General features: G+C 42.2%; 5 protein-coding genes across 12 annotated transcripts in view; 3 read left to right on the forward strand and 2 right to left on the reverse strand.

Annotated features, from left to right (window-relative positions):
• The first annotated feature begins 5,645 nt into the window (after positions 1 to 5,645).
• ccdc175 (coiled-coil domain containing 175) lies at positions 5,646 to 70,146 on the forward strand. Its single transcript, XM_078233818.1, has 17 exons — positions 5,646 to 5,868; positions 7,604 to 7,726; positions 13,433 to 13,542; positions 13,905 to 13,986; positions 20,336 to 20,472; positions 27,236 to 27,346; positions 31,965 to 32,036; positions 34,964 to 35,099; positions 42,019 to 42,150; positions 43,122 to 43,260; positions 49,378 to 49,457; positions 63,463 to 63,615; positions 63,966 to 64,068; positions 64,680 to 64,723; positions 64,963 to 65,116; positions 65,201 to 65,262; positions 70,052 to 70,146. The coding sequence occupies exons 1-16, from the start codon at positions 5,701 to 5,703 to the stop codon at positions 65,245 to 65,247; spliced, it is 1,791 nt and encodes a 596-aa protein (XP_078089944.1). The 5' UTR covers positions 5,646 to 5,700; the 3' UTR covers positions 65,248 to 65,262; positions 70,052 to 70,146.
• Positions 68,346 to 85,241, reverse strand: jkamp (jnk1/mapk8 associated membrane protein). 2 transcript variants are annotated; one of them, XM_078233821.1, is made up of 7 exons: positions 85,173 to 85,241; positions 82,670 to 82,758; positions 80,134 to 80,288; positions 74,555 to 74,761; positions 73,779 to 73,960; positions 71,029 to 71,105; positions 68,346 to 70,546 (listed from the first exon to the last, which is right to left on the reverse strand). In XM_078233821.1, exons 1-7 carry the CDS (start codon positions 85,174 to 85,176, stop codon positions 70,328 to 70,330), a joined length of 933 nt encoding a protein of 310 aa, XP_078089947.1. In that variant the 5' UTR covers positions 85,177 to 85,241; the 3' UTR covers positions 68,346 to 70,327. The 2 variants fall into 2 exon arrangements, with proteins under 2 accessions (XP_078089947.1, XP_078089945.1); XM_078233819.1 differs by lacking the exon at positions 85,173 to 85,241 and adding an exon at positions 82,847 to 83,127 and having other exon boundaries at positions 70,138 to 70,546.
• A 31-nt stretch (positions 85,242 to 85,272) lies between these two features.
• On the forward strand, positions 85,273 to 96,022 carry l3hypdh (trans-L-3-hydroxyproline dehydratase). Its single transcript, XM_078233822.1, has 5 exons — positions 85,273 to 85,781; positions 87,203 to 87,372; positions 89,258 to 89,380; positions 90,051 to 90,188; positions 95,246 to 96,022. Exons 1-5 carry the CDS (start codon positions 85,298 to 85,300, stop codon positions 95,369 to 95,371), a joined length of 1,041 nt encoding a protein of 346 aa, XP_078089948.1. The 5' UTR covers positions 85,273 to 85,297; the 3' UTR covers positions 95,372 to 96,022.
• A 5,899-nt stretch (positions 96,023 to 101,921) lies between these two features.
• Positions 101,922 to 103,508, forward strand: gpr135 (G protein-coupled receptor 135). The gene has a single exon (XM_078233823.1). The coding sequence runs from the start codon at positions 102,063 to 102,065 to the stop codon at positions 103,368 to 103,370; it is 1,308 nt and encodes a 435-aa protein (XP_078089949.1). The 5' UTR covers positions 101,922 to 102,062; the 3' UTR covers positions 103,371 to 103,508.
• Positions 103,509 to 139,391: 35,883 nt separating this feature from the next.
• daam1a (dishevelled associated activator of morphogenesis 1a) overlaps positions 139,392 to 144,179 on the reverse strand; it is a 151,031-nt gene continuing 146,243 nt past the window's right edge. For all 7 annotated transcript variants that reach the window (XM_078233824.1, XM_078233828.1, XM_078233827.1 and 4 more), the window contains one exon: positions 139,392 to 141,394. In XM_078233824.1, coding sequence (XP_078089950.1) covers positions 141,191 to 141,394 — 204 coding nt within the window. In that variant the 3' untranslated portion in view covers positions 139,392 to 141,190. The remainder of the gene's footprint in view (positions 141,395 to 144,179) is intronic.

Consider the following 144,179-nt stretch of genomic DNA (forward strand, 5'->3'; position numbering starts at 1 on the left):
GAATTGAGACATTGCTGGATGGGTGGCCAATGTAGTTCGATCAGTGAACTCAGATGTAATTGGTGATTGGGACTTGATGCGGGTTAGAATACAGATAACAGAGTTTTGGAAGTGGCCAGTGGTGGTTGCACCGTCTTCTCCTGTGAACACCTCACTTTAGTCTACCCGCTTGCCTCTTAAAATTCTACTATTACCCACCAATGCCATAGGTCAAGTTTTCCATCCATATACTACATTTTTTTCATAGTTTCTGACTTCTCACCCTGGTAATTCTGCAATCTCTCCCCATTTAGAGAAGATTTTATTCTTCCTGCCAAAATGAATGATTTCACATTTTCACACATCATACTCCATTTACCAGATCTTTCTCACTCACTTTATAACTTTTTGTAGCCTCCTTATGCCCTCTTCACAACTTAATTTCCTATCTTTGTGTCATCAGCAAATTTGGCAAACATCCCATCCATCCCTTCATCTAAATCATTTATATAAATTGTAATAGTTGAGGCTCCGGCTGATCCCTGTGGCACACCACTTGTAGCATCTTGACATCCTGAAGTGCTTCCTGTCAGCCAATCTTCCATCCATGTCAATATGTTAGCCCTCTATACGATGAGTTTTTATTTTCCATAATAACCTTTGATGTGGCACTTTATCAAATGCCTTTGAGTACAGCACATCCACTGGTTCCTCCTTACCCACAGCAGCTGTTCCCTCAAAGCACTCCAACAAGTTTGTTTAATATGATTTCCCTTTCCATGGGAAAACCATGTTGACTTTGCCTGATTATCTTGAACCTATCCAATTTGATTTATTATTGTCATATGTGAAAAGTATTGTTTCTTGTGTGCTATACAAACAAAGCATACAGTTTATAGAGAAGGAAACGAGAGAGTGCCGAATGTCGTGTTACAGTCATAGCTCGGGTGTAGAGAAAGATCAACTTAATGCAAGATAGGTACATTCAAAAGTCTGATGGCAGCAGGGAAGAAGCTGTTCTTGAGTCGGTTGGTACGTGACCTCAGACTTTTCTATCTTTTTCCTGATGAAAGAAGGTGGAAGAGAGAATGTCTGGGATGCATTGGGTCCTTAATTATGTTGGCTGCTTTGCCGAGGCAGCGGAAAGTGTAGACAGAATCATTGGATGGGAGACTGGTTTGCGTGATGGATTGGGCTACATTCATGACCTTTTGTAGTTTCTTGTGATCTTGGGCAGAGCAGGAGACATACCACGCTGTGATACAACCAGAAAGAATGCTTTCTATGGTGCATCTGTAAAAGTTGGTGAGAGTCATAGCTGACTCAAATTTCCTTAGTCTTCTGAGAAAGTAGAGGCGTTAGTGGGCTTTCTTAACTATAGTGTCAGCATAGGGGGACCAGGACAGGTTGTTGGTGATCTGGACACTTAAAAACATGAAGATCTGGACCATTTCTACTTTGTCCCCGTTGATGTAGACAGGGGCATGTGCTCCACTACGCTTCCTGAAGCCCAAGACAACCTCCTTCATTTTGTTGACATTGAGGGAGAGATTATTGTCACCACACCAGTTCACCAGATTCTCTATCTCATTCCTGTACTCTGTCTCGTCATTGTTTGAGATCCGATGTACTGCGATGATGTCGTCAGCAAACTTGAAAATATAGTTGGAGGGGAATTTGGCCACACAGTCATAGGTGTAGCCATGATCATATTGAATGGCGGAACAGGCTTGAGGGGCTACTCCTGCTCCTATTTCTTATTTTCTTATGTGTATAAGGAGTATAGTGTGGGGCTGAGAACGCAGCCTTGTGGGGCACCGGTGGTGAGGATGATCGTGGAGGAGATATTGTTGCCTATCCTTACTGATTGTGCTATTGCTTAGTTAATAGCTTCTAACATTTTCCCATGACAGATGTTAAGGTAACTGATCTGGTATTTCCTACTTTCTCTTTCCTGCCCTTTTTGAACAATGGAGTTACATTTACTTTGAGGACAGTACAGTGGCACAGTGGTTAGCACTGCTGCCCCACAGCACCAGAGGCCCTGGTTCAATTCCTGGCTTGGATGACTGTCTGTGGGGAGTTTACGCATTCTACCCGTGTCTGCGTGGGTTTCCTCTAGGTGCTCCGGTTTCCTCCCACAGTCCAAAGATGTGCAGGTTAAGTTGACTGGCCACGCTAAATTGCCCCTTGGTGTCGGAGGTTAGCAGGGTAAATAAGTAAGGTAATGGGGATAGGGCCTGAGTGGGATTGTGATTAGTGCAGGCTCGATGGGCGAAATGGCCTCTTTCTGCACTGTAGGGATTCTATGATTCGATCTAATGGGACCTTTCCCAGAAAACAAAGTGCTGGGAAAAGTTTGCAGGTCTGGCAGCAACTATAGAGAAAGAAACAGAGTTAAAGTTTCTTGTCTATATGACTTTGTCAGAGCTGAAGAGAGGTAGTGTGATGCTAGTGTACCTTTAAGAAATGTTTTTTTTAAATCATGCTCTCTGCAGTTGTAAACAGTTCTTTTGGACAACTGGGCTGTCTGGTTAGAAGTCCTTTCGTTGCTGCTTCAATGGTTTAAATGGAGTTTTGTTTATTTTTACTCTGGGCCTCAGGTACTTTCTGTGATTTGTTTTATGATCTTGCATTTGTTAGGAGGAAGACTGGTTGGCAGGTCATGTGTTTTGGGCAGTTTTTTTTCTTCCTAGTGAATTCAGGGTTTCATTTTCAGTTTGGCTACTGGCTGCAGTTTTAATTTAGAAGGGGGTTAACATCAGCCTGAAAAGCAATGTTTCTCTTTTTCCCTGGTATTGTAAATTCTGTTGATTAGCTGGAAGCAAGGCTTCTTGCCTTCCTGGTGTGAAAGTTCTGCTGTTGGTGGGTTGCTAGTTAGTACCTAGAGTCTCTCTCTCACTCTGTCCCTCCCAGGTGTTTTGGGAAGCTGTTCTGACTTCAAGCTTCTATGTATATTAAGAGAACTGCAGCATACAACCAAAGGACTAAGTTCCAGCATCATGTGAGCATTCGTATTTTCTGTGCTAAACCTGTGGCAAGGGTTTTGTTTAAGGAAGTTTGTTTGATTGGAACATTTCATGTATTTATTAAGATTTATACAATATCATGGTCATTTTTCTTTCTTGTTTGTAATTGGGAGAAGTTATTGCTAATTTTCTTTCTATACATGTTAACTGTATTCTTAAATAAACTTTGTTTGATAAAAGCTCCCTAGTGGGTCAGTTTAATCATACCTAAAGTGAAATATCTCATGTTCACCCTAGCCAAATTCAGATTGCAAAACTTATGATCCAAGCGGCCTTAAAACACTTTGGAGTTACTGACCTGAATTATAATAGTTGAAATCTGTCTATTAGTGAATCTCTTGACACAGGTATGGGGAACTGCCCCTGTGTGTCGCGATGGTGGATATACATGGGAGAAGGGTGTATACTGCAAGCACCACTTCACATCAACACCGGAATATTGTGAAATTTATGCAAAAGCTCATTATTATGCATTAAATATACAGTCACTATTGTCATGTTACTTATTGACTGCATGCTTGTATGCTGGGAAAGGGACAGGAAGCTTTTTAAGGAAGCAACGCATTGTTGCTGCAGACAGCAGGAAGAAACTTTAACTGTTAAAAATGGGTGATATTGTTCCAGAGAAGTCATCCAAGTACTTAAGTGCAATGTTCAAGGCTCTAGTCAGGCAATATCAAGAGGAGGAAGATCACGTTCCTTTCAGGGGGGACAGTGGCTTCATTGGAAGTTCAGCAGCCTTCTACCCGCCAAACTATAGGTACTAGGGCATACCTTGTAGGAGTTGGCTCAAGTAATTGAGTGCATAATGTAAACATTAGGGGATTGACTAGGTTGATTCTTAATTATTTCTGTTAACTATTATGCACATATGGAATATAGTTTTTTGAGTATTTTATTTCTTCCCTTTATGTGGTATAGGTATTGCTGTTTTAGTCAAGGGAGAACTGAAGGAAAGTAATCAGATGATGCAGCGTCCTGGGAATGGGAAGCATCGTTCAGATGAAGGGCGCCTGAGTTGCTTCACGAGCTTTTGCAGCTAGAGGCACTGGTGGTTAATGCTATTTCTATTCTTGCTTCTTATGGTGCTCCTCTTCCATCTCTTGCTGATTGATTGATATCTCAGTTTAACAAAGTAATGCAGCCCATGGCCATAATTCTGAATTGCAGTATATCATAAAGCTCCTCTTAAATGGAAACCGATAGAAATGTTACTTCAGCCTGCAAACTCTCAATTATTTTTCTAGTAGCAGTGTATACATTTATATTTGTATCTGACAGGAGAATGAACCATGTCTGAAGAGTATATCACTTTCTGCTTGGTAATTTGCCTGTCAGTCTGGTTGAATAATGGCAGCACAAGGACAGATGCAGAATGAATGAAATTTGACAGCTGCCAGGAAATTGGGTACAGACCTGCATGATGCAATTAATGCCTGTGGTACCCCATGAACTGGACAATCAAGAAGTGATATTCCTTTTATTCAAAAAAGCTGTCATAATGCTAATGGTCTGCACACTTGGTAATATTGGTACAGACTTCGGCACCTTGGACCCTGAGTAGCCTACAATTTGGGCAAAGCCTAATATTTTATCATCCTGCCACTCTCTGCCCATTGGGAATATGATCTACAACCAAGAGAAGCTCAGTGATCTCCAGATATATCTGCACATTGATTTTGTCGCTGCCACCTGTTGCAGCTTGGAAGAGTTTTGGAGCACAAAAACCTGGAACCATCATGAGTATACCAGCTAGAGGCAATGTTGTTTTGTGGCCTTGTTAGGGGCTCAAATTGTGGCTGCAGCAGATGAAATATATTCCTAATAGCATCTTCGACAAAGTGAATGTGCCCACTCATTGCATCTTTGTGAAGTTGTGGAATGAGATGTGTTCCCCAAAGATCATCTGTTATGGCTATGACTTCCTTCACAGTGCCCTCCTCCACCTTCTTTACCTAGTTGGTTCTGAACTCTGCTGTATTTGTCACTGTTCCAACTTTTCTTCCACACAAAGGCAGATCTATCGGATCACACCCATCATTGCAATAAAAGTGTTTCCAAAACAGTCCAGCATCAGCAGAACGTTGTTCACAGAAGTCAGCATTCACTCGCGTTTAGACAAAAAAAAGCCAGATGTTAACCAGCAATCCAATAGGATGAACCAGCAAGAGACTTCAATGGGGTGGATGAGCCCTTTAAATAATGCTCATGCTGGATCAGTGCTGACTATTAATCCCATTCAGCAAATTGTGGCACTATCATATGTATTTCAAATATGGGAAGACAAATTTCCTAAAAGGATCCAACAACAAGCATATTCCAACATTATAGGCATACCTATAGGATGCCTATTGAGCAGTCCGAAACAATATGGCAAAGCACAGAATGGGGGTGCACATGCTGCCTGAATTGTAGGTTCTTGGGTGAATGTAAAATGGACACAGTGCAAATGAATTTCTCGGGCATGATGTCCAAATGAGTATGCAAAATACATAACAAATGCTTTTTGTTGATCATATATGCTGAAGTTAGAATGGTACCAGGAACATTGTGTAGTAATGAGCCTTTCAAACTACCTGACTATAGGATTAATTATCCATTGTGCATTTTTTCTGTCATTTCTTTTTTCAGCCCCACACAACAAAAAGCAGGAGCTCAATATGATTATTTTGTATCCCAGTTGAATGAGGTGATGGGAAAGCGTACCAGTGACCAAATTACATTGAATGAAACATATGACAACATACGAGACACTCAACGTAAAATTGTTCTTGCCACCAGAGATATTGCAGATTTGAAAGAGGAGGTAAACAAGGAACACACAATGTTTGAAGCAGAAAAGGAAATCTTGACAACAAAGGTAATTTCCTTATGGATTCTAAATGAAAAAATAAAATTCTGTTTACACATGTATTCCCGTTAATATATAAACTAATTTCAAACCACAAATTTAAATTCAGAAATTAATTATTGTTCTTTTGAACCAAAGAATAGTTTCCTTGGGCATTTATTATGTGTCAACCACTGAGAATTTCCTTTGTATTTGTGCCCAGAAACGAGCGTCATCTGGGTGCAAATCCAAAGGATTGCATTGCACGCACAGCATCCAAAATGTCTAAATCTTCTCAATCTTTTACAATGAATCTCTCTGCCCAAAAGCATCTCCACCCATAATAAAGGTTATAGAACATTGATTACACACAAGCTTTCTACAGTTGCACTTTCCGCAGAGGCCCACAGATTTTCAGTTGCTGCAGCCAGCAGTCACTTTTCTCATATCTTGGCAATTTTTGAGTGTTCTTTTCTGAAATGATTCTTACTGAGATATGCTTTGTATTTAGGGGAAAGGGTGGGGGGAGTTGCTGGGGATGTGGGGGAGGGAGGGGCAGTCTTGGTGATAGACGAGACATGGGGGTATGGAAGGGGCATGGAGGATTATAAGTACGTATTAGAAAGATTATTTACACTTCCCTGTCAAAAGGTTCCTGATGTGGAGATGCCGGCGTTGGACTGGGATAAGCACAGTAAGAAGTCTCACAACACCAGGTTAAAGTCCAACAGGTTTATTTGGCAGCACAAGCTTTCGGAGTGCCACTCCTTCATCAGGTGAGTGAGGACTTGTGTTCACAAACAGGGCATATACAGTTTGTGTCTGTATATGCCCTGTTTTTGAACACAAGTCCTCACTCATCTGATGAAGGAGTGACGCTCCGAAAGCTTGTGCTGCCAAATAAACCTGTTGGACTTTAACCTGGTGTTGTGAGACTTCTTACAAAGGTTCCTGACACAGCAAGCTTCCCCAAGGTTCACAAATTAGCAGTGCGTCAACAGTCTTCAGAAACCCACTTTCCGACTCAAAATTATCAGGGGAAGTGAAATTTCAATTTCTAACAGGGTTTCAAATTGCAAGGCCAATGTCACTTTAAGTAAACTACATATCAGAACCTGCCAGGATTTGTGACCAAACAAAAGTGGTGGGCATTGGGAGTCTGAATAGAAATTTAAAAATGTGGACTTGCATGCCTCTCATTTGATCCTCCTCGGGGGAAGCACAATGCACTCTTCATGCCTTCTCTAATAACACCATCCACCCCACCCTGTCCCAATACAGAGCAGGTCTCGGTGAGAATAATTTCTAAAAGAAAACCTTACAAACTTGCTCAAACACCAGAAAAAGTACTGTTTCCTGCAGCACCTGAAAATCTGGTTGATGAGGCAGACAAGGGTTACTCAGCATCAGGAGATGAAAATTCAGCCTGTGATCTCAGTTTGGTGCATTCCTTGGCCCCAGTTGTTTTGACTGATTTGCCGCTACCGTTGTAGTGAATTTTCATGAGATTTCCAGGATATATGAGTAAATTAGGAAAGCAGAGTTGGTGTGAAAATAAGCATATTTTGGGATCTAACAATCAGAATGCCCCACAGAGGAAAATCAAGGTTATTTGTTTGGTACCTCAGCTTTTGCAGGAATGAGATTTTTGTTTGAGTCAGGCTAATAGGTTAACATAATTTTCAACAGAATGCCTAAATGCAGTTAGAACTTTTAACATGTTTGTAATTGCCACACGAATGTAAAAATGTATTTATTTATTTAGTTTACAGAAATATACCTTCTGGTTCAGAATCAGATTTCAGTAAATTTTGAGCAGAAGAGCAAAGTTGATGGATTAAATGCGAAATTGAAGAAGTTGAATGAGAGTTTGTCAACCCAGAAAGAGGTAAGACTTAAAGCAACATTAATGAACATGCAAAAGCAGAGGGAGGCAGTGGCATAGTGGCAGTGTTGCTGGACGAGTAATCTAGAGACCCAGGGGTCCCAGTTTGAATCCCCCAATGGCAGATGGTGAAATTTGATCTCAATTTTAAAAAGAATATGGAATTAAAAGTCTAATAATTACCATTAAACCATTGTCGATTGATGTAAAAGTCCATCTGGTTCACTAATGTCCTTGAGCGAAGGAAATCTGTTGTTCTTACCTGGTCTTACATGTGACTCCAGATCCACAGCAATGTGTTTGGCTCTTAAATGCCCTCGGGTGGGCAACAAATGCTAGCCAGCCAGAAATAACTTTTAAAAATAGAGAATGCTAGGAACCAAAAACAGAAAATTGTGGCAGCTATCATGCAAAAACAAAAATAATGGCAGGCAGAGGTTATTATCTAAAATTGTTGAACTCAATGTTGAGTCTGGAAGTACCTAAGCAAAAGATGAGATATGGTTTGTCAAACATTGTTGAACTTCATTGGAACCATGTAGGAGGCTGAGTTCAGAGTGGCAATGGACAGGAGAATTATACTGGCAGGCAACTGGAAGCTCGGGTTCATGCCTATGTACTGACCAAGGTGCTGCTGATCTCCACTGAGTCCTGTTGGCCTATTTATCTCTCTCTCTGATGTTTTCGGATGGCTTATCCAATATCAACAAGACAATCTGAGAAATAATTGTCGCAGCAGTATTTTAAAAATATCTCTAGAGCTATCAATCAAACAAATATACAAATAAGATACAGAAAATGCTTATGTTTGAATTGAATAGCTTCGCCTCTCCCACGAACTAAAATGACAAGAAAAAGTCATGCTTGTAGATTGAATGGAAGTGTTTTGCAAAGTGATCAATAAATCTATGTTTGGCCTCCCCAATGAAGAACAGACTGCATTGTGAGCAACAATAGGCTAATATGTTAACATAATTGTCATGATGTGGAGATGCCGGTGTTGGACTGGGGTAAACACAGTAAGAAGTTTAACAACAACAGGTTAAAGTCCAACAGGTTTATTTGGTAGCAAAAGCCACACAAGCTTTCGGAGCTCTAAGCCCCTTCTTCAGGTGAGTGGGAATTCTGTTCACAAACAGAGCATATAAAGACACAAACTCAATTTACATGAATAATGGTTGGAATGCGAATACTTACAACTAATCAAGTCTTTAAGAAACAAAACAATGTGAGTGGAGGGAGCATCAAGACAGGCTAAAAAGATGTGTATTGTCTCCAGACAAGGGGCGGCACGGTAGCACAGTGGTTAGCACTGCTGCTTCACAGCTCCAGGGTCCCGGGTTCGATTCCCGGCTCGGGTCACTGTCTGTGTGGAGTTTGCACATTCTCCTCGTGTCTGCGTGGGTTTCCTCCGGGTGCTCCGGTTTCCTCCCACAGTCCAAAAATGTGCGGGTTAGGTTGATTGGCCAGGTTAAAAATTGTCCCTTAGTGTCCTGGGATGCGTAGGTTAGAGGGATTAGCGGGTAAAATATGTGGGGGGATTGTGGTCGGTGCAGACTCGATGGGCCGAATGGTCTCCTTCTGCACTGTAGGGTTTCTATGTTTCTAATCTATGTTTCTAAGACAGCCAGTGAAACTCTGCAGGTCTAGGCAACTGTGGGGGTTACAAATAGTGTGACATGAACCCAATATCCCGGTTGAGGCCGTCCTCGTGTGTGCGGAACTTGGCTATCAGTTTCTGCTCAGCGACTCTGCGCTGTCGTGTGTCGAGAAGGCTGCCTTGGAGAACGCTTACCCGAATATCAGAGGCCAAATGCCCGTGACCGCTGAAGTGCTCCCCAACAGGAAGAGAACAGTCTTGCCTGGTGATTGTCGAGTGGTGTTCATTCATCCGTTGTCGCAGCGTCTGCATAGTTTCCCCAATGTACCATGCCTCGGGACATCTTTTCTTGCAGCGTATCAGGTAGACAACGTTGGCCGAATTGCAAGAGTATGTACCGTATGCCTGGTGGATGGTGTTCTCACGTGAGATGATGGCATCTGTGTCGATGATCCGGCACGTCTTGCAGAGGTTGCTGTGGCAGGGTTGTGTGGTGTCATGGTCACTGTTCTCCTGAAGGCTGGGTAGTTTGCTGCGGACAATGGTCTGTTTGAGGTTGTGCGGTTGTTTGAAGGCAAGAAGTGGGGGTGGCCTTGGCGAGAAACCGCACTGACCTCCTCAGAAGACAAACACGGGACACAGTGGACAGAGTACCCTTCGTTGTCCAGTACTTCCCCGGAGCGGAGAAGCTACGGCATCTCCTCCGGAGCCTTCAACATGTCATTGATGAGGACGAACATCTCGCCAAGGCCATCCCCACACCCCCACTTCTTGCCTTCAAACAACCGCACAACCTCAAACAGACCATTGTCCGCAGCAAACTACCCAGCCTTCAGGAGAACAGTGACCATGACACCACACAACCCTGCCACAGAAACCTCTGCAAGACGTGCCGGATCATCGACACAGATGCCATCATCTCACGTGAGAACACCATCCACCAGGTACACGGTACATACTCTTGCAATTCGGCCAACGTTGTCTACCTGATACGCTGCAAGAAAGGATGTCCCGAGGCATGGTACATTGGGGAAACTATGCAGACGCTGCGACAACGGATGAATGAACACCGCTCGACAATCACCAGGCAAGACTGTTCTCTTCCTGTTGGGGAGCACTTCAGCGGTCACGGGCATTCGGCCTCTGATATTCGGGTAAGCGTTCTCCAAGGCGGCCTTCGCGACACACGACAGCGCAGAGTCGCTGAGCAGAAACTGATAGCAAAGTTCCGCACACATGAGGACGGCCTCAACCGGGATATTGGGTTCATGTCACACTATTTGTAACCCCCACAGTTGCCTAGACCTGCAGAGCTTCACTGGCTGTCTTGTCTGGAGACAATACACATCTTTTTAGCCTGTCTTGATGCTCTCTCCACTCCCATTGTTTTGTTTCTTAAAGACTTGATTAGTTGTAAGTATTCGCATTCCAACCATTATTCATGTAAATTGAGTTTGTGTCTTTATATGCTCTGTTTGTGAACAGAATTCCCACTCACCTGAAGAAGGGGCTTAGAGCTCCGAAAGCTTGTGTGGCTTTTGCTACCAAATAAACCTGTTGGACTTTAACCTCGTGTTGTTAAACTTCTTACAACATAATTGTCAACAGAATGCCTAAATGCAGTTAGAATTTTTAACATGTACTGACATGTACTTAACATACTGAATTGATAGAACTACATGTAAATCATTGCTTCAAGGTCAGCATTTGTTGCCCATCCCTAATTGCCCCTTGAGAAAGTGGTGGTGAGTCACTTTGTTGAATCGCTGCAGTCTGTCTGGTGTAGGTATACCTATAATGCTGTTAAAAAGGGAGTTCCAGGATTTTGACCCAGCAACAGTGAAAGAAGGTAATATAGTTCAATGTCAGGATGGTACGTGACTTGAAAGGGAAAGTGCAGTTGTTGGTGTTGCCATGTGTCTGCTGCCTGTGTCCTTCCAGGTGTAGAGGTCATGGGTTTGGAATGTGCTGTCAAAGGAGGCGAGGCGAGTTGCTGCAATGCATTTTCTGCATGATACACATTGCTGCCACTGTGCATTTGTAGTGAAGGGAGTGAACATTTAAGCTGCCGACCAAGTAGACTGCTTTGATTAGGATGGTTTTGAGCTTCTTGAGTGTCATTGGAGCTGTACTCATCCAAGTGGAAAGGATCTCATCACACTCTTGACTTGTGCCTTGATGGTAGTCAAGCTTTGGGGAGTCAGATGTGTTACTGACTGCAGAATTCTCAGTCCTGACCTACTTTTGTAGCCACAGTATTTATTCATATAGTTGGTCTAGTTCAGTTTCTCATCAATGTAACCCCCAGAATGTTGATGGTAAGGCATTCAGTGATGGTAATGACTTTGAATATTAAGGAGAGGTGGTTATGTTCTCTCCTGCTGGAGATGGTCATTGCCTAGCACTTAAGTGGCACAAATATTGCTTTCCACTTATCAGACTGCTGTAGTATCTGAGGAGTTGTGAATGGTACTGAACATTGTGTGATCATCAGCAAACATCATAATTCCTGATCTAATGATGGGGAAAAGTTCATTGATGAAGTACCAGAAGATGGTTAGGCCCAGGACACCACGCTGAGGAACTCCTGCAACCTGGGGCTGAGATGATTGATTTCAAACCACCACCATCTTCCTTTGTGCTGGGTATAATTCCAACCAGTGAAACATTTCTCCTGATTCCCATCGACTTCAATTTTGCTAGGTTTCCTTAATGCCATATTGATCAAACATTACCTTAACAGAAATCACTCTCGTGTCTTCAGCTTTTTTGACCATTCTTGAACCCAAAGCTATTATGAGGCCAGGAGCTGAGCAGCCCAGGTGGAACCCAACTGTTCATTGGTCAGAAGGTTATTGTTGTGTAAGTGATTGATGACCAAGAGTAGAGTGATGGGGTAGTAATTGGCCAGATTGGACTTTTCCAGCTCTTTGTGGACTGGTCATACCAGGGAAATTTATTGGCTATAAGTCCTGGAGCACAAGTCTTCAGTACTACTGCTCGGATATTGTCAGAATCACTGCCTTTGCTGTATCCAGAGCCTTCAGCCATTTCTTGATGTCACATAGAGTGAATCGAATTGACTGAAGACTGGCATCTGTGATGGTGGGGATCTCAGGAGGAGGTTGAGATGTATTATCTACTTAGCACATCTGGCTAAAGATGGTTGCAAATGGTGTATTGAGGGTGATTGAATACTAAACCATGTTGTTTTAGAGCGAACATAATGCTGAAAGTGGAGAGAGGAAAAGATGTGATCATGCTGGAAGTAGCAGAAATAATACGGTTTGATTCACTGAATACAGAAGGTGGGATGTAAAGGGTCCCTTATCATGCTTCTGGAAGGGAAGGGAAGTGGTATGGACAGAAGTGTGGAAATTGGGATGGAAACATTTGAGTGTGACAAGAAGTATAGTCAAAGTAGCTGTGGGAATCAGTAGAATTATCATGAACATTCGTTGATAACCCAAAGCCAGAAATGGAGATTCATCTTATTAATTAATTCTGTCTAGACACAACTGCTTAGATTCTAAAAATTATAATTGAATCAAAGAAATTACAATTTGTTACAAATGTCATGGTGAGATAATATTTTTCACACACTTGCATTCTATTTCTATATGAATAAAGCTTTACATAATTTACCACTAAAATACAATGTATGTTTTTGCATTGCCTTTAATATTGTAAATTTTCATTGGATGACGTAGGGACGAATCTGCGAAGAAGGAAGTTACTAAAAGTGAAGTTAGGGAGGTGGGTTGTGTAGAAGCTTTTAAAGATGATGAGATAAGCTGAGGTCGAAGCTGTGAAAAAGCATTATGCAAGGTCAGGGTGGCTGAAGACACTGGCTCCAGTGATCAGTGGAAGTAGGGGAAAATCTAGAGTTGTTTCGATGGAGAGCAGTAAAGAATAATAAGATGGGAAGTAGGACCTAAGGCTGGAATAAGGCTGCTTTCTGGAATTGGTTCACATTTATTTCAAATTAACTTTTAAAACATAATGAAGATCTGATGTTTTCTCATTTATACTTCAATTTGTATTTGATAAGATAATAAATTTTGATTTTAATCAATGTGCTTAACTGCATGTTCTCCCATCTTTTGCAGATAAATGAACTGTTAGAAGCACAAAATAGCAGTCTGAAAAGGGAAGAAGACAATCTTCAAACAAAATTCAATGAAGAATCAAAAATAGCTGAAGACCTAATGGCTCGGAAGTAAAACAAAAAATTCCATTGCATAAAATATTCTTTGATTGCTCATCATAACATGATACAGATGTTTCTGCAGAATTAGTCAATGTTGAAAGTAGTTTTTTCATTGATGCTGGGGAAGGAGTGAAATGGAAGGATGGGATAAATAGAATGTTAAGGAAGGGATATTGAGGGATAGGAGAGGACAAGAGAAAATGGGAGAGGTGAGAATAGGGGAGGCAGGATGAAGGTGAAGGGTGAAAATAATGTGATTGTGCTGCAAAAAAATTCTTGAGCCTGCTGCACATAAGTTGGCCCCTTGTGAGCAGCTCCACAAAATAGCAATAACTTTAAGGATGTTACTTGTGTTTTTTTATTTTCAATAGACAGAGCATTTTGAATGAATTAAGGATCCTCATTGAAAATTTAAGAAGAAAGGCTGAAGATTTACACACACAAATCCTACAGGTTGGATCTTTTAATGTATTAGAAAAATGATGCTATAAACCAGTCTAGAATGCTTGGAATAAGTGACTTCTGGAATTTTCTGGATTACAGAATGATAAGTGTGAGAACCAGAAAACATCATAGATGTAAATATTTACCTGAAACATACAATAGTAATAAAACATTAAAAGCAGTAGTAAAAATTGCTTTATTTATCCAAATACTGTATGTTTCCACTCCAAAAGCATTGTACTAGAATTATATATGGATCTGCTCAAAATATTTTCAGACAAGTGGGGCTGACTATTGCCGGGGGGAGAGGGTGGTGGGGGGTGGTGGTGGTGGGGGGGGGGGGGGGGGGGGGGGGGGGGGGGGGGGGGCGGGGCGGGTGGAGGGGGAGAGGGAGGGTGGTTGCGATGTCTCCCCACCCCCCACATCCTCAGATCAACATAGAGTCAACCAGCCAGTTCCATAGCATAAAGCACTGCAGGTAGGCTAAACAGGGCACTGGAGATGATATCCCATCCTTGGGAGCTGCTGACCAATCCAATTGGGCACGATTGGGATTGCAAAAAGGAAGCAAAAGAAAACCCAATGGATCCAAGGAACAGTTGAGTCTGGGCCTTGGGTAAGGAGGGTATGGGCATGTTGAGGAGGAGGGGTGGTGGCTTTAAGACCACAGGCAGGTAGAAAGAATGAGGGGTTCTATCTTGGAGAGGGGGTGCCTCCCAATCAGCAAAGGGAAATCCTTTGAAGATAGAACCCTCATTTCTACATACCATTTTGCCTTTTTTGCTGCCTGCTGCACCTATATGCTTACCTTCAGTGACTGGTGTACGAGGACACCCAGGTCTCATTGCACATTCCCCTCTCCTAATTTGTGGCCTTTCGGGTAGTAATCTGCCTTCCCACATTTGCTATCGAAGTGGATAACCTCACATTTATCCAAATTATACTTCACCTGTTCACTTACTCAACTTGTCCAAACCACACTGAAAGATCTCTGCATCCTGCTCACAGCTCACCCTCCCACGCAGCTTTGTGTCATCTGCACATTTTGAGATATTACATTTAGTTGCCTCATCAAAATCATGAATATAGAGTGAATAACCGGGGTCCCAGCACTGATCCCTGCAATATCCCACCAGACACTACCTACCATTTGGAAAAAGACCCGTTTATTCCTACTCTTCAGTTCCTGTCTGCCAACCAGCTTTCTATCTATTTCAATACATTGCCCCCAATCCCACGTGCTTTAATTTTACACGCGAATCTCTTATGTGGAACTTTGTCGAAAGTCCAAATAAACCACATCCACTGGCTCTCCTCATCAACTCGACGATTTACATCATTGAAGAATTCCAGTAGATTTCCCTTTCATAAATCCATGCTGACTCTCTCCAGTCCTGCCACTGTTTTTCCAAGTGTTTTGCTATAAAATCTTTGATAATGGATTCTAAAGTTTTCCCCACTGCTGACGTCAGGTTTTACTGGTCCATAATTCCCTGTTGTGTCTTTACCTCCCTTTTAAATAGTGGGGTTATGTTAGCTACCCTCCAATCTGTAGGAACTGTTCCAGAGTCCAATTTTGGAAGATGACCACCAATGCATCCACTATTTCTCGGGCTCCTTCCTGAAGTACTCTGGGATGTAGACTATCAGGCCCTAAGGACTTATCGGCCTTCAATCCCATCAGTTTCCCCAACACCATTTCTCTATTAATACTGATTTCCTTCAGTTCCTCCCTCTCACTAAACCCTGTGTTCCCCAACATTTCTAGTACATTATTTGTGTCCTCCTTTGTGAAGCCAGAACCAAAGTATGTATTCAATTGGTCAGCCATTTATTTGTTCCATATTATAAATTCCCCTGTTTCTGACTGTAAGGGAAATTCTTGATAGATTAGATATATTTGTCTTCGCCAATCTTTTTCTCTGCACATATCTATAGAAACTTAAGTCAGTTTTAATGTTCCCCACTAGCTTACTCTTGTGCATGATTTTCCCCTTCTTAATCTGTCCCTCGGACCTTTGCTGAATTCTAAACTGTTCCCAATCCTCAAATCTGATGTTTTTCTTGGCCAATTTGTATGCCCCTCCCTTGGATCTAATATATCAAGAATTTCCCTTGTAAGCCATGGTTTTGCCACCTTTCCAGTTATACTTTTGCACTAGACAAGAATAAACAATTGTTGCAGTTCATCCATGCGCTCATTGAATCTTTGCCATTGCCTATTTATCCCTTTAAGTAATGTTTCCCAATCTATAATAGCTGATGTTCCATTAGCTGATAAAAACTTTTCTGACCGATATCTCCAGGGCGATCAAACAGTTCATTTTTGACACGATCAGTTCATAGTACATTAAGCTTAAGTGCATCCTCTTTTGAGCTGTTGTGGTTTCTAACTGCAGTTTTTTTAAACAGGCATTATTTTTCATCTGAAGTGCTGCCTCTTTTAAGCTGCTGCTTGTTCTAACCACGGTTTTTATAAACAGCTTTTTGTAGTTCCTTGCGGTATTGGGCAGAGCAGGAGCCATACTAAGCTGTGATACAACCAGAAAGAATGCTTTCTATGGTGCATCTGTAAAAGTTGGTGGGAGCCGTAGCTGACATGCCAACTTTCCTTAGTCTTCTGAGAAAGTAGAGGCGTTGGTGGGCTCTCTTAACTATAGTGTTGGCATGGGGGGGACCAGGCCAGGTTGTTGGTGATCTGGACACCTAAAAACCTGAAGCTCTCGACCCTACATCGTCCCTATTGATGTAGAGAGGGGCATGTTCTGCTTTACGCTTCCTGAAGTCGATGACAATCTCCTTTGTTGAGGGCAAGATTATTGTTGCTGCCTCTGTACATATCATAAGAACAGGATATGGTGCTCGACTCATCGATCGACAGTTTCGACGCGCCACAGCGAAAAACCGCACCGACCTCCTCAGAAGACAAACACGGGACCCTTCGTCGTCCAGTACTTCCCCGGAGCGGAGAAGCTACGACATCTTCTCCGGAGCCTTCAATATGTCATCGATGAAGACGAACATCTCGCTAAGGCCATCCCCAAACCCCCACTTTTTGCCTTCAAACAACCGCATAACCTCAAACAGACCATTGTCCACAGCAAACTACCCAGCCTTCAGGAGAACAGTGACCACGACACCACACAACCCTGCCACAGCAACCTCTGCAAGACATGCCGGATCATCATCATGGATGCCATCATCTCAAGTGAGAACACCATCCACCAGGTACACAGTACATACTCTTGCAACTCGGCCAATGTTGTCTACCTGATACGCTGCAGGAAAGGATGTCTTGAGGCATGGTACGTTGGGGTGACCATGTAGACGCTATGACAACGGATGAACGAACACTGCTCGACAATCACCAGGCAGTAATAATCTTCCTGTTGGGGAACACTTCAGCAGTCACGGGCATTCAGCCTCTGATCTTCAGGGATGCGTTCTCCAAGGCGGCCTTCACGACACACGACAATGCATAATCACTGAGCAGAAACTGATAGCCAGGTTCCGCATACATGACGACGGCCTCAACCAGGATCTTGGGTTCATGTCACACTATCTGTAACCCCCACGACTTGCCTGGGCTTGCAAAATCTCACTAACTGTCCTGGCTGGAGACAATACACATCTCTTTAACCTGTGCTTAACCCTCACTCCACTCACATTGTCTGTACCTTTAAGACTTGATTACTTGTAAAGACTCACATTCCAACCATTATTTTGTAAATTGCGTTTGTGTCTTTATATGCCCTGTTGTGAACACGACTTCTACTCACGTGATGAAGGAGCAGTGCTCTGAAAGCTTGTGGCTTGTGCTACCAAATAAACCTGTTGGACTTTAACCTGGTGTTGTGAGACTTCTTACTGTGCTTACCCCAGTCCAACGCCGGCAACTCTACATCATTACAAGAGCCGTCAGAGGCTGGAAATTCTACAATGAGTAACTTGCCTTCTAACTCCATACAGCTTGTCCAGTATCTACAAGGCACAAGTTTGGAGTGTGATGGAATAATCTCCATTTGCCTGGGTGAACACTGCTTCAACAACACTCAACAGCTCGACGCCACCCTGGTAAAACAGCCAGCTCGACTAACACCCTCATCCATCACCTTAAACATTCAGTCTGTCCACCACCAGCAGCAATGTGTACCATCTATAAAATGCACTGTGACAACATGTCAAGATTCCATTGACAGTAGCGTCCAATCCCTGCTTTCGACCACTTGGAAGAAAATTGGCAGCAGATGCACAGGAACCTCCCTTACCTCATGTGTTCCTCTCAAAGCCACTAACTTGGAAGTGTATCATCCTTCCTTCACTGTCTCTGCTCAAAATCCTGGATCTCCCTATCCAACAGCACCATGGGTGTACCAACCCTGCACAGACTGCAGCCGTTTAAGAAATTGACTCATTAACACCTTTTCAAGCACAGTTAGGATTTGACAATAAATCCTGGCCTTTCTACTGATGCTCACATCCCAGGAACAAATGGGGGGGAAAAAAACATATTCAGGTTTTTTCCTAGGTAAAATTGCTTCTGGCGATAGATCTTTTCTTTTCAGCTGTTTATGCACTTTACATCAAATAAAGATTTCCTTTGAAGACTTCATCAAAGGGGTCTGAATTGTACTGACCTTTGAATAATCTGGATTACCATGACCATTTTTTCTTCAGAGCAGAAAAACCAGATGGGACTTAACACTGTGTACTTTAGAAAACATGAAACGATATAGGATGGAACAGTAGGTGATCAAGTGGGTTGATTTTCTTTCCTTCTCAGGTCTTAATTCACAGGATCCACAAAAATTACTTCTTTCTGCTCTGACCCATATTCAAAAATATAATTTTTGCTGAATCAATTACAGTTGCACAGTTTTGCTTTCAGGATCTCCGAAATTATGCTGCCCATTTGTTGACTGGAAATGTTATGCTCTCTGCACAGATTAGGGAGATCCTTCACTTGTTTTCTCGATGTATGAAAATTCCACAATAAGTGGGATAGAATCTCCTTAAGATTGCCACTTCCAAACTGATGCCACGCAGAACTGGCAGACTAAGATGATAGGCTTAAAATTCCACAGGTCCTACCTTAATGAAATACATACAGGCAAGTAGTTTTTGATCCTCCTGTGCTCTGCTCCACCTGATTCCTGTGGAGGTATGGCCCAGTATTATTTGAAGGGGATGCCGATTGCCACTGGGGATAAAGCAGAATTAGAAAGTCTTCAGTGGAAATAGTTTTAAAAGAGCTTTGGCCAGCCAAATTTTGCATCTTACCCTGACACCTTCTCTGAGGCGGATTCCTCGGTAGCTCTGAAATTAGCCAGGGGACCTGATCCCTGCCTCTTTGGAGCCTGAAGTACAATTTCTAGCTTGGAATTTATCATTTCACAAATCAATCAAGAAGCCGTGTCTTGCATTGTGTATTAATGCACTAAAGTACTGCAAACTAGCACACTCGGACACTGCATAATAAATATTTTTTTAAATGAAGTTTAGTAGCTGCTAAAACTCTAATTCCATGTACAGCAAGAATTCCAGCAATTTTTTGTTTAAACTTTGTTTTTACAAATAGTTCATCAACTCTTCTTGCTTTATTCAATTCTCTAAAAAGATCAGTTTACATATTATTTATCTATTTTTCTCTCTAAATATCTGCCTTCCTCTCCTGAATACATTGGTTCTTTGTTAGATTATAGTTCAAATGGTTCTTTGTTCGATTACAGTTCAATAGCTACTGACTCACCACAAATACTTTTTCTATTTGCCTAATACTTGCCCATGGGAGTGCTAATGGACCATTTGACAATGAGCACACATGAAACTCCAGTACAGGTAACTGGGTAGTGGAGTGCTCCCAGCCCCAACATGGCCACTTCACATGGGGCATTTCTTGAGCTCTGAGTTAATTTGGGACTCAGCTTGAGACTTCCCTTATTTATATGTGTCTGTCACTCATTTGATACATTCACTTTGCCATGAATTGCAGAATATTAATTTTGCAATGTGAGTAAAGTGTATCTACGCCAGGATAAGTGGTAAGTTCAAATTTAACATTTTTGCAAAAGACATCTACACCACATTTTTACCATTTGCCTGAAGCATAAGCAAGCATGAAGCAATTTTATTATCATTGAAAAAGAAAATTAAGTCATTTTTGACAATGCAAATCAATCTTTTAGGAGGACATTTAATGATAATGAAGAGTATGGCTGATTTCAGAATGCAGTATCAGGATATTTAAGCAACAAAATCTTATTTTAAAACTATGTGTAATTTTGTCACTGTTTGTTTCTTTTAACCTGATGATATTCCTTTGTTATTAGACTTCCTAATAGCATGCTGTTCTCTACAGGGAGAGAAAGACACAACAGATGTCAAAGAGTTAAATCAAGGACTTTTAAGAAAAAGTGAATCTCGCCATGAAGCATTAATGAAAGCAAAAGAATATGAATTGGAAGTGAAACAAAATTTTAATAGTCTAGACAAACGGTGAGCTTATCTAGCGTTATAATTCATGCTACAAACTTAAAATTTATTAATAACTAGTGCTACAAGAAACAACAAGTGTCAGCTGTGGTTCAATTGGTTGTACTCAGAATCACAAGGTTCTGGATTCAAGTCCCATTCCAGAGTTAAATCATAGAATCCCTACAGTACAGAAGGAGGCCATTCGGCCCATTGAGTCTGCACTGACCACAGTCCCACCCAGGCCCTATCTCTGTAACCCCTCATATTTACCCTGCTAATCCCCCTGACAGTAAGGGGCAAGTTAGCATGGCCAGTCAACCTAACCCGCACATCTTTGGAGTGTGGGAGGAAACCGGAGCACCCGGAAGAAACCCACACAAACAGGAGGAAAACATGCAAACTCCACGCAGACAGTTACCCAACCAGGGAATTGAATCCAGGTCCCTGGTGCTGTGAGATAGCAGTGCTAACCATTGTGCCACCATGCCACCGTTAAAAATCAAAGCTGACCAAAAAATCAAAGCTGACATTTTGGGGCATTGCTAAGGGAGTGTCAGAATGCTTTCTTTTGGATGGGATGTTTGGGTGGATGTAAAAGATCCCAATGCACTATTTTGAAGAAGAGCAGTGGAATTATCCCCGATATCATGGTTGATATTTATCCCTTAGTGAACATCACAAATTCTGATTATCCAGTTATTATCACTTTGCTGTTTGAGAGAGCTTGCTGTGTAGAAATTGGCTGCTGCATTTCTGACATTACAATAGTGACCGTTGGAAGCAACAAATGTTCACTAGATTGAAGCCTATGATCAGAGGAGTGATTGAGTAGAATGGATCTAATATTTTCCGGAGTTTAGAAAAATGATAGATAATCTCATTGGAGGATACAGTCAAATGTTGTCAGAGGGCTTGACTGAGTAGATACTGAAAGTCGAGAACTAGTCTCACAAATAGCATAGTTTTAGAAATAAGGGGTTGGCCATTTCAGATTGAGATAAGGAGAAATTTCCCAGAGGCTTGTGAATCTTAGGACTCTTCTGTCATGGGAGGCTGTGACTGTTCAGTCATTGAGTATATTAGAAACTGAGATCAGTATTTTTCTGGACTCAAAGGGTATCAAGAGATAATACGATCAGGTGGCAAAGAGTTTGCAAGTCAGCCACGATCTTACTAAATGGCAGAACTAGCTTGGGAGCCATATGGCCTACTTATTCCTTCTTGCTTGCATTTCATAGAGTCATAGAGGTTTACAGCATGGAAACAGGCCCTTCGGCCCAACTTGTCCATGCCACCTTTTTTTTTAAAACCCCTAAGCTAATCCCAGTTGCCCACATTTGGCCCATATCCCTCTATACCCATCTTACCCATGTAACTGTCTAAATGCTTTTTGAAAGACAAAATTAAACCCGCCTCTATTACTACCTCTGGCAGCTTGTTCCAGACACTCACCACCCTCTGTGTGAAAAAATTGCCCCTCTGGACGCTTTTGTACCTCTCCCCTCTCACCTTAAGTCTATGCTGTCTAGTTTTAGACTCCCCTACCTTTGGGAAAAGATATTGACTATCAAGCTGATCTGTGCCCCTCATTATTTTATAGACCTCTCTAAGATCACCCCTCAGCCTTCTACGCTCCAGAGAAAAAAGTCCCAGTCTATCCAGCCTCTCTTTATAACTCAAACCATCAAGTCCCGGTAGCATCCTAGTAAATCTTTTCTGCACTCTTTCTAGTTTGATAATATCCTTTCTATAATAGGGTGACCAGAACTGTACACAGTATTCCAAGTATGGCCTTACCAATGTCTTGTACAACTTCAGCAAGACATCCCAACTCCTGTATTCAATGTTCTGACCAATGAAACTAAGCATGCTGAATGCCTTCTTCACCACTCAGTCCACATGCGACTCCACTTTCAAGGAGCTATGAACATGTACCCCTAGATCTCTTCGTTCTGTAACTCTCCCCAATACCCTACCAGTAACTGAGTAAGTCCTGCCCTGGTTCAATCTACCAAAATGCATCACCTCGCATTTGTCTAAATTAAACTCCATCTGCCATTCGTCAGCCCACTGGCTCAATTGATCAAGATTCTGTTGCAATCGGAGATAACTTTCTTCACTGTCCACTATGCCACCAATCTTGGTATCATCTGCAAACTTACTAACCATGCCTCCTATATTCTCATCCAAATCATTAATATAAATGACAAATAACAGTGGATCCAGCACTGATCCCTGAGGCACACCGCTGGTCACAAGCCTCCAGTTTGAAAAACAACCCTCTAGAACCACCCTCTGGCTTCTGTCAAGAAGCCAATTTTGTATCCATTTAGATACCTCACCCTGGATCCCATGAGATTTAACTTTATGCAACAACCTATCATGCAGTACCCTGTCAAAGGCCTTGCTAAAATCCATGTAGACAACATCAACTGCACTGCCCTCATCTACCTTCTTGGTTACCCCTTCAAAAAACTCAATCAAATTTGTCTTATACACTAGTTGCCAGGTCATCTGAGACAAAGAAACAACAACCTGGTTAGGAAAAATGTCAAGTCTCAAAGTAAAACATACAAGCTGACTCCTTCACATTTCAGTCTTTCTCCACATATGCCTGAATAAAATTATTTTCTCCCTCTTTCCTCACTTCAGCCTTCTCTTCTTTTTCCACTTCTACGACATAGAGTGTAGGGTTCTCCAGTTGGTAGGATATAACAAGTGGTGTTCCTCATCATTACATTGATGACATGGATGAAAAAATAAAGTTATATTTCTCAAAGTGTGGGATTCCTTGGACATTGCAGCATTTTAACTGCAGAGTATATGTAACTTTTTCCCCTCTGCTTTCCCAATCTAAAATTTGATAGGCGTGGCTACTTGTCAGGTATGGAAGACTGCAGCATAATTCTGCCGCCAAGAAACGTGGTGATGGTGGGGATGTGAAGATTGTATTGGCATAGGATGGGTAGTGGGAAGAGCATGGTTTGGGGTGGAGTTAATGCTCACAGGAGGTGGAAGCTAACGCATTGCAGGGAGAGATTAGGGAAGGTCACATAAGTATCAATGATGAGCAAAGATCATGGAATGAGGTGGATGGTGTGGTTTACAGGATTTCTGTGTTTGCTTTGGAGGAAACATTCCTGCTGTTCTTGGCTCTCGAGCAAAAACACAGCAAGTAAAAAGAGGTTAGGAGGGCAAAGCGCCAAGCCAGGAAAACCTGCCAACATGAGATAAAAAGAGAAACCTTGTTAAAATCAAGACACACAGTCTCCTTGAAAGATTTCAATGACCAAACCATCTCAGCACAGTGGATTGACTGTCTGTCCTCATCCCCACACCATTAAAATTGCAAGTTTGGGTGGATTGGTTCCTGCTTAAAGCTTTTACCATTTTTATTTCCCACTTGACTGAAGCCCAACCATTTTTGGTTGTTAAAATTCCCTCCCATGTAATTCTGGAGGTGGAAAATTAAAAGTTTTTGTCATGAATACCGTTGGGTATATTTACATGATTATGGAAATGAAGGAAGAAAAAGAAGTCTGAGCAGAATGAATTTGTTAAGTTGAGGTTTTTCAATGCAGCACCTGCATGACAACAGAATGGGCATGGATGGGTACATGGGACTGGGATATTATAGCTATTACTGAGACATGGCTGAGGGAGGGACAGGACTGGCAGTTCAATGTTCCAGGGTACAGATGCTATAGGAAAGATAGAACAGGAGGTAAGAGAGGAGGGGGAGTTGCACTTTTGATTAGCGAAAACATCACGGCAGTACTGAGAGGGGATATTTCTGAGTGTTCGCCCCTGAGTCTAGATGGGTAGAACTGAGAAATCAGAAGGGGGAAACCACTTTGATAGGATTGTACTACAGGCCCCCAAATAGTCAGCGGGAAATTGAGGAGCAAATATGTAAGGAGATTACAGATAGCTCCAAGAAAAATAGGGTGGTAATAGTAGGAGACTTTAATTTTTCCAATATTGACTGGGGCAGCCATAGTATTAGAGGCTTGGATGGAGAGAAATTTGATGAATGTATTCAGGAGGAATTTCTCATTCAGTATGTGGATGGCCCGACTAGAGAGGGGGCCAAACTTGACCACCTCTTGGGAAATAAGGAAGAGCAAGTGACAGAAGTGTTAGTGAGGGATCACTAGTTAGTGAGGGACCAGTGACTTTCATTAGCCTTAGATAGCAATGGAGAACGATCGGTCTGGCCCAAAATTAAAATTCTAAATTGGGGCAAGGCCAATTTTGATGGTATTAGACAGGAACTTTCAAAAGTTGATTGGAAGAGTATGTTGGCAGGTAAGTGAGAGGTTTTCAAAAATGTGTTAACCAAGGTTCAGGGTAAGCACATTCCTTTTAAAGTGAAGGGCAAGGCTAGTAGAAGTAGGGAACCGTGGATGACTCGGGGTATTGAGGCCCTGGTCAAGAAGAAGAAGGAGGCACATGACATGCATAGGCAGCTGGGATCAAGTGGATCAATTGAAGAATATAGAGGGTGTCGGAGTAGAGTTAAGAGAGAAATCAGGAGGACAAAAAGGGACACAAAATTGTTTTGGCAGATAAGGCAAAGGAGAATCCAAAGAGATTTCTCTCTTAACTCTACTCCTACGCCCTCTAGATTCTTCAAGTGATCCACTTGATCCCAGCTGTCTATGCATGTCATGTGCCTCCTCCTTCTTCTTGACCAGGGCCTCAATACCCCGAGTCATCCAGGGTTCCCTACTTCTACAAATGCATAAAGGGCAAAAGAGTAACTGGAGAGAGAGTAGAGCCTCTTAAGGATCAACAAGGTCATCTATGTGCGGATCCACAGGAGATGGGTGAGATCCTAAATGAATATTTCTCATCAGCATTTACTGTTGAGAAAGGCATGGATGTTAGGAAACTGAGGGAAATAAATAGTGATGTCTTGAGGAACGTTACATATTACAGAGAAGGAGGTACAGGAAGTTTTAAAGCACACCAAGGTAGATGAATCCCTGGTACCTAATGAAGTGTATCCCAGGACGTTGTGGGAGGCTAGGGAGGAAATTACGGGTCCCCTAGCAGAGCTATTTGAATCGTCGACAGCCACAGTTGAGGTGCCTGAAGATTGGAGGGTAGCAAATATTGTGCCTTTGTTTAAGAAGCCTGCAGGGAAAAGCCTGGGAACTACAGGCCGGTGAACCTAACACCTGCTGTGGGTAAGTTGTTAGAAGGTATTCTGAAAGACAGGATTTACAGGCATTTAGAGAGGCAAGGACTGATTAGGGACATCAGTATGGCTTTGTGAGTGGAAGATCAAGGGTTAGTGAAGGTAGATGAGGACAGTGTTGTTGATGTTGTGTACGTGGACTTTAGCAAGGCCTTTGACAAGGTACCAATGAGGTTATTTCATAAGGTTAAATTTCACGGAATCCAGGGTGAGGCAGCCAAATAGATTCAAAATTGGCTTGATGACAGAAGCCAGAGGGTGGTTATAGAGGGTTGTTTTTCAAACTGGAGGCCTGTGACCTGTGGTATGCCTCAGGGATCGGTGCTGGGTCCACTGTTATTTGTCATTTATATTAAGATTTGGATGAGAATTTAGGAAGCATGGTTAGTAAGTTTGCAGATGACACCAAGATTGGTGGCATAGTGGACGGTTGAGGTCTACAGTTTCGAAACATCGCAGCCAGTGATCGAAGCTGTTAGAGGCTCCTACGGCTTGAGGATTCAATTCTAATCTATCGGGTTTTAGTATCTGCTCCATCCCAAAACTTTTTGCGAATAAAATTGATGTACTATCAATCAAGCAAAGACTAGTTTGTATGCAAGAACAAATAGGCTTTTATTCGCAAAAGACTTGGAGCACACCCATGCTGATGAACTGGTCCAGCGACTGAGGCAGGGGGGTTGGGAGCAGTCACCTTAATACCTGGACCGGGGGGGAGGAGTCTCGGGCAGGGCCGGCAGGGGCATGCCCAGGCATGTCACACACACACACACGCAATAAGCTTAACAGTGGTTTACCACAGAAGAGTCCCTCTGTCAGGGCTGGAAAATCCCACCTTAAGCCTAAGGTTTTCTTGAAAAGGGGTAGGTCTGATAACTGGATTATTTGAAGGCCTCCACACAGCCAGGCAGTGGGACTACAGTGATAATCTTCCCAGATGTGGCTGTTAAGTGGCCATTGATGTGTCTGGCCACTGTCCAATTATAGGTAGGTAGTGGGTTGGCTATCCACACTGCAGTCCCTAGAGGGGCAGACAACACTGCACCTTTGGCAGTGCCACTGAGAGAGGTGGCTGCTGCTGAGACTGAGGGAGGTGTCATTGCAGTAAGGAAATCAGAACTTTCTTTTCACTGCTGAGGCCAGGCAGGTCCTGACAATCAGAGGGATAACTTCATCTCTTATAGTGTCAGGGTCATAGGGGCTGCCTTTTCCGCCAGCCCCACATCCCCTCTGTTGAGAATTTCATTCCTTGTGCATGCAGTGGTACTGCAACTGTTTGCAATCTTCTTGCAGTGTAAATTAAAACATTTTAGTTTTAGAATTATATTTAATTGCCAGTGAGCGCTGTTCTTTTGTCATATTTTGATTCCCTCTTTAAATAATTTCTGAAACTTTTTTATTACCTCTCCCAAGATGATTTCTGTGACTGTTACCTTCCAGCTGTTATAAATTATACTTCCTGAAAATGTAGTGCAAGAGAAAGATATCTATTGAATTGTCAGGTCACAGGTTTCAACACAAAATTACAGCAGTATTGTATTCTAAATCGATATTATGAATCAGTTTTTTTTAATATTCCAGGTTAAGTACAGTAAAAGAATTGCTTGCTAACATTGAAGAAGAGGTATCACAGATGAGAAGGCAAATTCAAGAATTTGAAGAAAAGATAATGTCTGTTATGGAAAAGCACAAGTAAGATCATTTGACATGTACTAAATAACCATTGGGTTAAATGTTATTGAATGATTTTGCATTTACTGCAACTATTTGGAAAAGGTATGGGGGGGCGATTCTCCCATTGCATTGCGCTAAATTTCTAGCGCTGGGCCAAGAGATTCTCACATTGGCCGATTCGCAGGGTTCGTGTGAGCGTTCACGCCCCGTTTGTGCCTCCCAACCCAAATTTTTTGGCAGTGACGGAACCACGCCAACACTCAGCGTAACCGTCATTTGCATGCTTTTACATACCTTAGCGTCTGATTAATAGGTCTGAGACAGCAATCTCCACCCTTGTTCGCGTCTCCCACCTCTGATCAGAGTGATGTCACTCTGGCGTGGTTTATACTTGGTATATAAAAGTCAGGAGTTGGCGTGGCAGACTTGAACAGCAGTAAGGAGGTAAGTTTGATGGAGCTGCAGTCCCTGGAGTGCTAGGGAGGTTGGAGGCAGGGCCTGGAGTTTTGTTGCTCACTGTGTGGAGCTTCCTGTTGATGTTCAGGTTCTGTGTCCTGGCCCTGTGGCGTGGGGTGGGGCCCTTAACGGAGTGCTGCTCAGGCTGTCTGCAGCCACTGTGCTGTAACTTTGTTCTGGCTGTAGGGGGGAGGTGAGGGACTGGACTGAGTGCTGGGGTTTTAGAGAGATGGGGGGGGGGGAAGTGACAGCTAATCAGTTCAAACAGGGGTGCTCAAGTTAACATAGACACTCAAACTGCATGTACTCTGTAGTGAATGGGAACCCATCTTGTGATAATTAGGAGTCATTCCCTGCCCCATGTCCCTGACCTGCAACACATGCCTGGAAGGGAATGCTGTAGTTGCACTCAAGGCAATGACTCAAGGGAGCGCAATGACCACATACCAACTTGTATACTCTCCCTGCCAGCCATGTGCACGATGCCAATGGCAGGCAACCTAATCAGGTGACGAATGGCACCACAGATTGTGTTGTGTTGCCAGCACCTGCAAGAGGAGGTACTGGAACCAGTGAGGGTTTCGGGAGGGGTGGGGGGTTGTTGGAGTAGATGCAAGCAATGACCCCCACTGTACAGAATGGATTTGGGACTGATTGATCTAGAGCTGGCCATCATGGTCACATTGCTTTACCAAGACTGTGATGTCAGAATTAAGATTGGGCTACCAGACGTAACTCTGGCCAACATCTTCATTTTTCCCGGATGACCATTATGTAGTAACGTTAATATTGGACGTCATCCTGGGAGCGGAACAATTACTCGGGACCCTCAAAGAATAATCCTGTCCTCAACACTGAGTTCAGATTTCTTAATGTGGTAGGGTTTCCTTTCTTCGGAGGGTCGTCTTTGGAATCCATCATTTTGGATAAGGTTTGGTCTTTTGCAGTCTAGGCTTTAATCTGCCTTGCTGACTGCCGCTGGCAAGGTCTTCAAAAGGTTCAAGGTCATCACAACCTCTTCTGCTGCCGGTAAAGAAACCAGGTTTGTGGGCAATGGGTGGTGATTCAGTGCGACTGCATTAGCTATCCGGGTCCCAGGGTGGTTTTCTAGAAATATTCGTATGCCACCAATAACAAGGCCCAGCGCTTTATCCATGTGGAGGCGATGGGCGGAATTGCTTTGTCCTCTTTGAAGATGTCCAGTGAGGGTTTATGGTCTGTAGCTATGAAAAATCATCAACCGTAGATGTATAGATGGAACTTCTTCACATCAAATAAGACCGCCAACCCTCCCTTCTCAATTTGAGAATACCTTCGCTCTGCATCCGAAAGGATTCTGGAGTTATACAAAATGGGTTTCTCGCTCCCGTCTTTCCAGTGATGTGACAGCACTGCACCAACCCTGTACAGGGAAGCATCACAGGTTAAAATAAGTTATTTCTTAGGTTCGAAATTGATCAGTAAGTCAGATGACAGTAATTGGGGTTTAACCTTAGAAAATGCCTCTGCCTGCCGAGCTTCCCAAGACTACCTGTTGTACTTTCATAGTAGAGCGTGCAAGGGGGCCAGCATGGAAGCCAAGTTTGGGATAAATTTTTCATAATAAATTACTAACCCCAGGAAAGATTTTGACTCTATGCGTTCCTTGGGGTCAGTGCCACCATGGTGGCCTTTACTTTATCGTCTCCTGGATGTAACCCCTTGCCATCTACTAGGTAGCCTAAATAAATTACTTTGGCTGCCTGGAAAATGCATTTCTCCTTCTTCAAGCAAACTCCCGTTCTGGGAAATCGCTGCAAGAATTCTAAGTTGGCCAGATGTTCCTGTTCTAAAGACCCTGGACCAAAATGTCATCTAAGTATACTGCTACCTTGGGTAGCTCTTAAAGGATGTTTTCCTTAATTCTTTGGAAGATGGCATCGCTGATGAGACTCTGAAAGGCAAACGGGTCTTCTCATAGGAAATCTTATGTGTGTTGATTGTCACGTATTTCCGAGGACTCATCCAATTCAAGTTGGAGATAGGCATGGCTCATGTCCAACTTGGAGAATGACTTACCACCTGTTAATTTGGCATACAGATCTTTGATCCGTGGCATAGGGTACACATCAAGTTTGGAGACCCGATTGACCATCAGTTTATAGTCCCCTCAAAGACGAATTGATTTGTCAGGCTTAAGAGTCGGGACAATGGGTGCAACCCATTCTGTAAATTACACAGGGTTTATTATTCCCAAGCTTTCAAAGTGCCTTAGTTCAGTTTCCACCTTCTCCAGCATGGGATAAGGGACTGAAGTACCTAAGTGTAACATTGGCGTCAACACAGATCTTGGCCTTGGCTCCTTCTATTTTCCCAGGCCCTCCTGAAAAGCTCCAGGGTACCTACTGATAACTTTGTACAGTCCCCTCATGCCTAATCTGAAGATCTCCAACCAGTTGAGCTGAATCTGCTGGAGCCAATCTCTCTTCATATGGCTTGGTCCATCCCCCCATATAACAATGAGTGGGAAACAAGCTGAATGCGGTCTATAAATCCCTGGGACCACTGTGGTGCCTTTCATTTGTATAGGTTCCCCCATGTAGCTGGCTAGCCTGGCCTTCGTATCTTCCAACCTCAGGAGTTAGATGCCCGATTGGAGGTGCTTCTAGGTTGGTTCTCCAATAACGGAGACTGCAGCTTCCGTGAACACCTCCATTTTCAAGGGATGGCCATTTACTAGTAATTTCATAATTAATGGGGCAACTTTTGTTCTTATAATAAAGTTCAGTTGTAGTGTTCCTGTCTCTGGAAGAGGAGATACCTGCACAATATGCTCAGGTACCAGTCACGGCTTTCTTCCTAGGCAGCACACATTTTGCCTGTTTCTGAAACATCACCATGGCTGTGTTCTTTGAAAATGCTTGCAGCAATTCATCAACTGGCAACTACACCTCTCTGGAGTATGTTCTTTAATCCTCTTGGAGTCGGCATTGCCACTCCTTGACTGCCTGGTGGTGACATTAGAGTTCCGAGAATGAAGGAGCCCTTTAACCTTGATTTTTACACAAGCACTCTCCATTGAGGACTGATTACACCAGGTTCTTTTCTCTAGTTGGAAAACATTGCTCCCTGATGCTCCTTGTAGCTCCTAAGCCCCTTTCCCTGCATTCTCGAGTGACAAGGCAATCTGATAGCTTTTTTTTAAATCCAAATTGGATTCTGCCAAGTTTATGTTGGATGGTTGGGTCATTTATGCCACATACTAATCTGTCCCACAATATTTCATTGAGAGACTGTCCAAATTCGCAGTGTTCAGCTAGTTTCCGCAACCTAGCCAAGAACTCAATGACAGGTTCCCCAGGGGTTCTTGCGGCCACGTTGAAGCGATACTGGAGAATTACCAGGGGCTTCGGGACATCGTTTTTTTTAACCAGTTCTACCAGTTCATTAAAAGTTTTTGAAAGAGGGGCACTTGGATAGGTAAGACTTCTTATCACATTGAAAGTTGGGGCCCCGCGTGCTGTTAACAGTATCACTTTTTGTTTTCCGTCTCCTTCAGTGGTGTTAGCATGGAAGGAGTAATGTTTGCACTCAGTATATCGGGCCCAGATTTCCCAACATGTATTAAAGGGTTCAACTTCGAAAAGAAGCTTGATCGCTTTTTATGCTGGAGAAATTCTTGACATTCAAAGGTTGTCTGGAGGGAAAGATGGAAGTAAAAAGAGAATTTGTTTTCCTCGTCGCCAATGTTGTCATTCAGCCAAACAGCAGTCTCCCGCCACCAACACCCATTATTGTGAACCAAAGAAAGGGGCCACTCCCGCAGTTTACAGTCAGGTAATCTTCATCTCTGGACCTACAATGCCGCTCTGGGTAAAGTTACAGGCTTAAAAACCCCCACTAGCTGCTTCCCATTGGATGAGCCTCTGCTCACTCAATTAGACAGCACATCACAAAGCCCACCGGGCGATCTATTGATGATCCCCCATGGTCTTTGTGGTCGTCATAACACACCCAATTACCCTTATTGATTCTATTGGCCTGCCAATGTATTTTTAAATAGTCTAAACTTGATGTAGCTCTTGAATCATTAACCATTTTAGTTTGTATTGGAAGTACTATTACCACAAAACAAATTTTTGTAGTAATTTCAGTGAATACGTTTTAATGTTTACGGTATTAAGAATTTATTTTGGTTTAGGGATGCTATGGACTTTCTGACTGGGGAACTGGAGAAATATAAACACAAGCTTGAAAAAGAAAACCAATTAAGGTAAGATTTGGAAACACTGTGGCATCCTACTCCCTGCACGTCAATCTCAAGGCAATTTGTAAGTATAAATAAATATACAAAAAATAATTTCATGTAAACATCAAATACTTGGAATTAACAACTAATTCCCTCATAGACAGCCAAACACACCTGGTTTGTTTGAATAGTCTAGCCGACTGTAAGGTTGTTTTTTGAATAATCATCATTATAAACTAAAGATATTTCACAGAATATTAAAGAAAAACCCAGCATCACTTCTGGATATACCTGACAGTGAAAAAGGTTTACAATGTTATGAAGAGCAAGTTTAACACAGAAATATGCCCCACAACTTACAGGTAAGTGCAGAGCGAGCGAGGGCATTTGTCAGCAGCCAGAGATACCAGAATACATTGGCCTTGTTGTTTTTCTTTTTATAACACTTTTTAAATCCACTTCCCACCAAGCAGCCAGCCAGACTGAAAGCTCGGCATGAAAGCCTGCAGTGGAAGGTTGCAGCTTGGGACCACCTGGGAAGGTTTCCAGCAATTAGATATTAGAAAGTATATTCCGATGATGAGGTTTCAGTAAGAGGCAAGGTGGGTGTTGCCATTTGTGAGCAAAACTGCAGTCAAAGCTAGGATATCAATGCGGATCACCCATTGTAAGGTTAAGGACTGAGTAGACATTCTGGAGGAAAAACAAATGAGGATTTTGATTGCTGATCTGCAGAATACACTGCTCGGTTGGTGACATGAAAGAGAGGAAACTAGGTAAAATTAGCCCCAGTTCAAAAATATTATTGGACTGGAAAATCAGCAAGTAAAAAGGATGAGTTTATCTGTGTTAAAAGGATGAGGTGACAAGTGCCTTAGTGGATCCCTTGGAGAATAAATATTGAGAGAGGCACAACTGTGGGTTTGTCCAAGGGAAATCCAAGCCTATGATGGCAGCAGGAGAATAGGAAGAAGAACAGTGTTGGTTCAGAAGATGAATTTAGTTAAGTTTTAAAATTGCAATTGAGTTTCAATATATGTTATAAAACTCCGATTCACATGTCTGCAAAACTTGGTTTAATATTCCAGCCATCTGTCATGAGGCCCTGAGGATGGTATGTCAGCTATACTGTCAGCCAGAATGGTGCAGCATTCATTTTTTCCCCCCAGAGATATATTTGATTCATAAGATATCTGACAGAACATTACAAATGTTTCAAAATGACCATCACACACACTGCAATAATATTCAAGTTTTCTGCATCGATCATGTTGCACTCTGCAGCAGTCATACCCACTATATTTAGTTCCATGCTTACCCTGAGCAAGAGACCTCAAAGACTTCCCCACAGAGAAGCAAGTCTGGTTTTGGTGCAGCTAAGTATTCACAATGGTACCTTATTTACTTACAATTAAGCATAAGTGACAAGACAATTTCAATATTTGGCAATTACATCAGATTAGGGAATATGGTCAGTGATGAGGAGGTCTGCGACAAGTTAAAATGCATTCTAGGTAATATATTAGCATGGATAGAAAATTGGCCAACCAACAGAAAACAGTCAGAATTAATGTGTCTTTTTCGCATTCACAAACTATAACTGGTGGGTGCCAAAGGTGTAGGTACACCTGTTCCTTGCTGTCCAGACATTCACTTCAGCAGCTGCCAGCTCCACTATTGGGGTTGCCAATCTCTCTGTGCTGGAGATCCTCCCATTGGCACTCCAGCATTGGGAGCCTACTTTCATCCCTGATTGGACAATAAATCCAATCCTGGCTGTTAATTGGCTGAAAATATGAAAGTCTCTGTGACATGCCTAAAGCATGCTGTTCACTGTCAGGACCCAGTAGTAGTCACCCTGATTGAAAATCCAGTTCGCTGAGTCTGCAAAGAAGTATAGATAGATAGGTTAACTGACTGGGCAAAAATTTGGCAGATTATAATGCGAGGAAAATCGGAGCTTATCCATTTAGGTAAGAAGAGTAGAAAAAGTATATTATTCAAATGGAGAGAGACTACAGAATGTTGCGTTACAGGGAGATCTGGATGTCTTTGTACATGAAACAAATGGTACAGCAAGTTGTTAGGAAAGCAAATGAAATGTTGGCCTTTATTACAAGGAGAATGGGATATAAAAATAGGGATGTCTTGCGAAAATGGTACAGCGCATTGGTGAAACTACACCCATTATACTGCCTAGAGTTTTATTCTTATTTAAGGATGGATATTCTTGTATTGGAGGCAGTTCAAAGAAGGTTCACTTGATTGATTCCTGAGCAGAACAGGTTGCCTTGTGAGGAAAAGTTGAGCAGTTGGAGTTTAGACGAATGAAAGGTATACAGAAATGATGCAGCTGGGGCAAAATTAAATAGTGGCCTCAAGGAAGTCACTTCATTCCTGCACTGTTAACACCCCAACGTTTTACCAGCTGGTTTTGGAAGCACAGAGGACGTGCATTTTAGATATTTGGAACCGCATAATCCTTTGGGGAAATTTGGATCCCAATGTTAACTGAATCGTAAGAGATGTGCAGACAGTATGTGCTAGAAGTGACCCAAGTGCATGTTTTATTTTAATTTTTGAAAAGTTTCAATTTTCCAAGCAGGAGTGAAAGTATTCCTTCTGACCCAAAAATGATATGTTAGACCTCTTTCCCTACACCCATCCCAGCTTCCACCAGTTGAACATGACCTCTTGCCAGTTTTAAGTCAGCCATTCAGGTGAATTGCATCTGAACTATTTACATGAACTCCAGGAGTTAAAATGTCCCAGCCTTGTACCCAGGACTCTGCTGCACAACATACTTGCCTTGGACGCACCTTTAAAAATAAAAAACTCAGATTTTGAGAAAGAATTCCAAACAGTAGATTGCATTATTTAATTTAAGGAAAATGTAACAATCTAGCTCCTTCATTGAACTTTCGCTTATATTGATCTCTTTTTTTTTACAGAGAGTCTATCCAGCAAAAACGAGAAGAAATATCGAAAGATATTATGCATATCAAAGCAACTACTGAGGATTACTTAACGCGCTTGAGTATGCGTATGATGATCTTGAAAAAGAAACGTGAGAAATTAATTACAGAGGTATGGGCCCCGATTTTTCTTTTATTCGTTCATGAGATGTGGATATTTATGTCATTTATTGTCCTTTGAGAAGGTGGTGGAGTTGTCCTCTTGACTGCTGCAATCCATGTGGTGAAGGTACTCCCACAAACACTCTAACCCAGCAACAATGAAAAATGGTGATATATTTCCAACTCAGGAAGTTGTGAAACTTAGCAAAGAATGTGGCAACAGTGATGTTCCGATGTGCCTTCTACACTTGTCCTTTTAGGTGGCAGCGATCACTGGTTTAGGGATTCTGTCAAAGAGGCCTGGCTGAGTTGTTGTGCCTCCTGTAGATGGCACACATTGTCGTCATGGTGGAGCACACTTGTCCAGGCAAGTGGAGAGGATTCCAACACACTCCTCCTGCCTTGTGTCTTGTGAATGTTGGCAAAGATTTGGGAAGTCTGTAGGTCTGCTGCAGAACACAACCCCAGCTGCTTATAGCCACAGAATTTATGTGGCTATTCCAGTTAAGTTTTGATCAGTTGATAACATTGGGATTTTGATGATGGTGTGGTTTTGATGAGGGGAGGCGGTGGCCTAGTGGTGTTGTCGTTAGACTATTAATCCAGAAACTCCGCTAACATTCTAAGGACCCGGGTTTGAATCCCACCATGGCAGATTGGTGGAATTTGAATTCAATTTTTAAAAATCTGGAATTAAGAATCTACTGATGACCATGAAACCATTGTCGATTGTTGGAAAACCCATCTGGTTCACTAATGTCCTTTTAGGGAAGGAAATCTGCCGCCCTTATACTGGCCTATATGTAACTCCAGTGCCACAGCAATGTGGTTGACTCTCAACTTCCTCTGAAATGGCCTAGCAAGCCACTCAGTTCAAGGACAACTAAGGATGGCCAGCCAGCAACTCCCATGTCCCACGAATGAATAAAAAAATAGTGTTTAATGTCAAGGAAAGATGTTTAGACACTTTTTGGACATGGTCATTGCCTGTCACTTGTCCGCTGCAGATGTTTCATGCCACTTATTTGTCCAAGCTTGCATACAAACATAGAAAACAGAAATAGGAGTGGGCTATTTGGCTGTTCGAACCTATTCTGCCATTCAATATGATCATGGCTGATCCACTGTCTCAACATCATACTCCTGCATTCTCCCCATAGCCCTTAACACCCAGAAATCTATCTATTTCCTTCTTAAATATATTCAGTGTCTCGACCTCCACAGCGCTCTGTGGAAGAGTATTCCACAGGTTCACTACCCTCTGAGTGAAGATGCGTCTCCTCCTCTTAGTCCTAAATGGTCTACTCAATATCTTGAGACTGTGGTCCCTTGTTCTAGATTGCACCCCCCTGCCTCCCACCACCAGCATCCATCCAGTCTGCCCAACCTGTCAAAATTTTATATGTTTCAATTAGATCCCCTCATTCTTCTAAATTCCAGTGTATACACAGGCCCAGTTGATCCAATCTCTCCCTAAACAACATCCCTGCCATCCCAGGAATCAGTCTGGTGAACTTTCGCTGCACTCCCTCAATGGCAAGTATCCTTTCTTGGATAAGGAGATCAAAACTGCACCCAATACTCCAGGCGTGGTCTCACCAAGGCCTTTGTTCAGTTGCAGTAAGACATCATTCCCCTGTACTGAAGTCCTTTTGCAATGAAGGCCAACATACCATTTGCCTTCCTATCTGCTTGCTGTATCTGCGTATCATGGTGTAATACAGCACCCAGGTCCATTTGTATGTGATATTTCCCAATCTATCACCATTTAAATAATTCAGTTCCTCCATCCGGAGTGTATAACTTCATATTTATCCATGTTATTTGCCATGTATTTGCCCATTTGTCTAATTCTTGAAGCTTCTCAACATCCTCCTCACCACTCTCATTCCCACCAACTTTGTGACATCAGCAAACTTAAAAAATTACTTTTGGTTCCCTCATCCAAATCATTGATGCACATTGTGAATAGCTGGAGCCCAAGCACCAATCCCTGCGGATCCCACTAGTCACTGCCTGTCACTTCAAAAAAGACCCATTTATTTATACTCTCTGGGCCCGATTTTACCATTTTGATTCTAAGTGCCGAATCTGGGCGTAGTACAGATCCGACTTTGGAATCGGCGTTCAGACGCGCCCATACGCTTTCAGCTGGCTCCACTCTGATCCACGCTGTAGGTGGGGCTTACCGCTGCCGGAACGATCGGAGCTCTGAACTGCGCATGCACAGTTCGAAAAAAATCTGAAAATGCGTGCCCGTGTCGGGAAAGAAAAAAAAAAGCAGAAAGCGGAGAGAGCGGCTCTCTGACACAGATCATCCTCTGCGGGGGGGGGGGAGGAGGGAGGCGAGAAAGGTCTAAAAGGATCAAGGTTTTGTGCATCCTTACTTCTGTGGTGCACACTGCCATCACAATTGCTCACACCTCTTTCAGCGGGCTCCCCGGTACACTCCATTGCATGTTCTTCAAATGGTGTCAGGATCCAGGGTTTGGAGGTGTGACTGCCTATCATCTTCCGCTCTCTGCAATTGTGAAGGGATTTAAGGAGAATGCTGGGGCTCAGGTGCTGGCCGGTGGGTTAAGATCGACATTCCAGATGTGACGGACAGGACTTTTGCCAGGATGAGGCGGATGGATGCAGCTCAAATGAGGTTGATCTTTTTTTCTGGCATTGGCCACTGTCCTCAGTGTCAGGTCGCAGGCACTGACTGCCATGTCCACTGCTTCCCAAGCTGCAATGGTGTCCCTGCTCCAGGGTCATCTTTCCTCCTGGGGGTAAAGCGTGGTCTGCATCACCTCAACAGCGCCCAGTAGCTGTGAGTGCGGGGGTTGCGTATTAATGCAGCTCCCCTTATTAATGGCACATAGTTGCAGCCACCTCAGGCGAGTCATGAACCTGGAGACTCGATAACATCGTTTTTCACATGGCAGCTCTTTCAGTGCACTAAGTGTCAGTGGATTGCGGTGCGGAGCGCACCAGAGACCAGCGTGGATCACTCCATTATTTTCGCCATTAGAAATTTTTGGGAGAGTTCCGCCCTATGTTAGGACCAAGGCTGAAATGAGCTTTGGAACAATGTGATCCTGGCAAAACACAAACTGAGCATCAGTGAGCAGTATTGGTAAGTGCTGCTTGATAACACTACCAGCAATATCTTCCATCATTTTGTTGATGATTGAGAGTAGGCTGATGACAAGGTAATTGGCCAGATGGATCAGTCCTGTTGTTTGAGGACAGGCCATACATACCTGAGCAATTGTCCACTTTTTTGGTAGATGTTAGTGCTGTAATTGTATTGGTACAACTTGGCTCGAAGCTCAGCTCATTCTGGAGCACAAGGCTTCAGCAGTACAACTGGGATGTTGTCTGAGCCCAGAGTCATAGTCCATGCTGGATCCAGTGAACTCAGCCGGTTAATCCATCTAACAAAAGATGGTTGTGAATGCTCCTACCTTCTGTTTTTATTTGTCTCATTGGTGGTGATGGGGCTGTTGTGGCTGGAGTGCAGAGCTGTGATCTGATCCGTTGGTTTTGGAATCACTTCGATCTATCTGCAGCATGCTGCTTCTGCTTTCTAAATATAGGGGTTAATGATGTTCTTGTTCATTAATGGAATGTGGGCAGTACTGGCTGGGCTAGCAATTGCTTAATTGAGTGGCTTGTTGGGCCATTTAAGAGTCAACTACATTGCTGTTGAACTGGACTCACATACAGGCCAGACCACGTAAGGATGGCAGATTTCCTTCCATAAAGGAAAGGATATTGGAATTGGGCAGGAAAGGGGGCATTTACAACAATCAACAATGGTTTCATGGTCATAATTAAACAATTAATTCCAGATTTTTATTTGAATTCAAATTTCATCATCTGCAGAGCATCACGCTGGGTCCCTGGATTATCAATCCAGATGTGGAGATGCCGGCGTTGGACTGGGGTAAGCACAGTAAGAAATCTCACAACACCAGGTTAAAGTCCAACAGGTTTGGTAGCAAAAGCCACTAGCTTTCGAAGCGTTGCTCCTTCATCAGGTGACTCATCTGATGAAGGAGCAGCGCTTCGAAAGCTAGTGGCTTTTGCTACCAAATAAACCTGTTGGACTTTAAACTGGTGTTGTGAGATTTCTTACTGTGTTTATCAATCCAGAGACAGTATCACGATGCCATCGCCTCCCCTTAGTTCATGTTTCAATTGGAACCTGTGCTTCCTTTCTATGTGTCACAGTTTAGTTTGAAATATATTTTCTCCATAATGCTGGCTACTTTATATACAATGGAGGTGACCTTACCAAAAAAATTCTAAATGCCAAATGAGCATGAAAACGGGAGAGTTTCAGACCCATTTTTTTTGGCAAGAACAGAGAAGAAATGAAGGGCGGAATTTTACATGGATTTGTTTCTAAGTGTCGGGCGGGTGCGAAACTGGGAGAGTTCGAGATCTGTTTTTTGGGCGCGTTTTCCGGTTTTCTGGTGGTGCAGAAATTGAGCCCTCGGCTGAGAACTTCGATTTCGTCTGGTTGAAGTGTGTAGTCCGAAAAGTTGACAATGGACTTCCCTGCAGTGGTACTGTTTTCTACTGTGATACCGGGGGAGGCTTGGTGGTGATGGCGAGTTTCTCAAGTTTCCTGTTCTTGGTGTGCATTTAGATGGCGTAGTTCCGTTGTCTCGTCTGCTTGGCAGTATTTTGCAGCTGGTCGACGTCTTGAGCGCAAGTTGAGAATATGGACTCTATGTTGGTTACACACCCCCATTTCTTGCCTTCAAACAACCGCACAACCTCAAACAGACCATTGTCCGCAGCAAACTACCCAGCCTTCAGGAGAACAGTGATCACAACACCACACAACCCTGCCACAACAACCTCTGCAAGACGTGCCAGATCATCGACACTGATGCCATCACCTCACGTGAGAACACCATCCACCAGGTACACAGTACATACTCTTGCGACTCGGCCAACGTTGTCTACCTGATACGCTGCAGGAAAGGATGTCCCAAGGCATGGTACACTGAGGAGACCATGCAGATGCTACGACAACAGATGAATGAACACCGCTTGACAATCACCAGGCAGGAGTGTTCCCTTCCAGTCGGGGAACATTTCAGCAGTCACGGGCACTGAGCCTCTGGTCTTCAGATAAGCATTCTCCAAGATGGCCTTCACGACACACGACAACACAGAATCGCTGAGCAGAGACTGATAGCCAAGTTCCGCACAATGAGGACGGCCTCTACCGGGATCTTGGGTTCATGCCACACTATCTGTAACCCCACGACTTGCCTGGGCTTGCAAAATCTCATTAACTGTCCTGGCTGGAGACAATACACACCTCTTTAACCTGTGTTTGGCCCTCTCTCCACTCACATTGTCTGTACCTTTAAGATTTGATTACCTGCAAAGACTCACATTCCAACCATTATCTTGTAAATTGAGTTTGCGTCTGTATATGCCCTGTTTGTGAACACAGCTCTTCACTCACCTGATGAGGAGCCTGAGACTCCGAAAGCTTGTGCTGCCAAATAAACCTGTTGGACTTTAACCTGGTGTTGCGAGACTTCTTACTGTGCTTACCCAAGTCCAACGCCGGCATCTCCACATCATGGCTACCTGATACGCTGCAGGAAAGGATGTACCGAGACATGGTACATTGGAGAGACCATGCAGACACTACGACAACGAATGAATGGACACCGCTCAACAATCACCAGGCAGGAGTGTTCCCTTCCTGTCGGGGAACACTTCAGCAGTCACAGGCATTCAGCCTCTGATCTTCGGGTAAGCGTTCTCCAAGGCAGCCTTCAAGACACACAACAATGCAGAATCGCTGAGCAGAAACTGATAGCCAAGTTCCACATACATGAGGACGGCCACAACCAGGATCTTGGGTTCATGTCACATTATCTGTAACCCCCCACAACTTGCCTGGGCTTGCAAAATCTCACTAACTGTCCCGGCTGGAGACAACTCACACCTCTTTAACCTGTGCTTAACCCTCTCTCCACTCACATTGTCTGCACCCGAAAAGACTTAATTACCTGTTAAGACTCGCATTCCAACCATTATCTTGTAATTGAGTTTGTGTCTACATGTGCCCTGTTTGTGAACCGAACTCTTCACTCACCTGATGAAGGGGCAATGCTCCGAAAGCTCGTGCTACCAAATAAACCTGTTGGACTTTAACCTGATGTTGAGAAACTACTTACTACTTAACATATTCTGCACCCTCTCATTTTCTTCTCCACTCTGTACGCTATGAATGGTATGTTTTGTTGGTATAGTGTGCAAGAAACATTGCTTTGCACTGTATCCCAATATATGTGACAATAATAAATCAAATCAAATGAATTAACTGCATATGGTTACAATTGTTGTCAGCACAGGCTCGAAGGGCCAAATGACCTCTTTCTGCACTGTAGGGATTCTATAATTCTTGTAATGCTTTGCATCCAACACTGATTCTGGTTTCCCAAAGCAGCTGCCCCAACCACCATCCAGTACACTGACTATTTTGAGATGTGGCATTGTGGATATACATGTTTATATATGCATGACAATGTGATCATTTTGTAAAAATATAACACTGCCATGCACACTTGCAAGCCTCTAAATCTGGGCTCCTGCAACCTGCACCCAGTTCTGAAGAATATAGGGAGAGTGTATCCTGCATTTCAAGCACAAATAATGCACCTCTTTAATTTTCTCAATAACTTGGTTTGAGGACTTGTAAACGTGTTAATAGAGACTAATAAATGTATGATATCCGAACAACCCAAGTTTTCCAAATGTTGCCAGTATATAATTATTAACCTTTGCTTTAGAGTTTGGAGTGGATAAATTAAATGCCTTATATAAATGTATGTTTGTTTGGAAGACCATTGTGGTAAAGAATGATGTATATTTTATATTTACCACTCTTTTATCCTTAAAACCAGATTAAGAGACTGCAGAAGGAGATTAATATATATGCTGAGAAGACTGTGGCTCTGAAACGACAGCTTGCAGAAACAAAAGCCACAACCAGCAACACAGAACATCATTTGACAACAGATATCAAACAATTGAAAGTAATATATATTTTGCCTACTGTTTCTTAGACTTTATCTATTGATGGGTGGGGGAATCTCTTGAAGAATTTGAAATTCTATTTGATACTACACCATGTCATGCGAGAAGTCTTCCCTGAGCAAGTTTCACACTGCTGAATTTCAGAGTCAGACTAAGAAGCAACTGTAAGAGTGATAAAAATAACATAACTGCGTTAATTGATATTTATTGTAACTGATTCAAATATAAAATGCATGTAATACATTTATGAAGGACTGTGTAATATTAATGTAATAATTACTATTTGAATAAACTACTCATTAGAGTAAAATGATCATTTTTTCAAATTAAGGTTACACCTTTTCAGTTTTTGGTGTAAACCTTACCTGTTATCCTAATGATATACAAATATTGGTGTCCTTGGGTGCTTTTGCAAAAGCTTGCACCAAATCATGTTAACTTTTAAATCTGTATATTTTATTTCTACTTTTATCTGTTTAATTGTTGATTGTTTGGAACAGATTAAAAAGTAGAACAACGAAAGCCACACTACATATGAATTTCTATTTCAAAAACAGGGTGCTGAAAGCTGTTACAGATTGTAACTAACATGTTTTTAAAGTTTTATTAATTCGACTTAAAAACATTTTAAACAAATAGAAAGAGGAATTATATAATAATTGTTTGCAATATATCAAATGGTGTTGGTGTTTATCCCTAGAAGTCAGCTTAAGCAAGTAGGGGATTATATGTTTAGAAACTGAAAAGGTCAGTGATTTCGAATTCAAGTACATCCACGATAAATATGCAGTGTTGAACATTTAAATCCAACTTCTTTTAATAATTCACCAGCTAATTTAATGTAAAATGTCAGCCTGGTGCTAATTGCAATGAAAATTAAACATATTCCTGCTAATTTGTTAGTGAACTTGCAAGTCTAATAAAAATATAATAATGTGTTTCTTGAAACTTCTATTTCTCATTTCAAAAGAATGAAATTGAAGGTATGAATAAAACCATAAAAGCGCTGAAAGAGGAACTACAGGAGAAAATGTCCACCCATCAGACATTAGAATCTTTGCTTGCTGAGGAGACAGCAGTTTGTGATAAACTACAGAAAGAATGTGAAGGTATGATGATTATGGCATTTGTTTGAATTTTGCATTAAGAAAGATAAAGGAAAACAGAAGTTCAGAAATTGTTGTTACTGTGGAAGTTGATGTTTGGTGCACCAATTGAACAAACAGCATGATAGGAACAGACACCAAGTTAAAGATTAACGTAGCAGATAGATTTAGAAACACATTCTCAGGGGGATTTTCCAGCCGTGCTCAGCCCAAAACCAGAAAATCCTGCTCAAGGTCAACGGATCTTTGCATGGTCTCTCTCTCTCTCTCTCTCTCTCCCTCCCGCCCCCCCCCCCCCCCCCCCCACACACACACACACACACACCAGATTCCTGTGGTGGGCGGGACAGGAAAATTCCCCCTTCTGACAAATTAAATAAATTGGTGCTTTGGAAAGCTACAGCAATGTGTACATTTAGGCTGGCAGAGCCACTTCCCACCACTGGTTCTCACATTGCTCACCCTCAAAGAACAATTAATTATCTATATGCGTGCTTGCATTTTGCATAGCTCTGCAATCATTAGCTTCCAGATCTAGATCTTTATACGATATAGGACTAAGCGACAATGTATATCTACAGTATCAAGTAATTTTGTATCTGTATTAAACACATGAGTGTGGAGCTTCTGTTTTGGATGCTATTAGGAATTCAACTGCAAGTTCAGACATGCAAATATAAGAACTGAAGAAATGGATGCAAGAATAGACCACATGATCCTTTGAATTAGCTCTGCATGTCAATATAATCAAGGATGGTCTTCTGCCCCAATCTATGGTAATGTTACTTGATCAGTAATCCAAAGGTCTGGACTAATTATACTGTGACACCCCATGACAGCAGCTGAGCAATTTAAATTCAGTGAATTAGATATACTGGAATACAAATAGAGTATTAGTGATATTTCCTGGGATATGAGCATTGCTAACAGAGCCAGCACAAGCCCCCACAAATATCGCGCTGGTTTCTCTGCTTCTTGTCTGTTGTAAGAAGTTTAACAACACCAGGTTAAAGTCCAACAGGTTTATTTGGTAGCAAAAGCCACACAAGCTTTCGAGGCTCTAAGCCCCTTCTTCAGGTGAGTGGGAATTCTGTTCACAAACAGAATTTATAAAGACACAGACTCAATTTACATGAATAATGGTTGGAATGCGAATACTTACAACTAATCCAGTCTTTAAGAAACAAAACAATGGGAGTGGAGAGAGCATCAAGACAGGCTAAAAAGATGTGTATTGTCTCCAGACAAGACAGCCAGTGAAACTCTGCAGGTCCACGCAACTGTGGGAGTTACAAATATTGTGACATGAACCCAATATCCCGGTTGAGGCCGTCCTTGTGTGTGCGGAACTTGGCTATCAGTTTCTGCTCAGCGACTCTGCGCTGTCGTGTGTCGCGAAGGCCGCCTTGGAGAACGCTTACCCGAATATCAGAGGCCGAATGCCCGTGACCGCTGAAGTGCTCCCCAACAGGAAGAGAACAGTCTTGCCTGGTACATTGGGGAAACTATGCAGACGCTGCGACAACGGATGAATGAACACCGCTCGACAATCACCAGGCAAGACTGTTCTCTTCCTGTTGGGGAGCACTTCAGCGGTCACGGGCATTCGGCCTCTGATATTCGGGTAAGCGTTCTCCAAGGCGGCCTTCGCGACACACGACAGCGCAGAGTCGCTGAGCAGAAACTGATAGCCAAGTTCCGCACACACAAGGACGGCCTCAACCGGGATATTGGGTTCATGTCACAATATTTGTAACTCCCACAGTTGCGTGGACCTGCAGAGTTTCACTGGCTGTCTTGTCTGGAGACAATACACATCTTTTTAGCCTGTCTTGATGCTCTCTCCACTCCCATTGTTTTGTTTCTTAAAGACTGGATTAGTTGTAAGTATTCGCATTCCAACCATTATTCATGTAAATTGAGTCTGTGTCTTTATAAATTCTGTTTGTGAACAGAATTCCCACTCACCTGAAGAAGGGGCTTAGAGCCTCGAAAGCTTGTGTGGCTTTTGCTACCAAATAAACCTGTTGGACTTTAACCTGGTGTTGTTAAACTTCTTACTGTGTTTACCCCAGTCCAACGCCGGCATCTCCACATCTTGTCTGTTGGGCAGGCTCTGTGGCTGACAGCAAACATTCTATCCCAGGCCCCACTAACAGTGACCAGCAGCAGCTCTGTCAGCTTATGCCTCACTCAAGGCAGCTTTGCAGTTGTTAGCATGGCTCGTCACACTGCATGGATTCTGCAGTGCTGCCATCAATGGGAACCCATCCTATAATAATCACAATAGCCTCTGCAGCGTCTGGTTCAACTGAAAACCATTCCTGGAAACTAATGCACCAGACATCCAGGTGGATGCACCCATATCTATGCTTCAAGGGTTCCCAATGAGGATTCCCACAGAGCACCCATATGCTCTCCAGACCCACCATGGTGGGGATGTGTAGGCAACCCAATGAGGTAACGCATAGCACCATTGCTAGCATCCAGACTCATGGGGATACTGGCTGCTGGGAGGGAGTGGGGGTGCCCAGGATGGATAACCATACTAACTATATTCCATGTGTCATGCATACACCAGTAAATGATCCTGAAACCTCGCCACTAACCTGTCCGACCATGGTGAATGTATCTATGCTGGGAGGGGGGAGACAACTCCGACAGGCTGTATGCATCGGGGTCATTTCCTGCAATAAAGGACACAAGATTCAGTGCAAGTCAGGGACAAGTGTCTGGGCAGCATGCCATTTTCTTGAAATATGTCATATGAATGAAGGTTTTGCGAATGCCCACTTCCATGTTGCACTCCAACCTGGCTGTCATTCACGTTTTGTTCCTCGCCCTCTCCCACCAACTTCTGTGCGCACTCTTCAAAGGGAGTGTGGAGATGCAACTCGAGGACACCACCTCCGGTTTTCTCCCGCTCCCTCCTGTTATGGGCCCTCTTATCCTGCAAGGACAGATGGGGGAATTGAAAACCTGATGGGTGGAAGGGCCAGGGGTGTCGGGGGTGGCGTTTGCTGCGTGGGGTTTGTTGGGGCTATGGCCTGGCAGACGGGTTGTGAAGGGGAGGGTACCAGAGGGGTTGTTAGGGGTTCAGGTGCTGGAAGGCCACGGGATGCCAGGGAGTGGCTCGACATGGACATTGCAGGTGCAACAGACTGGACTGATGGCAGGAGGGATGGACACTCATCCTTGCTGCCCGAATGAGCTCATTCATTTTCTTCCGGCACTAGCTGCTGGTCCTCTGTGCCAGTGCACGGGCAATGACTGCCTCTGCCACTGCCTTCCAGGCTTGCCCCCTGGGCTGCTGATTGTCATGGGGGAACAATATGGCCCTCCTCCAGCATCCAGCATCTGTCCCAGCTCCCCCTCTAAAGCGTGGGGCTGCTCTATGCTGTGCCATCTTCCTGGTTTCACTGACTGAATGTGTAAAGAAGTGGATTCGTACCCAGCTAATAATGCAGTCTTTAAGAGGACAGGGGATCAGTCAGGAGTTAAATGATTATTAGACAAGCTAACACAAACAGTTTATACATATGTGAATGCAGTAAGTGCATCAGAACAAGTAGTTATGATTTTAAAACCTATGCTGATATTTTAAATGTATTGTTTACTTTAACCAAGCAAAGCTAGTGAAAGGCCTGGTGTTAAAAGTCAATAGTTTAAATCCAGAGGTTTGGGAACAGGCTAGTCAGCAGTAGTCATATCGGGAATTCCTATGAGGGAGCGTATTTTGCAACATTAATGAATAGGTACATTCAGTGCCCAGACACAAGGAAAGATATGCCCCTGGACGCAGGAACACATGTCTATTCAACTTGGCAGTGAACCGATGAGAATGTTCACTTTGACCTTACGGTAGCATCTGCCGTTACCAGACAACAGGGATATAGTTAGAGCCAAGAAGGGAGGCCACATCCAGACTTGTTGGACAAATAAAATATCTCCATGCTATTAAGTATCATATGGTTGGCTGAGGTACTTAATAGAGATTTGTATTGATGCATGACTACTAAATGAAATTGATCTTAAGCTAATGAAAGGTGGAATTATTGGTTCGAAAAAACTATAATTGTTCTGTATTTGACTATATGCATCGGACCTTTCGGAATGGTTCTGTTGTTTTATTCCCAGAGCTGTTTAACCCTTTGGAAGTCTCCAGTGGGCTGCATGTTTGTTTTGTTCATTCTATGTGTAATGACTTTAATCAGGCAATTGAAGTGGGCCTGTTAGAATATGAACTCCCTGATTAAGGGCAAATTGATGTGCCAATCAGGGAGTCCCTTTGTACTTAACCAGGAGTGGCAGTTCCTCTGGGACTCCGAGTATAGACTGCTAACTGAAAGCACTCTGCATGCTGTTGTCAGACTTATAAATAAAGGGATTTTGGTGAAGGGGCTTCTGCCTCCAAGGACTTATTACATGATGTAAAATAAATTTGTTATGTCTGCAGAGAGATATTTGCCTTGCGAGTTTTGAATTGTCTATGTAAAGACATAATTGGCCACCTTCAAATTTTCCCACAACAGTGTGCATCGTTAGTGTTTATATGGAGTTCCCGCTGCTCTTAACGGTGTACAGCTGCAGCTAGTTTAGACGAGTCATGCGCTTAAAGCCACCAGTCTGGCGAGAATTGCATGGAAGCTTTTTCATTGCACTAAGTGTTGAATGATTATGGTGCTGGGTGGCACGAATAATTCCCGTTTTCAGACTTTTATGACAATTAAGGGTAGAATTTTATGAAAAACATTCCAAGTACTGAACGAGTGAGTTTTTTTTGGGTGAGTTTAAAACAAAAGCTAATTTCGCCAGCAAATCAATGCCAGTAAGATTGCAAGAAGCGAAAAAACAGGCGTGGTCCTGATTTTTCACTTCTTCCCAGCTTGCCACACTGATCGACCGGCAGGAAGAGCCGGTAAGATAGCGGCCTGTCACACCCATTATCATCTCACCACAAATGCATTTTGCTGTGATCATTTCTTAACTTTTTTCAGAATACTATTTTGCTTTAAACCCTATTCCTTGATTCATTTAAGAGTGCATTTTGAATAGTAGGGATGAAAGTGGATTTTTCACAATAAATAACCATTTAATCAATATTTCAAGCCAAGCTACCTGTGAGTAACCCTAATTTAAAGAAAGGAAACTAAGTTTAGAAAACAATTCACAGCCTCATTTGCTAGATATATTGATGTACTGTATTCAGTTATTTCATTTTATATCAGCAAAGATATTCAGAAGTTCCTAAACTGTGCTTATTCGTGGAATTGGAGTCACCATGAAGTGTTGCAAGCAAGTGCAATTAGTAGAAATTCACAATGCTGATTTTCACTTACCCTGGGGTGTAGCCAGTTTTGAGAGCAGAGCCAGCTTCTAGACTCTTTTAAAGTAGTGCAAAAGACCGCAGAACCTTGAGTTGCACTGAATGTAATTTATACTTACGATTCATCCACTGCATTTACCTTTTCAGGTGAGTTGTGCAGAAAAGCAAGTACAATTGAACAGAAACTCTCGGTCATGATTTTCCCAGAACAAATCAATTTACTGTAGAGCGTGTGCTATACCAGTCAGTTGATAAATGAAGAAAACCTACAGGATAGTTAATGTAACTTCCTTATTGTAATGTTTACACAGTTTTCAAAGCATATAACTTCTGGAATCCAGAACTTTGTGAGCTCTTCACATAGGATTAGTTTTGTTGAAAATTTTATTATTCTTAATTTTGGAAGGGAAGAATGAGAAGTGTCCAGAGACTTTGTGGTAAGTAGCTACTAATAGAACCAGAAAACATTAGAGAACTAGTTCATTACCAGCACATCTCTCATATGCTAATAATCATATTGTACTGTGTAGGGAAAATATATGAAAAATAACATTCCTGACCATGTCAATTTAGAGCATAAATTAAATTTATGAAGGTTTGATTCCAATCTTTAAACAGTACCACCAAACAAGTGACTTTTTTCATCTTTTTATAGAATGGCCTCCTTTGGTGATCTAATTTAAAGTCGATACAACTGATGTAATGCAAATTCATGTGACAGTTAGGCCAAATAGTTAGCTTAGTTTGGCTTGATTAATTCCTGGACTAAAGTGAATTTTTTCATCTTTTTACAGAACAGAAAAAATTGAAATATGAACTTGACAACAGTATTGACCAGTTAAAGACAAAAACTGCAGTGCTTCTTTCGTCTAAGGTAATATTCATATTACAACTGTAAATACTGGATAAGTGACATTCAGAACTTTCAATTAATTTAAACCTTTCACTGGTTATTGTAATATCAGCTATATGCTACTTGCTTATATGAGCATCAAAATTCTGATTCTTTTCCTGGAATGATACAGTAGTCTAGGAATTAATGAAGCCAAACTAAGGTAACTATTTGGCCTACCTGTTTCCTGTCACATTAATTTGCAGTTGCATTGACTTAAATTTAGATTACTGAAGGAGGCCATTCTGGCCTTTGGATTTGTAATGGCTCTCTGCAAAAAACAAGTACAGCAGTTCTACTCTTCTGCCCTTTCGCACAGATCTGCAAATTCTCGCACTTATTATAATTATTCAATTCCCTTTGGAAAGCCACAATTGATTCTGGCTCCACCAGTCTCAGTCAGTCCATTCCAGGTTCTAACCATTCACTGTGTAAAGTAAAAATTTCTTCCTCAGGTCGTCTTTGGTTCTTTTGCCATTCATCTTAAATTGATGTCCACTGGTTCTCAATCCTTCCACCAGTGGGTGCAGTTTCTATCTATTCTGTTCATATTTCTCATTATTTTGGACCACATCTATTAAATCTCCTCTCAACATTCTATTCACTAAAGAGAACATCCCCAACTTCTCCAGACTATCCAAATAATATCAGTCTCTCATCCTTGAAACCATTGTTGTAATAATTTTTTGCACCTTCTGCAACGTGTTCACATCCTTTTTAAAATGTGCTGTCCAGAATTGGACACAATACTCAAGTTGAGGCCAAATCAGTGTTTTATAAAAATTCATCGGAACTTCCTTATGCTCTATGCCTCTGTTTATATAGCCCAGAATCCTGCATGCCTTATTAACTACTTTCTTGACCTGTCCTGCCACCTTCAACAATCTGTATGCATATAATACTCCCAGATCTCTCTGTTCCTGCACCCACTTTATGATAGTACCTTCATTTACCTCTCCTCATTCTTTTTACCAAAATGTATCATTCCCTTCCCTTTCCCTTTTATCTTTATTGATGATTGTGTTGAAGCAGTTTTTTGTTCCCATTTTACACAAGTCAAAAGAGATTACATTAAAAATTGTATTAAAATTATCTTTGTGAGAAATTTATGACATATTAATATATTTACCAGCATTATAACACCACAACGTTATTCAAGTCAGTTTTTCTGTGATGCAGCTGAAGGAAAGTGTAATTTGCATGTTTTTACATCTATTTATTCCTGCTCTGAGGGGTTGGTGAACAGCCTTTTCAATCACTGCAGACAATGTGTGAAATTATTCCCAAACAGGACTGTTAGTTAGGAGTCTGAGGATTTTAACCCAGCAATTATGAAAAGCAGCGATATCCTAATTAGTGACGTGGTGAACTTGAAAATACTCCAGCCTCTCCTGCTCTTTTAGCGATGGTATTTATGTAATTAATTTTCTAATCAGTGGAGTCCCCAGGATGTTGATAGTTGGGAATGTGACAATAGTAATGCCTTGGATGTCATGGGGAGATGTTAGACATAGGAAGCGATTTTCAGCCCGTGTTTGCCATCAAAGGGAATGGTGACGTGGACTGAAAATCCAGAATCATGAAACGCGATTCTCTCCCGATAGATCGAGTTCTGTGATTTTCCCTCCCCCTCTGCAATTTTCCTTGCCCCCCACCAGTGATGTAGTGAGGTTCGTATCCACAATGGGTGAGGACCTCATTTTATTTTAATAAATTTAAATATATTTATCAGGCATCCGCCAACACCCGCCCCCCCACTTTCATATGTCCACCTTAGCCGTATTTTCAAACCTCGCTCACTGGTTTGCAACAGGTTCACCCAGACATGAACCTGCCGTGGGGATCCCCCCCAAAATGGTGAGTATAGCCCTGGGAGAGAGGGACATGGCCAAGCAGTGATCTGGCATTGCCCCGGTACAGATTGGCACTGCCACATTGGCATCAACCAACCTGCAGTGTCAACCTGGGCCAGGGAACAGTGCCGGGGCAGACCCTAGTGGGAGCCTCATGCCGTGACTCATTTATTTGTGGTGTTGGGAGGGAGCGGTCGTGGGAACTGTGGGGATGCAGGCAATAACTTTTTGTGATGGTAGGGGGGTGACTTTTGGGTGAGGGGAAGGAGGCCCGATGGCTGCATTGACTGTGTGTGGGTGGAGAGGGGTAGGGAGGGTTATGCTGGCATTGATCGCGAGGGGGTGAGGAGACAGGTATAGCCAGTTTGACCAGTATGTTAAGGCTCCACCCCTCAACATGACGGCATGAAACACACCCCACTGCTGTTTCTTTTGTGACAAAGTGTCATAAGGCATGGAGAGAAAATCTGCCTGTTCCTCTGGAGAAAAACACACCGGTTTTCAGTCAGATCCTGACATTTGCCATTTTTGGATAAGATTCTGCCTATAATCATTGCCTGACACTTCCTGTGATGCACATATTATTTGCCACTTATCAATCCTGGCCTGAACATTGACCGGTTCTTGTAGACATAGTTTGCTTCATTGCTAATTGAACTGAACCCCAGTTCAATCATCAACAAGCATACCCACTCATGTTGAAAGGAAGTTCATTGATGGAGCAGCTGGTATTTGGCCGTAGGACACTGCCCTGAGACTCCTGCAGTGATATCCTAAGGCTGAAATGTTTGGCCTTCAATAAGCATATGCATTGTCCTTTGTGCTGGGTATAACACAAGCCATTAGTGTGTTCCTCCTGATCCTCCTTGACTTCAATAAGAAAAAGACTTCTTGGCACCACACAGTCAAATTCTGTCCTGATATCAAGGGTAGTCACTGCCACCTCTTATGTCCATGTTTGGACTAAGGCTGCAATGATATCTGATGCTGAGGGGTCCTGTTTGAACTCAAATTGAGCATTAGTGAACGTTATTGGCAAAGAAGTGCCACTTTATAGCATTGTCAACATAACCTCCCATCATTTTACTCTGTGGGAACATATTTATTGTGAACCGCTCCTACTTGAATTCATCCCTCTAACACCTTCAAGTACCTGGTCCCAACCACTTTTGCCAAATCACATCTCAGCTTGGTAAAATTGTCCTTGCCAATTTAAAACTTTTACTCATGGTCTATTATTCTTTTCCATAACTACTCCATATCCAACTGAATTGTGTTCACCATCACTAAAATGCTCTCTCACTGATTTCTCCTCACCTGCCCAATTCATTCCCTAAAACCATGTCCGGAGCTCCCCCTAGCCTTATTGGGTTTGCTATGTACTGGCTAAAAAAGCTTTCCTGAATACATTTTAATAATTCCTCTATGATTAGTACCCTTTTGTTTCTATCCTTTCAGCAATCTGCTCTTATTTTTCCCTCTGAAAGTTTGGGGGTTTGAAGTATCTGCTCCCAGCAATGTAATGGCCTCTCTTTAGTTCTTACGTTCAACCCATTTGGTTTCATTTGGTGCTCCTTCTAGCATTTTATCCCTCTTCGCAGTTGTGATTGTTCAACCAATATTGCAACTCCCTTCCTTTATTTCCATCTTTCTATCCTATTAAAAAACCCTGTTACTGTGAGCTGCCATTCAAAACAAAGAACAAAGAAAATTACAGCATAGGAACAGGCCCTTCGGCCCTCCAAGCCTGCACCGACCATGCTGCCCAACTTAACTAAAACCCCCTACCCTTCCAGGGAGCATATCCCTCTATTCCCATCCTATTCATGTACTTGTCAAGACGCCCCTTAAAAGTCACTACCATATCCGCTTCCATTACCTCCCCCGGCAACGAGTCCCAGGCACCCACTACTCTCTGTGTAAAAAATCTGCCTCGTACATCTCCTTTAAACCTTGCCCCTCACACCTTAAACCTATGCCCCCTAGTAATTGACTCTTCTACCCTGGGAAAAAGCTTCTGACTATCCACTCTGTCCATGCCTCTCATAATCTTGTAGACTTCTATCAGGTCTCCCCTCAACCTCCGTCACTCCAGTGAGAACAAACCAAGCTTCTCCAACCTCTCCTCATAGCTAATGCCCTCCATACCCAGGCAACATCCTAGTAAGTCTTTTCTGTACTCACATCCTTCTGGTAGTGTGGCGACCAGAATTGAGCACTATATTCCAAGTGCAGCCTAACTAAAGTTCTATAAAGCTGCAACATGACTTGCCAATTTTTAAACTCAATACCCCGGCCAATGAAGGCAAGCATCCCATATGCCTTCTTGACTACCTTCTCCACCTGCATTGCCACTTTCAGTGACCTGTGTACCTGTACACCCAGATCCCTTTGCCTATCAATACTCTTAAGGGTTCTGCCATTGTATATTTCCTATCTGTATTAGACCTTCCAAAATGCATTACCTCACATTTGTCCGGATTAAACTCCATCTGCCATCTCTCCGCCCAAGTCTCCAACTGATCTATATCCTGCTGTATCCTCTGATGGTTCTCATCGCTATCCGCAAATCCACCAACCTTTGTGTCGTCCGCAAACTTATTAATCAATCCAGTTACATTTTCCTCCAAATCATTTATATATATATTACAAACAGCAAAGGCCCCAGCACTGATCCCTGAGGAACACCACTTGTCACAGCTCTCCATTCAGAAACGCACTCTTCCACTGCTACCCTCTGTCTTCTTTGACCGAGCCAGTTTTGTATCCACCTTGCCAGCTCACCTCTGATCCCATGCGACTTCACCTTTTGCACCAGTCTGCCATGAGGGACCTTGTCAAAGGCCTTACTGAAGTTCATGTAGATAACATCCACTGCCCTACCCTCATCAATCAACTTCGTCACTTCCTCGAAAAACTTGATCAAGTTCGTGAGACACGACCTCCCCTTCACAAAACCATGTTGTCTCTCACTAATACATCCACTTATTTCCAAGTGGGAATAAAGCCTGTCTCAAAGAATCCTCTCCAATAATTTCCCTACCACTGATGTAAGGCTCACCGGCCTGTAATTACCTGGATTATTCTTGCTACCCTTCTTAAACAAAGGAACAACATTGGCTATTCTCCAATCCTCTGGGATCTCCTCTTTAAGCCACATTTCTGTAATAGCTGTGATAACATATTTGCAAATGTCTGTGCCATCAGGTCATCTGTCTTATTCATTACAGCTTGCTGAACAACTCTTTTGTTGCCGATCTTTTATCCTTTGATTCCTTGACCTTCCATGCCTTCTATTCCTGTTGAGCTTCTCTTCCTTCTCAATCTAGAACATAGAACAGTACAGCACAGAACAGGCCCTTCGGCCCACGATGTTGTGCCGAGCTTTATCTGAAACCAAGATCAAGCTATCCCACTCCCTATCATCCTGGTGTGCTCCATGTGCCTATCCAATAACCGCTTAAATGTTTCTAAAGTGTCTGACTCCACTATCACTGCAGGCAGTCCATTCCACACCCCAACCACTCTCTGCGTAAAGAACCTACCTCTGATATCCGTCCTGTATCTCCCACCACGAACCCTATAGTTATGCCCCCTTGTAATAGCTCCATCCACCCGAGGAAATAGTCTTTGAACGTTCACTCTATCTATCCCCTTCATCATTTTATACACCTCTATTAAGTCTCCCCTCAGCCTCCTCCGCTCCAGAGAGAACAGCCCTAGCTCCCTCAACCTTTCCTCATATGACCTACCCTCCAAACCAGGCAGCATCCTGGTAAATCTCCTCTGCACTCTTTCCAGCGCTTCCACATCCTTCTTATAGTGAGGTGACCAGAACTGCACACAATATTCCAAATGTGGTCTCACCAAGGTCCTGTACAGTTGCAGCATAACCCCACGGCTCTTAAACTCCAACCCCCTGTTAATAAAAGCTAACACACTATAGGCCTTCTTCACAGCTCTATCCACTTGACTGGCAACCTTTAGAGATCTGTGGATATGGACCCCAAGATCTCTCTGTTCCTCCACAGTCTTCAGAACCCTACCTTTGACCCTGTAATCCACATTTAAATTTGTCCTACCAAAATGAATCACCTCACATTTATCAGGGTTAAACTCCATTTGCCATTTTTCAGCCCAGCTTTGCATCCTATCTATGTCTCTTTGCATCCTACAACAGCCCTCCACCTCATCCACTACTCCACCAATCTTGGTGTCATCAGCAAATTTACTGATCCACCCTTCAGCCCCCTCCTCTAAGTCATTAATAAAAATCACAAAGAGCAGAGGACCAAGCACTGATCCCTGCGGCACACCGCTAGCAACCTGCCTCCAATCCGAAAATTTTCCATCGACCACCACCCTCTGTCTTCGGTCAGACAGCCAGTTACCTATCCAATCGGCCAACTTTCCCTCTATCCCACACCTCCTCACTTTCATCATAAGCCGACCATGGGGGACCTTATCAAACGCCTTACTAAAATCCATGTATATGACATCAACTGCCCTACCTTCATCAACACACTTAGTTACCTCCTCAAAAAATTCTATCAAATTTGTGAGGCACGACTTGCCCTTCACGAATCCGTGCTGACTATCTCGGATTAATCCGCATCTTTCTAAATGGTCGTAAATCCCATCCCTAAGGACCCTTTCCATCAATTTACCAACCACCGAAGTAAGACTAACCGGTCTATAATTACCAGGGTCATTTCTATTCCCTTTCTTAAACAGAGGAACAACATTCGCCATTCTCCAGTCCTCTGGCACCATCCCCGTGGACAGCGAGGACCCAAAGATCAACGCCAAAGGCTCTGCAATCTCATCCCTTGCCTCCCACAGAATCCTAGGATACATTTCATCAGGCCCAGGGGACTTATCAACCTTCAGTTTATTCAAAACTGCCAAGACATCCTCCCTCCGAACATCTATTTCCTCCAGCCTATTAGCCTGTAACACCTTCTCTTCCTCAAAAACATGGCCCCTCTCCTTGGTGAACACTGAAGAAAAGTATTCATTCATCACCTCGCCTATCTCTACTGACTCCATACACAAGTTCCCACTACTGTCCTTGACCGGCCCTAACCTCACCCTGGTCATTCTTTTATTCCTCACATAAGAGTAAAAAGCCTTGGGGTTTTCCTTGATCCGACCCGCCAAGGACTTCTCATGTCCCCTCCTAGCTCTCCTAAGCCCCTTTTTCAGCTCATTCCTTGCTAACTTGTAACCCTCAATCGAGCCATCTGAACCTTGTTTCCTCATCCCTACATAAGCTTCCCTCTTCCTTTTCACAAGACATTCCACCTCTTTTGTGAACCATGGTTCCCTCACTCGGCCATTTCCTCCCTGCCTGACAGGAACATACCTATCAAGGACATCCAGTATTTGTTCCTGTGTTCAGGTTCCCAATGCCCCAACCAAGTTAGTTTAAACCCTCCTCAAGAGCACCAGCAAACCTCATCGCCAAGATGCTGAGTGAAGAAATTTCTAGTCCTTTTAGTCCTAAATGTCTGATCCCATATTCTGGCACTGTGACCCTATGTTCTACGTTCCCAGCCAAAGAAAACATTTTCTCAGTATCTACCATGTAAAACCCTTCAGGAATTTTATGTTCCAATTAGGTCACTCATTTTTCTAGCTCCTGGGAATATTGACCTGGTCCACTCAATCTCTTTTCATAGGCTAATTCTCTCATCCCAGGAGCCAGTGAACTGAACTTTCATTGCATACCCTCTAAAGCAAGTATATCCTTCCTTAGGTGTTATGATGCAGAGGTTGACCCCCTTTTGAGAAGTAACGTCGAATCCCCCAAAGAGGAATACCTCACCTTGTAATCTGTTAAAAGTGTGTGGGATGGTGTGATCTGTTCTTCAGTAATATTTAGTGGTTAATTGTGAATTAACCACAGTTGAACCTGACGCTCACTTTAAAATGAACATTTTAACAATTTACTTATTTAACTAATAGGGAACTTTAACTAACAAGTAACATACAGAATAAAATAAGATTCTAATGGAATGCTGTTCAAATAAATACAATACTCATTCATTAACCAGATAAAATATAATAATAGAATTCAGTCATTCTCAAAAAAAAACGGTTTTGTGACTTTCAGAAACTTTTGGAGTTCTTTTGTTGATTCCTTTATCTGTAAGTTCTTTCTGATTTGATACCTTTCACTAGTTAGATGGTGCCCTCTCTTAAGACATATCTGAAGCTGGCAGAGTTGGGAGCTGCTTGCTCCCTCTCGTGGCTCGAGAGGTTTCAGTTCTTCTGTTGCTCTTTTTCATCCCTTGCACTCTCTTTGATCAATTTTCTTACAATAGGATTGGTCTGATGTTGTCAACACCACCAAATTACAATTATATAGGTTGCTGGTAGCTGAGTGCCTGCTTTAAATTGACTGGGCTTTTAAAAAACAGGTCGTTTTGTCAAGACTACTGCTTGACTTTTTGATATAAATGTTTCAGCTTGGACTCTGTATGTACTTTGCATTTTAAACCTCCAAGCACTGAAACAAAACACCAACTTTTAAAGGGACGCCGCAATGTTTTTTCCCTCTAGCATTTTTACATCTTTACCAATATCAAATTCCAACTTCACAAACTCAACTTTGAAACATAGGAAAAGAGATCAAAACTGCACAGTACTCCTAGTATGGCTTGCTCAGTTAGAATCATAGAAACCCTACAGTGCAGAAGGAGGCCATTCGGCCCATCGAGTCTGCACCGACCACAATCCCACCCAGGCCCTACCCCCATATCCCTACATATTTTACCCATTAATCCCTCTAACCTACACATCTCAGGACACTAAGGGGCAATTTTAGCATGGCCAATCGACCTAACCCTAACCTAACCTAATCGACCTAACCTAAGTTAGCTGTATAAATTGAGGAAATTTTCTCTACTCTTGTATATAGTCCCTTGGTAATAAAAATTCACATTACATCTACTGTCCTAATTGCTTCTATACCTACATACTGACTTCCTTTGATTCATGTCCATTGGCTGATAGGTATGGATCTGTGGGTATGATTCTGCCAAGTTGTTGCTTGACAAATCTATGGAACTGCTCTCCCAATTTTGGCACAATAATCCAGATGTTAGCAAGGAGGAATTTGCAATCTACTGGGCAGGGTACGCTTTTGGCACAAATTATTTAACTAATCCCTTCAAAGTTTCTTTAAAAATAGGCTACAGTTCATTGAACACCAGCATTTATGTATGACCAGTTCCAAAGAATTCTCCATGTCAATGCTAGATTTTATAATAATTTGGACTCTGGAGGTTTGTCTGCTAATGACAAAGTACATGTCCTCCTACCATGGAAATAACCAGAAACTGTCGAGTTTGGAAGGGGAACTTGCAGGTGATGCGGTGCTTCCATGGACCTGCTAGATGGTAAAGATTGCTGGTTTGGAAGAAGGTGCTGTTGAAGGTGCCTTTATGGGTTGCTGCAGTGCATCTTTTGGATGGTACACACTGCCATCACTGTGCATCAGTGGTGGAAAGAATGGATATTTAAGGTGGTGATCGGGTGCCAATCAAGCAGCTGCTTTGTCTGTATGTTGTTGAACTTCTTGAGAGTTGTTGGAGTTGCACTCATCTAGGTAAGTAGAGAGTATTCCATCATATTCCTGACTGGGGATTCAATGATGGCAATGCCATTGAATGTCATGGGGAGGTCGTTGGATTCTCTCTTGTTGGAGATGGCATTTGTGTGGCACGAATGTTAATTGCCACTTACTAGCCTAAGCCTGAATGTTGTCCAGGTCTCTGTTGCAAATGGACATGGATTGCCCCTATATCTGAGTAGTGCACAGTGTGCAATCATCAGTGAACATCTCCACTTCTGACCTTATGATGGAGGGAAGAACATTGATGCAGCAACTGAAGGTGGTTGGGCCCAGGACACTGCTCTGAGGAACTCCTGCAGTGATATTCTGGGAATTAAGATGACTGTCATCCAACAATGTCTTCCTTAATGAGTATGAGTCCAGCCATAAAGTTTTCCCCCTGGTTCCCATTTGGACAACAGCTTTGCTAGGGCTCAATTAAATGTTGCCTTGATGTCAGGGGCAGTCACTCTCACCTCACCTCTTCAGTGCATTTTTGGTTTGAGGTAAGAGATGAGTGGCCTTGGCGGAACCCAAACTGAGCATCAGTGAGCAAATTATTGTTCTATAAGTGCTCCTCAATAGCACTGTCGATGACACTTTCCATCACTTTGCTAATGATCCAAAGTAGACTGAATGAGCAGTAATAGGCTGAGCTGGATTTGTCCTGCTTTTCGTGGGCAATTTTCCACGTTGTCAGGTAGATGCTAATGTTGCAGCTATACTAGAATAGCTCGGCTAGAAACACAGCTAGTTCTGGAGCATGAGTCTTTTGTACTATTGCCCAAATACCATCAGGGTCCAAAACTTTGCAGTATCCAGTGCCTTCAGCTATTTCTTGATTATCACATGGAGTGAATGAAATTGGCTGAGGACTGTTATTTATTATGCTGGGGACCTCAGGATCATCCTTTCGACACTTCTGGTTGATGATGATTGAAAATGCTTTGTGTTTTGTACTGATGTGCTGGGCTCCCCATCAAGAATCAATATTTGTGGAGTGTCCTCCTCCAGTGAGTTGTTTAATTATCCACCCTCATTCATGACTGCATGTGGCATGACTGCAGAGCTTAGATCTGATCCATTGGTTGTGGAATCACTTACCTCTGTCTATCGCATGCTTCTTATTTGTCATTCAAATAGTCACGTATTGTAACTTCACCAGATTGACACTTTTTTTTTAAGTATGCCTGCTGCAATTGCTTGCTTGTCCTCCTGCATTTTTCTTGGACCAGGGTTGATCCCCTGGCTTCATGATAATGGCAGAGTGGGGGATATAATGGTCATGAGGTTACAGATTGCAGTTGAATACAATTTGCTGCTGTGGATGGCCCACAATGTCTTGTGGATGCCCAGTTTTGAGTTGCTGTATTTGCTCAAAATGTATCCCATTTAATACTGTGGTAGTGTCACAAGCGTATCCTCATGTAAAGACAGTACTTCATCTCCACAAGGATGTGTCATAATTGCCATTACTGTCATAGACAGATGCATCTGCAACAGGTGGGTTGGTGAAGGTATGGTCCAGTGGGTTCTTCCCTCTTGTTCCCTCACCCTCCTCCCTACGGGAGCACAGTCTAGCAGCTATGGGGGGAGTTCTCCAACCATGGTGGAATTCTCTAGCCCTGCCGGCAGCACACCCCCTCCCGCAGGTTTCGCAGCAACATAAGGTGATATCAATGTGAAATCCCATTGATAGCGGCAGGAGCAGAGATCCCACCGCCAGCGAACAGCGCGCCACCTCCCGCTGCTGAGAGACATGCAGCTGGGAGGCCGGAGAATTCCCTTCTATCTTTCAGGACTCGGTCAGCACAATCTGTAGTTGTGCTACCCAACCGCACTGAAATCCCACATCCAGAGTATATTCGGTGTCTTTGCCACCGTCAGTGCTTCTAATAGTGGAGCTTCCAGAAGAGTTGTAACTGTGAAATAAAAATCTTTCTAAAATGCACTCTACTTCTCCCATAAAATTATGGGAGAAGCTCAGGAGAGAAGGTGGCGGCATAGTGGTATTTTCACTGGATTAGTAATCCAGAGACCACATGCTCTGAGGATCTGAGTTCAAATTCCAACATGGCAGATGGTGAAATTTGAATTCAATAAAAAAAAACTGGAATTAAATCACATCTAATGATAACCATAAAACTATTGTCAATTATGACTTATCTGGTTCACTAATGTCCTCTAGGGAATGAAATCTGCTATCCTTACCTAGCCTGGCCGACATGTGACTCCAAATTCACAGCAATGTGGTTGACTTTTATACCCTGTGAAAAGGCCTAACAGGCCACTCTGTTCAAAGGCAACAAGATGGGCATTTATAAAATAAAGTAATGGAGTCAAATCTGTACAAGTTCAACCGAGTAGTTTTTAGCCCTTAATTTTCCTATTTTGAAAAAGCTTTGATTTAAAGAACTATGAATATTTTACGTAACAGAAAAGAATTTCAGTGATTATAAAATTAGCTAATATAAGCACATTTTAAAATATGAAGCATTAAATCAGCTGTTTAGTCACTACATGGTTAAAAAAAGGTTATAGTAAGAATTTGCTTGGAAGTTCACGGTGCTAAGCATTGTTCGTGGATCAAACAAAACTCAGCCTTTTGTAGCAAGGAAGGGATATGCTGACTGTTCCAAATTGCAGGTCTCTGGTCTAGTTGTGCTCAGCCTTTAGCCTTGTCAAAAAAAACTATGCCATGATTCCCAGCTGTCATTAAATTGCTTGATTTACACCATTGAGACACATTAGGCTTCTTTTCAGCCATTTAAAGCTAATTTGTTTTATACTGGCCTTGTATTTAGCCTGAAATGCCATTCCGTTCTGGAAAGCCAGAAAAGAAACATTTGAACTTTTACTCCTATGTAGTAAGTTATTTTTAGAGATTTATTAGATTCAATTTGTCTATCGTATCTCTCCTAATCTTTCTTAATTTCTCTTTGACTTTAATCATATTTCTATTTCCATTGTTCCCTCGCAATTATTTAATGTTATGAAAAAAATCATTGGACCTAATGCTCAGGTAGTCACAGCTGCATCATTGTTTTTTACTCATTCATGGGGTGTGGGCATTGTTGGCTCCAGCATTTATTGCCATCCATAATTACCATTGAGAAGGTGGTGGTGAGCTGCCTTCTTGAACCACTGCAATCCATATGGCGTAGATACACCCACAGTGCTATTAGGGAGAGGGTTCCAGGATTTTAACCCAGTGACATTGAAGGAATGGTGATATATTTCCAAGTCAAAATGGTGTGTGATTTGGAGAGGAACTTCTAAGTGGCAATGTTCCTATGCATCTTGTCCTTCTAGATAGTAGTGGTGGATGATTTGGAAAGTGTCGACTGAATCCATAGTGATTTCCTACAGTACATCTTATGCACAGTTATCACTATGCGTCAGTGGTGGAATGAGTGAATGTTTGTGGATGCGGTGCTAATCAAGCAGGCTGCTTTGTCCAACCATCTTCCTTTGTGCTGGGTATGCCAATTCCTATTGACTCGAGTTTTGCTAGGCTCCTCGATGTCATACTCTGTCAAATGTTGCCTTGATGTCAGGGATAGTCACACTCATCTCACATTTGGAATCCAGCTCTTTTGTCCTTCTTTGAACCAAGGCTGTAATGAGATCAGGTCTGAGTGATCCAGGTAGATTCCAAACTGAACATCAGTGAGCAGGTTATTGCTAAGCAAATGTCATTTCACAGCACTGATGACCCCCTTTCATCACTTATGATTGAGAGTAGACTGATAGGGCAATAATTGGTTGGGTTGGATTTATCCTGCTTTCTGTGTACAAGACATACCTGAGCAATTTTCCACACTGCCTTGCCAAATAGATGCCAGTGTTCTAGTTGTTTCTGACAGTATTCCAGCTACAGTACTGTTTGGCAAGGGGTGCAGCAAGTTTTGGAGCACGATCTTCAGTACTGTTGCCGGAATATTGTCAGGTCCCATAACCTTCACAGTACCCAGTGCTTTCAGCATTTAATGATATCTCCTGTAGTAAATTGAATTGGTTGAAGATTGGTATCTGTGATATGGAGGACCTCTGGAGGAGGTCGAGATAGATCAAGCACTTGTTGTAAATGCTTCAGCTCTGTTTTTTGTACTGATGTGCTGGGCTCCCCCATCATTGAGGATGGGGATATTTGTGGATCCTCCACTTCTAATGAGTTGTTTAATTGTCCACTAAGATTCATGACTGGATCTTCGCTGTCTAGCACATGCTGCTTACCCTGTTTGGCATTGCAAGTAGTCATGTATTATAGCTTCACCAGGTTGATGCCTGATGCTGCTGCTGGCATGCCCTCCTGCACTCTTCATTGACTGTGCCACCCCATGTCATTATCAATTTACACTTTGGCATCTGGCCTGGAGATATCTTATTCCAGCAAGTTCTGGGCCATAATTTTGTGAAATTATTTTTTTGAGTGATTGAAAAGTAGCAAGATATCATATCATATATTAGATATGTTATGCATTTGTACATTAATTGTATTGATCTTTGTCACCAGCCGGAACTAAAAGCTTTGTTGTCTGCAATACGGACCAGCCTCTATCACCAAGTTGTAAATACTGCTGAGCAAATAAAATCGATGGAAGCAGATATTTATGAGGCAAGTAGAAGACTTGAACATGTTGAGATAGAAAACTGCAAACTGAAACTGGTGAGTAAAGAGCAATGTTTTCCATAGACAAATAACTATATTTCTAACATCTACACAGCTGAATTTCTTCAAGATATCAAGGAAAAAATATTCCTGTATGACATTGTAAATTAAACCATATAGTAACAGTATGAAGAAAAAAGTTGCAAGATCTGCTGTTGCAAGTCAGGCATTTATGGAGCACTGGAGTTGATACCAATGCCTGTAGTTAAGAGATTGGACCTGGGTTCCTGTTCCTAAACACCATCAGTGAGTCATCTGGGAAAACATGCTGGACTTGGCTTAGTTCTGATTACACTGAAGACACTACAGCGTACTTGAATTAACTTTTCCTTATTTTTCATTGGCAGTGCAACTTCCATCTGGTGAAGACTGTTGCCTTACTCAATGACCAAGAAAAAAAGCAAAACACAGCAAAAAAACAACAGGATGCAGAATTCCAAATCATTTATGGTGCATAAAAACATTTTTAAAATAAGTTAACACAACTTGCAGTAATAGTTTTGGTTCCAATGTTTAAAAATCAAATCATTACCTCTTTATTACTGAATTATAGCCAGTTCATATTCTTAAATATTTCCCCCACAAATTAATAATTATGATGCAAACTTTGATTATTAAAGCTTAGGTACCTTAGATGTAAATAATTTCATTAATAATGAAATAAAACATGTTAAAGTTCTACTTGTATCTAAAGTATGTTGTGTAAAGCAAACAAGTCAAGCCCTCTCTTTGTCAACTATATTTGAAATGGATTTCAGAACTTAAGAAAACACTTTGATTTTGGATGTATGAATTATGTAACTTGCTGTTCCATAAATTAAATGCACCAGTTTTTGCTGGCACTTGCTTCTTTCTGACATAGGCATATATTACTGACATTTCAAGCAACAGTCGTGCACAATTTTATCAGTGTACTTCCAGTGTATATTAAGCATTGGAGCTCAGCACACTTGCGTGCATTGACCTGCTTCAAAAAGTTTTTTAAAACTGTTCATTCTTAATTTTACAAGGAATACTGCCTACCAATATTATACTAAAGCTCACTTTTTTTTTGTTTTTAGATGAGCTTCTGAAAAACTGGTCATTGGATAATAGCATTCAAAAGGTAGCTAGTGACAAGGATTTATTTTTACATGTATTTATTTTCTACTGAATGTAAATGTAAATATCACAATGACATGGGGTGAATTTTCCCATTCTGCCCACCACGGGCATCGGAGTAGGCGAGGGGCAGACCAAAGATCCATTGACCTTGGGTGGGATTTTCCGGTTTCAGGGCGAGTGCGGCCAGAAAATCCTGCCCATAGATTTCACAAATGGTTTTGTTGCTTGTCATTTTTGCAGGAGCATGAAGAGTGTGAACAGAGTGTACTAAATGTCATAGATGAAGTGATGAAGAAAACCAACTACAGAAAGCAGAAGACTGGCAGCGTTCGTGATCAGCTCAAGGAGTATTTAAGTAAACTGCAATCCTTTGTAGGAACCACGTCTTCTATTGGTAGGTCACAGGTTTTGATTAAAATTACTTTTAGTTAGATAAGGCATATATTGAATTTTATTTTATCTTGTCTTTAAATCATAGAAGAAAGCAGAGAAAGATGCAAAAAACAAATCGAATTACTACAATGATGTTACGTTATATGGGTAAGAAAACATTGTTACTAACTACATTTTAATTTGAATACTATGGCCTGAATTTTCACTCCTGGGTCAACAGCGCAGAGTCAAGACAATTCCCAGCTCTGCAAACCCAAGCCGGGCACAAAATGCCCAGAGCTGTGATAATGAAAATTCATTAAACCAGTCATGTAGGGCTAATCCTGTAATGTTAACCCTCCGGCGGGGTGAAGAAAGCACAGACTTTTTAAGCAACACTACACATGGATTTTTTTCAAATATTTAGAAGGCAAGTTTTAAATGACTTGACAGCTAGCTCCCTTTCACAGTTCCAATAAGTTTATGTATTTTGTACATACTTTCAAGTCTATTTTTAACAAACTCAAAGTGTAGCTTACCTCTCCCAAAGGGCACATGACCTCCCTTAAAATGTCTGGGGACCATTGGTTACATAGATCATAGAATTCCTACAGTACAGAAGGAGGCTATTCGACCCATCGAGTTTGTACCGACCACAATCCCACCCAGGCCCTATTCCGTAACCCCACACATTTACCCTGCTAATCTCCCTGACACTAAAGGTGAATTTAACATGGCCAATCAACCTAACTCGCATATCTTTGGAGTGTGGGAGGAAACCCACACAGACACGGGGAGAATGTGCAAACTCCACACAGACAGTGACCCAAGACCAGAATCGAACCTGGGTCCGTGGCACTGTGAGGCAGCAGTGCTAACCACAGTGCCATCGTTACCATACCTCTCAGGCCCATGAGTTTTTGAAAAATATATTCGTTTAAAACATTTTGTCACCAAATTCTCAAGAATATGCTTACCTGATTTTATTTGTTCACCGGGCAGTCAAAGAGAAATGGGCAGGTAGTGCAGGAGTCCCCTGAGGTCCCACTTTTGTTTTGTTTTGTTTTGGAAGCTGATACAGGTCCTAGTTCTGAGAAGTGCAGTCAGAGCCAGGTTTGCGGTACCTTGGGTGGCTCGGCTGTACAGGTGGGGAGGAAGTGTAAGGGAAGAGCAAGAGTGATAGGGGAATTTATTAGGTTGGGGACCAGGCAGGTGTTTCTGTGGCCGTAGACATGACTCCATTGCCTCCCCAGTGCCAGGGTCAAGGATGTCACAGAGAGGTTGGAGGACATTCTTCTGGGGCAGGGTGGACAGCCAGTAGTCGTAGTCCACATTGGTACCAATGATACAAGTAGCCAGGGGGAATGGAGTCTTGCAATCAGAACTTAGAGAAGCTCGGCAGATAACAAATAAGCAGGACCTCAAATGTGATAATCTCTGAATTACTCCCAGTGCTACACGAAAGTGGGTACAGAAATAGGAGGAATAGGCAGAAGAATACGTGGCTGAAAAGATGGTACAGGAGGGAGGGCTTTAGATTCCTGGAGCACTTGGATTGGTTCTGGGGAGAATGCAGCTGTACAAGCTGGGACCTGAGTTCCTTGCAGGGCCTTTTACTACTGTTGCAGGGATGTGGGAACCAAGAGGAAATATTAAGAGTAGTATACAGGATGCACAAAATACTGGGAGGGACAGAAAGCATTGGTATAGAAAGTTAATAAATGAAGTTGGTGTAAGGGTGCAAGTAATGATGTCTAAATTAGGGTTACTGTGTATATGCGAATGCACAAAGCAAAGTAAGTCAGATTAGAGGTTACAGGCGTATATTACGTGGGAATATGATGTTATGGCAAAAACTGAGATCTGGTTTAAAGAAAGGTATGACTGGGTGTTAAATATTCCTGGGTATGTGTTCAGATAAGATAGGAAAGGGGGAGGGAGTGGAATATAGAATTATAGTGCTGGAGAAAGAGAATGTCCCAGAGGATTCAAAGGCAGAATCGATTTGCAAGAGTTAAGGAACAAAAGGGATGCAATTACAGTGCTCAATGTAGTCTATAGACCGCCAACTGGTGAGAAGGATGTAGAAGAACAAATCTATAGGGAAATTACAGAGAAGCAAACATTATAGTGTTGTTATAACAGGGGACTTTAATTACCCAAATGTAAATTGGGACAGTGGTAGTGTAAAGGATCGACGGGCAACAGTTTCAAGATTATGTTCAGGAAACTTTTCTACAGCAGTCTGTGTCCAGCTGAACAAGAAAGGATTCACTGTTGGACCTGGTTCTTGGAAATAAGGTTGGCCAAGTAGATCAAGAGTCAGTGGGGGAACATTTAGGAGACAGTATTGCAAGGTGTAGTAAAAATAATTAACTGGAGCAGAGCTGACTTCAATGGGGCAAGAACAGAGTTGGGCTGGTTAGACCGGAATAAAAGCTATTGCAGGAAAAATAGTAGCTGAACAATCAGCTACCTTCAAAACAGAAATGGTCCCAAGATATGTTCCTTAAAAAGGTCAAACAAACCCTGGATAAAAAATATTCCTGGATAAAAAGGAGATAAGGAAGAAAAAATGTGCTTGTGACAGACATCAGGTGAAAAATACAGCTGAGAACTAAGAGGAGTAACAGAAAGTTCAGAGGAGAGATGATAAAGCACCTTAGTGAAGCAAAGAGGGGTTATGGGAAAACACTCAAAGCCAACATAAAGTGGAATCTCAAGGTTTTCTGAGTAAAAGGGAGGGCTGATTAGGGACCGAAAAGGGAATTTGCACATGGAGGCTGACGGCATGGCTGAAGTATTAAATGAATATTTTGCATCTGTCTTTATCAGGGAAATAGATGCTACCAGGACATGGTGACAGACAAGGAAAGTATCGCTTGAAGGGTTCAAAATTGATAATGAGGAAGTGTTGAATAGGCTGCCAGTACTGAAAGCTGACCAGGCACTGGTCCACTGCATCCAAGGATATTACAGGGGTACTGGCCATAATCTTCCAGTCTTCTCTAGAATCAGGGGAGGTGCCAGAGGACTGGAGAATTCAGATGTTACGCCCTTGTTCAAAAAAGATTGTAAGGATAGCCCCAGCAATTACAAACCAGTCGGTTTAACATCAGTGATGGGCAAGCTTCTCTGAAACAATTATCTGGAATAGAATTAGTAGTCACGTGGTAAAATGTAGGTTGATTAGGAAGAGCCAGCTCAGATTTCCAATGGGGAAATCGTGTTCAACTAACTTGGAATTTTTTGAGAAGTTAACAGAAAGGGCCAATGAGGGTAATGCTGTTGACGTTGTGTACATGGACTGTCAAAGACATTTGATTCGGTGCCACACAACAGAATTGTGAGAAAAGTTATAGCTCATGGAATAAAAGGGATAGTGGCAATGCGGATATAAAATTGGCTGAATAGTAGGAAACAGAGAGGAATGGCCATTGTATATTTTTCAGGCTGGAGGAAGGTTGCAAGTGGTGTTCCTCAGGTGTTGGTATTGGGTTCCTTGCTTTCCCTGATAATATATTAATGATTTAGATCTTGGTGTGTAGGGGACACTTTCAAAGTTTGCAGATGATACAAAGCTTGGAAACATTGTAAACTATGAGGACAGTGCAGAACATCAAAAAGACATAGACAAGTTGGTAGAGTGGGCAGATCGGTGGCAGATGAAGTTCAATGCGGAGAAGTGTGAGGCCATGCATTTTGGTAGGAAGAACATGGAGAGACGGGGTAAAATTCCTAAAGGTGTGCAGGAGCAGAAGGACCTTGGTGTATATGTGCATAGATCATTGAAGATGGCAGGACTGGTGGAGAGAGCAGTTAAAAAAGAATATTGTATTCTGGGATTTACTAATAGGGGCATAGAGTACAAGAGCAAGGAGGTTATGCTGAATTTATACTTGACACTAATTAGACCTCAGCTAGAATATTCTGTGTAGTTCTGGGTGTCACACTATGAGAAGGATGTGAATGCATTGGAGAGAGTACAGACAAGGTTACGAGAACAGTTCCAAGGATAAGAAAGTTCAGTTATGAGGATAGATTGGAGAGAAGAAAGCTAAGAGGAGATTTGATAGAGATGCTCAAAGTCATGGGGGAGCTGGACAGAGCAGATAGGGAGAAACTGTCCACCCTCGTAAAAGGATCAAGTACAACAAGGCAAGGATTTAAAATGATTTGCAAAAGAAGCAAATGTGATGAGAGAAACATTCTTTTCACCGAGTGATACAGGTCTGTAATGCTGTGCCTGGAAGTGTGGTGGAGACAGGTTCAATTGAGGCCTTCAAGAAGGAATTTTCAGACAATGTGCAGGAGAATGGCACTCATGATGCTTGTTTGGTGAGCTGGTACAGACACAATGGCCTAAATGATCTCCTCCTGCACCATAACAATTTTGAGATTCAGAAACATTATATTTAAATGTAAAATCTCAAAAATGTGATTTGAAGCATAGTCAAGGATCATCTTGCCTCAGGAGGCTTCACCTCCAATAATAGAAAGCCAACAACAGGATATAGGTACAGTAGCAAATATACCACTTAGAAAATGCATAGTTCAGAATCACAGTTGGAAAATGTGGACTGATTATTACTGTGGCAACTTAAAAAATATTTTTTATCTTCATCTAATTTATTAAAACTATGGACAGCCCCTGAAAGAAATTGAGAATCAATGATCAATTTAGACAGCTCCTCCCACTTTCTACCAATCAGCATGTTGAATGCACTGCCCTTCTGAAAAAAAACCCATTGTTCAATAAGGGAGAATTGATTTAGTTTTTTTCCTGAGATCAAAGAAATCTTTAAAAGCATTGGTAATAGCAAAAATTCAGAAATGCATTAGTAGTAAATTAATAGTAGAGAAGAAAAATATTGATTGAATTTGAACAGCTGCAGAACTGCAGTTGCGAAGAGATAAATCTTTTCAAAACTTCACCATTTATATTTTGTCCCCACAGGATGATAAAGAAGCTGAAGTTTACAGTTGTATTAACCATAGCGGCTATGTGAGATGTATTCAACTTATTTCAATAAAGTCTCTTTTATGCATTTTAATGCTATATTGTCAAAACATGTAAATAGAACATTACAATATACATACTTACAAAGCAGACAGCACATCAACTCAACAAGCAACAGTATACAGAAAGTCATTTTGACAATAATTATACTGATATTTATTTTCAGATTGCTTGAAACAGTTAATTCTAACTGATTTTCTAAATGTCCCTTTTTCAATGTCCATTGCCACCTTCTGACAATATTCTTGAAGGCTCTGTATATTTAGCAGTCAACAGATAAAAAAGTGCTGGAGTGGGCACTAACGCCAGCAGAGGCAGATCTTGGTCCAGTTTATCTAACCTGGAAATTGAAATTATTCCATAGGCATGCAACATCCAATGACTGAACAGGACAACCAGCCTCTTCTTTTTGGTGATCAGATCCTTGTATGTCTGTCAGTGAAGAACACATTTTTAAGTTAGTTTGAAATATTTACCCTATTGCTGTGATAAAACCCCATTTCATTTGATCTGCATTTTTAATAGAATTGGAGAGAAGATGGCATCAAAAATGTCATCATACGTTTTCCCCCAATTAGACCTTCAATAATTCAGCAACATCCTAAAACTGTTTCTTAGCCATTAATGGAGCTGATCTCACTTATCACGCCGATGATTTCTAAAAACTGAGCGTTACGAAGCTTCTAATCATTAAGTTGTTTATATAACAATTCTTACAATAAAACCTTTGTCTGCATATACTCCATTTATAAAATATGAGCTTTAAATTACAGTCCTATGGGCTATTACAACTTCAATGTTTTTAATTGAAATGCTAAAAGCTTTCCAAACCATGTTATATTGAAAAACAGTTTGTACAACATTAAATTTACAATTCTTTTGAACTTATGATAAAATGAAATGCTCTAACTTACCTGTATTTCTGAAGCAGACATGTATACAGCCAAAGTTACCAAGGACAAGACAAGAATTATGTATGGAAAAGCATAATCTAAAATAAATGTATAGAACAAAAATTAGTGAACAATTGTTATAGATAGAACAGTACAGCACAGAACAGGCCCTTCGGCCCACGATGTTGTGCTGAGCTTTATCTGAAACCAAGATCAAGCTATCCCACTCCCTATCATCCTGGTGTGCTCCATGTGCCTATCCAATAACCGCTTAAATGTTCCTAAAGTGTCTGACTCCACTATCACTGCAGGCAGTCCATTCCACACCCCAACCACTCTCTGCGTAAAGAACCTACCTCTGATATCCTTCCTATATCTCCCACCATGAACCCTATAGTTATGCCCCCTTGTAATAGCTCCATCCACCCGAGGAAATAGTCTTTGAACATTCACTCTATCTATCCCCTTCATCATTTTATAAACCTCTATTAAGTCTCCCCTCAGCCTCCTCCGCTCCAGAGAGAACAGCCCTAGCTCCCTCAACCTTTCCTCATAAGACCTACCCTCCAAACCAGACAGCATCCTGGTAAATCTCTGCACTCTTTCCAGCGCTTCCACATCCTTCTTATGGTGAGGTGACCAGAACGGCACACAATATTCCAAATGTGGTCTCACCAAGGTCCTGTACAGTTGCAGCATCACCCCACGGCTCTTAAACTCCAACCCCCTGTTAATAAAAGCTAACACACTATAAGCCTTCTTCACAGCTCTATCCACTTGAGTGGCAACCTTTAGAGATCTGTGGATATGGACCCCAAGATCTCTCTGTTCCTCCACAGTCTTCAGAACCCTACCTTTGACCCTGTAATCCACATTTAAATTAGTCCTACCAAAATGAATCACCTCACATTTATCAGGGTTAAACTCCATTTGCCATTTTTCAGCCCAGCTCTGCATCCTATCTATGTCTCTTTGCAGCCTACAACAGCCCTCCACCTCATCCACTACTCCCCCAATCTTGGTGTCATCAGCAAATTTACTGATCCACCCTTCAGCCCTTTTTTGTACATTATCTTTCTATTAAAATACTGTATAAATGTATACATTTTGTAAATAAGTCAACATACAATATATTATAATACACATAATATATAGATTTAAACATTTGTTGTGAACTCTTTCTCATCTGTTAAATACACAGACACATATATACACATGCATGTGATTATATGATAATTCACTAGGAACGACCATACGAGAGCCTAACTGTGAAATGAAATTTCAACTGACCCTGAATAGCCTTAAAATTTCAGCCTAAATTGACTTGTACAGAAAAGGAAATAGACCTTTCAATGCTTAATCTTAACATTCTTCTCTTAAGTAGTTAGAAATTAACATTGGCCGCAGAACAAGCTGAACTATAAATTGTCCCAGTTGAGTACAACACCAATACAGGGGTGAACTTAGAAGTTGAGGAGAACTGATTTAATTTTTAAATCTTATGCCTACGCCTTATATCTTTAATAATTCAAGGTCAATTTTTCCCTGTAACTATTCTTGAGCAGATCAAGCAAATAGCTGCTTTCAGTGATTAAAAATTAATTTTGGAATAAAATACCCTGCATCAATTCAAGCAAAGACTGCACTTATAAAAGCAGAACAATACCTGCACTGCAGTAAGCTGACCTTCACCTCAAGGTGACCTGATTTTTATATGATGGATGGCGCTCCCAGTGCACTCCTAGCATGCAAGGGAACTGGACACAGGATAGGGTGTGCACTATCTTCACCATTAAATCTACTTTATGGTGAGAAATGTCTACAAGTTACAAAACTCAAATTGTTCCTTTCAAGGATGTTAGTTTGGAGAAGCTGCTAAGAAAGATCCTTGAAGGGTGCAGAGGAGATTTACAAGGATGTTGCCTGGATTAGATGGCATGCCTTATGAGGATAGGTTGAGAGAGCTAAGTCTTTTCTCCTTGGAGAGGCGAAGGATGAGAGGTGACCTGATGATAGAGCTGTATAAGATGTTGAGAGGTATTGATAGAGTGAATTCTCAGAGGCTTTTACCCAGGGCTGAAATGGTTGCCACAAGAGATCACAGGTTTAGGGTGCTGGGCAGTAGGTACAGAGGAGATGTTAGGGGTAAGTTTTTCACTCAGAGGGTGGTGGGTGCGTGGAATCGGCTGCCGGTAGTGGTGGTAGAGGCGGATTCGATAGGGTCTTTTAAGAGACTTTTGGATAAGTTCATGGAAGTTAGTAAGATAGAGGGTTGTAGGTAGGGACATGTTCGGCGCAACTTGTGGGCCGAAGGGCCCGTTTGTGCTGTAGCTTTTCTATGTTCTATGTTCTAAAACTGGGCAATTCATTTTAGAGCTGAAGGCTTGTAGAACAGTCCGCATGAAGGTGGCAGAAACAATTATGAGAAAAGGAACAAAAGGAGGAGAGCACGTTATGATTCGTTGCATTGAATACCAAGGAAGAGTCAAAGATCAGGACAAGGAATAAAATATTATGGCCATAGACTTAGAATAAGTCTTTTGTGACATGGAATAATTAATGAAGCAGCAAATAAAATTACAGAAAAAACATTTATTTATCTGTCAATGATGATCATTAAATTCAAAAAGCTTCAAAATATGTTGCAACAAACTAACATTATAAATGAATTACTATTGAAGTCAAGTAAGTTATGGCAAAACTTGCAGTCAGCGAGGTTTTGAAGTGTATCTAGATCCAAAGGTAGCATCTAAACATGAAAATGTACTTACAGAGCAGGCCTCCACCAACTGCCTGAAGCACGGTAAGAATAGGGAAAAAGTATAGGGCTGCATAAATACTTTTAAATCGATCAGATTTTCCAAGACCACAGGCAATCTTTTTAACCAGGAGTGGACGAAGCAGCATCATAAAAACCAAACAAAAGGCATAGTATATGAAGATGATAGTGTATCTGAAAACAAACAGACAAGACTGACCATCAGAACAGCCAATAGAGGAGATGAGCAATCGGTGAAGTTGAGATTCTCATTTTGCAGAAAGCTGGCTCCCAATTTAAGATCTGTATTCCCTCAATACTTCTAACTACCAGGGCCGTCGAGCCGTAACAAATGCTCAAAAAGCTAAAATTGCATTTGCCTCTGTAAAATGGAAATGGGAAAAATGACAGATACTGTGTTCTTTTCAGGAAGCCAGTTGGTGAAAGAAAGTACTGGAACTAATTTTCAGTCTCACACTCATTTACAGAGTTAAATACAAATTCCTAACTCAACTACCCTACAATTTTACTAAGTGTATCTTTGAATGTGCCCAAGTGACGTCACAATTAATGCCTACCACCTACATATAATTAAATATATTTAATAATTAACACCATAATATAGTTGTTTTTATCTGTATGGGTGTACACTGGAGCACTGTATGGAGCTCTCACCTGTTGAAAATATTTTATGTTCAACTCGTACTTACGTTGACGGCAGTAAATAAATTAATATAACCAAAAAGTAAGCAAATCAACGTAACATTTTATTGAAAATCATATACTTACAAAGGGAATACAGCTTCCTGTGTACAATGCAATGTGTTGATATAATCGGGACTTGGATTATAAAGCATTGTATACCAGTCTGAAAGCATCTTCACATGGCAGGATCGGATTTTTAGCTGTCCCATTGGATCATTCACCAACAATGTAACAATAGCTGCAACAGTACATTCCAATAAGGCTGTCACATGCTGAAAAAGTGCACTGGAACTATAGAAAAAAAAAGTATCAGTAATTGTTAAGATGAACTTCAGTCTTTTCCTTGAAATACTGACAATAGATTTCACTTGCACCGTTATGGAGGAAATGCAAAGAAGGGAAAAAACCAAAAAAAGAGGCTTTTCTCATTAGGATGACGGGGATTTGGGGTGATTTAAAATTATGAAGGAATGCGATGGAGCTGATAGAAGCAGGCTTTTCACTGTGATAGGGGGAGATCTAGACCTCAGAAAATAGCAGATGTACACAGCAAGAGGAGCAACCCAAGATAAAATACTGGAGGGGACATAGGGGAGATTGAGAGGACCAAACCTGGATAAATCATGGACTGAGAGTGGACCAGCGAGAGAAATGACCCTGGATGAAATGAGGAGTGAGAGCAGACCAGCGGGAGAGCGAGGGGAATGACCCAGATAAAACAAGGAGTGAGAGTGGACCAGTGGGAAAGCAAGAAGAGCAACTCGAGATAAAACAAAGACCATAAGCAGAGAGGCAAGAGAGTAAGAGGGGTCATAGAGTCGTACAGCGCAGGAAAGGCCCTTAGGCCCATCACAGTCCAAAGATGTGCGGGTTAGGTTGATTGGCCAGGTTAAAAATTGCCCCTTAGAGTCCTGAGATGCGTAGGTTAGAGGGATTAGTGGGTAAATATGTGGGGGTAGGGCCTGGGTGGGATTGTGGTCAGTGCAGACTCGATGGGCCGAATGGCCTCCTTCTGCACTGTAGGGTTTCTATGATTTCTATGATTTGCATCGACAATAACTACCACTAAAGCCATGCTAATCCCATTTTCCAGCACTTGTCCCATATCCCTGAATGTTATGATATTTCAAGTGCTCATCCAAATACCATTTAAAGGTTCTAAGTTTTCCAGACTCCATTGCCTTTCCAGGCATCCCAGATTCCCAGCACCCTGAGTAAATCTTTTTCCCAAATCCCCATTGAATCTCCTCACCCTAAAACTATGCCCCCTCATGATTGACCCCTCAACCAAGGGGAATAGTGCTTCCTATTCACCCTGTCTATACCCCTCATAATCTTATACACCTCAATCATGTCCCCTCTCAATCTTCTCTAAATAAAACAATCCAATCCTAATCAGTCTCTCCTTATAGCTCAAATGCTCCATCCCAGGCAACATCTTGGTGAATCTCCTCTGTATCCCCTCTTGTGCAATCACATCATTCCTATAGCGAGGTGACCAGAACTACACACAGTACTCCAGTCGTGGGCGAGCTAACATTCTGTACAACTCCAACATAACATCCTTGCATTTATACTCTACGTCATGACTGATAAAAGGAAGTGTCCCATATGCCTTCTTAACTACCCTAGTCACCTGCCCTGATACCTTCAAGGATCTGTGAATAGATACCCCACGATCTGAGCTTCCGAGTGTCCTGCCAGTCATTAAATACTCCCTTGTCTTATTACTTCTTCCAAAATGTATCACCTCACACTTATCAGGGTTAAATACCATTTGCCACTGCTCTACCCATCTGACAAACTTATCGATATCTTCACTATTAACTACTCTACCAATCTTGGTGTCATCTGCAAACTTACTTATCATTTCCCCCCCACATTATGATCGATATCATCCATGTATATAACAAACAATAAGGACCCAGCACTGAACCTTGTGGTATACCTCCAGTCACTCAAACAGCCTTCTACCACCGGCCTTTATGTCCTATTCCTAAGCCAGTTTTGGATCCATTTCGCCAAGTTTCCCTGAATTCCATGTGCCTCAACCTTCTCAATCAGTCTCCTGTGTGGGACCCTGTCAAAGGCTTTGCTAAAATCTTTCTGCTAAACTACATCGACTGCACTTCTCTCATCCACATATTTAATTACTTTTTGAAAAATTCTATTTGTTAGGCATGTCTTCCCTCTGACAAAGCCATGTTGACTATTCCCAATCAAGCCTATGCATTTCCAAATGGAGATTAATTCTCTTCTTCACAAGTTTCTCCAATAATTTGCCTACCATTGACATGAGATTCACTGGTCTGTAATTCCCTGGTTCATTTCTACCACCCTTCTTGAAAAGGAGAATCACATTAGCCATCCTCCAATCCTCTGGCACTTCCCCGGTAGCCAGAAAGGAATTAAAAATTTGTGTCTGAGCCCCCGCAATTTCCTTCTTCACCTCCCACAGAGCCTGGGATGCAATTCATCTGGACTGAGGGATATGTCCATTTTTAAGCCCATCAAAGCCTAGCCTCCAATACCTCCTCACTTCTTATTTCAAACTGCTCAAGGTCTTCACAGTCCTTCTTCCTGAATTCTATACCTATGTTCTTCTTTACCTGAGTGAAGACCAATGAGAAATATTCATGTAACACCCTTCCAATGTCTGCGGCTTCACAGACAGATTGCCCCTTTGATCCTACTGACCCTGGACAAAACAAGTGAGAGAATGAATCATCGAGAGAAGCAACCCAGAATAAACCAAGTACTGAGGGTAGACCACTGGGAGAATGAGATGCGCGACCCACGTTAAGCCTAGGTGTGGAAGTGGACCTGTGGGAGAGGGATGGAAAAAGCAGCTTGGCCCAGAAGATCAAGGGGTACAATGAGTATGGATAGGGATTAAGAATAATTAAGATCAGAAATCCGGTGGGAGTAGTTTAAATTAATTATCAATTATACCACATAATTGGGGATAATTGGAGCTTTTAACAAAGGCAATGAAATTATCACAGGGCTCTTAAATCTTCAAAAAGGCAAACACAGTCTGGAAGATAAATTGGTGGAAAGCTATTGTTACAGTTGCCTAGAACAATGCAGTGTGGAAGCATCTAGGATACACAGGATATACAGCACAGGAGCAGGCCATTCAACATAGCCCATCCATGGCAGTGTTTATACTGCACTCCAGCCGTGTCTCATCTTTCCTAATCTAAATTTACCATCGTAACCATGAATATAATTCTCAAATGCATCTGTTCAATCCAAGCACTCCCAGTAGTAGCGAGTTCCACAGTGTTGAAAAATACTTGAAAAGTTAACTGGATTGAAGGTTGATAAATCTCCTGGATTAGGTGAACTACATTCCAGAATGTTAAAGGAGATTGCTATACAGACAGTGGATGCGTTGGTGGTAATCTTTCAAAATTCTATAGATTCTAAAGGGAGTCCTGCAGACTGGAAAGTAGCAAATGTAACTCCAGTATTTAAGAAGGGAGGGGGAATAGAGAAATATAGACTTGTTAGTTTGACATCAATAGTAGGGAAAATGTTAGAATCTATTATAAAGGATGTGATAAAAGGACATTTTGAAAACAATGGTATAATCAACATGGATTTATGGAAAGGAAATCATGTTTTATGAACCTTTTGGAAGTTATTTGAGTCTATTACTTGTAGCATAGGTAAAGAAGAATGAGTGAATGTGGTGTATTTGGATTTTCTGAAGGCTTTTATAGGGTCTCACACAGGAGGTTGGTAAACAGAATTAGAGCATATGGGATTAGAGGTAATATACCACAATGGATTAAGAATTAGTTAACAGACAGAAAGCAGAGAGAAGGAATAAATGGGTCATTCTCAGGACAGCAAGCTGTTACTCAAGGGGTACCACAAAGATCAGTGCTAGGGCCACATCTATTCACAATCTATATAAATTTAGATGTGGGACCGTTTGTAATGTTTCAAAATCTGCTGATGAAACAAAACTAGATGGAAATGTAAGCTGGGAGCAAGATGCAACGAAGCTTTAAGCTTTGGACCGTCTAATGAGCAAAAACGTGGCAGTTGGAATATAACGTAAGTGTAAAGTTAGTCACTTTTGTAGAAAACACAAAGTCAGAATATTTCTTGAATGGTGGGAGGTTGGCAAGTGTTGGTGTCCAAAAAGTGTCCTTGTTCATGAGTCACTAGGGGGATTTGATTACAGAAGTTAAGGTGTCTTGCTGAAATCATAGAACCTTGGTGAGAGCACACCAGGAGTGTTGTGTACAGTATTGGTCTCCTTATCTAAGAAAGGAGATACCGGCCACAGAAGGACTGCAACAAAGCTTCATCAGACTAATCTCTGGGATGTCAAGATTGTCTCACGAGAAGAGATTGAGGAAACTGGGCCTGTATTCTCTACAGTTTCAAAGAATGAGGGGTGATCTCATTGAAACATACAGAGTGTGACATAGTAGGTACAGATAGGAGGTTTCTCTTGCTGATCAATCTAGAGCCAGGGGATACAGTCTCAGAATAAGGACAGGCCATTTAAGATTGAGATTAACTGGAATCTCTTTACTCAGAGGGTGGTGAATCTTTGGAACTTTTTACCTCAGTTGGGTGTGAAAGCTCAATCATTTGAGCAAGTTCAAGACAGAAATCAATCGACAGATTTCTATAGACTAATGCCATTAAAGGATAGCACAGGAAAATGGCACAGAGGTAGACAATCTGCCATGATCTAATTGAATAGTGGAGCAAGCTCGCCAGGCTGACTGACCTTTTGTTCCGATGTTCCTAATTGTATAGTATTGCATCCTATTCTGGTCACCACATTTTCGGGGGTGAGGGTGTAGTGAGGTTGCAGAGATTTACCAGAATGGTTTCGGGAATTAGGAACTTTAGCTTCAGGTTTGTTTGGACAAGCTGGGATTATTTGTCCTTAGAGCAAAGGCGGTTGAGGGGAGATTTTAGAGGTAAAGAAAATTACTACAGATTTAGATAAGGTAGACAAAGAAAAGCTGTTCCGATTAGCTGATATTATAAGGACAAGGGACACAGATTTAAGGTTTTGGGCAAGCAATACGAGGGGGAGTGTGAGGAAGAACTCTTTTTTTTATGCAGCACATAGTAGTGATCTGGAACCTGCTGCCTATGAGAGTGATGGCAGTGGAGATGATCACAGACTTAGGGAACAGGTTTACAGGAGTGGGATTATCTGAACTGCTCAACAGAGAACTAGTATTGACTTGATGGGCCTCCTCTGCGCTGTTATGACTCAATTATGAATTACATGATGTATTGCTCCAGTCAACTTAAAACAATACATCATCTGACTTATCAGCCATTCCCAGCTCACAAGTCAAAAAAATTCAATATTCACCAAACTAAAGCAATTGCATTTAAAATTATAACAAATGTTGTTGTAAAGCAGATCAGTAACAATGCAACAGCATTTTCAAGTTTAAGGAAATAAATAGTTGCACAGTGCCTGCCAGAAACTGAATTAAGATTGCTCAATCTTAGCCCCTTGCATCAACCAAAGTTGATTTTACCCCCTTATTCTCTGCTAATCTATCTCCTACAGGTGAAAGTCCAATGTTTAACCTCCTGTGACACCTACACATCCAAAAGGCAAAATATTGTAACAACAACATTTATGTTTATGTTTCTCAAATAATACTAACCTCTTTTTGCCTGAATACCATTCAATAAAGAACCAATGCAAAACCAGAGGTAGCATTGCCATGAAGCCAAGATACAGCCAGTCATATAGCTCTGGTGAATCCTCACATTTACGACAAATCTTCACAGCATCCGTTCTTTCCCCTCTTGGGCATACCTGCAGAGGATTTTTTAAGTTATATTAAATATTTAGGTTGCCAACTCTTCCAGTTTTAATACATGTAAATACATTTACAACATTTGTTTTAATTGGAAAGATATTGCAAATTCCCAACTGTTAGCATTCGTAATAACTAGAGTTTAATCTCTTCAATCTCAATTTCTAAAATGATTTGAAGTGACAATGCTTATTGGTGACAGTAGTTATATTTAATTTAGTATAAGTAAGACTTAACACATATTCATATTTGAGTAAAAGGATTAAAGTACAACAGCATTATCATTATAACCTAGGTAAAAACGGGATCTCCCGGTAACTACTCCCTAGGGTTGCCCCAGATACCGTCATGCCAGTCAATACGACACACAATATCTTGGAACTATATCATCATTCCTTCACTGTTGCTGGATCAAAATTCTGGAACTCCCTTCCAAGAACACTGAGTATTCCTACAACAAATCAACTACAGTGGTTCAAAAAGGCAGCATACCATCACCTTCTCTAAGGCAATTAAGAATGGACAATAAATGCTGGCCTAGCCAGCGATGCCCATATTCCGTGAACAAATAAACCTCTGTAATCTATGTGCTCAGGGAATCTCCTCTTATTCATTCTTTACACAGCAAAGAGACCAATTTAACACAATCATTATCTATTATTTGAATAGTCATTAAGTAAGGATGTCATTTGCCCATCTGCCCACTCAAGCCAAGTCAGACTTTAAAGATGTCTGACCTCCCGCACTCAAGACGCCTGTCAGTTTATAAACATTTCAATGCTGCACCCTGGTCAAAGCAAGGAAAACATAGTGGCCTTGATGCTCAATTTTGTCTCAGCTCTCCCCATATCTGGGTCTCAGAGTTTCTGCAAATATATTTTTCTTAGGTTTCATGCAGCAGCCTATCTGTTTTCGTGCTCCGCTAGATTTCTGCAGAAGTTTACCTTTTCACAATTTGATCAATGAAAGCCCAAACCACAATTGTCATCATATAACCCAACAGTTCCTTTCACCCAGGGTGTATTACAAGCAAGAATAAAATAGTTCAGTGTAAGATTAAGTATAACAATGAAATGCAAAAATGTACAGCATTGTATTAATATGGTGTATTGAAGCTATTTTTCATGAATTAGCAAAAGAAAAACCATCACAGGGATTTCCCAGGATTATTAGACAGTGACGTGGAGGATGAAACAAAAATCAAGCTGGAGTTTGAAATTAGATCAGAATGTAGTGAAGTAACAAAACAACACACAATTAATTTGTTTCTGAACTCAAACTACGAATCCTTCCATTTCACCAAAATCAGAGCCTGACATCGCCTTGAATACTAAAAGAGAAAAATGTTGGAAAATCTCAGCAGGTCTGGCAGCATCTGTAAAGAAAGAAAAGAGCTGACGCTTCGAGTTTTGAAACATCAGCTCTTTTCTCTCCTTACAGATGCTGCCCTCTTTTTAGGTCAAACCAAATAAACAAACTCAGATTAAGTCAGGACAAAGTAAAAGGGGCAGCTCCCCAAAAGGAGGGGGAACAGCCCGAACAGAAATCAAAGTACAAAGGAAACTTAAAAACATCAAATTAAAATGTGATTGTCAGGGTCAATAACGCACCCCAACCCCTGCGGTGCCCAGCGGGCGCAGAAGGCGTCAACCGCACCCATGGACACCGCATGCTCCCTCTCCAGGGACACCAGACCGGCTGAGATTTTCCAGCATTTTCTCTTTTGGTTTCAGATTCCAGCATCCACAGCAATTTGCTTTTATCACCTTGAATACTTGTAGTTTGAGTCCAGAAGCGAATCACTGCCAGGGTATTCAGTGACTCACATCTAACTCAGTTTCAAATTCCAGGATGAATTATTTCTCATTCAAATCAGGTAATCTACAAGCCTCCTCTGAACATGTAATCATGATCCTTTAAACACACATGAATAGAGTGTGATTTATATATTGAGTCATAAAATTAAATACTGCAGCACTGCATATTGAATTCTGTGCATAAATTAGCCCAACACTTCCAACTTGCAAATGTACAGTCAAAGCTAATTACAAAATTTAGGGTCTCTCAAAAGAAAACAATGCATGCCAGAGTCCAAGCATCAAATTTTTATGTCCAAAGCATGTTTGGAATGAAACATGGATTTAAGATTGTATGATCAATACATGTCCTGCATAATAAACAATCATTCACAGAATAAACTATTGTTATATCTTAAAGAATATGTGTTATATCCTGGATAAAAAATTGTTGCTTGGGTGGTAGTTCTCATGCAATTACCAAGCGGGGCCAGTGATCTTTAAATACCAGTCCTACACTACGATTATTAAGTACTATCAAATTTACTGAATGCAAGAATAGCAAAAAGTGCCAAAGAACTTACCCCACAGTCTCCATACTGTGTCTGACTATCATTTCTGCTTTCTATTATTGATTTTCCACAGTATAATCCAGGGCACATCAGTTCAACATCTGAAATCATTAACATTAAAAAAAAGATTGCTTCAACTGTTAAATTAATTTTACTACAAAGATTGTACAAAAATATTTTTATATATACCATTTATAAATAACTGGACCATCGAAACAGCATTTACTGAGTATAGTATCATGGAACCATAGCAACAGTCCATGGCAGTCAAAAGCAAAACAACTCCAGTAACTGCAGTCATATCTGACACAATGGAAGGTTGTCAGAGGGCACTCATCACAGCCCTTGAAGAGTTTCTCAGGGAGTGTCAATGGTCCAAACAACTACAGATGCTTCAGCAAAGTCTTCCCTCCTTTATAAGGTCAGATTCCACAGTACTCAACTCTATTCAGGAAGCATCCCATTCCGGTCTACTTTAGGATCTGGAGAAGATTCAGATTTGGGCTTAGAAATAGCAGATAATATTTGTGCCCACATAAATGCCAGGCAATAATCTTATCAAAAATACCCAACCATCTCCCCTTGACCTTTATTTTTGGGCTCTCCAATGAGGATCATCATTTACCAGAGGCTAAACAGGACCAGTAATATTAACCAAGCAATCTGAGATGAGTGACTCATCCAGACCCATGAAAGCATCTCCACCATTTTAAAAGGTTGATGTCAAGAGTGTAACAGTGCTAAGACGTCACATTATATCTTTATGAAATATATAAATATCACGGCTACTCTAAAATTTCTAAACCGGGACAAATACTTTTAAAAGGCTGAAGCCATGTCTGCCTTTAACCTTGAACAAAAGGAGTTTTCTGGCAGCCTCAGAGAAGGTGACACCCCATTATCTTTGAAGACATGCTAACCACCCTGTGACTGCAGAGACCAAATTCAGAGTGAATTATACAAAGACTATCTACATGTCTTAAGACACTGGAGTCTGCCAGACTGCTCGGGCATAGGCTCCTGCACCCTTCCTTTCAAATTTTTAATAGTTGAACGTGAACAATCTCAAGAATATACATTCTTTGCCAAAGCCAAACTAGACAGGTGAGTGAAAAGTGAATTATCCAGCATCAGTCTTCAACCTGCCGACATCTGTGAAGAAATTCACTACTGGACTTTTGATTCTGAACCCTGGACTCACGTGAAGCAATAATTCTTTATTCTGTGGTCTTTGCCCTGTAAATGTTTCTTTATATCCCCTCTTTTATTGTACAAGTTAAAAAAGCAACATTGTAACCCTCCTCTCATGTTTGAATGTGTGAATAAACTATCCCAGAGTTTACCTGTCCCCAGAGTTTACCTGTCTCGAGAATGCTGCAGGGTTAATAGAAATTGAATCACACCAAAACTGAAGAGTTGGGAACTACACTGCTGAAAGGTGAAATTCAAAATTAAAACACCTTTCCATTTACAGACAGACAGAGGAGAAATCAGAGCTGTTTAAATTAAACCCTCTCCTGTCTGTAACAAGAGTGTGATGGAATACAGACCATTCAGTCAGATGGGTGCACCTGCAGCAACTTGTACTTATATGGCACTTTCAATGTAACAAAATATCCTAACGTGCTTTACTGGAGGATAATCAAACAAATGTTAAACTGAGCTGTATAAAAAGAGATGTCAGGACATATGAGCAAAGCTTGATCAAAAAAGTTTTAAATAGCATCTTCAAGGAGGAGAGCATAGAGAGGCTTAGGGAGAGAATTCCAGAGCTTCGAGCCTAGGCAACTGAAGGCACATCAATCAATAATGGAGTAAAGAAAATTAAGGATGTGCAAGAGACCAGAATTGGAGTACAGAGATGATAGAGTAAGTAAGTAAGTTAAATTTATTTATTAGTCATAAGTAGGCTTACATTAACACTAATGAAGTTACTGTGAAAATCCCCTAGTCACCACCGGCACCTGTTCAGGTACACTGAGGGAGAATTTAGCATGGCCAATACACCTAACCAGCATGTCATTCGGACTGTGGGAGGAAAATCCATGCAGACACAGTGAAAACGTGCAGTCTCTGCACAGACAGTGGCCCAAGCCAGGAATCAAACCTGGGTCCCTGACGCTATGAGGCAGCAATGTTAATCATTGTGTCACCGTGCTGTCTTTAGACAGTCAGGCTAAAAATTGAAAGCTCATGCCTGAGGGTTTCAACACCTGATGAACTGAAGCCAAATTGGCTCTATCCTCTCTCCACAGATGCTGTCAGACCTGCTGAGATTTTCTAGCATTTTCTGTTTTTTGTTTCAGATTCCAGCATCCAAAGTAATTTGCTTTTATTACAGATATTATGACAATGGGTCGGTTAAAAATTCTAATCACATTTTTCACTTATTATTTAATTTAATATTTTAAATGAAATAATAGTTGTGTTTTGATTTATTTTAACCCCCTGTTGATCCTGGACTCTGTCCTGTTTTCACTCAGTCTGGCCTGAAAGGACATTGTCAGCTCCTTACCCATTGCGCTAATCCAGCAGCCGCCATTCCAGAGTCACCCACTTCCGCTCGCCGCCCACTTCCGGCAGCTTTGACCTTTACCCTTTGCCCCCCGGGGGCTGGCCGGTAGGTCACTGAGATCCCGGATGGAGCTGCTGTTGAGAGCGCCGCCGGGCCTGGGCTCCCCGCTCTCGGTGCTGGACATGCACACGGGCGGGGAGCCGCTGCGGATCGTCACCGGCGGCTTCCCCCCGGTGCTGGGGGACGACATCCTGAGCAAGCGGCGCTACGCGCGGGAGCGGCTGGACGGCCTGCGCCGGAGGCTGCTGCTGGAGCCCCGCGGACACTCGGACATGTACGGGGCGCTGCTGGTGGGCTCGGAGCGGCCGGACGCTCACCTCGGGGTCCTCTTCATCCACAACCAGGGCTACAGCACCATGTGCGGCCACGCCGTCCTGGCGCTCGGCCGCTTCGCCCTGGACTACGGGCTGGTCGCCCAGCCCAGCTCCCCCGAAAGCCAGGTCAACATCCACTGCCCCTGCGGCCTGGTCCGGACTTTCGTGCAGTACGACCGGGGCAAGAGCGGCCGCGCCCGCTTCCTGAGTGTCCCCGCATTCGTCTTCGCTACAGGTGGGAGTGAGAGGCCAGCTGGGCACGGCCTCTGCACCGTGACAGCCTGCAGTCAGCACTTTTTAAAATGTCTTAGAGTGAATCAAATTCACAGAATCATAAAATCCTACAGTGAGGCAATTCGGCCCATCGGGACTGCACTGGCAACAATCCCACCCCATACCCTATCCCCATAACCCCATGCATTTACCCTGTGAATCCCCTTGGCACTAAGGGGCATCTTAGCATAGCCAATCCACCTAACCCGCACATCTTTGCAGCGTGCAAGGAAACTGGAGCACCCGGAGGAAACCCACGCAGACACGGGGAGAATGTGCAAACTCCACACAGGCCGTGACCTGAGGCCGGAATTGAACCCGGGTCCCTTGCGCTGTGAGGCAGCAGTGCTAACCACTGTGCCACCCTCGATAATATCACTAGACCATCCTGCCCTGCTCCCATTCCAAAATTATGTAGATATGGACCAAATACTGCAGATGCTGGCAATCTGAAATGAACACTGTATTCCAGTACATGTATTTCAATATATCTGACAATACTAAATCAAATTAAAACAGAAAATATTGGAAACACTCTGGCTGTATCTGTAGAGAAGGAAACCGAGTTTTCCTGTCTCTCCCTTCCCCCTCCCCCCACAGGAATCATAGCGGGCAGGACACGGACCATAGAAAGGTCCATTGACCTCGGGTGGGATTTTCCAGTCTTGGGGCATGTGTGGCCAGAAAGTCCCGCCCAATGTTTCAGGTCAATGACCTTTCATCAGAATCGGAACAAGTCATCAACCTGAAACGTTAACTCTGTTTACTTTTTCACTGTTACTGCCAGATCTGCTGAATGTTTCCAACATTTTCTATCACTTGGCTAAAGTCTATGCCCACTCACATGGCGCTTGCGACCACAACAACTTTACCTCTTACGCTTTATGGTGCCAGGGTTGAGGACAGGGGCCATTTTCTTCTGCTGGCTTGTTTGATCATCATGGTTTGGGTGGGATTGCTGACCTTTTCTGTGATGAGAGTTCATTGTAGGACCAATTAGTTCCCTTGCCTGTTTTTGATGTCATCATTGCCACTTCAATATGTTGGCATCTCATTCTACATAATACCTATTCCTTCTCTTGATACAGTTCTGCCCTCCAAAATGTAGCTGACTTGGGCATTTGTGCACCATTTTAAAATGTGCACAAATGTCAAGAATTTGTATCATGAGCACAAACCTGTATAACTATTCCTTCAGTGCCTTTAATAAAGTAAAATATTTCAGGCATTGGAAATAGTCATTTATGTTATTTCTCTTGGTGTTACACCAATCTCTTGAACATATAGACAATAGACTCACTAAGAATCTGTGCATTAGGTAAGAGCCATTATGCACATATGTACATGCAATATTCAGTGCCAGCTTATTCATCTCTCTTGCAGATGTTGCTGTTGATGTACCAGGACATGGGAAGATTGTAGTGGACATTTCATATGGAGGTGCTTTTTATGCATTTGTGAGTGCAGATCATTTTGGTTTGGATGTTCGTTCCTCCAGGATCCGCAATCTTGTAGATGCAGCAGTAACTGTAACTAATGCTGTGGCAGCACAGGTACGTAGAGAAGCCAAATATATTTCTGATTTGATCAGTATTTCCTCCTCACAATCTGATTGCAAATTAGTTTTGCCCCTCATTTTCTCAGAGGCTGGAATTGTAGCCATGTGTCTTTTTCATTGAGACTGGATTCCTCCTGCCTCAAAACTGAGAATGAGTTCCTGAAAACATTTTTATTTAATTATAGTTTTCAAACCTAATTGACAGTCAGGAATTGTGCTTTTAATGAAAATTTAGGCAAAAATCCAACATGCTGTTCTGTGTTCAACCTCCCCAGACCATGCACTTGTGGGAACTCAACATAAAGATCTGACAACTTTACACACCTTTTGTACCCAGGAACAATGCAGGAACTTAAACTGTTGCAGATCGGGTTTGGAATTGGCATAACTTGCCAAGCAGGCCTATGGAGCTTGATCCATTATTTTATGACTAAAATATTTTCCTGAATATCCCATAAAGCATTAAGAATGATTACTTGTACATTCTGGAGTTAGTAATATTTCATAGAATCATAGAAACCCTACAGTACAGAACGAGGCCATTCGGCCCATCGAGTCTGCACCGACCACAATCCCACCCAGGCCTGACCCCCATATCCCTACATATTTACCCACTAATCCCTCTAACCTCTGCATCTCAGGACACTAAGGGCAATTTTTAGCGTGGCCAATCAACCTAACCCGCACATGTTTGGACTGTGGGAGGAAACCGGAGCACCCGGAGGAAACCCACGCAGACACGAGGAGAATGTGCAAACTCCACACAGACAGCGACCAAAGCCGGGAATCGAACCTCGGTCCCTGGAGCTTTGCGGCAGCAATGCTAACCACTGTGCTACCGTGCCGCCCTGATATTTGCATCAGGGTTGAATTTTTCAGTTTCCTAAGTTACTAACCAGATATAAAAACAATGTTCACTTTAAATTTTCTTCAAGTACATCAATGCTAGTGCAGCAGTTCGGAACTTTATTCCCCCAGACTAGCCCCCCTTGTGCCTTCCACCTGGTCTCCAAAACCTAACCTGAGCTCCCAACCTTCCCTCCCCATCCTCGTTATTGTTATTCCAATTCCTCCCTGCCCAAGACATTAAGACTTGACTTAATCCAGCCTCTATGACAGATCTTCCTGGGGACTCCCTTGAGCAGGAGCCAATACTAGCATCTGCCCCAGTGGAACAACTCAGTTGACATCCAATCAGATTGGATGCTCTCAAGGGTGGGATTTCCTCTCCCTGAGGGGCAGAAGTCCCACACTCACCTCATTATCACTGTAAGACAGCCCATGGGACTGACTTTTCTACCAGGGGTGGGGTGTATATCTTTGGCCGGTCAGTTCTGATGGGAATGATCTCTCCCTTCCTTTGGAGTCGAGTTTTTCCATCTCAGGCTCCAGGGACGTGTGGAGAATTCTTAAAAGATCGATTACCTACCTTCTGTGGTTTTCTTCATTGCTAAAAATAATACAGGGGACATATATGCTTTCATTTACTTTTGGTCCAATGAGCCAGTGTGTGCATAAGAATTTTATTCTGGGCAACTGAGCAGATTGGTGTCACTCAATGTCAGCTCAAACCTATTCCACGAGGAGACATTACCCACAAAATGGTTTGTCCAGAATTCACTCTCACTCAATTTTGGCCTCTGAAGAGTATGTAATTTTAAAGAAACCTACCATCTGGTTGATTTTTTTTATTGTTTAATTCTAATTTAACTACTTTCATACGACTAGTTCACCTAGTACACATTTTGAGATTCTGAAGAGCACTTAAATATAACAACTATTAAAACAGACTTGGTGTTGGTATCTACCAAAAAAACAACTATTGCTATTGATGCAATAAATTAATATCAAACTCTGCTCAATAATTTTTGTTTTTACAGGTTAAACTCCACCACCCTGACAGTGAAGACCTGGCCTTCCTCTATGGCACTATATTAACTGATGGCAAAGATGTGTTTTCTGAAGAGCCAACAGCAAATATCTGTGTTTTTGCAGATGCTCAGGTGGGTAAAGTAACTATGATTAACAAACCTTGTTACAATGAACTTACTACACACATTTGAGCAGGCCTTGAAGGGTAAACACTGTGCGATCTTTAGTGATTTAATCACAGCCGATTTATGAAGTGGCACAAAATAATCTACTTAATTTCTCAGCTGAGATTCCCAGTCAGACTTGTTTTAGGAAGTATCAATTAATAATGGAAGTTTATTTATCAAAGTGTATATCGCATTCTTTGTGCAATAAATAAGAAAGAAAATATCACCTCAGATGTATTCAAAGTATTCCTGTTTAAAATACAAAATAAATTAATGAACTCAGTTGAAATTTGATGATTTTGAAAATATCTTGTTTTCCGGCTGTTGGTCGGTTTCTTCCTCATTAAGGGCAGCTCCACAAAATCCACAATAGGAGAAATTTCCCTGTGTACTGGAGCAGCTCTACTGCAAACACTAGGGGTTAAAACAAAGCTGACTGTCACCTGAACAGTAATCAGAACTTGCACTTTTGCAAGCTCTTTATCAACATTTTAATACCCAAGGTCAAAATACTCGATCCATACCTATTATTTATTATGCAGTTAAGGAAAACATTTGAAAATATAAAGATCAAATATAATTCATGAATAAAAAAACATTTTGAGCATTTTTTTGTTTAACTTATCCTGAATAGGTTGACAGAAGTCCCTGTGGCTCGGGTGTGACAGCTCGTATTGCACTGCAGTATCACAAAGGATTAATTCTGCTGAATCAGACCAGGACATTTCAGAGTGGTCCAACAAGCTCGCTCTTCACAGCAAAAGCTGTAGAGGTGATTGACATATTATAAGTATTGTTGCTTTTTGAAACCTAATACAACAGCACATTTTAACCCAAACCTCAACAGTTAGCAGCATTTATATTTTGTATTAAATGTCAAGAGCTAGTAGTCCCTATCTACGATATCTAGAAATTATAGTGTCACTATCCAGTATTCACCCAAAATTGTAGGAACTAACTTAAGCTTCAGAAATTAACGTTTATTAGAAATTTCATTTTTTAATTGCTCATGTAAGATTTTCTTCCAATTAATCTTCTTAATTGTTGCAATTATTTTAAACAAGACTTAGTCTATGATTCCAAATCTTTCAAATAAATAGAGGAAGTTTTTTTTCTTCATTATGAAGTTAAAGAAAAATCTTCCACAAAACTTGTTAAGACGGTAAATACAATGCAGTTTGCAGCAATGCAATACTCAATCTTGTGCAGCTTCAACCAAGCACTCTGCAATGTGGATAAAGGTTTTCCATTGCGTTTCCTGGAAACTTTTTCAATGTTATTTTTTGTAATGTCACTAGGGAGCCAATTCAACAATCCCCTCAGTTGTGTTTTAACTAACCATTTAAACGTGACCAGCGTCTAGTCATCAGTACACTGAGTTCCACTTTCACCAAGTTGAGAATTACATAGAGCGAGCAGAAGTTGGGTTTGTACACACCACTCAATCTGTCTTAAATCAAAAAATTGGAATATACTGTCCAGAATTGCATCTGGACCAAGACTACAATTCTTTTTCTTGTTAATTAAGTGTGTCCCACTCTTAAGTTTCTGTCTGCAAGATTAGGATAAGGTAGCAAAGTCATTTGTACAAAAGTTAAATTGAGAAATTGGACAAAATACCTATATGAAATGTAGAATGCTGCAAATGCTCAACAACTAATTCCTAAAAGTGTCTCTTAAATACTAGCAAATGGCAATTTTGACAGAATAAACATACTGGCAGTGCAAGAGGCAATTAGGAAACACCCAAGTGACAATGTGTGAATCAGACGACTTGCACAATCCCACCACCTTGGGAAAGCCAGCTGCTGATTAGCATTTTTAAATATTTCCATTTTTTTATCAAAGCAGCTATCACCTACTTTTATAGAACAGAGTTAGTGATCCGCGAGAGACAAATGTGATGTGAGAAAATACATTTGGGGTGTGGAATGCACTGCCTGGAAGTGTGGTGGAGGCAGGTTCAATCGAAGATTGTCTCAAATAACAAAATGAGGAAGGCACTAAGTCATGATGCTCGTTTGGGGAACCAATGCAAACACGATGGACCAAATGGTTTCCTTCTGCTCCATAATAAGTCTGTGATACACAGTTGGCAAATAATAAATATGCCAAAAACAAAAGACAAGCTACTATCCAGTTACTCAAGTTCAATGATAACAATAAACCTCCGCTTGCCTTCAAACTATCTTGAAATGCTGCTTACTCAAACCTTTTGTTAGTTAAGGTTTTGTGCACGACTAGTTGTTCAGGTTAAGACTACAAAAGTACACGAGGCGAGTTCGTCCATGTGCTTTGGCTTCTTAATATAGCGTTTCATTGAATAAATCTTATCATATTCCTTTGGTTCTTCAGTGCTTGTTTGTGCTTGGACTTGATATTGGAAGAAAAATATTATGATAGTGATAATGACTCACCTAACCAATACATTCACAATGCAATTGGAAAGAGGCAAAATTACAAATCTTTTAGGTATGCACAAATTTAGAATAGCTACAGTTAAATGTGCAAATGTTAATAATTCACCAATGCATTAAATAAATGTTTTTTGTCTTTCTATAAAGACTCTAAATGTTTACCCCTGGGGTAATAAGTAGAATGGGTAAGATGGGTATAGAGGGATATGGGCTAAATGCGGGCAATTCGGATTAGCTTAGGGGTTTTAAAAAAGAAAGGGCGGCATGGACAAGTTGGGCCAAAGGGCTTGTTTCCCTGCTGTAAACCTCTACGACTCTAATAACTAGTCTAGATTTTGTATTATTAACAGTAAAGCTAGTAGCATGCACTGTTATAGAGTAAAGAGACAGTAACTTTCAGAGTGCGAACATGTATAGTTAAATGTGGAATCCAGAAGCTGTGGTCTGCATTACTCAGAAGATGTACAGGCTACGCTGTAACAGAACCTCAAATATAGCTTCAGCGTTGACATACATTTAATGGCATGAAGTTGGGGGGGTACTTACCACCAATTACTCACTAAACATACCAGAAAAGGTTAGGGTGTTGCAATTAGGACTAAGTAATTTTTTACATGGTGTGATAAGTGATAATTACTGCCAAGCAACCTTCCTGGCCCTGAAAATTTTACTTGTACGGTGTCTCAGTCCTTCAGAACTTAGCCAGTATTGGAGATTTTGTAAAACAGTTTATTTTAGATTTTTTCTTGTGTCTCCCCTGCCTTGTCTGCCAATTTCATCGTTCTTTCTCAATCTTTATTTTACTTTCTGCACACAATATAAACCTAATTTATACTTTTTGCTTTAGGCTGCATGTCTCAGAAAGGATTCTTCAGTCTGCTCGATTGAAGAGCTTTCCTGTTCTTTTCCCTTTTCACGTTCCCAATAGAAAGCACTTAATTAAATGTTGGGCCAAATCCTCTGGTCTCTGGATTGTGGAGACCACACGACTGAAGATATGCGTGGGACTCTGTGCAAGTTATGATGCGCGGAGCTACATGGAAACTACTCAGGAAGTTTCAACTTCCAATGGCAATTCTGACCGTCCGCAGGTAACTACACAACTGACCCCACCCCCCCCCCCCCCCCCCCCACCTCCAAAACCTCCCGATCTCCCGCACTGGCTTCCCTCAACTAGCCCCACCCACCCCTCTCCTCCCCATTGAACGCCCAACCCACCTACACCCCTCGAGCTAACCTGACTGCCATCTCAATTACCCACCTCACTCACCTATCCATCTCACTCGGGGGGAGGCGGTGGTCAAGTGATTTTATTACTAGACTATCCACCTGCTAATGTTCTGGGGACCCAGGTTCAAATTCCGCCATGGCAGATAGTGGAATTTGAATTCCATAAAAAAATCTGGAAATAAGAATCTATTGATGACCATGAAACCATTGTCAATTGTTGGAAAAACCATCTGGTTCACTAATGTCCTTTAGAGAAGGAAATCTGCCATCCTTACCTGGTCTGGGCTACATGTGAATCCAGAGGCACAGCAATGTGGTTGACTCTCAACTGACCTCTGGAAGTCGTGAAAAATTTTCAATCAAAGCAGCAATCCAGCAATCATTGCTGATGCTCAGAAGATCTGGCCTTTGTATTGTGGGCAGCCGTCAGCACAGTGACTGGGCGAACATGGCTGGCAAATCCCACTCTAAAGGTATCAAGAGGTATGGGGAGAGTGTGGGAGTATGGTGTTGAGATAGAGGATCAGCCATGATCATATTGAATGAAGGAGCAGGCTGAAAGGGCCAAATGTCCTACTGTTGCTATGTTCTATGTTTCTACACCTATTATAGTTGGGACCACCCTATTCACATGAGCACAGATGTGTATCAGAAATCAAGTCTTTGAGAGGGAGGTCAGATGGTCTCATTGTTTTGAAGTATTGTGTTTTGTTGTGGACTTACTATTAGGAATAGCTCCCCATTTATGGTCAGAGATAAAGGAAAGAAAAAGAGGAATGTAGAATACAAAGAATAGTACAGCACAAGAACAGGCCCTTCAAGCCTGCGCCGATCACGTTTACCTACCTAAATCAACTGCGCTTAACCCTCTATTCCCCGTGTGTTCATATGCCTATCAAGATAAGTATTAAATGTGGCTAACGTAACTGCCTCAACCACCTCACTTGGCAGTGCATTTCAGGCCCCCACCACCCTGTGTGTAAAAAAAAAACTTCCCCCACACATTTCCATTGAACCTTTCCCCCTTATCTTGAACTTGTGCTCCCTTGTAATTGTCATTTCTGCCCTGGGACAAAGCTTCCAACTGTTCACCCTATCCATACCTCTCATAATTTTATAAACTTCCTTCAGGTCACCCCTCAGCCTCCATCTTTCCAGGGAGAACAATCCCAGTTTATTTACAGTTTAGCATAAGTCAAGATTCCTGGTTGAGGGGTTGATTAGGTCCAGATGGAGATCAGAACAACAGCTGATCAGAAATGCTAAATAAGCCTGATAATAAGGATAATGTGTTAATGTTCCTTTAAGAAAAGTGACCAAATCGTAAGGTGGCGAGAATTGTTACAAATGTTTCCTGTTGTTGTTCTAATAACAAATGCAAAATAAACAAATTGTGGACATGCATTCTGCTCACTTCTTTTACTGGTGAAATAGTGTGCATTCCAAAAGATTGGAGAAGCACACTTATATGCACATGTGAAAGAGACAATATCCAGTCCAGATTACAGCAATAACGTGGGTTATGAGTAGAATGGATGCAGAATCTCCCTGTTTCAGTGACTTGTACTGCAGAACTTCAGAATAGTTGAAGAATTGTAACCAGAGCATTAGGTTTAGAAAGATAGCTGTTTGAATTAATATGGGATGAGTAACTATCAAAAATACATCTGTAAAAGCTGGTCAAAACCAAAGCATTTTTGATATTAGAATTAGAGTCCAGGTGATATTAAAGTTTTTTTTTATTACTTTTCCAATTCAATCAAATCAAATCCAATTCAGAGTCTCAACAAGTCTCAGATCCAGGCTGACAAGACAGGGCGAGCGACCAAACCACCCTGTCCTGGGCCTGATCTACATGAGCCAAGCTGATTGGAGAAGGGGGAGGTTCCTCCTCCAAGACTTGAGCTCATTTGCATCTTAGCCAAAAGGCCGAGATGCCACTTTTAAAAATTGCTTCATATGAAACATATGAAGCTTCAGTGTAACCTAATGACCTCAACCAAGTGCGGCCGACCATGGGCTGCCAACTATACTACACTTGATCTTAGCCAAAAGGACGAGAGGGATAGCACAAACCTTGGTGACTCATGCCCTGATATATTTTTATGGTAATAACTATTATTATCATACCATGAGCAATATTGTGAGAAGATTGCTAAAAATGTATTTTTCCCCCCCCCAGGAAACACAATGTGGCGATTTCAAAGCTGTTATAGTGGAAGTGTCAGGGCAAGCACATTACACTGGAACAGCAAGATTTTACGTGGAAGATGATGATGACCTGAAAGACGGGTTTCTTCTCAAATAAAGCAGTAAAAGAAATTCCAATCAATAATGTTAGTGTCCTAAACCTGCATTCTTTATATGAACCTTAATACCTCAAGGGCATTATGAATTATTGTTGTATCATTAAGTTGATATCAGGTGCTTAGCTAAATCATGAGTTAAAATATTTACTACAATGAATTTAGAACCAAATAATGCTTTTTTAAAATCTGTTTTACACTAGAAATGTTTAAATCTAAACTGATATTTTGATCATCTTCATCATTTTCCTTAGTTATTACTGCATTATGCAGTGAAATTCTATGCAATATTAATTGTAAAGCAGACAATTATGTTTATCTTCAGAATATTTCAGCTGCCATTGAATCACACTACACTTGCTGCTATTGAAGTTATTAATCTGAAGCTTAGAATATGTATTAAAACCCAGAACCTGTGAAGTCATTGTTTCCAAATATCAGCACTGCCATTTCAAAAGTGATATTTTTATACATAATAAAAGGTTTTCAACTAAATTTTGCTACTAGGGTAAGTAATTATAAGAGCTACAACTTGAAATTTATACGAAGTGCAGGTGATTTTTCAAATAATAATTAGCTTAGTTTACATAATTCTGTATCTTGTGTATCTGTTTAATTTTTTAAAAACTGGTGATCAATAAAGCACATTATCCAACTTGATGTGTATTTAGTTTTGTTATGTGACATGGCCATTTTATGTGAAGTTGTGCAAAAACATAAGCAGGATAGCTGAGCCATGCCAGTTGCTTCAAATCTGGGATATTAAGATCCAGCTTCTTCTTGAGAATTAAACTCTGTGACAAATAGGAAAATATAATTCAGCGCAGTATATGTTCAAAAGCAGTTGGGACGTTATCCAAAGGCTTTTAATGAATGGCTGATTGAGTAAAGTTGCTGAATGTTAACCTTCATAGTTTCCTTGTTGGATAATAGAGCCTCATCAGAACCTAGCTACTGGATTTAAGAATATTCATAAACAAAGGAAGCAATTGGCTTTGGAATCCAAGGGGTATCCATACCAAAGCAAGTTGAATGTAGAAAATTTACCTAATTTGAAATTCTGATACTTTTTAAAAAATGTTCAAATATCATCACGTGAGATTTTCAACTCAGGACAGTGTAGACCAAGAAGATTCTAGGTTTCCAATGAGCTACTTAATCTCAGTTCTTCACAATAGCCTTGATTAAATAATTAATAACATTCCTAATGTTAATCACTTCACCATTTGTTGCCATGTCTTCAGCTGCCTGGACTCCAAACTCTGGAATTTCCTTCATAGCCCCTTCCTTCCCCCCCCCCCCCACACCTTTCATCCTTAAAGATGATCCTTAAAACCGATTACTCCAATCAGGCTTTTGGTCACCTGACTTAAATATCTCCTCATGCAGCTAAGTGTCAAATGTTGTCCTCCAAAGTGGCTTGGGACATTGACCGAGTTAAAGGTGCTATCTAAATGTAAGCTGGTGTTCCTGATGACCACACACCAATTCATACAGGAAGCACACCAATACATCAAATATTGGATGAAGGTGGAATGAGCTTCAGCCGTGATGTCTTCCACCATTCAAAAGTCTGCTGCCTCACTGGAAAATGGTCACTTGATGAGTTACCAAAGGGTGACTGTCAAGGTAAAGGACAAGCAAAAATTGGAAAGGTTGAATTACCTGAGATGATTTGGATCTATCTCAGAGTAGATCATTCAGCCCCTGAACCTGTTTACTAAAGGAAACTCATCTCACTGTGATTAAATTTGCAGCTTTTTAATCTGCAGCCAGACACACATGCTGCATCCTGAGGCCACTATATTAACACAGATAATGTGTCGTAAAGAGATGGAGAAGGTTACAATGTAACTATTATGTATTAGACTTAATGTCGAACATACATGGTAAGTCAATCTGAAAAGGTTGATGTATCTTGATTTTTTTTTACTTCAATTCGTATAACTCTGCTTCTTCATCCTTTTTAACTTTGGTTGGGAGGGGGTGGCTGTGGATAGTGAATGGATCCACAAACAACTGCAATTGGAGAGTGGTTGTGGGGCACTATGGCAATTCCCTGGAAATCGCCAATCACTCCTATTTACCTCACCCACTTCATCCCATTATCTCCTGCCACCCTGCACTTTCCCTACCTCTTCTTTGAACTACAGCTCTGATCTTGTAACCCTCCCTCCCTTTTGCTCTATTGTCATCCTTAATGCACCTTTTTTAACCCTTTATTTGGTACTCAGCAGCATTTCAACATGTAACCTCCCTTTCTATTTTACTGAGGAGACTTCAATTACTCTTAGAAATCAACTTGCTACATTATGACAGTGATAACGCTTCAAAAATATTTCATCTTGATGTCCTGTCATGAAAGGTGCTATATAAATGCAAGTCTCCTCCGGGAAAAGGGGGAGGGGGGAGGTTAGAATGATGAAAAACACTAATTCTATGTCATTGTAAATAATTGGCAAAAGTGTTTCCATTTAGAAAACTAAACGAAAATTACTCCATGTCAAAATTCAGTTGGTGTTTTTCAGCAGAACGTCTATTAACTGATTCTCTCTTTGCAGCTAACTACACTTTCCAAACTTTACAAAGTTTAAGTAGTTAGAATACTTTTTCTTTCAAACAGCCACTCTGCGTTACAAAGAGGAGGCAATGACCTAGTGGTATTATCACTAGACTATTAATCCAGAAACTCAGCTAATGTTCTGGGGACCTGGGTTTGAATCTCGCCATGGCAGAAGGTGGAATTTGAATTCAATTTTTAAAAATCTGGAATTAATCTACAGAAGACCATAAAATCATTGTTGATTGTTGGAAAAACCCATCTGGTTCATTAATGTCCTTTCGGGAAGGAAATCTGCTGTCCTTAACTAATCTGGCCTACATGTGACTCCAGAACCACGGCAATGTGGTTGCCTCTCAACTGCCGTCTGAACAAGGACAACGAGGGATGGGCAATAAATGCTGGTCAGCCAGCAACGTCCATGTTCCACAAATGAATAAAAGGAACACAGTATAAACTTTGCTGATAAAACTCTTGAAAAGGACTTTTTCAAAATAAATTGAAGAAAATGTAGGAATTACTAGATGTTGAAAGAAAAGTTTCTCAGTATAGCTAGCTGAATGGTATTGATGCATCTTAGTAAATCAGGCAAATATGTATTATTTAGTATAGCACAGAAACAGACCACCTGGCCCACCAGCTCCACTACATTACTATTTATAGTCACTTGTAGTACAAAACTCAAGTATTGCTGAAAAAAGATCTGTTGTCAAAATTTTTTGTTTTGCACTCATCAGGATAGATGTAAGAATGTCAAATTTCAAAAGGAGCAGTAATTTATACTGCATGAGAAATTGATGCTGATTGGGTGGCAAGTTAACTTTGGTTGTGTTGTTGCCATGGAGAATGTACCATAGAACGGTTGTTCCTCATGTTTGTTTAATTCATGAAAGGTACAATGCCTGGACATATTTCTTTTGGCTGCGGAGAACAGGTCTTTGTGCATGAATTTATGTAGCTTCTAGCAAGTATTGTAGCTGCAGCACATTGTGTACTCGACTGATAATTTTAAATGGATTGTTAGTGAAATTCTTAGCAAACTCAGGATTGATCAGCAAGGGCTGTCCAATTATAGAACCACATCTCACATTAAACTTCTACATTCTGAGTTTTTCAAGCAGGGGTTGGCTGAGTACAGTCAGCGCATAGCCTATTGCAAACTGCCAACAGGATATGATCTGGCATTGTTGGGACATATGGCCATTTGGTAGGCAGAACATCTTTTTGGCTTGACAACAGCATCACAGTACTGGGAAATTCCATATGTGTTGCTACTGCATTCTTGAAGGGGCCCAATGGCACTGATGGCTGGTGTGGACAAGATTGGTGTCACCAGCACAGAGTCGAACCATGTTCTATCTGGGGTGTATTCGGGACTTGTCTCTGTGGTGAAGGTCACGACACTGTGGGGTTGGTCTTTCCTTCAGGCAGAGAACTTAAGAGCTAAAAACTAGTAAGCAAATTACTGAGATGAGCTAAGTGAAAACGCCATGATTTCCTACTCTGTTGCAAGAGTACAGGAAAGTTGTAGCTTTCAGGCCTTTGTTAAAAGTAATTACTGTTCGATCACGATAGAAATCCAAACCTAACAACACAATTCACTGAAGGGCTCTGCTCTGAGCCCATTAATGAAAGCAGATCTTAGCTTTGAAGCCATAAAAGAGCAAATTCACTTGCCAGGTTGTGTTGTGTTTAGAAAATTGTTTTCTCTCACACTCTACAGTGTGAGACAATTCCTGAGTCACTGCATTTAAATACATTAACAGTATTCCCCACATACTGGCAAAATGCAACGTGACATTTACAAATACGGAGCAGCATCAGGACCAATACTATCTCGAAGTTCTGGGGCGGAGGTTGCAATCAGTCACTCGAATTTATAATATACGCACAACCATTCAAAAACAAAAGTTAAAAAGGTCACGCATGTCAAAAAGAATGAAAGTGTATTGGTTAGGACAGTGGAAAATGTCAGAATGGGGAATCTGAGCGACATTTCCAGAATTGTAATAAAATCATATGCTACACAGAAAGGCCTTTCAGCCCCTCATGACAATGCCAGCTCTCTGTAAAAGCAATCCAATTACACCAACTCCCTTGTTCCTGCCAGTTTCTTTTCCAATTTGCTTTTAAAAATGCTCACAATTCTTCTCCCAAGATTGTCCCTGTACCTGGTGTGTGCTTTGTCAGCTGAAAATGTGACATTAGGACTGAGAGGAGATTGTTTTTTCACTCTGGGTTGTGAATTATTGTAATTCTTTCCCTCAGAAGGTTGTGACTGCTCCACCTTTGAATATATTTGGGACTGAGATAAATTGTTCCCCTCGGGAAATTCAGGGATGTGAGGAGAGGGCAGGAAAGTAGAGTTTGAGATGGTATTGAATAGTGGAGCAGGTTCAATGAACAACATGATTTGTCCCTTTTTCTTATGTTCAACGTTAGTAAATATAATTATTGAAAAAGTGTTGACACTTCACTCTTCCTCGTTGATAATAACAAAAATCGTTGATAATTGCAACCAAAAACAAAATTCAGCATTTAATTTCATCAATAAAATGTATTTCTGAATCTTTGGAAAGTTGTCAATGGTTTTAACAATCCGCATGACCCTCATCTCTTTCGATCGTTCCCTTTAACCGGGATGTCTCTGTGTTGGAATTATTTGGACTGGTTCCTAACTAAGTGGATGCATTGACCATCGAATTTACCCGTTCCTCGGTGTCTCCTCAAAAGACCCCATCATTTTTCCATGTTTTTAAATTCCCTGACTTTGCCTGTACATACTCAACAATTTCATAAATTGAGAGGATGCCCTTAATTTTCCGTTCCGAACTGGAACCTGCCTTTTGCTAATTTTCTAGAATGCTGCTTCCGAGTTTGCTGCTGAACCGGCATTTCCAATTCCACCGTCAAAGCCCCGAAATGCTGCCTCCTGCAGTGATATGAGTTATACCCTAAACAGATATCAATGTGACACAGATGGGCTAGTGGCTGTATATTGGCTGTTGTCACATCAGAAAGACTAAGGACATTGACTGGGAAGGAATCTCAGATTGTTAGCGACCTTTTTAAGTGGTGTGTTTCACTGCTTATGTTGCTGCTGTGTCACTGAACATGTTTCCATATTTAACCGCTATGTCTTGGTGTTAAAACTATTTGGATTGTTTTTTTAAACTAAAAGTGGGTGCGTTTACTATCAAATGTAGCTATTCCCCGGGGTCTACTTTAAAAAAGAGCTCCTCCCCCCCTTCCCCGCCCCAACCCCAGGAACTTGCCTATGGATGGTGTGCCAGGGTTGCTGTTTGACGCATTACCAACCCCTGTTGCTGTTATTCCAGCCTCACCTCCTGCACTGGAGGTACTGACACTGAATAACACTCACATCAATCCTCCCCATGACTAAATGCTCAATGCTAAAACACCTCCGGAGCCCGGACTGCAACCCAACCAACAACAAAAAGAATCCACCGCAAAATACACAATAATACAATCCATCAGCTGCATCCTGGTGCAGTTCCGCTGTAGGTGGGCGGTGTTTACGTCATGACCATGATCATGTGATCCTCAGGTCATGTGACTGGTCTTTTGTTTTCTCTGTCTCTGGCCACTGGCTGCAGATCGGTGGAGCTCCTGCTACTCATGTAAGTTCACTTATTTTATAGCATGCTCCATTCGTTCATTCATTAATGTGCGCTCTGCTCAAAGGCAGGGGCTTGCTTCATTGATGCTTCATCCTGGGCTGTTTGCTTGGCAGATTTCTTTTTTGTCAGTGGTGGTTTGTCCTTACCTTCCACTCTGAGGGGCAGCTCCCAGAATCTAGACTGGGAAACGAGCCCACGCCGGTGCTGTTCTGAATGTCACGCCTAATCAAATGTTCTTTCTGATGCCACAGGGTTACAGCCGCTGTTTGAAGAGATACCAACCCGTGGGAAATCATGCATAGAAATTGTGCAAGTGATGGGGATGGTGGTGAGAGGGCTTCCCCCCTGGAGCCTCTGCAGCCCGAGCCAGAACCAGGCACCAGGGCCTGTAACCCGCATTCACCTGCAGCCGTTTCCATCGCCGGTTGTGTATCGCTGTTAGGAAGGAGCAAGTGATGAATCCTCCACTTTGTGGATGTGTCGTTCAGCCTAATGGATCTTTCCACCGAGATTCCACTGTTATACAACCTCACGGAAACCAACAGCTCAGACACGCCAGTCACCTCGCCCACTGTGATCAGCAACCAAACTGGGGCAGCTCAGCAGGACCAAGCCAGTGGGCAGCCTCACACAAACTCCCTGCTCTATGGCATGGCCATGGCTTCCAAAGCTCTCATCCTCCTGCTGATTTTCCTGTTGTCCTGTCTGGGCAATTCGGCCGTCATTGTGATGATCATCAAGCACCGGCAGCTGAGGACAGTGACCAATGCCTTCATCATGTCCCTGTCTCTGTCCGACCTCCTCACTGCCCTGCTGTGTGTGCCCTTCTCCTTCATCATGCTCTTCACCCAGGAGGGGATTTGGATCTTTGGCGACCAGTTTTGCATCGCCAATGGCTTCTTCAACTCTTGCTTTGGGATTATCTCCACCCTCACCATGACCCTCATCTCTTTTGATCGTTACTATGCAATCGTCAGGCAGCCCCAGGAGAAGATTGGCAGGCGTAGGGCCACCCAGCTGTTGGTTGCTGTCTGGCTGACTGCAGTCCTGTTCTCTTTCCCCTGGTATCTCATCTCACAAGTCCAGGGTCCACTGATAGTCCACAAGAAGGGGTTCTACCACTGCATGTACATCTTCCACTCGGGCAGCTCCCGCATGGGCACAAGTTACAGCATCACCCTGATTGTTATCTGCTACCTTCTGCCTTTCTCTTTGATGTGCTTCTGCCACTACAACATCTGTAAGACAGTGAGGCTGTCAGAGATTCGGGTGCGTCCAGTCACCACCTACGCCCATCTACTGCGCTTCTACAGTGAGATGAGGACGGCTACAACTGTGCTGATCATGATCGTCTTCATCATCTGCTGCTGGGGCCCCTATTGCATAATGGGCATCATCACAGCCACTGGCAACTTCCACTTCACCCCCATCATGGACACTGTCGCCATCTGGCTGGCTTGGGCCAACGGAGCCCTCAATCCGCTCATCTACGCCACTAGAAACCCGAACATCTCCATGCTCTTGGGCAGGAATAGGGAAGATGGCTACAGGACTAGAAACATAGCAGCCTACTTGTCCAACCAGAGCCATGAGGCCAGGAGCAGGGTGGACAGGTTAAGGGATCGATATGTCAGCCGGCAGGGTTCCGGCAGCAGGATGTCTTCCTCCAGCCCGGCAAATGGAGATGTTGCAATGTGGGCCTGTAAAAACCCAGCCGTGCTCTTCTGCAGAGATGGACAACCCGACACAGTGTCTGAGCTCATTGTTCCCAAATCACAGACTGCGGACACGAGTCTTTAACTGCTATTCTAACCTGTTAGTGCAGATTATTCACAATGGAGAGGTTTAACTTCACAATCTTTCTTGAAAGCACAGGAATTTGTACCAGTTTCTGATGCAAACCTGTTTACGATACGTTATAAACTATATTTGAATAAACTGCAATTTCGACTTGAGGTGATATAATCCTCAATAACCAGAGTAAACGTTCCAGTTTCCAACAAAATAATCTGAAGCACCAATGAGAACTCTTTCAAATCTACCGTATGTATTACAATAATGAGACCTAATTTTAGAACATGTTGTTAATGTTCTGAAGTGCTGAGCACAACTAAATTGCAATTTATACCAACTGATAATGGAACATTAATAACAGTCAGAAAATATCCTTTTCCCCAATTCAGTGGACGTCGCATTATTTTTAGTTGTTACATAATTTGTTCTCTCTGATAGTTTAAAGGACCATACGATATGTCTTTAAGATTCAAGTGCAACAGTTGGTCTGTTTGGCAGTATGAGTCACTGATGCATCCAGAGCACAAAATCCCAGCTTTGATTCTCAGTGTTTATTCAATTAAAGAATAAAGGTCACATTTATATAGTACCTTAGACAGCACTTCATAACCCAATTAAATCATTTTGAAGGGTAGTCATTGTTGTACGCATCAGCCCATTTATGAACAGCAAGGCCAGACTAACAACAACACAGCAAATCGACTGGTCATCTAATGTTGGTGGCGCTGGCCGAGTGTTGTTCAGGACATCAAGGATAATCCTCCTTCAAAGGAGTGCCAGTGGATCCTTCGCATTCACTTGAAGGGGCCTCAGTTTACATTGATCTGAAAGGCAGCACTGCTGGCCGTGCAGCACTCCCTCTGTCCTGCATTGATGTTTCAGCCTACCTGTGTGTTGATCTTGGCTGAAACGGTAGGTTCACCTAATCTGGCCTCAGCAGCAGTGGATTAGAAAGCGAGAGGGGGGAAATCAGACACAGCTCTTCATTGCTATCCCTGGAATTCTGCTACACATGTGCAGCTTAGACAAAGATAGGATCACAGTCATGATGATCTGCAGACCCTGCCCCCTTCTTCCCCATCCTATAATTTACTGTCGAAACTCACACATAAATAATAACCACCTGGATGAAGTTTCGGAGGGTGATCACGCCACCTACAGAATGATGAAGCCAACACTTTGAGGGAGAGCAAGCAAAGTTGGTGAAAATATGAAAGAAAATTAATGAGCAAGCCAGTAAAAGTACCGCAGGCGTCAGTTAACACTATATAACGAAATGTTGAAATGTGCCAGCACTTTGACAACTTTATAAGCAACTATAGAGGGTACACTTACAAATGTGTCAAAATACCTGTGTCCAAAGTGCTAAAGCAACAGGTGAAATTGTGTTTATTAAAAGAAATTGGTCTGTTGGACATGTATCAACTGAAAATCATGTAATTTGAGCTTTATCTGCCAAAATTTAATTGGGAATGCTGGTGCCTAACTCGTCAAACACGCCAGCAGTGATGTCACCGGTTTTTATCAAAGCTTGCGTTATATTTTCGAACAATCCTAATCAGAATACAGTGAACACACAAAAGCTTCTTTACAAAGCCAGTACCTCAGAGTTTATTGTTTCCACATTTTGAAAATGTGGCCTAACATTTATTGGTTTGAAGTATTGAAACTTTGCAGTATTTTATTCCTCAATTGCCTTTCCAAATGAGGATCATAAAAGGAGCCAACACTTGCCTGTGCAGCATTTTAAACCTAACATAAATGTGTCCTTCAGGATTTGCTAATGTTTGTGAAAAATATTTTGTAAACAAATGATCTTGTATTTTGTGTATTTTAATGTTGCTTTATATTCTAAGGAAATGATACAAAATGTATTTTGCTGCATATGTATTGTATGGTGTCAAACCATGGGAGTTATTTGTGTATGCTCGTACCTTCTTTGTTCTGTTATTATTAAAGTTTAATTTTAAAAATATTTAGTGTTGTCAATGAGTCATCAGGGGAAATGTTGCTATATAGAAATGTACAAAAATATTCAGTGAAATATATTGACAAAATATATTTCATGGAAGAGAAGGCACCGTGCTTGATTGGCACCTCATCCACCATCCTAAACATTCAGTTCACCACCCTAAATATTCACTCCCTCCACCATTTATGGGCAGTGGCATCAGTGTGTGTACCATCTACAAGAGGCACCATAGCAACTCACCAAGGCTTCTTCTACAGCACCTTCCAAACCTGCAGTTTCTACCACCTCAGAGGACAGGGTTAGTAGATACAGTGGAATCTGCAAAATTCCTCACCAAGTCACTATCCTGACTTTTAACTATATCACCATTCCTCCACTGCTACTGGGTCCAAGTCCTGGAACTCTCTCCTTCACAGCACCGCAGTTCAAGATGGTGGTTCATCACCATCTTTCACAGGGGCAATTAGGGATGGGCAATAAATGCTGGTCTAGCCAGTGATGCCCACAACCCATGAAAGAATGAATTTTTAAAATGCTGGAAATCTGAAATTCAGAACAGAAAACGCTGCAATGCAGCTCTGCGAGCATGTGTGGCGAGAGAAAAGCAGTTAGTGCGCCAGATCTCCTGATCGGTGGTGAGGCTGTGTGCATCACATGGATCAGGACTTCCCCAAGGCTCTGGGGTAATGTCAGTGCGTCACTGCTCCCGATACTGGAAGACTTGACCCACAGTTTCAGGTTGATCACCTTTCGAGAGAACCAGTAGTTTAGTCTTTGAGTAAGTTAAATCAAAAGTCCAAAATAACTTCAGCACCTATCCTAGGCTTCCACCCACTCCTTTTTCTATCAGACCCCCAACTCCAATTTCTCTCTTATCAGCTCATACGTCAGTAGATAGACAGCTGTCCTCACCTCTGGTGGGCAAATAATACATGTCGACTTGTTGTGTACTCTGGGCTGTTCAATGAATCATAGAATCCCTACAGTGCAGAAGGAGGCCATTCAGCCCATCATGCCTGCGCCAACAACAATCCCATCCAAGCCCTATGCCCATAACCCCATGCATTTTCCCTAGCTGGTCCCCCTGACACTAAGGGGCAATTTAGCATGGTCAAATAACCTAACCCGCATATCTTTGGACTGTGGGAGGAAACCAGAACAACCGGAGGAAACACACATACAAGGGGAGAATGTACAAACTCCACACAGACAGTCACTTAAGGCCGGAATTGAACCCAGGTTCCTGGTGCTGTGAGACAGCAGTGCTAGCCTTGTGTCTGCATGGGTTTCCTCTGGGTGCTCTGGTTTCCTTCCACAGTCCAAAGATGTGCAAGTTAGGTAGATTGGCCATGCTAAATTGCCCCTTAGTGTCAGGGGGACTAGCTAGGGCAAATGCATGGGGTTATGGGGAAAGGGCCTGAGTGGGATTGTGGTCGGTGCGGACTCAATGAGCCGAATGGCTTCCTTCTGCACTATAGGATTCTATGGTAACCATTGTGGCACCCATGCTGCCCCTCTGAAGGTGACACATAGGAAGTGACAAGTGATAACCACAGAAACATTGAGGCGTAAAAGAGATGGGACAGAAAGGAGAATCACGTAGAAAGATTGACAAAAGATGTGAGGGTCAGTGAGAAAAAGAGATAATTGAATTATAAAATGACAACAATGGAGAAACCATTTGAAAAAGGAAGAATTACTTTTTTCTTTTAAAAATTCCTGAGATGATCAACTTGTATAAAATAAATTTAGTGGAGGCAGTTAAAGCTTGTAAAACAAACCTTGGAATTCACCTCAGCTTTAGTTGTATCGTTTATGATGTGTGTAAATATTCCATGTCTATAATGGTTTTAGTATAGACAAAGTTGAGCAATTTGGTAAAGTTACAGGACAGCATGGTTACATAATTAGAAATTTATGGCAAAGAAGGAGGCCATTCAGCCCATTATATCTGTGCTAGCAAAACCAAACCTTTCAGTCTAATCCCACTTTCCAGCTTCTGGTCTGTAACTTTGTAGATTACACTGCTTGAAGAGCGTTTCCTTTATAAAAAGTGATGAGGGTTTCTGCCTGTACCAGTCTTTTAGGCAGCGAGTTCCAGACACTCCCATCCTCTGAGTGAAAACATTTCTCATCACCTCTCTAATCCTTCTACCATTAGCTTAAATTTATGCCTCCTGGTTATTGACACCTCTGATGGAAATATGTCCTTCCTGCCCATTTTATCCCTCATATTTTTATACAACTTTATTAGCCCTCAGCCTCCACTGTTCCAAAGGTAACAGCCCCATCCTATCTAAGTTTTTCTTACAGCCAAAAGTCTCCAGGTCAGGCAACATCCTCGTAAATTTCCCTGTATTCTCTCTCCACATCTTTTCTATAATGCATTGACCAGAACTGCACACAGTACTCCGTCTGTGGTCTAACTCATGTTTACAGTTCCAGTATAATCCCCTTACTTTTACATTCAGTGCCTCAGCAAATAAAGACATGTATCCATAGAAACCATAGAACCATAGAAACCCTACAGTGCAGAAAGAGGCCATTTGACCCATCGAGTCTGCACCGACCACAATCCCACCCAGGCCCTACCCCCATATCCCTACATATTTACCTGCTAATCCCTCTAACTCTCACATTTACCCACTAATCTATGCATCCCGGGACACTAAGGGGCAATTTAGCTTGGCCAATCAACCTAACCCGCACATCTTTGGACTGTGGGAGGAAACCGGAGCACCCGGAGGAAACCCACGCAGACGCGGGGAGAATGTGCAAACTTCGCACAGACAGTGACCCGAGCCGGGGATCGAACCCAGGTCCCTGGAGCAGTGCTAACCACTATGCTACCGTGCCTTCTTAAGCGCTTGTCCTTTTAAAGATCAATAGAAACACATTTCGAGGCTCTTCTGTTCCTCAACACTTACATTTTTCTTTAATTGCAACATTTTCTGTTTTTATTTCAGATCCCCAGCACCCACAACACTTTGCTTCTGTATTGGGTAATAATGGAAGCAGGCAAAGTTCTCGAAGGGAGGTGGTGATGGAGATTCCCTAACAGTTGATAATCTATTACTCATTGGTGTCATTCCAGCTGGGAATTGATGTGAGCAGTCGAAATGCTTTTTTTTCTACACTGCCGACCTGCTCGGAAAATGGTTGCAAAACATGAAAATAAACAAACGATGGACAGAAGAGAGATATTCCTGTTCCATACATTTAGCTACATTTTGCTGGGACAGCACAGTGGTTAGCACTGGTGCCTCACAGTGCCAGGGACCCGGGTTCAATTCCGGCCTTGGGTCACTGTCTGTGTGGAGTTTGCACATTCTCCCTGTGTCTTCATAGGTTTCCTTCAGTTGTTCCAGTTTCCTCCCACAGTCCAAAAAGATGTGTGGGTTAGGTGCAGTGGCCATGCTAAACTAAAAAAACCTAGTGTCAGGGGGATTAGCAGGGTAAATAAAAGGGGTTACGGGAATAGGGCCTGGGTGGGATTGTGTTAGGTGCAGACTTGATGGGCTGAATGGCCTCCTTCTGCACTGTAGGGATTCTATGAAACGTTGCACTTAAAGATAAACACAGGCACACACATGAAAGGAAGATCATAATTACATTTTAAAAATGGAGTAAAAGAATGAAAACTGAGAAACACCGATGAGAGTTAACAATAAATAGTTTTAAACAGATGCAATTTGTTGCAACAATTGATGCCAAAAATATAAGAATCATTGGTTCATGAACAGAAGTGACATGTCCTGTTTCTCAACACTGGTTTTGCAGGAGGAGAATTATGCTCGAAATGCATTTTCGTTTTAAAAGAATAAGGTTATTTATTCAGTTAACCCTCTACAAACTTGCTCCTGCATTTCCTAGCTAAGCCACATGGTGGCAGAATTGTACCACAACACCATCAATACTGCTGTCTCCCCAGAGCCAAAGGAATTAAATAAAGGTCCCGGTATTTTTTGTACACAATAGTAAATGTAATTTTTTTCTTCTGATGAGCTCTTTGCATTTTTCCAATGCCTGAAAACATTAGTGAGGTTTCCGTATCCTGTTCCCTCCCTCCACCCCAGCCCCTGCTCCAATAAACCTTGAACTAAATGTCTTCCTCTGCAGCTCTGTGCTTATTGGCAGAAGTACCACAAAAGGCTGCTGCTGTAAGTAAGACCAACATGCTCTCCCAGAGAGAAAAAAAAATCAGTCGGTCCCATTTGAAATGAATTATTAAAACGTCTTTACAAAAATCTGTAACTGTGAGCACTTTATCCATGCTGGATAGAATGAGTGAAAACACATCCCGTTAAGATGAAAGGTAGCCTGCAGCACGCCTGCCTGCAGTCCCAGAAGACATATTGAGGACAGCTGGTGTGGTAGAGAGAAAAGTCAGGAGTTGTTTCCTGCAGATGAGGATATACAGCAGAGGTGGAGTCTGCTGGAACAATGTGATCTTCCTGAGCTAAGGGAAGGAAGCAGTTATATTATTGTGGAAATGGACAAAAGTAACAAGAATCCAATCAATTGTTTAACTGCATGGTTCAGGTTAGGCTGTTGCTAACGGTGGCAGTGTGAATTCTAATTGGTTACAAAGAGCATCAATAAAAGGCTCAATAACGTGCCTAATGCGCTCAAAGCTGCGCGGGTTAGGTTGATTGGCCATGCTAAACTGACCCTAGTTTCAGGGGATTAGCAGGGTAAATATGTGGGGTTACGGAATAGGGCCTGGGTGGGATTGTGGTTGGTGCAGAATCGATGGGCCGAATGGCCTCCTTCTTCACTGTAGGGATTCTATGAATGCGCATCTCTGGGCATCTGTGCCGCATCCTCCACATCACATCACATAACACAAAGTTACCAATGAAGCAAAGGGCAAACATGTCAAGCATGCCAGCGCTAATCGAGCAAAGGCAGCTTCGTTGGCTTAGGCAGCGCACAAGAGGAAACACAGCCACGTCCGCAAAGATAGACAATACAGGGAGGTAGCCCGTATCAACAGACCAGGTCACCCAAAGCTGCAATTCAAGGATTCGGTCAATAGAGACATGAAAGCATCTCAACATAAATCAAGAAAGTTGGGAACAATAATTAACGACTGATGCAAATAGGTACATCAGTTAATCGCCATGACTACATGAAGTTTCGGAAACTCCAAACTAAGGAGATCAGCCTGCACAAATACACGGAACACCTTCACATGTGGCAGACTGTACCTTTCAGAATCAGCTTGTTCAGCCATTAGAAACCTGCAAGATCCAAAGCTCAGAAGCTGCATTTCCATCATGTTTCACAGATCGAGGCACGCCCATCTCTAAGAGCATCTGGAGATGTTGTGCAGGTAGAACATGTGCGTAGAATTTTATAGCACACGGCATTGGTCTCCTGAAGGCTGTGCCAGCACTTTGAAAGAACTCTCCAATTAGTTCCACTCCCCTGTTCTTTCCCCGTAGCCCTGCAAATTTTTCCTTTTCAATATCTGTCCAGTTTCCTTTTGAAGTTACCACTGAATGTGCTTCAAACACGATGCATTTCAGATCATAACTAACTGTGTACACAAATCTCACCGGCCCTCTGGTTAATTTGCCAATTACTAAACCTATCCTTTGGTTGCCAACCCATCAGTGGAAACAGTTTCTATCCATCAAAATCCCTGGTGCTACTGAGCAGCTCTGTCAAATCACACCTTTGTCTTAAGCAGAAGATTCCCAGTTTCACTGCATTCTACAGAATTAAAGGACTTGGTCTCTGGCATCATTCTGGTAAGTCTCTGCTCCCTTTCCAAACCCTTGCCATCCCTCCAAAGTGTGGCGCCTAGAATTGGACACAATGCATGGTGGCACAGTGGTTAGCACTGCTGTCTCACAGCGCCAGGAACCCGGGTTCGATTCCTGGCTTGGGTCACTGTCTGTGCGGAGTCTGCACACTCTCCCCATGTGTGGAGGAAGCACCATCAACCCACAATCAGCAATTTGCGAGGTATCCTCTTCCCCCTCCCCACGTGCTCCCCACCTCCCAACAAGCAGGCATGAGGTTTATTCAACCCGACTGCCCTCTCAGGCCCCCTTTCCTCCAGAGAGCCCCCAAACATTCCCCTTCCATCCCAGAACCCCCACTCAGCCCCCTTCACCCGCAGACTCCCCATTCACCCTCCCTTAAGGCCACGCGCCTCGACAGTGCCAGAAGTGCACTGCCCCCAGGCACCTTGGGCCCTGGGGGAGGGAGGGGGGGTTAAGGAGGTAGGTCCATAGTGGACATTTGCCCCTCTGCGGTTTCCAGGCTGCAAGGACAGGTCCTTCAGGGGTCCTGGATTTGGTGGGCTCGGGCTGGGGACAAGGGATTGACCTCCCCATTCTCCATCGGGATGGGCGTGTCATGGCTCGACTGCCCCTTCTAGTCCTGGCAGACCTGAAGATCATCCCTGCCATGGTGATTTCTGCATTCCTGTGTCAGCTGTGCAAATTCTGAAGGGGTCAGGTCACTTTAACTTCCATGTGCCTGGTCACTTGGCAGGATTTTAAACAATTGCAGCACTCCATTCTGCAGCAGTGATTTTCCTTCTGTCCTGTCAGAAGCAGCAGGTGAGAGCAGACCCCTTTGAAGTCCTCTGACAAAGAGGAGATGTCAATATCACCTGGGAGTGGGTTCAGTTTGCCCAGCTGTGCACTCAGCCCCAATGTATGCACACAGCTTTGATTAGAAGTTACCGTGGCTTCCCAGCAAGCAGAAATCGTTGAAACTCTCTCCATTGCACTTAAAGCCTTTAATCTGTGGCACAGTGGTTAGCACTGCTGCCTCACAGCACCAGGGACCGGGGTTCAATTCCAGTCTCGGATTACTGTCTGTGTGGAGTTTGCACATTCTCCCTGTGTCTGCGTGGGTTTCCTCTGGGTGCTCCAGTTTCCTCCCACAGTCCAAAGATGTGCGGATTAGGTTGATTGGCCATGCTAAATTGACCCTAGTGTCAGAGATTAGCAGTGTAAATATGTGGGGTTACAGGAATAGGGCCTGGGTGGGATTGTGGTTGGTACAGACTCGATGGGCCAAATGGCCTCCTTCTGCACTGTAGGGATTCTATGATCTATGATTCTAAGTTCAGTGTGCAATGCCTCAAACCCCCCACCGAGGGTAAAAGATTCAGTTGTCAGCTCAATGGAATTCTATCATCCTCCAGCCACCTGTGTTTATTTTTATTTCCCTTCAAGGTCGACTACAAGTACCCATTGATCTTGACCCCAATGTAGACAGAGTCTAATCCTGATTGACAGCCTGTGGTTTCACTTCATCTTTTGCAAACCACTTCAAGTTATTCAACATTCCCTGTTTTGCAGTTGACAATGATACATTATATTCGTAATGAAGCTTATTTTGTAAATATAATGTTATTCTACAATCTTATAAAACCTAAATACATTTTCCTGGCTTCAAGACATTGGCCCTGATTTCGGGGCGGGCGAAGCTTACAGGACGGCATTCTCCATTGACCTCGGGTGTGATCTTACAAGCCTGGGGCGGGCGGGCTGATAAAATTCCCATTGTTACCATCCCAATTCTTTAAACTCTCGATAGGACATCTCCAGTCACATTGCATTGCAGGCCGAAATAATTTTTAGGATTAGTGATTGCAACATCAAACTCCAGCGCAACAGCCTTTGGATCTTAGTTTGGAATTGTTCTAGGAACAAGGTTGTGGGTCCCTTGGTTTACCATTCTTCATGGTGCTTTTTAAAATCTGTATTGGATTGTGCACAGTCTGGACACTGGGATAGCATTTTGATGGAGCCAAAGGTTTTAAAATTTGTTTGGTTTGGTTAACTTGTCAAGAACAACATTGCTGATTGCTGGCAAAGCATCTGACTTCTGGGTATTGGCAGCTGTGAACCCAAGGAGAAATTACATCATACTGCTTCTCACCCTCTGCATGCAGCAATTCCCTTTGTTCTCCATTTATACTAGACACAAAATTGTCACCAGGGATTCCATTGTATGAATCAGACTCTGAACCACTCTGTTCAGTTTGGATCCCCTCATCTCCATTTTCGTCTGTGTCTGAATGCTTTTTTCATGTTTTTGAAAAAGGTTTCAACCAACCAAACATCAGCGTTGTCCTTCATAAAGATTGAATTTGCCTCATCCTGTTTAAATTCAAGATCATTCTTAACTGAGTTCTTCTCGCCCATTTAACTCTTTGGTTTCCTTTCCCAGGAGATGCAAACAGTTCATTTTCTGTTGAGTAAAATCCTCTTGCTGCTTTAAGAACTTTGTGAAGGTTACGGCGATGTTCAGCTAAGAAATCTGTTCATCCTGTGCATGAATTCTTTTGATTCCTTTTTGCTCTTCGCTGTCTCACTATTGTTGAGCTTTGTTTAAATTCAGTTCTGGCAAGAGCTACTGCACTTTTGTTTGGAAGTTTTAATTTATTTTCATGAACACATTCTTCCTCACAGCTCTATAGTATCAGCACCGGACTTAGCTTGGCTACTCTTTCAAAGCACATTTTCCATCTTTTTCATCATGAGCTTTGAGTCCTATTGCTAACTGCTTCACCTCACCTTGCTCATCATTTTTCAACATTTTCAATTCAGTTGGCTTTCCATTGTCTTCAACTACTCTTAGATTTTTCTTTTCAGCCTGATGCTCCAATGTCCTTTTACAATTAGCAGACTAAATTTCCAACTCTTTGGGCACATCTTTGGTTGAAACTTTAACTCTCACAGCAGGTTTATAGAAAGTCATGGAATTTTTTAAGTCATCTGGATTTTCCTGCACAATTTTGGTTTTAACAGCCTCAACGAGCATCCCTGAAAACACTGGAGATGGTAATACCTTATCCCCTGCTAAGTCATTTCCCAACAAGAAGTCAACACTTCCGATGAGTAAAGTAGGAACGACACCCACAACAACAGGACTTCTAACTAAGCCACATTAACACATCCATTGACTCTGTCTACACTTCAAACTGCCTCAGAAAAGCAGCCAGCATAATTAAGGACCCCACGCACCCCGGATGTACTCTCTTCCACCTTCTTCCGTTGGGAAAAATGTCTGAGGTCACGTACCAACTGACTCAAGAACAGGATAAGTGCAAATTACTGCAGATTCTGGAATCTGAAACCAAAAGAGAAAATGCTGGAAAATCACAGCAGATCTGGCAGCATCTGTAAGGAGAGAAAAGAGCTGACATTTCGAGTCCAAATGACCCTTTGTCAAAGCTGACTCAAGAACAGCTTTTTCCCTGCTGCCATCAGACTTTTGAATGGACCTACCTCACACTAAGTTGATCTTTCTCTACACCCTAGCTATGACTGTAACACTGCATTCTTCACTCTCTCCTTTCCTTCTCTATGTTTTGGCTGTATAGCGCGCAAGAAACAATACTTTTCACTGTATACTGATAAATGTGACAGTAATAAATCAAATCAAATCAAACATTTTATATTAAACCTATACAAAAGAAAGGGTAAACAATTTCCATCAATACTCTGAAACAATAACTTTTAATTCAATGAACCTTTTGGAGAACGCTTCATGTCACCGCCAATATCAGTGTCAGTGCTGATCTTGTATTTCTAACAATACTAATCAATTTGCCTATCTAACCCGATGAACATGGGGACACTTAACCCTTGAACAAAAAAAGCTCTATATGTTTCCATCACCCGATTCACACTTTTAGTGAATGTGCGGGAGATTCCCTCCTCATCATAAACTTTACCAATAAGGACAGTGTCACCTGGGGGAAACACCCATAAATGGACAAATGTGACACGTCTGTTTTTTTAAACTTCTGGCATTCAGCCTTCACATGTCCTTTCTCATGATAAAAGTAGTAGGTTGGTTCCCTTGAATCTAATCTTCCCTCTAAACCTTCACTCCTAGTAACCCGAGAAGGATTTGGGAATTCACCCAGCTTCCTCAGCATAGCTGCACCTCTTCAAAGTCAACCTTCCTCTATTTACAGTTTTTCTGGAAGGTTCAAAAGTGGGTCCTGTTAGTAATCATTTTATGAGTAAACTCAAAATAATCTTCCATAACTGAGGCTTCCCTAATCTTATGAACTTTGTGATCTTCCAGGTAAGACCCTAACCCCAAAGGGACACTATTTTTGACTTCCTCCACCAACATCATCTCCTTAAGGTCTGTTCAGTCTTCATTGACCTACACCACCTACTGAATGCCATTTCCTTTTCCCCGGACAACTTTATATGGGCCTGACCCTTTCAACTTTGGCCTATAGGCCTCTGGCATCAACCCATGAACACTGACTATAGCTTGTCTTTCCTTGTCTTCACGAGTGTTCTGCTAGAAGAGGTGAGTGCACCTCCAAAACCTTCCCTATCTTTGAAGGAGCTTAACACCCTGTTCTCTGCACCAGTTCAGATTTGTGGAAATGTTCTCGAATGACAGGAAGTACATTATCACTCTCTTTGAAGCAAAAATTCTTCAACTCAAAAAGGAGTTCTCTCTGAATCAGTCCCGCATCTCGTAATGACGCATGTTCCATTGGGATTTTTCATTCCTTTCTTGCTAATTTCTCTCCTAAGTCAACCTTTCTTAGTCCCATTTTCTTCTTTAATTCTGGGATCCTTTCTTCCTTGAGCCTCAGATGCCTGGACAATTCTTCAGAGATCTTAGCTCCTACTCTTATGTTTATCCCTATTTCACGCTCTTTCAAGTCTCAGAGTTAGACCTCTCTTCCAACAATAACCTAAGCCTCAAAGGTAATCGGGTCAATTTCCGAATACAAAATAGCTGAAGCTAATGTGAAACTTTGTTTAAATGCTGGAAAGTTTCAGTGAATATGTTTCAGTCTCTGGGTTAATATCTTCAAATTGAGCCCTCGATTGTGTTAGCATCTCCCGGGTGGGGTGGGGGGGGGGGGGGGGGAGGAAGCCATACATTAAACTTTTGTTAGATGAAGATCAACTTTTTGAAAGAGAGGAGCTGAAATTCCTCATGAGGACGACAAGAGGATTGTTTGAGACTCTCACAGCACTGATGTCTGGGTGGGTTACTGAAAAATTCAGGTGACCTGTGTTGGTCATGTCTGCCAGTTAATGTGCAGTCTGGGGTGCGTTTAACCACAGTTTCCTTGTTAATTCACGGTTACTTCTTATCAATTCTGGATGTTAGAGCATAAGATTGATAATATTGACTGCTTTGTTCACTCTTGTATAGTAACATTTATTCCATTTATATGAAATTGTGATATTTTATGGCGCTATTCTCTTATTAAATATCGAGGAGTTCAAATTTTGTCTACAGAGATTACTGGCCCCTAACTAAATCGTAACACCTCCAACAACCACAACCATCATTCTCTGTGTTAGGTTTGACTCCAACCAACTATTGGAGAGTTTTCCCCAATTCCCACTGACTGCAGTTGTGCTGGGACTTTTGATTTTGCACTCAGTCAAATGCTGTCTTGATATCAAGAGCAGTCACTCCCACCTATTCAGTTCAGGTCTTCTGTCCATGTTTGTAGCAAGGTTGTAATGAGGTCAGGAGCCTAGTGGAACCTAAACTGAGCAATGAGTAGGTTGTTGAGTAAGTGCTGTTCGATAGCCCTGTCAATGGCATTGTCCATCGCTTTGCTGATGATCAAGGGTAGACTGATGGGGCTAATTGTCTGAGTTGGATTCGTCCTGCTTTTTGTGGTTAGGGCATACTTGGGCAACTTCTGTGTTTTGGGGTAGATGCTGCTGTTGCAGCTACACTGGAACAGTTTGGATAGGGACGTAGCCAGCTCTGGAGCACACACCTTCAATACTATTGCCGGAACCTTTGCAGAGTCCACAGCTTTGCAGTATCCAGTGCCTTCAGCCATTTCTTGATATCACTTGGAGTGAATCAAATTAGCTGAAGACTGGTATCTGTGACACTGGGGACGACTGGAGGAGGCTGAGATAGATCATCCATTTGGCACTTCTGGCTGAAGATGATTGCAAATGCATCAGCTTTGTCTTTTGCACTGATGGGCTGGGTACTGCCATCATTGAGGATGGGAGTATTTGTGGAGCCTCCTCTTCTTATCAGTTGTTTAGTGGCCCACCAACATGCACGTGGCAGGACTGCAGAGCTTAGATCTGATTTATTGGTTATGGGATCACTTTTTTTTTGTTACATCCAATCAAAGTCCAATTCAAAGTCTCAACCAGTGAGATATTAGAGATCCAAGCTGACAAGACAGGCTGCCCTCTTCCTGTCTTGGGCTTGATCTACATGATCCAAGCTGATAGGAGCAGGCATTGCACCCCCTCCAGTGCTTGATCTCATTTGCATCTTAGCCAAAAGGCCTAGATGCCATTTTTAAAAATTGCTTCAAATGAATCCTCAGTGAAACCTCGTTGACTCCTATCAAGTGCAGCACAGCAAAACTACATTTGATTTTAGCCAAAAGGCCGAGGAGCAATTATGGGATCACTTAACTCTGTCTATCACTTACTGCTTTGCTGTGCGATATACAAGTAGTCCTGTTATCGCTTCACCAAGTTGACACCTCATTTTAAGGTATGCCTGGTGCTGCTCCTGGCACACTCTCCTCGGTATGTTTTGTAGACACATCCTCAAGCAATATTAATAATTGAATGAAAATCATCCCATGTACAGAAAGTCCTCGGTTAAGGTTGGCAATTGGAAAACACAATGTTATGCAAAACATGGTTATAGAATCCATACAGTGCAGAAGGAGGCCATTCGGCCCATCGAGTCTACACCGACAACAATCCCACTCAGGCCATATCTCTGTAATCCCACGTATTTACCCTGCTAATCCCCCTAACCTACACATCTTGGGAAACTAAGGGGCTAATTAGCATGGCCAATCCACCTAACCCGCACATCTTTGGACTGTGGAAGGAAACAGGAGCACGCAGAGGAAACCCACGCAGACACGAGGAGAATGTGCACACTCCACACAGACAGTGACCCAAGCCGGGAATCGACCCCAGGTCCCTGACGCTGTGAGGCAGCAGTACTAACCACTGTGCCACCGACAGAAACCGACAGAATTTTAGAAATGGGGATTACATTCCTGGTGGAAGGCTTTTGGAAAACATTCTATTTAAAATGGATCATGCCTCCCTCCTCTACTTTGACGAGGATCAGAAGTTGCACTGTGGAGATGTCAGGCTGAACAGACACATTATCATAGAATCATAGAAACCCTACAGTGCAGAAGGAAGCCATTCGGCCCATCGAGTCTGCACCGACCACAATCCCACCCAGGCCCTACCCCCACATATTTTACCCACTAATCCCTCTAACCTACACATCCCAGGACACTAAGGGGCAATTTTTTAACCTGGCTAATCAACCTAACCCGCACATCTTTGGACTGTGGGAGGAAACCGGAGCACCCGGAGGAAACCCACGCAGACACGAGGAGAATGTGCAAACTCCACACAGACAGTGACCCGAGCCGGGAATCGAACCCGGGACCCTGGAGCTGTGAAGCAGCAGTGCTAACCACTGTGCTACCGTGCCGCCCTCTGACTACCTCTGACCAGGCCTGTGCCTCTGTCTGGAGGTACAGCTGTTTAATTTTGACATAAGAACATTAAATGCTGGTAACAATCAGATGTGGAGATGCCGGCGTTGGACTGGGGCAAACACAGTAAGAAGTCTCACAACACCAGGGTCATCAGAAGGCCAGGATCCATCAGTGGAGGGAGAGATAGAGATAACATTTCACATTGAAGACTTTTCATCAGTTTACCAGGATCTGCATAACCCTTTGCTCTTATTTATATTTTACTGTGCTCTTTGGCAATATTTCAGATGACTTTGCTATTCACACATTGATTGATAAAAGTCGTACCAGCTGCCAGACAGCTTCAGACTTAGCTCAGAAAGAAGACGTTCAGTTGATTTGGAAGATTGAGGTGGTCCTTGCTGGTCTTTAGTTATTGGTGGCTTCAGCTTTAAGAAGAATGTAAGGAGTGTGCAAACACATTGTACCACCATGAAAAGTGACCGAGCTTGCAGAAAGCATCCCTGAAATTATTTTGTCAGATACTGCTACTGCCGCCGCCTTTTAGAACATAGAACATAGAACAGTACAGCACAGAACAGGCCCTTCGGCCCACGATGTTGTGCTGAGCTTTGTCTGAAACCCAGATCAAGCTATTTCCTCCCTATCATCCCGAAGTATTCCATGTGCCTATCCAATAGCTTCTTAAATGTTCCTAAAGTTTCTGACTCCACTATCCCTGCAGGCAGTCCATTCCACACCCCAACCACTCTCTGAGTAAAGAACCTACCTCGGACATCCTTCCTATATCTCCCACCATGAACCCTATAGTTATGCCCCCTAGTTACCGCTCCATTCACCCGAGGAAATAGTCTTTGAACGTTCACTCTATCTATCCCCCTCATCATCTTATAAACCTCTATCAAGTCTCCTCTCAACCTCCTCCGCTCCAAAGAGAAAAGCCCAAGTTCCCTCAACCTTTCCTCATAAGACCTACCCTCCAAACCAGGCAGCATCCTGGTAAATCTCCTCTGCACTCTTTCCAGTGTCTCCACATCCTTCTTGTAGTGAGGTGACCAGAACTGCACACAATATTCCAAATGTGGTCTCACCAAGGTCCTGTACAGTTGCAGCATAACCCTACGGCTCTTAAACTCAAACCCCCTGTTAATGAACGCCAACACACTATAGGCCTTCTTCACGGCTCTATCCACTTGAGTGGCAACCTTCAGAGATCTATGGATATGAACCCCAAGATCTCTCTGTTCCTCCACATTCTTCAGAACCCTACCTTTGACCCTGTAATCCACATTTAAATTTGTCCTACCAAAATGAATCACCTCGCATTTGTCTCCATTTGCCATTTTTCAGCCCAGCTCTGCATCCTATCTATATCTCTTTGCAGCCTACAACAGCCCTCCACCTCATCCACTACTCCACCAATCTTGGTGTCATCAGCAAATTTACTGATCCACCCTTCAGCCCCCTCCTCCAAGTCATTTATAAAAATGACAAATAGCAGAGGACCAAACACTGATCCCAGTGGCACTCCGCTGGTAACCGGTTTCCAGTCCGAAAATTTTCCATCCACCACCACCCTCTGTCTTCTGTTAGATAGCCGGTTACCTATCCAATCGACCAAACTTCCCTCTATCCCACACATCCTTACTTTCTTCATAAGCTGACCGTGGGGGACTTTATCAAACGCCTTACTAAAATCCATGTCCATGACATCAACTGCACTACCTTCATCTACACACTTAGTTACCTCCTCAAAAAATTCTATCAAATTTGTGAGGCAAGACTTGCCCTTCACAAATCCGTGCTGACTATCCCGGATTAAGCTGCATCTTTCTAAATGGTCGTAAATCCTATCCCTGAGGACCTTTTCCATCAACTTACCGACCACCGAAGTAAGACTAACCGGCCTATAATTACCAGGGTCATTTCTATTCCCTTTCTTAAACAGAGGAACCACATTCGCCACTCTCCAGTCCTCTGGCACCACCCCCGTGGACAGTGAGGACGCAAAGATCAATGCCAAAGGCTCTGCAATCTCATCCCTTGTCTCCCAAAGAATCCTAGGATATATTTCATCAGGCCCAGGGGACTTATCAACTTTCAGTTTATTCAAAATTGCTAGTACATCTTCCCTCCGAACATCTACTTCCTCCAGCCTATCAGCCTGTGACACCATCTCTTCCTCAAAAACATGGCCCCTCTCCTTGGTGAACACCGAAGAAAAGTATTCATTCATCACCTCTCCTATCTCTTCTGACTCCATGCACAAATTCCCACTACCGTCCTTGACCGGCCCCAGCCTCACCCTGGTCATTCTTTTATTCCTCACATAAGAGTAAAAAGCCTTGGGGTTTTCCTTGATCCGACCCGCCAAGGACTTCTCATGCCCCCTCCTAGCTCTCCTAAGCCCCTTTTTCAGCTCATTTCTTGCTAACTTGTAACCCTCCATCGAGCCAACTGAACCTTGTTTTCTCAACCTAACATACGCTTCCTTCTTCCTCTTGACAAGACATTCCACCTCTTTTGTGAACCATGGTTCCCTCACTCGGCCATTTCCTCTCTGCCTGGCAGGGACATACCTATCAAGGACACGCAGTATTTGTTCCTTGAAAAAGTTCCACTTATCATTAGTGCCTTTGCCTGACAATTTTTGTTCCCATCCTATGCTTCCTAATTCCCGCCTGATTGCATCATAATTACCTCTCCCCAATTGTAAACTATGCCCTGCCGTATGGCCCTCTCCCTCTCCTTTGCAATAACAAAAGACACCGAATTGTGGTCACTATCTCCAAAGTGCTCTCCCACAACCAAATCCAACACTTGGCCCGGCTCATTTCCCATTACCAAATCCAATGTGGCCCCACCTCTTGTCGGCTTATCCACATATTGTGTCAGGAATCCCTCCTGCACACACTGCACAAAAACTGCCCCATCCGAACTATTCGACCTATAAAGGTTCCAATCAATATTTGGAAGTGGGTGCAAATCATGCCCTTGACATAATCTCACTTCGTGCCAGCAACACCTCACCTGAAGACTCTGCGAGTTTGTTGGACTCAGTACCCTGAGAAAGCATGAGGCCAGACACTGCATATAGCTATAATTACAGACACAAAATGACCACCTGGAACCTTACCGTAGCTGTGTCAACATTGGATTTTCCTTTGACAACCGCCCTCTACCTGGAGGTGACTACAAGGTGAATGTGTACAGAGGAGAATTCTCAGGGAGGTCCCAATGAGTTGGACAACAGTCCTGGTACACTACTGATGGTAAATCCACCAATGAAAAAAATCCAGCCTTTTGCCTCTGTATTTGGCCATCAACTCAGGCTATTTCAGCAACTTACACAACTAGATCTCCTCTAAACTCATCGCCACATTCTGTCAACTTTGATCATGATACTAATCTGGAAGAAAATATGGTACGAATTAGATGTACTTGAAAAATAAGCTCGTTTCTATTCCCCTCTCTCCCAGTCTCAAAGTCTGCTATCTACAATCTACTGAAATGTACAATATATCTCCCTTCCTATAATCCTACACTCATCTTTCACGAACCCAATTAGTCCCTGCTGTTTTTGATTACCATCCATTATCTGTCCCATCTGCTGCTTTACTGATAACTGAGTAGTGAACCTGTCAAAGCATAGAATCATAGAATCCTACACTGCAGAAGGAGGCCAGTCGGGACTGCACTGACCACAATCCCACCCAGGCCCTATCCCCATAACCTCATGCATTTATCTTAGCTAATCCCCCTGACGCTAAGGGGCAATTTAGCATGACCAATCCACCCAACCCGCACATCTTTGGACTGTGGGAGGAAACCGGAGCACCCAGAAGAAACCCACGCAAACACGGGGAGAATGTGCAAATTCCACACAGACAGTGACCCAAGCCGGGAATCGAACCCGTGTCCCTGGCACTGTAAGGCAGCGGTGCTAACCACTAACCCCTATGCCACTGTGCCGCCTCAATATGGCTCAATAGGTACATTCCCAAATTGGCCACATATCATGAACTCACCAAGTCCGTGCCAGATCAAAATAGATGCCACTTAACAGGAATCTGATCTCGTTAATTCTTTAGAAGACCAAGGACAGTGGGATGAAAGTGGCATTTGGAATTCAATGCCAGTACCTGTGAGGGGATGCTTTTTTGTGGAAAAAACAACAAAAATTATGCTCTGAAGTTGTCTCAGTAATATAAAAGAGCAAAAGGGAGTTGGGGTACAAGTCAGTAGAACATAAATGGCAGCACTGCAGCCAATGAAACTGTGGTAAAAAGGAGAAGAGATTCTAGCTTTCATACCAAAAGACAAGCCCACATAAAGAACCATTAAGACCTTTGTTAGTGTCGTGAACTTCACACTACACAAAAGATAGGGGCTTTAGGGGGGAAGAGCACAGATTATTTGGGATTTGATATGAGGAAATATAAATACAAAAATAGTTTTTCATTAAACAAATTATGAGATTAGCCATTTTAAAATTGCGTTTTAGGTGAATAAAAACAGATTTTCTCCAAGGGCTGAGGCTCCACAGACACAAGAATAGCTCTTTGTGTAAATTATCCAAGCTTTATCCACGATTGACTTAATTCCCCACACTTGCTCATTCCCACTTGTGTATTTTCTGATTACACTGTGAAGCCACTGCTGCTTCGTATTCTCCGTGTCAGCCGTTCACACTCACCTTTTCAAAAAGCTTCTGCTAAGGCATGGCACGGCAGAATAATGACTAAGATCAGAGCAGACCGTGTCAGAAGAAGCAGAATGGACAGCAAGCTGGCTCCAGAAGAGAAAACTTCTCACATTGTCAAAAGATGGGGAGGGGCATTCCAGAAGGATCTACGCTGGGACTGCTGTTGTTCAGAATTCATATGAGCGCTTTTGACACAGGATAGGAAGTAGCATTTCAAAATCTGCAGTAGCATCAAATTGGGGGATAGACTGAGGAGCGCCGTGACAAAGTAATAAACTTGCTGAATGCACATGTAATTAGCTAATGTATTCCAATATAGGCTATGAGATGGTGCCATTTGGTAGAAAGAATGTGGGAACCACATTCTGCTTGGAAAATAAGAATCGAAAAGGGGCAGAGGAACAAAGCATGAAGGGAATCCCTACAGTGCAGAAGGAGGCCATTTGGCCCATCGAGTCTGCACCGACCACATTCCCACCCAAGCCCTATTCCCGTAACCCCACATATTTATCCTGCTAATCCCCTGACACTGGGATCAATTTAGCGTCGCCAATCAACCTAACCCGCACATCTTTGGAATGTGGGAGGAAACCAGAGCACCCGGAGGAAACCCACGCAGACACGGGGAGAATGTGCAAACTCCACACAGACAGTGACCTGAGGCTGGAATTGAACCCAGGCCCCTGGCGCTGTGAGGCAGCAGTGCTAACCACTGTGCTATCATGCCACCCAGTTCACTAAAAGTAATAACATAGGTTAATGAGTCCATTAAACAAAACATAGCAAACATAAGATGCAGGTCTAGAGAGGAGAACTGAAAAGCGTGAGGTTTCCATCGCAGCTTTATTAGACCATACTTAAAAAGATTCCTGTGCGCAATTCTGATATCCATTAAACAAGAAAGATATAGGACTGGATCTCATATTCAGCGCCAAAGCAACAGCACTTGCCACTGACCTCAAAGAAAGCTGTTCACAAACATTTAGTAACTTGTGGCATGAAGTTTCTCCCTCTCTAAATTAATCTGGCATCAAATTAAAGGGACCTTCAGGCATCTGGATAAACAGCCAATCACATTGAAGCATCCTCATGGCTAGCAAACCAGGAAGTAAAATAACTGATTACCTTTCATTTTTAAATTAAATTTTACAAAATGAAAACAAAAAAATTGATACATACACAGGAGATTATGGTTGAAGCTAAATTAGTTTTTATTTTAAATATATTGGAGGCATTTGATGTTCCACAGATGAGTTTTTTGTGGTCGGAAGAGTTGTTCAGCAGTGACGACAAACTTAGTACTTTAAAACACACATTTACACATTATTCAACAGGATATAGATTTGCCCAAGGATTTTTAAGAAGAGACAAATTGTGTAAACAGGGCAAAATTGATTTCTAACGGATTGCGGTCTGGGTCACTTCAAAAACACATCCTGTGGAGAAGCAGAGAATCACGGAGCAACTTCTGGATTCTGCATCGAACTGTCTGGATTCCAGAAGTTGCTGCCCGTTTCAGAGGAGAAAATGAGGGTGAATGCTGACGGTTTCATTGTCAGTCCTGTTGCAGAATGAAAACTTTCGAAGCACCGGAGAAAGCACAAAAAAAAGGCTTACAAGATTGATGTCAGATCTGAAAGAGTAAGTGAAAGGAAAGACTGGAGAGAAAACCAAGAAGTGGTCCAATCGACTTTTTGTTGTATAGTTGTGTAGAAGTAGGAAAAATAATTTCCACTGGGTGGGGCGGGGGAGGAGCGACCAAAACAAGGGGCTATAAATTATAAATGTCTGTCTGAAAAGTTAGTCAGCAATCAATCCAAGAAAGTAAAAGTTGCCACCACAGGAATTTTTGAGGCGGACAGCATAATTCATTTGAGTGGGAAGATAACTCGGAATAGAAGGTTATATCAACAGGGTTGGATGAAAAGGGTGGGGTAAAAGCCACATGGAACATAAATTCCAGGATAGATTAGCTGGCCAAATGACCTGCAGCCCCTCCCAATAGAGGCAATGAGGGAAACTCCAGTCACTCCACAAGACCCTACTACGACAGTAATTTCCTCACACTGCTCTGTCTGCAGCTATGAAAGTAACTTCATTCAATTTTAATAGCACTAGGCATACGCTTAGGCAGTATAGCGGATAATATCCTTAATATCAGGGTTAAGTCAAGGCCTAGGCATGCTTTTCTGAAGAGCTGTGAATTCAGAGTGTTTTCAAAGCAAAGTAACCGAATGCAGGGCAAGTTTTTAAAATGGGGGTTTTGCCTTTCTGAAGACATGGGGAACAATAGATACGGTGGTTTCAAGCTGCCATAGTTAACCCCCCTCACCTTCCCTAAAAGGCAATGCTTCCAGCTCTCTGAGTGTAGAGATAGCAGATGATTACAACACAAATGAGCAAAATGTGACAATGCAAGATTTGCAAAATTACCTTGATGCACACAGCCTTTGGAATTTAGCCCTCCCTGGCTTCAAGAAAACCAATTATGGAAACTAACTGGTAATGGCTGGCTGGGTTTGCGCCTCTCCTGCTCACCCCCCACTACCCCCCTCCTTACCCCCCCCCCCCCCCCACCCCCCGCCCCCACTCTCATTTGATGTGACTCCTAAAACATTCATAGATAGCAGCAGATAAATATTACAGTGAAGTACATGCCTTTGTTGGTGATCATTAAAAGGACCAATGGATCTTAAAGAAACACTTTTGCTGTCTTGTCAGGTCAGGTCATGCAGTTTGCTCTAACTAATATGTCCTGTAGACACTTGTAGCATTTTAGTCATGGAGAGAGCTTTGAATTTGACTGCTGACCAGGTGGCCACCACTGCTTTGGAAACAGAAATACATCCAGGTTACAACACACAAATCAGCTATTCACGCTGGCATTTACTAGAATTGTTATTTTTTCCAACCCTGTTCCTTCCCCACCACCATCCCCTCCACCCCCCCACTGCACCCCCCGCCTCCCCCCCCCCCCCCACCACCCGCCTCCCCCCCCCCCCCCCCCCACACACACACACACACACTCACAATGAGTTTGTAGATATGGTTCTTTATTTTACAAATTCTCCATTAGTCTCCTCTTACTCAGAAACATCAAACATCAATCACCATCATCCCCCCCAGACTTTGAGAATTATCACGAGTCTACAGGATAACAAGTATAGCCAGGATTTCCAGAGCTCAAGTTACTTTTAACCTGGGCATTTTTACTCCATCCCTCTATTAGACTTTTAAGTTCAAATCTATTTTCAATACGCACTTGGCTACTTCTGCCACCATGTCTCAATGAACGAGAATCAACTCAAATCAAGTACACTGCTGAAGTAAGAACCATCTGCTGTCCATTTATTACAAATCTCCTCCCTAAACCATGTTAATTCATAAAATTCAAATGGACTTAAGGATACCATGGAAACCCATGTTGTATCTGTATTAAATCCAGGGCAGGAAGTTCAGAGTTTGGAAGCTTTTCTTTTGATGACCAAATGATAGGTACATTTCAAACAAATTTAATCTGTCAATAAATGATAAACAGTGTCTGTAAGGTTGCTGGATTGCATATAAATGACAACCAAGGACTAACGACTTAAAATGTTTCACTTTGCGTTCTTCAGCAACCCTTAGAGTGTGGTTATGCAAGGGAGAACTCCCAGGCTCCTGACATGTCACATCATGTGTACAGGTCATCTCAACATGCACATGAACACCCAGACTACAGCTTCCCCATTTTCGTTGGGATGTCCCGTATCTGCACGCACGTGACAATGTTAGATGGTGGTAACAGGACATAATGCCCACAGCACAGACTTGGACCACCAAACCTGGTGCAAAACCAACACAACACTTCCAGCCCTTTTTCTTTTATAAAACACAGCCCATATGTACACCAAGTCAGTACATAGTCCTTGAGCTTGGAGCTTGTTCTGCTCCGCCATCCCAAGTGTGTAATTGTAACAGTTGGTTCTGCTGGGGATGCACCCAGATTGTTGTCCACTGGGCAGGTGGCATCGGGTGTGCCTAGGCTGTGTACAATGGCTGCAGAGTTTGTTGTGTTGGTGTCTGGAGGGGCGTCCTTCACCACTGCTGCAGGCGGTGCAGATTGTGAACTCGACATGTTAAGCCCTGTAGTAGGGTGATGGTGCTGGTTCGGGACCTGTAACAAATGCGCCAGTTCTTGACATAGAAACCACCATCTCAGGCAAGCACATAATGGTTTGGTTAGGGGACATGGCTCTGGACCACTGGCATTTTGTTACAGTTGCATATGGTTTGCACTCTGACTGGCCCTATTCTAAAGTGCAGAGTCTGCGGGCGTTGCAATCATTATATCTTTTCCCTCTTCGTCACTGTTTCATGAGGGCTCCACCCACATTTGTTCCCACTTTGGGTTACAGAAGTGCCTTGGCGACAGGGATCATGGTTCTGGTATGTCTGGAAAACATTCTATCTGCTGACAGGGGCAGGGCCTGTCTAGAAATCAGTGTAGACATCAGTGTTGACACAGACATTTTTCAAGGAAGTGCTTTACTGAGTATATTGCCTGCTCTGCCAAACCATAACTGTGGTTAGAGGGGGCTGCATGTAATGTGTTCAAAGTCTCAAATGTGTGCAAAGTCCTGGAACCCCCTGGAGGCAAACTGCCAGGTGTTGTCTGTCAGCATCCTCTGGGGAATGCCATGTGTAGCGAAGTGTCTCTTCAGCTTTCCACTCACTGTGATGTTCTTCATGTCGAGCAGATGGTCGACTTCATACCAGCCTGAGCATGAAATCGACAAGAGCCAGATGTTGTTTCCCATTCCATTTGAATGGATCTGCCACTGAGCAACCATGGAAGGTCTGGGACCCCCTGGAGGTGCAGTGGTTCATTGGTTTGATGAGGCTTGATCATGTTGCATGGCACACATCTGGACACTTTCATCTCTATGTCTGCATATGTTGAAGGCTGGTACATGGTTTTTTTTGCCCTACACTTTGTTGCTTCCATCCCTGGGTGTCCTTGGTGGAGTTGCTAGGTGCAGAACCTCTGCAGAGAAGTAGGGATGACAAACCACTGGCCGCACAGTATCAGTCCGTCTCGCACGGTTAACTCCTCTCGCACGGTGCAAAGGTCATGGGGAAGCTCCTTTGACATCACGGGCCATCCTGACATAATGATTCCTGGAGCTGCCTGCATGCGTGAACTGAGTTCCTCAATTCTGCAGGATGACAATACTTGAATCACAACAATATCAATGTCCTCATTCTTGATCGGTGGTGGGTAGGTAAGCCTGAAGAGGGCAACTGCAAGGTACATCTCTTTAGTGCACTTGTAAATGACAGAGAGGTTGTAGTGTTGTAGCTTTTTTAATTCATTCATGGAATATGAGCATTGCTGGCTGGGCTAGCATTTGTTGCTCAATCTGAATTGTCCTTGGACTGTTTGGCCATTTAAGAGTCAACCACATTGCTGGTGATCTGGAGTCACACATTGGCCAGACCAGGTAAGGACGGCAGATTTCCTTCCCTCAAAGACATTAGTGAACCAGATGGGATCTCACGATAATAGTTTCATGGTCGTCATTAGACTTTTTAATTACAAATGTTTATTGAATTTAAATTTCACCCGGAGCATTAAACTGGGTTTCTGGATTACGAGCCCAGTGAGAATACCACTGCGTCACCGCCTCCCACTTGAGCATCATCTGCTGCAGGCACGGGGATGCCGTGTGAAGAGGGTTTTTTTCAGGCAGGCCAGAGATGAAAGCAATAAGTTTCTGACATGCAAAGGGGTTGCTGCTCAATCTGTGCAGAATGAGTGCTCAGTGCCATTGATGGTCTTTGATGCGAAGGTGACTGGTCTGAAATTTTGGATACAGATTGCACCAAGTCCGTGCTAGGAGGCATCTGCTGATAGGAGTATTTGTAGCACTGGAGGAGCTGAAAGCAGGTGTTTGATCTTGTTGAACACAGCAGTGTGGTGGTCCTGGCAACACCATTCTACATCCGAGTGGGAGAACTGACAGAGGGCCCAGTCACCTCTCAGTAGCAGTGAATGAACTTTGACAAAGTTGTCTTACCAAGGAAGCGCTGCAGGGCATGCTTGCCCACAGAAACCCACTGTGTGGCCTCAAATATTTGCTGTATTTGTTGTCTTGTCTGGACCTGGTTTCATACCATCAGCTGTGACTAAGTGACTTTCATAGGGAGCCTGGGTGACTCTGAATCTGCATGTAGAAGGTTGAGCATCAATCGTATAGTCCTGATTCTGTTGAGGACCAAACGCAAACATGCATCATGTTCTTTCATTGTACGCCCCAGACCAGGATATCATCAACGATGACTCCACAGGCTGTCATGCAAAGAGTTGTACCATAGACCATTGGAAGACCTCGCTGCCAGTGGAAATCCCAGAGGGTATAAGGAGGAAGTGGTATCTATCCATTGAAGACATGAGCGTGGTGAGCTCCGAAGATTCTTCATCCAGTTGAATTTGCCAAAATCTGCACTTCACATCCAGGATGTTTAAGATCTTAGCATTAGGCATGTCAGCTATGACCTGTTCAACTGCCTTCGTAAGGTGATGGGTTCTCAAAAGTACCTCGTTTAGGTGAACCAAGTCGATGCAGACTCAGACTGTGCAGTCTTTTTTTTAACCACAGCTTCCATCTCAGTGGCACAGTGGTTAGCACTGCTGCCTCACAGTGCCAGGGACCCGGGTTCGATTCCCGGCTTGGGTCACTGTCTGTGCGGAGTCTGCCTGTGTCTGCATGTGTTTCCTATGGGTGCTCCGGTTTCCCCCAACAGTCCAAAAGACGTGCTGGTTAGATGCATTGGCCATGCTAAATTCTCCCTCAGTGTACCCGAACAGGCGCCGGAGTGTGGCAATTAGGGGATTTTCACAGTAACTTTACTATGGTGTTAATATAAGCCTACTTGTGACACTAATAATTTTTTTTAAATTACAGAAACCCACTGTTGGCCTCACATATAGGGCTATGACCCCCAGTCTTGTAATTCAATTCAGTTCATTGACTACCTTCTGTTTCATAGCGAGGGTTACTCTTCTTGGAGCATGGACAGTGCACGTTACTGAATCATCCAGCCTCATGTGATATATGATGGGCAGCTTTCCAATAATATCACAGTCGAACAGGTCTTTGCATTCTAACATCTTGGTGGCTTGGTGCTCCAGAGTGTGTATATCCAGTCTAAGCTGGATTAGACCCAGTGCAATGCCATCCTGTGGATCCAACAGCAGTTTTACATCTTGGTCGCCTATGTGGAATTGGAACTTGCCCTGCGTGCTGTGCTGGGTGATTACGCCTTCCATGCGTATGTTTTGTCTACCATATGTAACAATATTTACCCTGGTGGTGGAATCTGGTGGTGAAATCATTCGCATTCTAATCAGTATTCTGTAACTTGATTTTGTGTCTCTGTATGCCCTGTTTGAGAGCAGATATCCACTCCATCTGACGAAGGAGCAGCGCTCCGAAAGCTAATGGCATTTGCTACCAAATAAACCTGTTGGACTTTAACCTGGTGTTGTTAAAACTCTTACTGTGTTTACCCCAGTCCAGTGCCGGCATCTCCACATCGGTGGAATCTAGTGCAGCAGAGGGCTCGATTTTCTGCAGAAGCAGTTTTGACAAAACATTACAGTTTGCTCTGGTGTTGATTATGATTTTCTATTTTGCGTTGCTGTGTTAACTGTTTAACATAGTAAATATTTCATCTTTCTGTAATAAAGTCAACACTTTCGCAGTAAAATGTTTTGAGAGGCTCAGTACTCGGGTTGTTTTAATTTACCTCCAGCTCATTTACTATTCGTGCTCTGAACCTTGGAGGGGTAACCAGCTGCAGCACGGGTGGTGGCAAGTTGCTGAGGCTCGGACCTGCAACACTTGGCAAAGTGATTCCGTTTGCCACAGTTTTTGCAACATTTTATTAAATGTGAAACACATACTTTTTGTGGATGCTGGCTGCTGCAGTTCAAGCATGGTGTGTTGGAAAGCTTCTGTTTCTCTCCTTAGTTCCTTGGTGCTTCTCTCTCTGACACTCAGTTAGCATGCAGTTACTAATGGCGGATTGTAACATGATTTTTTTTTCCTCAGAGCAAGTGCTTGCACACAGCAGCACTGTGTATTCCACACACTAAACGGTCTCTTATCAAATCATTAGTGAGGGCACTGAACACACTTTTTCTCCAGAATTTTCGAAATTGAAGCTTTTGATTGTACCTATTTATCAAGTTCCTGGTTAGTGGTGTTAAAAACGTGTCTGTCCAAGATGACATTTTTTTACTGGCATGCATAGCTGTTCGAATTTTCTTTTAAAACAGCACTCAGGGACCTTTTGATCTTCTTCCCCTTGGAAGGCAAAAAATTCCAATTTTTTGACCACCTCTGGACCTGCTAGGTTTAAGTGTGTCTTGTACCTTCCTCGATTTATTAGTGAGACCAGCACAACAGTAGACACACCATTCTTTTTCAAACTCCTTCCAGTTGGTGGCAAATGCTTTCATCGAAGATGAGTGGGCCAATGTGACAAAGTCCTTGTGTCATCTCAGCCACCTCCTGACTCGGTGTAAAATTGCTGTGTTGTATGGAAATGACAACCAAGGACTGACGACTTAAAACAGTTCTTTAGCAGCTCTTATATGCCGAGTGTGTGGCCATGCCAGAGAGAATTCCTGTGTATAGGTCATCACAGTGAGGAGAATGACATAGAGAGAGACAGCAGTGTAGGGAGGAATTCCAGAACTTGGGGTCCAGACAACTGAAGGCACAGCCACCAACTGTAGAGCAACCAAAATCAGGGATGCACAAGAAGCTAGAAACAGAGGAGCGCAGATAGCTTGGGAGGATTGTGAGCTGGAGAAGATTCCAGGGATTGCAAAGAGAGAAGTCATGCAGGGATTTGAAAACAAGGATAAGAATTTTAAAATCAAGATGCAAGTTGACTGGTAGGCAATGTAGATCAGTGAGCACAGGGGTGCCAGGGGAATGGGACTTGGTGCAAGTTAAGAGACAGGCAGAGTTCTGGATAATTTTACACAGGGTAGGACATGGGAGACCAGCCAGGAGTGCAGAAATAACTAGATGAGACAAGTGAAGTCGGGCGATAATATAGAGGTGAGAATAAACAGTCTTAGTAGTGGCATGAATAGGAGGATGGAAGCTTATCCCCCAGGTCAAATGCGACTCCAAGATTGTGAACAGACTAGGTTAATCTCAGAATGTTGGCAGGAAGGGGGATGGGGTCTGTAATTATGGAACAGATCTTGGAGCGGAGATCGGACATTTCTGCTGGCTCAGGACTCAATGTTGGATAGGCAGTTTGATAATTTAATATTGGAGAAGTGGGGGGAGCTGGTGGTGAGGTAGAGCTGGATATCGACACCGTACACATGAAAAATAACTGTGATTTTGGTTGATGACATTGAGGTGCAGGCAGTTGATAAGAAATAGAAGGTAGCCTAGAAGAGATCCTAGAGGGACAGACACCAGAGATAACGGTGTGGGAGCAGGAAGATTAAGCCATTACATATGATTCTCTACCACAGTTTGATCATTGAGATTGGAGCTAGGTGAAAGCAGTCCGCATAGCTGGCTGACAGTGGAGGTGGTGTTGGAAGATAATGAGGTTAACCATCAGATTGTAGACAGTCGAGAAGGACGAGGAGAGGAAGTTTAGATTTGTCACAGGCACATTGGATGTCATACGGGACTTTGATAAGAGCTGTTTCAGAATTGTGATGAGTGGGAACCTGATTTTAGGGATTCAGTCAGAGTTCTGGGAAAGAAATGAATGCATTTGGGAAGCAACAGCATGGACATAGGAGAGGAATAGAAGTTAATACATTGAATGCCAATTTGTAAGGGCAAAGTTTTCTCTTTTCAACACATTTCCAGTAAAACACACAAAATCCAGATAAGATATTGCATGATATGGTATATCAGTACCATAATGCAGAATCAACTAACAGATTAATAAATACTGACACTTCTGTCTGTGTTGCCTGTTCATTTTTCTTAGAAGAGCCAAGAGGCAGTAATGTCAAAAATGTTAAATTTCTTCTGTATATCACTGTATTTGCTTCCTTTACTTCTGTCAAAGGAGCAAGCAATTGATTTATTCAGAAATTTTATTTCTCAGATTAAGCAATTCTGTTGAGACATTTGGAATTTATTGGACATAAACCTGATTATCTCTGACACGAGGACTCCGGTTTAAAAACGTGTGCACTGATTTTTTGTGTTCGAGTGACAGTACCACTAGTCTCAGAACATTCTTTCTGCAGATTATAGTCGCAAAATGATTCTTGTTACAGTTGGTCATGAATACACGGAATAGGAGATTGCATGGGACAGTGTTGTGTGGTCAAGAACAGTTCCATTTCCTTTCCCTAGTAAGTAAATCCTAAATAAGAAAATAAGAACTGTGAGCATTTACAATCAGCACAGTTCATCACTTTCATGCCCTTTCAGCAGTTGAATTTCATTGATTACTAAATTGATGTGAGGTAAAAAGGAAAACAACATGGAGATTGTGAGTAGATTTCTCGATTAAAATGGAGGGTGGGGGTAAGGCTGAGGAGACTCTGATGTGCCAGATCAGTCTTTGACCAACAGGGAAAACTATATTTGAGGACTAGGGTCTCAAACTTGGAGCTGTCAAGGTTTATGGGACAGCAGTGGTTTCAATACTCTAATATGCTTCGGAGCCAATGACAACCGACAATGAGTACCTCAACACTGGAGTAGTACCTTCAGCGGTGCCATCGTAATATCCTCTAAACCTGGCGGTAATTAAGGTGGCTAACAGCAGCATCCTCTCCCAAACCAACATGCCCAGATCAAGGTGCTAATCACTCAAATCCAGCTCCACTGAGCTGGACATATCATTCGTACTCCTGACAACAAACTTCCAAAGCAATTGTTTTACTCAGAACTCAGTGCCTGAGGCAGGCGGCTTCCAGGACAACAGAAACACTTTAGGGATGCCCTAAAAGCATCCCTGAAGAGATCAAACATCCCTGTGACTTGTGGAAGTCCTCGTCTTCTGACTGACCAAAATGGAGGTGGTTTATTTGGGAAGGCACTGAACACATTAAGGCATTTGTCAGGAGCACATAGATGACAAAGAAATCCAATGCTTGGATCAGATGGATTAGGCAGTGTTTAATGAGGCAGGTGGGATGCTAGGATTTTGGAATGCTCCTTCCACTTGGTCTCCACCTCAGCCTATCAGAGATAATCTAAAATGGTTAGCACCTTTGTGGATGCTTTTTCTCTAGTGGGGTATCTCAAGCAAGATATTCCAGATATCTGTGGGGATGTTGCATTTTTTCAGTGAGGCTGTGAGGATGTCCCTGAAATGTTTCTTCTGCCTTCCTGGTAACCGCTTACCGTAATGAAGCTCTGAGTAGAAAACTTGTTTTGGGACTCTTGTGTCAGGTATGCAAATGAAGTGGCCTATTCAACGTAGCTGATTTGCCATAAACAATGCCTTGATACTGGAGATGGTGGACTGAGAGAGGACACTTATTGTTTTATTCATTCAAGAGATGGGAGTGTCGCTGGCTAGGCCAGCATTTGTTGCCCTCGAGGTGGCGGGGAACTGCCTTCCTGAACTGTTGCAGTCCATGTAGTGGAAGTACACTCATGGTGCTGTTAGGGAGTTCCAGGATTTTGACCCAGCGACAGTGAAGGAGCAGTGATACATTTCCAAGGCAGGATGTTGGGTGGTTAGGAGAGGAACGTCTAGGTGGTGGTGTTCCCATATGGCTATTACACTTGTCCTTCTGAATGGTAGTCATAGGTTTGAAAGGTGCTGTCTAAGGAATCTTGCCGAGTTCCTGCACTGCTTCTTGTACTACAGTAGTAGAGGGAGTGAATACTTGTGGTTGGGATGCCAATCAAATGTGCTGGATGTTGTTGTGCTGCTCGAGTGTTGTGCTGCACTCAATGTTTGATCACACTCCTGACTTGTGCCTTGTAGATGGTGGAAAGACTTCGGGGGGGGGAGGAGGAGGAGTTATTTGGCACATGATTCCTAGCCTCTGACCTGCTCCAGTCGCCACTGTATTCATATGGCAGATCTAACCAAGCTTCTGGTCAATGGCAACCCCCAGTGATGGTAATGCCATTAAATGTCAAGAAATGTTGATAATTAACTACTATTGCATGACCAAATGTGGTAGCTTAAAGATCACAATTTAGATTTAGCAGTCACCCCAAAACTGAATGGACGCAAGTCATCTTGAATCCAGAAGAACTGCCCAAAAGGTTAAAAGCAGGAGCTGAACAATTAAATGAAATTCTTAAGCAAACTAAATGTAGTCCTCTTCCAACACCTAGTGGTGTGCAAAAGCAGATTTTCATCTGTTTCCGTAATGGGGTTTTTCCTGGAATAAGCCACTAGCCTGTCAGCAAGGGCTTGTAACTTGAGGACTGCCACTCTTATCAAGCATGTCTTCTCTGCTGCCACTATGTTGGTCATGTAGTAGTTCAGTAGATTCTGGGTCTAAAGCAACAGGATGACAAGTTAATGGCTGTATGGAAATGCTTATGTAGAAAACAGGAAATTAAGGTCACATCACAGCAAAGTGTCATCCAAGAAGGGGCACACATCAGTAAATCTTACATTTGGGATATAATCTCTGTGCAGTGCACAAACAAGTGAAAAATTAAGGAACCTCAAGTGTACTTTGTCAATTCTCTGCCTACACAGAAAGTATTTCAGATTGCAGTTGTTTGCAGCAACATTTTACTAGTTTTAACGCAAACCAAAAGAGGTACCCCCCTTGTTTGAAATACAGATTCAAAACTGAATGTGTCATCTTTGTATTTGCTGCCAAAATATAATGGCCAAATAATTTTACAGGTTTATTTCCAAAAAGGAGTGGCAGTTTCTTGTTCATCAGAGTTACACTTGACCATTTCCAAGATTGAGCTATGTTCAACTAAAATTTGAGCTGCAGTCATTGTTTTTAAATACTGCAAAACATATCTTTTCAATAGTCTATTCTGGCATGTCATGATACATGTGTTACAGCAAGTAGTCTAAATGATTTTGATACTACCTCTGAACATATCCTATGCACGAGCAATATAATTTTTCTTGAACCACTTGTTTAACAACTTTGTTGGCTGACCTATCAGGAGTGAGGTGAGCAGTTCATTTCACATTAGACCCCCATAAAAAGAAATGTATTCCACGAGTCTGGGATACATTTAAATTTGGATTCCAGACATTAAAAGTGAGAAAATACTTACTGTTCTTCTGTTCTAATAGCTGCACAATTTTTGCTCAGATACTAGCCAGTACCTAGGGTATCAATTACTATTTGATCCAACTCAAGTCTAGGAGATCTTACTGACCAGATACATTAACTGATCACAGTTATCTTTTACAAGATGCAATCTCTGTTTCAGCCAAGAATCATTCAAATCTAGCTCTTGGAGTGCAGAGAAATCGCATACATTGCGAAAGCCAGCAACACAATCCAGAAGCTCACTACTCAAGAGAAAGCACTGCTGCCTTTCAGCGCCAGGGACCCGGGTTTGATTCCCAGCTTGGGTCACTGTCTGTGCAGAGTCTGCATGCTCTCCGTGTCTGAGTGGGTTGCCTCCCACAGTCTGAAGGATGTGCTGGTTAGGTGCATTGGTCATGCTAAATTCTCCCTCCGTGAACCCGAACAGGCGCCAGAGTGTGGTGACTAGGGAATTTTCACAGTAACTTCATTGCAGTGTTAATGTAAGCCTACTTGTGACAATAATAAAATAAACTTATAAACTTCCTAACATTTAGTCCATCCTTATTTTTGTATAATTTAAATGCCATCCCTCGTCCTCTCCAAGTTTTCACACTATGCACCTAATCTAGCCCTTTCATTATTTTATCTATAAGGAGGTGCCTTTACGTTCTACATTGCTCTGAATAAATGGACTGATCCCTTAAAAGTCTGAATTAATTCAAGATGTAGGATTCCAACAAAAGTTTCCCCAAGGATAAAACTATGCAAGTAAATTGCAATGAACAATATTCCCAGCTTTGTAGCCTAAAGGTCTTTTACAATTTTTAAAATTTGATTTTGAACCATTTTTATTTCATATTTCTAAAATTTCATGACTATTTTCAATCAGAACCAATAGCTATATTTGTTCGTGATTGAGTCTAAAGACAATGCCAGCTGTGGCTCAGCAGGTTGCACTCACCCCTGGATCAGAAAGGCTTCAACTCTGACACTCCAGTGTAGTACTGAGTGCTACATTGTCAGAGGTGTTAACTTTCATCTGAAAGGACCCGTTTGTTATCTCAAGTGAATGCAAGAGATCCCATACTACAATATCAAAGAGCAGCAGAAAAGTTATAACCAGTGTCCTGGCCATTATTTATTCTTCAATCAATAAGACATTGGTCATTATTACACTGCTACTTGTGGAAGCTTGGTGTGCACAAATTGGCTGTTGTAATTCCTATATTGTGACAGTACTATATTTCAACAGCAGTTCATTAGTTGTTATAGATTTTGGGATATCCCGAGGTTATGAGACCATAAGACATAGGAGCGGAATTAGGCCACTCGGCCCATCGAATCTGCTCTGCCAATGCAATCATGGCTGATTTTTTTCTCATCCCCATTCTCCTGCCTTTTCCCCATAACCCCTGATCCCCTTATCAAGAACCTATCTATGTTTTAAAGGCACTCAATGACCTGGCCTCCACAGCCTTCAGCGGCAAAGAGTTCCACAGATTCACCACTCTTTGGCTGAAGAAATTTCTCCTCATCTCTGTTTTGAAGGATCGTCCCTTTAGCCTGAGGCTGTGCCCTCTGGTTCTAGTTTTTCCTACTAATGGAAACATCCTCTCCACATCCACTCTATCCAGGCCTCGCAGTATCCTGCAAGTTTCAATAAGATCCCCCCTCATCCTTCTAAACTCCAACAAGTACAGACCCAGAGTCCTCAACTGTTCCTCATACGACAAGCTCTTCATTCCAGGGATCATTCTTGTGAACCTCCTCTGGATCCTTTCCAAGGCCAGCACATCCTTCCTTAGATAGAGGGCCCAAGACTGCTCACAATATTCCAAATATGGTCTGACCAGAGCCTTATACAGCCTCAGGAGTACATTCCTGCTCTTGTATTCTAGCCCTCTCGACATGAATGCCAATAAATGGTGCAATATAGGTGCAAATCTTTCTTTCAAGTTTACGTCATGTTGTTCAGTTGTTTCGACGTATGTGCTGTAATATAATCCAGCATTGCTTACAAGAGGATAATTCGATTCAATATACACCACAATACCCTTTACTCCACATCACAACCGTATACGAGAGAGATTAGTTTTCAAATCTGTTAATCTCAGAATTTTATATTAAAATACTTCACATCTAGCATCAGGTAAGGTCTTGAAGTAGGATTTTGAAGAAAGTTTGCAAGTTGCTCTGAAAGACTGTCTAGCACTTCAATAGAATCAACAGTTTTTCCAATAATTGATGAGTTCAGCTTGTCAATATTTAGGTACTGCACTGCACAAAACCCCAAGATGACTTTCTTTTTTGAAATTCTGATTTCAGTCTTCGAGAAAATGAAAACAACTTTAAATGTTTTGACACAAACAAGAGGTCATTCAAATATGTAAAATTTGTACTCATGGTGCACTGCTTCATTAGAAGTTTCTCTAACTCACAGATCTATAATCAAGCAGAAATAATGAATACATACTGTGTGTGCAGCATTGAACCATCATTCTGCTATTAAATGTCAATGTCCAGCATTGGAATTTGAAAAACATTTGGTGTCTGCTGCATTTTGTAAATCCACTACTTTTTTTTTACAAATATTCACCACCTTTTGACACGATACACAAAACAATTGTTCAACTACTTTTCTTTATTGCATTTTACCATTAGGATCTTACAAGTCAAAAAGGTACACGGCTTTTGTGACTGCTCACATGTTATAATGACATCCCACTAAATTACCAAACAAATGAGATCCTTAGTGTACATTCCTGTTTACAAATATTAATCACCATTTTTTGGCATTGTTTTAAAAAAATTCATCAAATAAACCCAAGAAACCAATGAGCTTCTTCTACCGGAACCAGCACCAGTCTAAAATACTTTTTAACAGTGGCACATGGAATTGCTTTCACGCTTCCATTTTGGAAAGGAAAAGCAAAAATGGGTGTTTCAAAGTCAGTAAGGAAGGACAGGGTGTACACTCATGTGGACACACATGTATACATAGACACACACATACATACACACACACACACACACTCAGACCTAAGCTTTTATAGTGTTCTCACTCTTTACAGGACCAATCAGAACACTTATGTCCCCTAGCCAATATTTTAAACTGCACAGTGTCCAAACAGTTTTAAAACAAAACATCAGATCCTGAATCACAAAACGTTACAAGAGCGAGCCCTATTCATAAACATAAACCTGTTTGCAGGCACTTTGGTTAAGGGATCAAGTCACTGTACAGTGAAAAGAAAGGCTCTTCATCAGTTGCTACCAAATTAATGCCTTACGATTTGGCTACAAAATTTGAATAATTTCTGTTACAGTACTTGAATATATATAATGTCTGACACCTCTTCCCAAATATGTCCAAATATAAATAGACTGTAGAGTTCGATTGTCCTGAAATATTCACACTGTCCTTTTTACAATAGCCATTTTCATTTTGCAGTTGAAAGTTATAGTTAGATACGAGGTTATTAAAGTCATTTTCTATTCAAGTTTCAAGTACACAAGTTTTTTTTCCTCTTCCTTTAAACAAAATTCTCCACTTTTCCCCACACCCCCTCCCCCCAAACCAATATAACTGACAAGAACCATTTCAATTATATCTTGTGTCTGGTTATGGTCCTGCTGTAGAGCTGCCAGCAGCAAGAAAAAAGGTTCAACATTTCATTGCCCCTTCAGAGAACCCTTATTATCATCCCCATTAATTATGGAATGTTTTTATAAAAGCAAAGGAAATCTGGATATCACCAAAGTACTATAAACATATTCCCATGATCATACTCATTTTCAGTCAGAAAATAGTTTGAGTAAACAGTGTTTAAAATAAAACATTTGCCAACTAAGAATTGTTTTTAAAAAATGATCAAGGGAAATTACTCAATTCCTTGGAACCAGGTCAAAAGCCACAGATGTTTGAGGGTCTTCAGCATTACACATTTCAATTGTTCCTTTTATGCTCCACTTATTTAAGTCTATCCGGTCGGTCTTCCCAGCATGCTTCAGATTCAAATCCAAGTAATCATCAGCTCCATAAATCTAATTGCATCAGCACCATCTTTAATCCATTAGGTTGCTTAATTTTTCATTCAGTTTGGATGGAATGCTTATGCAGCAGAACATTTGTGGAAGGGTACGTTTTTATTATGAAATCACAAAAACAAGAGTTCTACTCATTAGTTGTGTGAATCCTAGGAATGTTCGAGTGTTTCCTGTGCTTCAGCACCACAAACAAACTTCTCATTAACAGTGGTGCATGCAAACCCAGCTATAAGGAGGGAGGGGAGCCCGCTATGAGGAGCAGCAGCCATTAATAGGGCCAGTCGGCAGTATAATCGGTCAGTTTAATCACAACAGGACAGTAACGCGCAAGCCGGCTGCTACACAGCCTGATTCTGCACTACAGGTGATGGCTTTAATAGTTGAGCTTTGTGACTGGTCGCTCCCGGCTACCATCCACTTGGCTGATGACACGCTTCCGATTACGCTTCAGTTTGAAATCTTTATCAAAAACCTCTCCTGAGCGTAGAGCTGAAACCAGGTCATCAAATTCTCCTCCCTCTTCACTACCTTCTTTCGCCTTTTTTGCTTTGCGCTCTCTCTCTCGTTGTTCTTTAAGCTAAAAGAAAAAGAATGTGAAAATTGTTTCAAACGAAGTTAGATGTTTCATAAATTATACATATGCATAGCAGAATGCAGAATTTACTACTAATCCACAGCCTCACAATATACCTTGTTACGTCGAATATGATGTTTAGTAAAACTTAGTAGTGTGTTTACCCCAGTCCAACGCCAGCATCTCCACATCATTAGTAAAACATAACCATTTTTAGGCGAATTTCATTTTATATTCACTGCAGCAAGTTATAAGGTTAAGGAAGCCATTTTAAGTTGCACATGTCGCTTTCTGTAACCATGTCACATTCTGTACTTCGTTGATTCTGTATTCAGACAGTCAAACAGATGACTAACAGAGGACCTCAACTGTATGATAATTGAAGATTTAATCAATCATTAATTATCTTAAATGATTGGGTTATACTTAAAACTCCATTTGTTTTTAAATTCCATTGTGCAGTTTCTGTAAGAAAGAATGTATGATCAAGATAAGATGGTCAGCAGCGAGTTCACCAAGGCCTTGATCAAACCTTATTTGGAACTGAACACTGAGTAGAATGTATGTACAAAATTAGACAGGAGGCAAAATGAATAGTTCCATTGTATTCCTGTCTGGGACAATTTTTATAAATGGCTGAAACCAATAGAATCAATTTAATTATAAAAATTACCAAACATCAAGTTATAACAAAGCTCATTCAAGTTGAGATAATGGCCAGTAAGGGGTTAAAAACCCAAGGCTGAAAGAGGCCCATTGCTAATTGTGTACGGAGGTGAAATATCCAAAAAGACAAGGCTCTGATTAAAATTGTTGCCAAAGGGGTACAGCAGGTTACGCTTCTTTGACCTGATCAACCAGACTCGTAAAACTCTGTTTTGGACTGATTGCTTTACTTTTTTCTTTCTGTATTGAGATATTTATAATGAGAACTTTTTCTGACTAGGAAAGAAGATAGTGAATTGATTGTATTTGATTAAGAGTGCTTACTGGAATGAATCTCACTCACACCTTATACATACACGGGCTTAAATGATTTTTATATTTTAACTCTTAAGTATCCTTTGTTTAAATAAACTTTTCTTAATTTGGTATCTGAGAGTTCTGTTTTACCTTATAGCTTAAGTGTAATGTTTGAACGTTAATGAGTAAAACAAACCAATGGTGATTGGGTTGATTACAATTGGGCTCAAGTGATTTAATATTTTTCAATGAACCCATACAAATTTCCTACACCCTCAAGTACAATGTTATATCTAAATCATTTGTGAAAGATCTTTACAATTAGTCAGTATGTATCCTATTGTAGAGAAAATATTATTGATACTGATCATAAAGACAAAATGGACACTTTTTAATTAGCTGATAGGAACCTCCCAAAAGAGACATCAAAAAATAGGTTGGGGGAAAATAAGACTGTCTGAATGTCTGATAACAAACAATTTGAATAATATTGTCCCCAACTATGACTCATTTGATGAATTACCAGATTTACTTTGTTAGTTACTGGTGTGGCTCATGTCTATAATAAGACATTATTTCTGGCAAAGTTGAAATACCCTGTCTTTATTAAAAAAGATTTTCAATTTAAAGCAAATCTCCAAACTGGGAAAAAAGATACACTAATCCACAGATTTTAATCCAGTATCAGCTAATTTTAATATTAGTATCCAGGGATCAAAATTGCCCTCAGCTACAAAATGCACTTGTCCAACATCAAATCTTCTTTGTCACATTAGACAGGATAAGATCCACACCAGATCTACAACATTCTAAACTCAAAAATCTGAACTGCAATCATTTGGAAACATCTGGCTTTAAAACAATTTATTACAGGAACTTGCCTAATTTTTATGTCAATTTTTTTCTGCAAGTGTGATGCCACAAACACTTCAGCACATGAACGGTGGGAAAAGTTTGGAACTCCCTCCCGCAAATGGCAACTGATGTCAAGTCCATTGTTAATTACTGATAGGTTCATGTTAACAAAAAGCATGAAGGGATATAAGGCAAAGTGAAGTTGTAGATCAGCCACAGTCTCACCGAATGGTGCAATAGGCTCAAAGGACTAAATGGCCCACTCCTGTTCCTACGGAAATACTGCATCTGTTCTTCATAAATGCCCCCTTCACCATATAAAGAGGTTAGAAAATGGACATTTTAATTGGAAAGAGCAATAATCCTTTCATGGGGAATCCATTATGGGGAATTAGGGGCCGAGTTACCTTTGGTAAGGGGCCTCCCATTTAAGATGGAGATGAGGAAGAATATAGTGTTAAGGAGGATTTTTCTCTCTCAAAGGGTTGTTAGTTTTTGAAATTCTCTTTCACAGAGAGCAGTGGAGGCTGGTCATTGAATATATTCAAGGCAAGCTAGATCTTTGCCTGACAAGGGAGTCGAAGGTTACGGGAGAGTTAAGGCCACAATCAGATCAACCATATCTTACTGAATAGTGGAACAGGCTCAAAGGGCCAGATGGCCTATTCCTGTTCTTCTGATCTTATGAACATTACATTTGCAAATGCATTTTCAAAAAAAATAACCAGACTACGGACTGACCAAAATGAAAATCACTTCAGGCCATGTGTGAAATGCACCCAGAAAACTGGTATCATAAAAACTTGTAATTAGTTATAATAGAAACAAGAAACAAATATAAACCAAGTAGCATCACCAACTCAGCGGTTTTGCTAGAAATCTGTAAATGGTCCTTTGGACTTAAATATCTGTTACATCCTAACCTAAGCTGAGTTCACTTCATACTTTGAAAACAATAAGCCAGGAAGGA

The sequence above is a fragment of the Mustelus asterias genome, chromosome 18 (assembly GCF_964213995.1).
Source record: "Mustelus asterias chromosome 18, sMusAst1.hap1.1, whole genome shotgun sequence".
Lineage (NCBI taxonomy): Eukaryota > Metazoa > Chordata > Chondrichthyes > Carcharhiniformes > Triakidae > Mustelus > Mustelus asterias.

Coding starts and splice junctions, on each gene's coding strand:
- ccdc175 (XM_078233818.1), top strand. CDS start 5,701: ATGGGAAAGCGTACCAGTGACCAAATTACATTGAATGAAACATATGAC. Junction 5,869..7,603: donor AGGAAATCTTGACAACAAAG/GTAATTTCCTTA, acceptor TTATTTATTTAG/TTTACAGAAATATACCTTCT. Junction 43,261..49,377: donor ACTACAGAAAGAATGTGAAG/GTATGATGATTA, acceptor ATCTTTTTACAG/AACAGAAAAAATTGAAATAT.
- jkamp (XM_078233819.1), bottom strand. CDS start 82,958: ATGACTGCAGTTACTGGAGTTGTTTTGCTTTTGACTGCCATGGACTGT. Junction 82,759..82,846: donor GGTCCAGTTATTTATAAATG/GTATATATAAAA, acceptor TAATGATTTCAG/ATGTTGAACTGATGTGCCCT. Junction 73,961..74,554: donor CAGGAAGCTGTATTCCCTTT/GTAAGTATATGA, acceptor GTTTGTTTTCAG/ATACACTATCATCTTCATAT.
- l3hypdh (XM_078233822.1), top strand. CDS start 85,298: ATGGAGCTGCTGTTGAGAGCGCCGCCGGGCCTGGGCTCCCCGCTCTCG. Junction 85,782..87,202: donor CGCATTCGTCTTCGCTACAG/GTGGGAGTGAGA, acceptor TCTCTCTTGCAG/ATGTTGCTGTTGATGTACCA. Junction 90,189..95,245: donor TCACAGCAAAAGCTGTAGAG/GTGATTGACATA, acceptor TCCCCCCCCCAG/GAAACACAATGTGGCGATTT.
- gpr135 (XM_078233823.1), top strand. CDS start 102,063: ATGGATCTTTCCACCGAGATTCCACTGTTATACAACCTCACGGAAACC.